This window comes from Neovison vison, chromosome 7, assembly GCF_020171115.1.
Source record: "Neovison vison isolate M4711 chromosome 7, ASM_NN_V1, whole genome shotgun sequence".
NCBI classification, from domain to species: domain Eukaryota; kingdom Metazoa; phylum Chordata; class Mammalia; order Carnivora; family Mustelidae; genus Neogale; species Neogale vison.
In genome coordinates this window covers 154,936,373-155,078,906 of record NC_058097.1, presented here as the reverse complement: position 1 = coordinate 155,078,906, position 142,534 = coordinate 154,936,373, and the positions used below count along the sequence as shown (strand labels likewise).

At 45.2% G+C, this 142,534-nt stretch overlaps 6 protein-coding genes across 7 annotated transcripts; 5 read left to right on the top strand and 1 right to left on the bottom strand.

The window, feature by feature from the left end:
• The first annotated feature begins 40,007 nt into the window (after positions 1–40,007).
• Positions 40,008–41,438, top strand: MRPL17 (mitochondrial ribosomal protein L17). The gene is made up of 3 exons (XM_044258738.1): positions 40,008–40,245; positions 40,566–40,634; positions 40,980–41,438. The coding sequence occupies exons 1-3, from the start codon at positions 40,072–40,074 to the stop codon at positions 41,253–41,255; spliced, it is 519 nt and encodes a 172-aa protein (XP_044114673.1). The 5' UTR covers positions 40,008–40,071; the 3' UTR covers positions 41,256–41,438.
• A 16,827-nt stretch (positions 41,439–58,265) lies between these two features.
• DCHS1 (dachsous cadherin-related 1) lies at positions 58,266–103,334 on the top strand. Its single transcript, XM_044258736.1, has 21 exons — positions 58,266–58,503; positions 82,494–84,404; positions 89,856–90,044; positions 90,142–90,373; positions 90,512–90,748; positions 91,091–92,116; positions 92,336–92,529; positions 92,749–92,845; positions 92,947–93,104; positions 93,303–94,167; positions 94,262–94,501; positions 94,591–94,716; positions 95,363–95,572; positions 96,987–97,865; positions 97,986–98,099; positions 98,270–98,481; positions 98,570–98,724; positions 98,917–99,047; positions 99,154–99,437; positions 99,793–99,931; positions 100,268–103,334. The coding sequence occupies exons 1-21, from the start codon at positions 58,399–58,401 to the stop codon at positions 102,877–102,879; spliced, it is 10,116 nt and encodes a 3,371-aa protein (XP_044114671.1). The 5' UTR covers positions 58,266–58,398; the 3' UTR covers positions 102,880–103,334.
• A 1,047-nt stretch (positions 103,335–104,381) lies between these two features.
• TPP1 (tripeptidyl peptidase 1) lies at positions 104,382–111,208 on the top strand. The gene is made up of 13 exons (XM_044258732.1): positions 104,382–104,492; positions 104,592–104,663; positions 104,941–105,080; positions 106,247–106,397; positions 106,600–106,727; positions 106,877–107,055; positions 107,233–107,431; positions 107,579–107,767; positions 107,997–108,066; positions 108,536–108,656; positions 108,739–108,897; positions 109,071–109,196; positions 109,365–111,208. The coding sequence occupies exons 1-13, from the start codon at positions 104,449–104,451 to the stop codon at positions 109,503–109,505; spliced, it is 1,719 nt and encodes a 572-aa protein (XP_044114667.1). The 5' UTR covers positions 104,382–104,448; the 3' UTR covers positions 109,506–111,208.
• Positions 111,209–111,702: 494 nt separating this feature from the next.
• TAF10 (TATA-box binding protein associated factor 10) lies at positions 111,703–113,060 on the top strand. Its single transcript, XM_044258735.1, has 5 exons — positions 111,703–111,934; positions 112,066–112,220; positions 112,438–112,502; positions 112,594–112,708; positions 112,890–113,060. Exons 1-5 carry the CDS (start codon positions 111,703–111,705, stop codon positions 112,977–112,979), a joined length of 657 nt encoding a protein of 218 aa, XP_044114670.1. The 3' UTR covers positions 112,980–113,060.
• On the bottom strand, positions 113,028–119,587 carry ILK (integrin linked kinase). Of its 2 annotated transcripts, none has more exons than XM_044258733.1 (13): positions 119,501–119,587; positions 118,960–119,093; positions 115,656–115,821; positions 115,417–115,512; positions 115,119–115,215; positions 114,941–115,024; positions 114,755–114,840; positions 114,504–114,613; positions 114,268–114,395; positions 114,064–114,185; positions 113,865–113,964; positions 113,627–113,757; positions 113,028–113,440 (listed from the first exon to the last, which is right to left on the bottom strand). In XM_044258733.1, the coding sequence occupies exons 2-13, from the start codon at positions 119,046–119,048 to the stop codon at positions 113,291–113,293; spliced, it is 1,359 nt and encodes a 452-aa protein (XP_044114668.1). In that variant the 5' UTR covers positions 119,049–119,093; positions 119,501–119,587; the 3' UTR covers positions 113,028–113,290. The 2 variants fall into 2 exon arrangements, with proteins under 2 accessions (XP_044114668.1, XP_044114669.1); XM_044258734.1 differs by lacking the exon at positions 119,501–119,587 and adding an exon at positions 119,371–119,492.
• Positions 119,588–119,703: 116 nt separating this feature from the next.
• Positions 119,704–123,812, top strand: RRP8 (ribosomal RNA processing 8). Its single transcript, XM_044258731.1, has 7 exons — positions 119,704–119,909; positions 121,080–121,446; positions 121,682–122,126; positions 122,216–122,345; positions 122,735–122,841; positions 122,924–123,020; positions 123,245–123,812. Exons 1-7 carry the CDS (start codon positions 119,727–119,729, stop codon positions 123,362–123,364), a joined length of 1,449 nt encoding a protein of 482 aa, XP_044114666.1. The 5' UTR covers positions 119,704–119,726; the 3' UTR covers positions 123,365–123,812.
• Positions 123,813–142,534: the final 18,722 nt, after the last annotated feature.

Genomic DNA, 142,534 nt, shown 5'->3' with positions numbered 1-142,534 from the left:
TGATTAGAGGGTTGGAACTTTCAGGCCCACTGGCCCCTCCCTACCTCCAGGAAGATTAGAAGGGCTGGACATAGTGTTAATTACCAATGGCCAATGATTTAGCCAATCATGCCTATGTCACAGAACCTCCATAAAAAACTCTAAATGATGGGGTTCGGAGAGCCTCTGGCTTGGTGAACATAGTCACAGGCTAGGAGGGTAGTACATCCTGAAGTCCAGAAAGACAGAAGGTCCTATATTTGGATTCTTCCAAACCTTGCCCTATATGCCTCTTCATCTGGTTAATTTGTATCCTTTCTAATATCCTTTATAATAAACTGGTAAGTAAGTAAGTAAAATCCTGTGAGGAGTAAGTAAAGGAAGTAAGTAAAATCCTGAATTCTGTGAGACACTATAGCAAATTATCAAACCTGAGGATGGGATCATGGGAATACCCAATTTAAAGCCAAGTTGGACAGATATGTGGGTAATCAGGGACCTACCACTTGTGACTGGCATCTGAAATGGGAGGCATTTCAGATCCAGACTGAGCTCTTAAACTGCAAGGTCTGCAGTAACTCAAGTACTTAGTGTTAGAATAAAATTAAATTAAAGAACACCTAGTTGGTTTCTGCAAAGAATTAGAGAATTGCTTTGTATGGGAAAATCCACACATTTGGGATCAGAAGTGTTTTGTGGGTAGAAGCAGATCTTAATAATAATGATGATCATTAGGGTGCCTGGGTGACTCAGTTGGTTAAGTGACTGCCTTCAGCTCAGGTCATGATCCTGGAGTCCCAGGACCCAGTCCCACATCAGGCTCCCTGGTTGGCAGGAACTCTGCTTCTCCCTCTCACCCTCCCTCTTCTCATGCTCGCTTGCTCTTGCTCTCTCTCTCTCTCTCTCTCATTCTCTTTGTCAAATAAATAAATAAAATCTTTTAAAAAAGAGTTTAAAAATGATCATTATTGGTCCCTTCTAATTGAAATTAAATTATGGGTAATTGTTCTCATGATGTTAATACTCATTGATTGTATGATATAGGTAATGTGAATTAAAAGGGATTTCAAGAAAATGAAATAAAGGTGAAACACATATTTTAGTGCCTGGCATTTATTCAGTCAACATTTATTAACAAGAAGAAGTGGCATGGTAGTAGTTAAAAGCAGAAAATCTGGTGTCAGACTGTCTGGGATTGAATTCTGTATCTTCTGCTTACCAGTCTTGTGATATGGGCAAAGTTGTATCTTTAGCTCTCTTATTTCTTCAACTATCAATTGAGAATTATAGTAGCAAGCTGTTAGGAAAATTAAATTAGATAAAACCTGTAAAATTAAGTAGAATAGTTCCTGGCTCTGAAGTAGAGGTCAAAATTAGATAATTTGGAAGGAGGAAGACGAATAGAAGAAGCAGCAGCTGCTGCCATCACATTTAAGGGTTTTATACCCATACATAAGTTTGATGTAGTATTAACAAGTGTTGTGACTGAAGAATGAGAACGGGCATTGGGGGCCCAAGGGAGAAGTGACCAATAGGACCTGAAAGACAAAGAAGTTTAGAAAGATAACAGGTGTGAAATGATTTCCAGGCTAAGAGGGGCAGTTAAGGAAGGTCATGAAGCAGCCAGATAGTTACAGGCCAGGAATGACAGAATTCATTCACAGGAATTCAGTGTCACAGGAACATGGACAGTGAGGAAAAATGGGAAAAGAAATAAGGTTGCAGATACGGGCAAAGAAACTGGAAGAAAAGGTTGAGGTGCCAAGATTCAGGCTTCTGAGTGGGAGCAGATGCAGGTGCCTGAAGGTTACACAGTTGGGAAGGCTCTCCTCAAGAAAGAGGAGACATGGGCGCCTGGGTGGCTCAGTCAGGTAAGTATCTGCCTTCAGCTCAGCTCTTGGTCCCAGGATCCTGAATAGGGATGGAGTCCCACATCAGGCTCCCTGCTCAGCAGGCAGTCTTCCTCTCCCTCTGCCCCTCCCCACACTCATGCTCTGCCTTTCTTTCTCTCAAATAAATAAATAAAATTTAAAAATTTTTAAATATGTAGAAGAATGAAACTCGACCATTCTCTTATACCGTACACAAAGATAAACTCAAAATGGATAAAAGACCTCAACATGAGACAGGAATCCATCAGAATCCTAGAGGAGAACATAGGCAGTAATCTCTTCGATATCAGCCACAGAAACTTCTTTCAAGATATGTCTCCAAAGGCAAAGGAAACAAAAGTGAAAATAAACTTTGGGGACTTCATCAAGATCAAAAGCTTCTCCACAGCAAAGGAAACAGTCAACAAAACAAAGAGGCAACCCACGGAATGGGAGAAGATGTTTGCAAATGACAGTACAGACAAAAGGTTGATATCCAGGATCTATAAAGAACTCCTCAAACTCAACACACACAAAACAGACAATCATATCAAAAAATAGGCAGAAGATATGAACAGGCACTTCTCCCATGAAGACATACAAATGGCTATCAGACACATGAAAAAATGTTCATCATCACTAGCCCTCAGGGAGATTCAAATTAAAACCACATTGAGATATCACCTTACACCAGTTAGAATGGCCAAAATTAACAAAACAGGAAACAACATATGTTGGAGGGGATGTGGAGAAAGGAGAACCCTCATTCCACTATTGGTGGGAATGCAAGTTGGTGCAGCCTCTTTGGAGAACAGTGTGGAGATTCCTCAAGAAATTAAAAATAGAACTTCCCTATGACCCTGCCATTGCACTACAGATGTCATGAAAAGAAGGGCCATCTGTACCCCAATGTTTATAGCAGCAATGGCCACGGTCACCAAACTATGGAAAGAACCAAGATGCCCTTCAATGGACGAATGGAGAAGGAAGATGTGGTCCATATACACTATGGAGCATTTTGCCTCCATCAAAAAGGATGAATACCCAACTTTTGTAGCAACATGGAGGGGACTGGAAGAGATTATGCTGAGTGAAATAAGTCAAGCAGAGAGAGTCAATTATCATATGGTTTCACTTATTTGTGGAGCACAACAAATAGCATGGAGGACATGGGGAGTTAGAAAGGAGAAGGGAGTTGGGGGAAATTGGAAGGGGAGGTGAACCATGAGAGACTACAGACTCTGAAAAACAATCTGAGGGTTTTGAAGGGGCAGGGGGGTGGGAGGTTGGGGTACCAGGTGGTGGGTATTATAGAGGGCACGGATTGCATGGAGCACTGGGTGTGGTGCAAAAATAATGAATAGTTATGCTGAAAATAAATAAAAAATAAATTTTAAAAATTAGAGAGAAGACAAGATGTTGGGGAAGTAGGAGGAGGCGCCGTTTCAACCTGTACCCTAAAGTGAGCCAATTACCTACCAAAGAACTCCAATCACCCATGAAATCAGCCTGAGATCAGAATTATACACGTCTGGATCTCTACACGGGCAGATGACGCCAGTGGGCAGGTAAAGTGGAGTGGAAACGTCGGACTGGTATCAGAAGATAAACAAAAGGGGGAGGGAGCCACCAGAGGCGACTGGTTGGAAAGTAATACCCCCAATACAAGCGAGAGTGCCCTGCATCTGGGGACCAGCATTAACTTGGAGACTGGTTGAAAGCACTCAAAAAGAGCAAAGGATCATGGGGGGAAATTGTGGGAATTGGGGCAGCTAAGGACAGGGGCTTAAGTCCCCGGACCCAGGACAGCCTCCCCTGGTGCTGAGCCAGAGAGTGCAGCAGAGAAACCAGGTCTTGGTCCCTGAGCCGCCAGCGCACCCGAGAACAGGAGAACACGTAGGGTCCGGCTCTTGTGAGGGGCTAGGAGCCTCGCCAGAGGGCAGAACACCGTGCCCTGCTAACAGAGCCTGAGATGCATGCGCCCCTCATCCTCCCCTGAGAGAGGTGCCGGAAGACCCAGCCCAGCACTCTTAGACCCACACCATACTATCAGAGCCTGAGACGCGCACGCGCCACACACACACTCCCCTGAGAGAGGTGCTCTCGGACCCCCGCCCTGCTATCAGAGCCTGAGATGCACACATGACCCACACCCTCCCCTGAGAGAGGTGCGCAAAAACCCGGTGCTCTTAGACCCAGAAAGACCAGGCACTCCCAACCCGGGCCAGCGGGAAAATCTCAGTGTGAGATTGCTGCTTGGAACCTCTCTGGCAATCTGGAGCTGCCCAGACAGCTGCCGCTGCAGTGGTTTTGGGTACAAGCAGAAGATCCTGCATCCCCCAGGACCACGACTCAGAACCTGCTCTGCCAGAGGCCAAGGGGGAATTTATATGGGCTCTGTAGCAAACACAGGGGAGCAGACTGAGGCTTCTCTCTGAGAGGGAGGTTGGGGTGCAGTTTGCTTTCCTTTAAACCTACAAAAACCATCAAAAGCGGTCAAGGCAAGAGAAAAAAAAGTGAACAAACATAAAAGTCTGGCCAGAGAACAAAAGCCTGAAAAAACCGGTCTCCTTAGAGCCCACCCCCTTGAGGGGGGCAGGAGGACTTAACTCAGGGAACATCATTGACTGAAAACCCACGTGGCAGGCCCCTCCCCCAGAAAACCAACAAGGAAAGAAAAAAAAAAAAAAAGACTACAAGAGAACAACCACCACTACTTCATAGATATAACTTTTTTTTTTTTAACTCGTTCCCACTATTCTGGTTCTTTTTTTTTTTAATATAGATAATTTTTAACCTATTTACCATCACAGTGAGATGTCCAGTACATCAAATTCCACAATAACCTTCTAACCTGAACTTTTTGATACATATACCTGTGTTTTTCTTTTGCATTTCTATTTTTTTAATTTTCTTTTAAATTTTAGTTTAGTCTAGTTTATTCCTTTTTTATTTTTATTTTCTAATATTCATATAGAGTTAAACTTCAAGGTAATCCCCTTTCCCCAATCAATGCTACCGCTATAGGTAAACCAATTTTTAATCCCCCTTTATCTTAGGAAAGTTGAGTCCTTTAACAAAGATATCAAGATACATTATAGAGGGCACGAATTGCTGGGAGCACTGGGTGTGGTGCAAAAATAAAGAAATAGCCCTAGGGCTGAAACCTGCAGCAGAGAGGGTGTAGTTAAGAAAGAGACTTAATTTTCTCACCATAAAGAATGTTAAGTACTAAAATGCGAATTTTTGTAATTATGGGATTTTCCTGGAGGTCTGAATAAAAATATGTTACTGTTAAAAAAAATAATGAATACTGTTATGCTGAAAATAAATAAAAAATAAATTTTAAAAAAAGATACATCCAGGAAGAATCAAAATAACCTTCCTCGCCCACACTGAGAATTTATAACCACTCTCCCACCCATCTTTTTCTTCTGCCAATGTTTCTGTGTTTTTGTGTTTGTCCTGATAGTATATAAATCTTATACTTGGGGTTCTCTTTGATGAGATTCTTCCTTTATTTGCTTATATATATATTTTTTTCTCTTGTCATATACTTTTATCAGTCTTTTTGTTTGTCTGTTTTTGTTTGTATACTTCATAAATCTTTCCTTGGAGCCCATTTGGGCTGAAACTTCTCTTTTATCCTCCCTTTTTTTTTCCTGTCTCTCTCTCTCTCTCTCTCTCTATCTATCTATCTCTATCTCTTCTTTCTTTTTCTTCTCTTTTTTCTCTCATTTGGGTGGGAAATCCTGATTGCTCAGAAGCATTCCAGGGTGCACCTTGACTGCACCATGGTCGATACATCCAGCTACATCCATTCAGTCATCTCTCACCAAAATGACTAGGAGGAGGAATGCCCAAAGAAGAAAAATACAGAGGATGGGACTTCTGCAACAGAGCTAATGGCTATCAACATAGACAATACGTCGGAAAGAGAATTCAGGCAAACAATTATCCAGGCAATAGCTAGGTTGAAGAAAGCCATGGATGACCAAATGGAATTGATTAGGGCTGAACTGAAAGCCACCAGAGATGATATTCACAATGTTAGGGCAGAACTGAAAGCCACCAGGGATGAGCTTCACAATGTTCTCAATGAGTTCCAATCTAATCTAACTTCTCTCAAAGCTAGGGTAACTGAGACAGAATATAGAATTAGTGATCTGGAGGACAAACAGATAGAGAGAAAGGATGAGGAGGAAGCCTGGAACAAACAGCTTAGAAGCCACAAAAACAGATCAGGGAAATAAATGATGCCATGAAACGTTCCAACGTCAGAATTATTGGAATCCCTGAAAGGGAGGAGAAAGAATGAGGTCTAGAAGATATAGTGGAACAAGTTCTTCAGGAAAATTTTCCCAATCTCGCAAATGGAACCACCGTTCATGTACTAGAGACAGAACAGTATCCCCCAAGATTATAGATTCCAAAAAAAATCAAGGCACCTGATAGTCAAATTAAGGAATCATAATTGTAGATACAATCTCTTGAAAGCCGCTAGGACAAAGAAGCTCCTTACTTACAGAGGAAAGCCCATCAGAATAACGTCAGACCTGTCCACAGAGACCTGGCAAGCCAGAAAGGGCTGGCAAGATATATTCAGGGCACTGAATGAGAAGAACATGCAGCCAAGAATACTTTATCCAGCAAGACTGACATTCAAAATGGATGGAGAGATAAAGAGTTTCCAAGACCGGCAAGGCTTAAAAGACTATGCAACCACCAAGCCGACACTGCAGGAAATATTAAGGGGGTTCTATAAAAGAGGAAAAATCCTAAGAATAGCATTGAACACAAATATAGAGACAATCTACAAAAAGAAACACTTCGAAGGTAACACGATGTCAATAAAAACGTATCTATCAATAATCACTCTCAAAGTGAATGGCCTAAATGTGCCCATAAAATGACACAGGGTTGCAGACTGGATAAAACAACAGGATCCATCCATATGTTGTCTACAAGAGACCCATTTTGAACCTAAAGATACACCCAGATGGAAAGTGAAGGGATGGAGAAGCCTCTTTCATGCCAATGGGCCTCAAAAGAAGGCCAGGCTAGCAAATCTCATATCAGATAAATTAGATTTTAAACCAAAGACTGTAGTCAGAGACCCAGAAGGACACTACATAATTCTTAAAGGGATATCCATCAAGATGCTCTAACAATTGTAAATATCTATGCCCCCAATATGGGAGCAGCCAATTACATAAGAAAACTGTTAATCAAGATAAAGAGTCATATTGATATGAATACATTAATAGTAGGAGATCTTAACATGCCTCTCTCAGAAATAGACAGATCATCGAAGCAGAAAATCAATAAAGAAACAAGAGCATTGAATGACACATTGGACCAGATGGACCTCATAGATATATACAGAACATTCAACCCTAAAACAACAGAATACTCATTCTTCTTAAGTGCACAGGGAACCTTCTCCAGAATAGACCACATACTGGGTCGCAAATCAGGACTCAACTGATACCAAAAGACTGAGTATAATTCCCTGCATATTCTCAGATCACAATGCTTTGAAACTGGAGTTCAATCACAAGGAAAAGTTCCGAAGGAACTCAAACACCGGGAAGCTAACGGTCACCTTGCTTAAGAATGCTTGGATCATGAGAGACTATGGACTCTGAAAAACAATCTGAGGGGTTTGAAGTGGCGGGGGGGTGGGAGGTTGGGGTACCAGGTGGTGGGTATTATAGAGGGCACAGCTTGCATGGAGCACTGGGTGTGGTGAAAAAATAATGAATAATGTTTTTCTGAAAATAAATAAATTGGAAAAAAAAAAAAAGAATGCTTGGATCAACCAGGAGATCAAAGGAGAACTGAAACAATTCATGGAAACCAATCAGAATGAAGACACTTCGGTCCAAAACCTATGGGATACAGCAAAGGCGGTCCTAAGGGAGAAATACTTAGCCATCCAAGTCTCCCTCAAAAAAAATGGAAATATCCAGAGCACAGCAGCTGTCTCTACACCTTAAAGAACTGGAGAATCAACAACAGATCAAACCAACTCCACACATAGAAGGGAAATAATCAAGATTAGAGCTGAGATCGATGAGGTAGAACCAGAGATAAAGTAGAACGTACCAATGAAACTAGAAGCTGGTTTTTTGAAAGAATCAATAAGATCGATAAACCACTGGCCACACTAATCCAAAAGAAAAGAGAAAAAGCCCAAATTCATAAAATTATGAATGAAAAGGAAGAGATCACAACTAACACCAAGGAAGTAGAAACAATCATCAGAAGTTATTATCAACAGTTATATGCCAATAAGCTAAGCAACCTAGATTAAATGGATGCATTCCTGGAAAACTATAAACTCCCAAAATTGAACCAGGAAGAAATTGACAACCTGAAGAGACCAATATCTAGTAACGAGATTGAAGCAGTGATCAAAAACCTCCCAAAAAGCAAGAGCCCAGGACCTGACGGATTCCCTGGGGAATTCTACTTTCTAAGAAGAAATAACACCTATTCTCCTGAAGCTTTTTCAAAAAATTGAAGCAGAAGGAAAACTTCCAGACTCTTTCTTTGAAGCCAGCATTACCCTGATCCCCAAACCAGGCACAGACCCTACCAAAAAGGAGAATTTCAGACCGTTATCACTGATGAATATGGATGCTAAGATTCTCAGCAAGATCCTAGCAAACAGGATCCAACAGCACATTAAAAAGATTATCGACCAGCTTGCATTCCCACCAACAGTGTAAGAGGGTTCCCCTTTCTCCACATCCTCTCCAACACATGTTGTTTCCTGTTTTGTTAATTTTGGCCATTCTAACTGGTGTAAGGTGATATCTCAATGTGGTTTTAATTTGAATCTCCCTGAGGGCTAATGATGATGAGCATTTTTTTCATGTGTCTGATAGCCATTTGTATGTCTTGATTGGAGAAGTGTCTGTTCATATCTTATGCCCATTTTTTGATGTGTTTGTCTGTTTCGTGTGGGTTGAATTTGAGGAGTTCATTATAGATCCTGGATATCAACCTTTTGTCTGTACTGTCATTTGCAAATATCTTCTCCCATTCCGTGGGTTGCCTCTTTGTTTTGTTGACTGTTTCCTTTGCTGTGCAGAAGCTTTTGATCTTGATGAAGTCCCAGAAGTTTATTTTCACTTTTGTTTCCTTTGCCTTTGGGGATGTATCTTGAAAGAAGTTGCTGTGGCTGATATCAAAGAGATTACTGCCTATGTTCTCCTCTAAGATTCTGATGGATTCCTGTCTCACGTTGAGGTCTTTTATCCATTTTGAGTTGATCTTTGTGTACGATGTAAGAGAATGGTCGAGTTTCATTCTTCTACATATAGCTGTCCAGTTTTCCCAGCACCATTTATTGAAGAGACTGTCTTTTTTCCACTGTATATTTTTTCCTGTTTTGTCGAAGATTAATTGACCATAGAGTGGAGGGTCCATATCAGGGCTCTCTACTCTGTTCCACTGGTGTATGTGTCTGTTTTTATGCCAGTACCATGCTGTCTTGGTGATCACAGTTTTGTAATAAAGCTTGAAATCAGGTAAGGTGATGCCGCCAGCTTTATTTTTGTTTTTCAACATTTCCTTAGCGAATCGGGGTCTCTTCTGATTCCATACAAATTTTAGGATTATTTTCTCCAGCTCTTTGAAGAATGCCGGTGGAATTTTGATCGGAATGGCATTAAAAGTATAGATTGCTCTAGGCAGTAGAGACATTTTAACAATGTTTATTCTTCCGATCCAAGAGCATGGAATGGTCTTCCATCTTTTTGTGTCTTCTTCAATTTCTTTCATGAGTGTTCTATAGTTCCTCAAGTACAGATCCTTTACCTCTTTAGTTAGGTTTATTCCCAGGTATCTTATGGTTCTTGGTGCTATAGTAAATGGAATCGATTCTCTAATTTCCCTTTCTGTATTTTCATTGTTAGTGTATAAGAAAGCCACTGATTTCTGCACATTGACTTTGTATCCTGCCACATTACTGAATTGCTGTATGAGTTCTAGTAGTTAGGGGGTGGAGTCTTTTGGGGTTTTCCATATAAAGAATCATGTCATCTCTTTGGAGAACAGTGTGGAGATTCCTCAAGAAATTAAAAATAGAGCTTCCCTACGACCCTGCAATTGCACTCCTGGGTATTTACCCCAAAGATACAGATGTCGTGAAAAGAAGGGCCATCTGTACCCCAATGTTTATAGCAGCAATGGCCACAGTCGCCAAACTATGGAAAGAACCAAGATGCCCTTCAACGGATGAATGGATAAGGAAGATGTGGTCCATATACACTATGGAGTATTATGCCTCCATCAGAAAGGATGAATACCCAACTTTTGTAGCAACATGGACGGGACTGGAAGAGATTATGCTGAGTGAAATCAGTCAAGCAGAGAGAGTCAATTATCATATGGTTTCACTTATTTGTGGAGCATAACCAATAGCATGGAGGACAAGGGGCGTTAGAGAGGAGTAGGGAATTTGGGTAAATTGGAAGGGGAGGTGAACCATGAGAGACTATGGACTCTGAAAAACAGTCTGAAGGGTTTGAAGTGGCGGGGGGGTGGGAGGTTGGGGTACCAGGTGGTGGGTATTATAGAGGGCATGGCTTGCATGGAGCACTGGGTGTGGTGAAAAAATAATGAATACTGTTTTTCTGAAAATAAATAAATTGGAAAAAAAAAAAAAAGATTATCGACCATGACCTGGTGGGATTCATCCCTGGGCTACAAGGATGGTTCAACATTCACAAATCAATCAATGTAATAGAACAAATTAATAAGAGAAGAGAGAAGAACCACATGGTCCTCTCAATCGATGCAGAAAAAACATTTGACAAAATCCAGCATCCGTTCCTGATTAAAACGCTTCAATGTATAGCAATAGAGGGAACATTCCTGACTTCATCAACTCTATCTCTGAAAGACCCACAGCAAATATCCTCAATGGGAAAAAGCTGGCAGCCTTCCCATTGAGATCAAGAACACGACAAGGATGCCTACTCTCAACACTCTTGTTCAACATAGTATTAGAAGTCCTAGCAACAGCAGTCAGACAACAAAGAGAAATAAAAGGTATCCAAATTGGCATTGAAGAACTCAAACTCTCTCTCTTCGCAGATGACATGATTCTTTATATGGAAAACCCAAAAGACTCCACCCCCATAACGACTAGAACTCATACAGCAATTCAGCAATGCGGCAGGATATAAAGTCAATGTACAGAAATCAGTGGCTTTCTTATACACTAGCAATGAAAATACAGAAAAGGAAATTAGAGATCGACTCCATTTACTATAGCACCAAGAACCATAAGATACCTGGGAATAAACCTAACCAAAGAAGTAAAGGATCTGTACTCGAGGAACTACAGAACACTCATGAAAGAAATTGAAGAAGACTCAAAAAGATGGAAGACCATTCCATGCTCTTTGATCAGAAGAATAAATATCGTTAAAATGTCTTTCCTACCTAGAGCAATCTATACTTTTAAAATCATTCTGATCAAAATTCCGCCGGTATTTTTCAAGGAGCTGGAGCAAATAATCCATAAATTTGTATGGAATCAGAAGAGACCCCGAATCGCTAAGGAAATGTTGAAAAACAAAAATAAAACTGGGGGCCTCACGTTACCTGATTTCAAGCTTTACTACAAAGCTGTGATCACCAAGACAGCATGGTATTGGTATAGAAACAGACACATAGACCAGTGGAACAGAGTAGAGAGCCCAGATATGGACCCTCAACTCTATGGGCAAATCATGTTCGACAAAACAGGAAAAAATACACAGTGGAAAAAAGACAGTCTCTTCAATAAATGGTGCTGGGAAAACTGGACAGCTATATGTAGAAGAATGAAACTCGACCATTCTCTTACACCGTACACAAAGATCAACTCAAAATGGATAAAAGACCTCAACGTGAGACAGGAATCTATCAGAATCTTAGAGGAGAACATAGGCAGTAATCTCTTCGATATCAGCCACAGAAACTTCTTTCAAGATATGTCTCCAAAGGCAAAGGAAACAAAAGTGAAAATAAACTTCAGGGACTTCATCAAGATCAAAAGCTTCTGCACAGCCAAGGAAACAGTCAACAAAACAAAGAGGCAACCCACAGAATGGGAGAAGATATTTGCAAATGACAGTACAGACAAAAGGTTGATATCCAGGATCTATAAAGAACTCCTCAAACTCAACACACACAAAACAGACAATCATATCAAAAAATGAGCAGAAGATATGAACAGACACTTCTCCAAAGAAAACATACAAATGGCTATCAGACACATTAAAAAATGTTCATCATCGCTAGCCCTCAGGGAGATTCAGATTAAAACCACGTTGAGATACCACCTTACACCAGTTAGAATGGCCAAAATTAACAAGACAGAAAACAACATGTGTTGGAGAAGATGTGGAGAAAGGGGAACCCTCTTACACTGTTGGTGGGAATGCAAGTTGGTGCAACCACTTTGGAGAACACAGTGGAGATTCCTCAAGAAATTAAAAAGAGAGCTTCCCTATGACCCTGCATAAAAAGAAAGCTTCTCTATGACCCTGCAATTACACTACTGGGTATTTACCCCAAAGATACAGATGTCGTGAAAAGAAGGGCCATCTGTACCCCAATGTTTATAGCAGCAATGGCCACAGTCGCCAAACTGTGGAAAGAACCAAGATGCCCTTCAGTGGACGAATGGAGAAGGAAGATGTGGTCCATATACACTATGGAGTATTATGCCTCCATCAGAAAGGATGAATACCCAACTTTTGTAGCAACATGGACAGGACTGGAAGAGATTATGCTGAGTGAAATAAGTCAAGCAGAGAGAGTCAATTATCATATGGTTTCACTTATTTGTGGAGCATAACAAATAGCATGGAGGAGAAGAGGAGATGGAGTGGAGAAGGGAGTTGGGGGAAATTGGATGGGGAGGTGAACCATGAGAGACTATGGACTCTGAAAAACAATCTGAGGGTTTTGAAGGGGCAGGGTGTGGGAGGTTTGGGGAACCAGGTGGCGGGTATTAGAGAGGGCATGGATTCCATGGAGCACTGGGTATGGTGCAAAAACAATGAATACTGTTACACTGAAAAAAAATTTAAAAAAAAAAGAATCAAACCAAAAAAAATGTTTTTAATTAAAAGAAAACACTATTATAAATCCAAAAGTAGATGCAAAAGGAATTTTAAAAAACTGAAAACTTTTAAAAGAAATGTTACAATTTACAAATGTTAAAACTTGACAACTATAAACTCAAAATCCAAAAAACATCATATGTGTATTAATTAGGTAATTGATATGCCTCTAAAACTTTTTTCCTTTGTTTTTGGTAGTATACTTTTCATATGTCAATGACTTTGTACTGTTTTCTATAGTAAGGATACTATTGGTAGTGCTTACATGTGTGTGCCCTATAAACACAAAAATTCTAAAGAATTTTCCTCCACATGATTCCTACCAAAAAAGGGAGGGGAAATGTTTGACATATTTAAAATGGTATATGCTATGTAATCAAGTATATTTGTGACAGTAGAGAACTTCCATTTTGACTTGAGTATCATGAGTATCAATAAAAACCAAATCATTTGCTTACAAATCTTATACACTGGAAGAATTCTCCAGAGATCATCTTCTGGCTCCATATATTTCAAATCTAGTTTCTCTTTCACTAATGCAATATTCTAGTGGCAGCACCATAGGACAGCTTCATATTGCCTAATACTTGGATTGTGATCTTATAATACAAACTTTTAAAAGATACTAGGGCTTTTTCATTTGCAATGACATGGATGGAACTAAACAGTATTACATGGGTGGAACTAAAGAGTATTATGCTAAGTGAAATAAGTTAATCACAGAAAGACAATTATCATATGATCTCACTGATATGTGAAATTTAAGAAACAAGGTAGAAGACCATAGGGGAAGAGAAGAAAAATGAAACAAGACAAAACCAGAGAGGGAGACAAACCATAAGAGACTCTTAATCTCAGGAAACAAACTGAGGGTTGCTGGAGTGGAGGGGGGTGGGAGGGTGGGGTGGCTCGGTGATGGACATTGCGGAGGGTATGTGCTATGATGAGCACTGTGAACTGTGTAAGACTGATGAACCTGCACCCCTGAAACAAATAATACATTATATGTTAATAATAATAATAAAAATACCAGAGCTTTTTCAAGAAAGAACTGATTCCAAGAAAATATGCAAAAGGGCCTAGAAATTATTTCCACACCAGAGAGCAAAGAAGCTATCCAAGATGACTAGGGTCATTTCAAAAGGACTCAGGAGCCAACTAGAAAGGGCTCTCACTAATGAAAGATTGGACAATCTGAACTTTATTGAAATCCACTAAATATGTTAAAAATTGATCACTTTCAGAAAATATCAGGGAACCAATTCACTGTCTTGAAAACATCACAATAAACTATTTGATAATTTATTATTATCAATTAATTAGGTAAATGAAGAAAAAGAATCAACCATTTATCTTTCCTTTCCTATTTGATCTCTACCACTGGGCTACAAAGTAGTAGATGAGGGAAAGCATTTCTATGAAAGGATTCTCACTCATAAATAAATGAAAATTAGAATTTTCCCATTTTGCATCCTCCACTTAATTACTGTATCCAAGCTTTGAGTGTCAACAGTCATTATCACAAAAAGAGAGATGGGTCACGTGGGTGGCTCAGGCAGCTGAGCATCTGCCTTAGGCTCGGATCATGATCCCAGTGTCCTATGATCTAGTCCCACATCGGGTTCCTTGCTCAGAGGTAGCAGCCTGCTTTTCTCTCTCGCTCTCTCTCGCGCGCTCTCTCTCTCCCTCTGACAAATAAATAAGTAAAATCTTTAAAACAAAACAAAACAAAAAGAGAGACAATTGGACTATGTGCCTTCTAACTGAAAGAACATAAAACACCAAAAGGAGCATACGTAAATCTAATCCAGTCCCTTAATCAAGCTGCCAATTTATAGAAAATACAGAAGATAGGAACATGTTGAACTGCACCAACAGTATGCACCCAGCAAAATGCAGGTTGTAGGAATAGGTCAAGTATTCATAAGGAAGTTCATAAGAAAAACTGTAAAGAAAAGAAAGGAAAAGGGGGAAATCTTATAGAGTAATAAAAAAATTAGAAGACATATCACATTGGGTTTTTTGGGGTTTCTTTTTAAGATTTTATTTATTTGAAAGACAGAGATCACAAGTAGGCAGAGAGGCAGGCAGACAGAGTAAGGAGAAAGCAGGCTCCCTGCTGAGCAGAGAGCCCAATGCGGGGGATCATGACCTGAGCTGAAAGCAGAGGCTTTAACCCACTCAGCCACCCAGGTGCCCCTCACATTGTTTTTTAATAAGCAGGATTAAACCACAGGGACTAAAGACAAACACTTGGGAGATAAAACAATAAAGAAAAACAAGCAAGCAATTAATATAGAATTAATTAAAGCAATTAATAGAAAAGTCAAGAGAGCAATTACGATTGAGGGAAGGAAGATTAAGGATTAAAATTGGGACGGGGCACTTAAGAGAAGCACTGAGAACTAGCTAGTTAGTTTTACAGTTTGACCTAGTAGCGGTCACAAATGTGTTTGCCTTATTGGCTCCTGTGTTTTGTATTTTAGTTCCTCTAAATAAGATTTTTAAAATAAAATAGAATTAAAGATATAAACATATAAAGATTAAAGATATAAAAGGGGATGAGTGTTGGAGGTGTGGGGTGAAGGTGGCTAAGCCAGGGCAGAATCCGAACATTGTCAGGTTCCTTGGCAACAGCGCCCAAAGCCATTATTATCTCTAATGCAATCTGAGGGATTTGCATTATTCAAGGTTGGAAAATTCGTGAACCATGGCATGTTCTCCTGGGAATAACCTTCCTAGTAGTTTAACTATCTTTAGTGCTTTTCCTTTGACCCAGGAGAACAATAGTGTTTATCTTGTAGTTTACATTGTAAGTCCCATCAATTCCACTGTGGTAAACAAAGAAATGTGTCCCCCAGATCTTCCTTCAAGGAAACACTTGTAGCTAAGGGGAATGGAGGGGACTAAGCAGCTATTATTCAGCTGCCAGATCCTCCAAATTAGCCTTAGCCACAGAGACCCTTCACGTGAGGTCATAACCTTTCTGGGGTAGCCTACATCCAGTGACTAAGTGAGACAGAATATATAAAAGATCTGGCCAGTGTAGCCTGACAGTAGATGCTCTGATGGGCTACATTAGCTCCAGAGCTCCCCACCTGGCTGATGAAGGTTTGTGGGACTTGCATCACCGTTTAACTTCTTCTTCTGCCCCCTTTCTAGGTGATCATCCCTAATAAACACACTGCTTCAGCATCTATTTCTGGAGAAACCAATCTGTAACATCCTTTTTTTGAGAGAGAGAGTGAGAGAGAGAAAGCGTGCATACTAGCAGAGCGGCTCAATCTTATGACCCTGAGATCATAACCTGAGTCAAAATCAAGAGCCAGAGGCTTAACCAACTGAGCCACACAGGCACCCCCCGCAAATCCTTTAAGGCCATGGTAAAGATTGCTACCTCTAAACAGATCTGAATAATGAGGTTGCAGAAAATAAGCAATAGTGCAGAAAAGAAATAAGGGTTGCATAATATTCCTACACTAGTCAGAAGAGAGCAGTGTCCTTTCAGAGGGTGAGAGAATGCAGGCTTTCCAGGTGTGACCAGCAGGCAGGAAAATAAACAGTGGTCCTCAGCACTGTTAGAAGCAGGCATGAGACAGAGCTAACAGATGAACAGTTCATTAGTAAATGAATTAGAAAACAAAAAACTAGAGGATGGGGAGGGCGTTAAAATTGGTGAGCAGAGCAAGTATAGATATTTTTCCTAGATGGTATCAGAGGTGGGGGTGAGAAGGGTGGGGTCAAATAGGAGGAAGCAGATAGAGGTGACAGCTAAACCGAGGCAAAACAAGGAGCCCTACCTTGGCTTCATGTGCTAGGGTAGGGGATGGGGAATTATTCCTGGAAGAACAGAGTTATCATCCTGTGTACTGGAGAGGCACCTACTGCTCCAACTTCATATTGCCACCATCACCCCAGCTTCCTTCTATCTGCCAAGTTAAATAAATCTATAAACATTACCCAAGGCCTTTCTTGCCTCAGCACCTAATCTGGGATCTCTGGCGGCACAATGAAACTGGGAATCTTGATGTGGGGTTCACAAATACACAATACCCACCTCACAAGCAACTACTGGTCTTAGTAAGAAAATCACAGACACTCTAAACCATGAATTCTCCTTGCTCTTCCCTTGCTTCTCATTCTAACTATAAATATTCTTCTTACAGCGTCCCGGCTTATTTGAGGCCCTAGAGTTCAATCACGTGAATTCCTGCTGAAGCTATATTGCAGTTGTAGGCCCTGCTTACCACCAGATGGTGGTAAAGAGCCTTATCAGGAAAATTCCGATGGATTTCTCAACTTCTACATTGTTGACATTCAGGACCAGTTAATTCTTTGTTGCGGAGTGGGGGGTCTGTCCTATACGTTATAGATGTTTAGCAGCATCGCTGGCCTTTACCCATTAGATGCTAGTAGCACTCCCTGCAATCTCGACAACCAAATATTTGTTCAGCCATTGCCAAATATTCCTGGAATATTTGGATTCTTTGGTTGAGAACCACTATACAATGGGACCCTGAGGGGTTTTGAATAAAAGAATAAAAGAGGGAAAGAGAATCAAATTTTGATGAATTTTTCTGTTATTTTATTATTATTATTATTATTATCAGTTATCTTTGTTGATTTTTATTTATTTATTTATTTTTATTTATTTGACAGAGAGAGAGAAATCACAAGTAGGTAGAGAGGCAGGCAGAGAGAGAGAGGGGGAGGAGGCAGGCTCCCTGCAGAGCAGAGAGTCCGACGCGGGGCCCGATCCCAGGACCCTGGGATCATGACCCAAGCTGAAGGCAGAGGCCTCAGCCCACTGAGCCATCCAGGCGCCTCATCTTTGTTGATTTTTTAATAATAACATTTATTCATTGAAAAGAATTACAAAAATGAGGGGCACCAGGGTGGCTCAGTGGGTTAAGCCTCTGCCTTCTGCTCAGGTCATGATCTCAGGGTCCTGGCATCGAGCCCCACATCGGGCTCTCTGCTCGGTGGGGAGCCTTCTTCCCCCCAACCTCTCTCTGCCTGCCTCTCTGCCTACTTGTGATCTCTGTCAAATAAATAAATAAAATCTTTTTTTAAAAAAAAGAAAAAGAAAAAATTACAAACATGTGGAAAGTATTTAAAAGGGAAATTTAAAACACACAAAATCCCACCACTCAGATTAACTTCTATGAACATTTAAAAGACCATCCTTCAAAGCATATGAACATATATTTAAATACATACAATTTGTCATTCATGATAATGTACAGTACACATACTTCCCTATAATCTCCTTTGCCACTCAAAATCTACAGTGGATACATTTCAAGATCAATAATATGGTGTATTTTAACTCCTGTATAATTAATATCCCTTTGTATGTAATTAACTATGTCTCTACTGGTAGGCAACAATGTTCCTAAATATTCATTATTATAAATACCATTGAAATTAATATACACATCTTTGCACAGCCTGAGATTGACAGTTTTCACACTCAACATTTTTGTGTATCTAGAATTTTGCCAGGACCCAGAGCTTTACAAAGTGAATTACACATAGATCTTATTCCAAGGATGTACACAGACTGGTTGGGAAAAATGAACACAAGACAAGATAAAATGTGGTAAATGGGATGGAAATGCAAGGTGGAAATGTTGACAACAATGAAGATACTATAACTAATCGTACATCTAGTATGGTTTCACAGATAGGAGCCTAGAAAGTCAGTATAAAAGTTAGTGTCTCAATACTATATTCAGAAAACCCTAAATACTCCACCAAAAATTTTTGGTAAAAAATGAATTCAACTAATAAATGAATTCAGTAAAGTCACGGGATACAAAATCAATGTACAGAAATCTGTTGCATTCCTATTCATGAATAATGAAGCAACAGAAAGTGAAATTGAGAGAGCAATCCCATTTATAATTGTACCAAAAACAGTAAAATATTTAGGAATAAACTGAGCCAACGAGATGAAAGACCTAAACTCTGAAAACTATAAAACGCTGATGAAAGAAATTCAAGATGACACAAAGAAATGGAAAGACATTCCATGCTCATAGTCTGGAAAAAACAGTTATTGTTAAAATGTCTACACTACCCAAAATAATGTACATATTTAATGCAATCCCTATCAAAATACCAATGGCATTTTTCACGGATCTAAAACAAACAATCCTAAAATTTGTATGGAACCACAAAAGACTCTAAATAGCCAAAACAACCTTGAAAAATAAAGCCAGAGCCATCATAATTCTGAACTTTAAGCTATATTACAAATCTGTAGTCATCAAGACAGCATGGTGCTGGCACAGAAACAGACACATAGATCAATGGGACAGAATAGAAAACCCAGAAATAAACACACAAGTATATGGTCAATTAATTTTCAACAAAAGTAGAATGAACATACAATGGGAAAAAGACAGACACACACAAGAGTCACACATGATGTTGGGGAAAATTGGACAGCAACATGCAAAAGAATGAAACTTGACCACTTTCTTTCACAATACACAGAAATAAACTACATCAAAATAAATAGCTTCTGCACAGCAAAGGAAATAATGAAAAAAATATTATTTAAAAAGCCTACACATGGGAGAAGATATCTGCAAGTGACCTGTCCAATAAAGGGTTAGTTCCAAATATATAAAGAACTTATTAAACTCAATACCCCCAAAATAAATAATCTAATTAAAAATGGGCAGAAGACATGAATAGACATTTCTCCAAAGAAGATATATGGGTGGCCAACAGACACATGAAAAGATACTCAACATCACTCATCATCAGGGAAATGCAAATCAAAACTACAAGGAGATAGCACCTCACACCTGTGAGAAGGGCTAAAATCAACAACACGAGAAACAAGTATTGGTGAGGATGTGGAGAAAAAGGAAACTTGTGCATTGCTGGTGGGAATGCAAACTGTTGCAGCCACTATGGAAAACAGTATGCAGGTTGCTCAAAAGTTAAAAATAGAACTACCCTATTATTGAGCAACTACCCTATTAAGCATTTACCCCAAAAATACAAAAACACTTTTTAACTTTTTAAACACTAATTTAAAAGGATACAAGCATCCTGATGTTTATAGCAGCTTTATTTACAATAGCTGCATTACAAAAGCAGTCCAACTGTCCATCAGCAGATGAATGGATAAAGATGTGGGGGTTGTGTGTGTACATATGTACACACACACACACACACACACACACTGGAATATTACTCAGCCATAAAGTGAAATCTTGCCGTTCCCAACAACATGGATGGAGCTAGAGAGAATAATGTTAAGAGAAATAAGCCAGTCAAAAAGACAAATACCATATGATTTCACTCATATGTAGCATTAAGAAACAAAACAAATGAGGGGCACCTGGGTGGCTCAGTGGGTTAGGCCTCTGCCTTAGGCTCAGGTCATGATCTTGGGGTCCTGGGATCAAACCCCACATTGGGCTCTCTGCTCAGCAGGGAGCCGCCTTCCCCAGCCCCCCGCCTGCCTCTCTGCCTACTTGTGATCTCTGTCTTCAAATAAATAAATCTTAAAATGAAAAAAGAAACAAAACAAATAAGTGAAGGGGAAAAGAGAGAGAGAAACCAAGAAAGACTCGTAACTATAGAGAACAAATTGATGGTTACCAGAGGGAAGGGGGGTGTTACCGGACTGAAGGTGCTGAGGATGAAAGAATATACTAATCGTGAAAAGTCAAATCACTATGTTGTACACCTGAAACCAATATAACATTGTATGTTAACTGTACTGGAATTAAAATTTAAGAATTAATAAAAAAAAATAGTCTCTGCTTGTTTTTGTACAAGTGCTTATTTAGAACAATTAATTGTTTAAACAATTAATTATTTAGAACAATTAATTGTTTAAATGTCTATTTCCCAGGACACCTGGGAAGCTCAGTCCGTTAAGCATCTGCATTCAGCTCAGGTCATGATCTCAGGGTCTTGGGATTGAGCTCCACACTGGGCTCCCTGCTAAGCTTGTCCCCCTCTGCTGCCCACCATCCCTCCCCATTTGTTTGGTCGCTCACTCTCTTTTTCTCTGTCAAATAAGTAAGATCTTAAAAAAAAAAAAAAAAGTATATAAATATACTCTTTGGAAATATTTTATCTTTATTAGATAAAATAATGCTTGATCACTTAGAGAGCCTCTCCTTTCCCTGCATCTCTCCCCAAAAATTTTGGTGCAAAAAAATGTATGCTTCTATAATCTCCTGGCATTGAGAAGACACTAGCCTCATGCCGGGTTCTCTTGTTGTGGCTGCCACCTGCTGTTATCTGGAGCACTGTCCTTTGTGTACCTAACTGCAGAACATTTTGTAGGATGCTGCTGCTGAATTGGCTAGTTAACACAGAGTCTAGACTTTTGGCAAGGACAAGATTCCTAAGCTACTGATGCTGAACCAAGGATTCTTCTGGCTGCAGAACACGGTTTACTGTCACATCTTCCACCTCAAAAGTTGGCCTATACATAGCTATAAATAGAGATGTTTTTGTCAATTTGAAAATAAATTACCAATTCTTCTTAAAAAAAAAAAAAAAGTTGGCCTAGCAGTCCAGTTCAGAATGGAGTCAATTCACTCTGTTATGGCAAGCATATGACAGTCCACTGGGCTTCAACTAAACATCCACAGCACATTAAAAACTCAGGGCATCTAGGGGCACCTGGGTGGCTCAGTTGCTGGGAATCTACCTTCCACTCGGGTCATGATCCCAGCATCTTGGGTTAGGGTTAGGGTTAGGGTTAGCATGTCTAGCATGTTGGGCTTCCTGCTCAGTGGGAAGCCTGCTTTCCCCTCTCTGCTCCCCCGCCCCACTTGTGTTCCCTCTCTCACTGTCTCTCCCTGTCAAATAAATAAATAATATCTTAAAAAAAAAAAAAACTCAGGGCATCTTTATAAAGTTAAACCCCAGGGCCTCCCTCTATCTGACCATGTGACTGCATACTACATTTCTGTGACTGAGTCCTGAAGTTAATAAATGGCAAAATCCATTTTGGACATCAAAGATTAATATTACTTCAGACTTAGTTCTTTCTGTATTTCTTTTGTAAAAAATTCTAATCTCCATCCTGACAAATGAATGACCCTGATGGACTAAAGAAAAGCCCTAATCACGCCACCTTCATCCACATCCTCATCCCCAATTTTGTTGCGTCTGATAACTACAAAGCCTGTGCTCTTTTAACTTCACCTCCAGACCCTTAGACTCGAAAGTTTAAGGAGGTTTGAAAATTAGGAGGAGACAGACTGGAAGAAAACTGCCTGGTCACATCACATCATCATACTGGTCTTGAATTCTCACAGAAACATTCATATTAATTGTTAAAAATCCCTTATTATAATTAAGAATCAGACATTTTAGAAGCTTGACCATTCATTCAATACACATTCACAGAACACCTACTATGTGCAACATACTCTGACAATGCATAACCTACTGTAACTTTCCTATAGCTGCTGTGACATATTACCACAGACTTGGTGGCATAAAATAACAGATCAATTCTCTTATATTTCTGGAGGTATAAGGTACAAAGAGAGTCTTATAGGGCTAATTTACTGGGGATGAGTTAGTGGCAGGGTCACATTCTTTTGAACATTCCAGGGGGAAGTCCATTTTCTTTCATTGTCCAGCTTCTAGAGGCTGCCCACATTCCTAGGCTTATTACCTACTTCCATCATCAAAGCCAGCAAAGGCCAGGCAAGTTTTTCTCATGGCGCATCACTCTATCTTTGACCCTCCTGCCTCCCACTTGTAAGGACTCTGTGATTACACTGGACCCATCTGGATAATCCAAGCTACTCTCCCACCTCAAAATCTTTAATCATATATATAAAATTCTTTCATATATATAAAATTATATCTATCATATAAGTTAACATGTTTGTAGGTTCTGGGGATTAAGGTATGGAATGTTATGTATTCATCAATACATATCTATCAGGGAGAAATAACTTTAGTGATTCAGAAAGCTATAAAAGAACATAGTTTTTTTGCCGTTTTTTTAAAATCTAAAACATAAGTTATACTAAAAAAAAAAAAAAAAACCCACACAGGTTAAATGTGTACAGCTCAATGAATTATCAAAAACCACTCAGGTAACTGCCATCTAGGTCCACCCAGGTCAAGTTATGTAACATTACCAATATCCCAGAATCCATCCCCACCCACCCAATCACCCTCAATAATGCCATCTTCCAATCACTATACCCTCTCTACTCCAGAGGTTGAACCATAGATTAGTTCTGGTTTTGAACAGGTAATTGGAATGATACATTGTTTATGCTTTGTGCCTAACTTCCTTCATTCAACATTGTGAGATTTAGCTATGTTGCTAAATGGAACTGTAGTTAGTTCGTTTTCATCATTGTATAATATCTCATTACATGACAATAAAGCAATTTACTTATTCATTATACTATTGGTGAACACTTGGGGTTTCCAGCCTGGATATATTTTTCAAAGTACTGCTGTAAGCATTCTTATATACATCTTTTGTTGTCTATCTATACACCTTTACACTAGATATATACTAGGAATAGAATTGCTAGGGTATAGCAGAAATCTACCTATCTATAGCCTATATATAGCTTCAACTTGGTGTAGAGAACACCAACCAATTTTCTAAGTCACTGTGCCAATTTTTATATCCCTACTAGCCATGTATAAGAGTTACAGTTGCTTTTTATATTTACAACACTTACAGGGGAGTGCTCAGGGAAAATGAAATTTTATCAGTCTTTTTAATTTTAGCCATTCTGGGTAAGTAATACCATCTCAATCTAATTTTGATATGCATTTCCCTGATTACTAAGAGGTTGTGCATCTTCTCATACTTCATTAACTATTTGGATATGCACTTTTATAAAGTGCCTGCTCAAGTCTTTTGTCCATTTTTATTTTGTGAGAATTTTATAGGAGTTTTTTTGTTTTGTTTTACATATTCTATACACAAGCCCATTGTCAGTTATATATATATTGCCTACATGGCTTCTATAGGGCCAAGAGAAGGCTGCCCCAAGATGGGCACTTTGGTATATTGACTATTTTAAAAAGTTACTTGAGACCCTGTGCAAGAAAAACACTCAGACTCTCCTCTGTTCTCTTGAAAGCAGAAAATACATCTCCCATATGAAAGCTGCCTCCCTGTACCAGGAGATAAAGAGATACCCTTATCACTAGAGATTTTGGAGCTGAGAAGGCTATATAGACAACCCTCATTACATTTTACAAATTTACTCTCCCAGCCCAAATTATTTAGAATGCTTTTAACTAAAGTTCTTAAAGTTAAGTTTTCCTTACCCTGTCAATTCTCAAAGATTTATTGTCTCATTGGGTTTTTTTTGGGGGGGGAGGTTGTCGTTTTTTTTTAACTTGGTCAGCATTATATATTGATGCCGAGCACAGCTCTTGGCAAATAATAAAAGCTTACATATATACATATATTTTAATCAATGGGTATCACAGATTATTGTCTCCTTTTCTTAAAAATTATACAAACTGCCTGCCTTGGTCAATTTCTTTAGGTATCAACTGCATTATTGGGCCTCTATGCACATGTAACAAAATTATGGATTTTTTTGTCATGTTGATCTATTGCATGTCAATTTTTTTAAAAAGACTTTATTTATTTGAGACAGAGAGAGAAGGAGCAGGGAGGGGGCAGAGGGAGAGGGAGAAGCTGACTTCCCATTAAGCAGACAGCCAGACGTGGGACTCAATCCCAGGACTCTATGATCATGACCTGAGGCAAAGACAGACACTTAACTGACTGAGCCACCCAGGCACCCCTATTGCATGTAAATTTAATTCTTAGGTAACCTGGAAGGCTTTGAAAGGATAGAGAATAATTGTTCTTTCCCTTCACTTCTCTGCCACAAGTATATGTATATAAAATTGAAATTTAAATATTAATTGATTTCTTATGGATTGAGTATCATTTCCTTATTTCTTAGTGCACAACAAAATATTTCACAAATCTGTGATAAGTAAGTCCTAAACATAAAGAGTAAATTGTTACTGAAATTACATCACCCAAAGAAATGACTGGGCAGGGTTTTTTAAATTAGTTCATGTATCCTTAGACAAATAATACCCAGTACTAAAGTGAGATTGGGTTCGGTGGAGATTAATGGAGAAAAAAAAGAAGAAGAAGAAGAAGAAAGAAAGAAAGAAAGAAAGAAAGATGATGAAGACAAAGAAGTTATTAGGTATGGGCCCCTCGGAAGTGCAGGGTGTAAGAAGGTATGATCAGGGAATTAGTTGAAAAATGACAGCAATTAGATGTTAGAACAGGGCAGAGTAGAAGGCTGAAATATCATCAGGTACCAGTTCAGCTAAAGGCAGGATGTGCAGAGAAGTGAATCTGAAGCAACCTGCAGACAAACCACGAGGGTTGAGGGGGGGTGGGTTGGGGCTCCCAGCAAGTGATAGAGCAGTGGAGCGCAAATAGGAACTTTTAGAAGTCTGCTCCACTGAGAGACATCACTCTAGTGCCTAAGTGGGGGAGCAGCCCTCCTGGGGACAGTGTGGTCTCACGACCTGCAGGGACACAAAAGCACCAGGGGTGTCTGAGTGTGACAGAGCTTCCAGGTATCGGAATGGGGAAGCCAGCTACAGAGACAGAGCCGAGGTCGGGACACTCAGCTCAGGTTTACCTTAAACAGTGATCTGAGGCACAGTCAGGCCACTGTTCTTCGAGCAAAAGTGGCAGATCCTGAGAGACGCCCTCCTTCCTTTGGAAGGAGTGGCACAGGAGCAAGCTGCAGGAATCTTCTGGGTTTGGCGACTCCAAACAGGGCTGTGTGCCAGAGATAGAAACAAACCCTCGGTCACAGGCCGGGTGAGCATGGCATGCAGCCGGAGACCAGGGAGATGAGAAGGATTGACGGCTTTTCTCTGACAGCACACTGAGGAGTGGGGCCCCAAGCTCTCTGCTCCTAGGGGCTGGAGATTTGGAGGCCACCATCTTCATTCTCCTCCTCCAAAGCCCTAAGCAAAGTGTTCAGGGACCAAAGGCTCTGAGAGCAAACCAAGCAGAGTACTTAGCCAGGTGCCTGGCAAGGGCTGCGATTTCCACCCCAGACAAAGACATTTGAGAATCACTGCAAAGGCCCCTCCCCCAGAAGATCACCAAGAACATCCAACCAAGACCATGTTCACTGATCAATGAGAACTGCAGAACTCTAGAGCCAGGGGGAAGCAATGCATAAAATTCATGGCTTTTTTCCCCATGATGCTTTAGTCTTTCAAAGTTAAAATTTTTTAGGGGCGCCTGGGTGGCTCAGTGGGTTAATGCCTCTGCCTTCGGCTTGGGTCATGATCCCAGGGTTCTGGGATCGAGCCCCGCATCGGGCTTTCTGCTCAGTGGGGAGCCTGCTTCCTCCTCTCTCTCTGCCTGCCTCTCTGCCTACTTGTGATCTCTGTCTGTCAAATAAATAAATAAAATCTTTTAAAAAAAAAAGTTAATTTTTTTACATTTTTTTCTTATTCTATGTTTTTAATTTTTCCTCTTTCCAGTTTTAACTTTTTTAACTATTTTATTGTATCAATATCTGAGATTATGCTGAGTGAAATAAGTCAAGCAGAGAGAGTCAATTATCATATGGTTTCACTTATTTGTGGAGCATAACAAATAGCATGGAGGACAAGGGGAGTTAGAGAGGAGAAGGGAGTTGGGGGAAATTGGAAGAGGGGGTGAACCATGAGAGACTATGCACTCTGAAAAACAATCTGAGGGGTTTGAAGCGGCGGGGGGTGGGAAGTTGGGGGTAGCAGGTCGTGGGTATTAGAGAGGGCACGGATTGCATGGAGCACTGGGTGTGGTGAAAAACAAGGAATACTGTTATGTTGAAAATAAAAATTAAAAAATAAAATAAAATTTTAAAATTCTTTAAAATTTTTCATTGTTATAGGCATATTTTATCCTGTCATTGTATTTAACCTTATTTTTTGTACACATAATAGTTTTTTTTTTCTTTAAAATTCTGGGATACAATTTCTTCTAATAGATTAAATATACCCTAAATCTAGCACATGGCTTTGTTCTAGTCTCCAGCCTGATCACATTCTTTCCTGTTTTTTTTTCTTTTTCAACCAACTTTTTAGTTTATCAATTCCTTTTTTAGAATCTTTTTAAATTTTCATCTTTACAGTCATATTCCATCCCTTAATCATGTTTACCTTTATTTTTGTATATATATAAGTTTTCCTTTCTTTAAAATTTTGGTAGATAGTTTCTTCTAACAGACCAAAATACATCCGAAATCAAGTGGGTGGCTCTGTTCTATTCACTAGTCTAATATATACATATATTCCCCCCCCCCTTTCTTCTCCTCCCAATTTCAGGTCTCTTCTGATTTGGTGTATATTTTTCTGGGGTCCTTGCTACCCTTTTAGTATTTTGTTCTCTCATTCATCCATCCATCTTCTTGTCATAAAATGACAAGGTGGAAAAACCACAGAAAGAAGAACAAGGGGCAGTACCAATGGCCAGGGACCTAATTAATATGGACATCAGTAATATGTCAGAACTAGAGTTCAGAATGGCAATTACCAAGGTGCTAGCTGGCTTGAAAAAAGCATGTAAGATATTAGAGAATCCCTTTCCGGAAAAATAAAATCCCCTTCTGGAGAAATAAAAGAACTCAAATCTAATGAAGTTGAAATAAAAAAAGCTATTAATAAGGTGCAATCCAAAATGGAGGCTCTTACTGCTAGGATAAATGAGGCAGAAGAAAGAATTAGTGATAGAAAAGACCAAATGATGGAGAATAAAGAAGCTGAGCAAAAGAGAGACAAACAACTACAGGACCACAAGGGGAGAATTTGAGAGATAAGTGATACCCTAAGATACCATAAGATATTAGAATAATTGGGATCCCAGAAGAAGAAGAAAGAAAGAGAGGAGAAGAAGGTATATTGAAGCAAAGTATAGTAGAGAATTTCCCTAATATGGCAAGGGGAACAAGCATCAAAATCCAGGAGGCAGAGAATCCCCCTCAAAATCAATAAAAATAGGTCCACATCCCATCATCTAATAGTAAAACTTACAAGTCTTAGTGACAAAGAGAAATTCCTGAAAGCAGGTCAGGACAAGAGGTCTGTAACATACAATGGTAGAAATATTAGCTTTGCAGAATACCTATCCACAGAGACCTGGCATAAGGAATAACATTGGGAGTTGAGGAGGAGTAGTGAGTTAGGGGAAATCGGAGCAGGAGATGAACCATGAGACACTGTGGACTCTGAGAAACAAACAGGGTTTTGGAGGGGAGAAGGGTGGTGGGTTGGGTGAGCCTGGTGGTGGGTATTAAGGAGGGCCCATATTACATGGAGACTGGGAGTGGTGCATAAAAAATGAATCTTGGAACACTGTAAAAAATAAATAAATAAAAGGATTATTCACCACAACAAAGTGAGATTTTTTCCAGGGCTGCAAGGTTGCTTCAACATGCACAAATCAATCAGTGTGATACAATACATTAATAAAAGAAAGAACAAGAACCATATGATACTCTCAATAGATGCTGAAAACGCATTTTACAAAGTACAGCATCCTTTCTTGATCAAAACTCTTCAAAGTGTAGGGATAGAGGGTACATACCTCAATATCATCAAAGTCATCTATGAAAAACCCACAGTGAATATCATTCTCAATGGGAAAAAGCTGAGAGCTTTTCCCCCAAGGTCAGGAACACAGCAGTGATGTCCACTATCACCACTGCTATTCAACATAGTACTAGAAGTCCTAGCCTCAGCAATCAGAAAACAAAAAGATATAAAAGGCATGTGAGCCGGCAAAGTCAAGCTCTCACTCTTTGCAGAAGATATGATACTTTATGTGGAAAACTCAAATGACCCCACTCCAAAATTAATAGAACTCATACAGGAATTCATTAAAGTGTTAGGATATAAAATCAATGCACAGAAATCAGTTGCACTTCTATACACCAACAACAAGACAGAAGAAAGAGAAATTAAGAAGTCAATCACATTTACAATCGCACCCAAAACAATAAGATACCTAGGAAGAAACCTAAGCAAAGAGGCAAAGAATCTGTACTCAGAAAACTATAAAGTACCCATGAAAGAAATTGAGGAAGACACAAAGAAATGGAAAAATGTTCCATGCTCATGGATCAGAAGAACAAATATTGTGAAAACGTCTATGTTACCTAGAGAAATCTACACATTTAATGCAATCCCTATCAAAATACCATCACCTTTTTTAGTGAAATGGAACAAATAATCCTAAAACTTATATGGAACCAGAAAAGACCCCGAATAGCCAGAGGAATGTTGATAAAGAAAGCCAAAGTTGGTGGCATCACAATTCCAGACTTCAAGCTCTGTTACAAAGCTGTCATCAACAAGATAGTATGGTACTGGCAAAGAAACAGACATATAGATCAATGGAACAGAATAGAGAACCCAGAAATGGACCCTTAACTCTACAGTCAACTAACGTTCGACAAAGCTGGAAAGATTGTCCGGTGGAAAAAACACAGTCTCTTCAACAGATGGTGTTGGGAAAATTGAACAACCACATGCAGAAGAATCAAACTGGACCATTTCCTTATACCACACTCAAAAATAGACTCAAAACAGACGAAATACCTCATCCCCAGGGTGATAAGAAGAGCAGATGGGCAGTTGGGATGATGTCAGCAGAGTAGGAAGAACTTAGATTCTGTCAAACCATCCTAAATGCCCCAGAAATCGACTTGATGACTGGCAGAACAAACTCCACAACCAAAGGTAAGATAAGAGAAATCACTGAAGAAGGTAAGACATGTAGAGACATGGTTTGTGAGAAAAACAGATAGTGTTTGCTGCAGTGGGGAGAGAGCCAGGGCCACAGAGATAAGCAAGATACAGACTAACCTATGGGAATGCACTTGGAAAATGAATTCCCATAGCAACTGGCTAGGAAAGTAAGAGGGGCTGAATTTTGTGACTTCCAGCAACCAGTGGGTCTTAAAGTCTGAAGTTGTTTGTGTATTTATTTTTTTTTAATTTTATTCATTTGTCAGGGAGAGAGCCACACGCATGAACACACACAAACAGGTGAAGTGGTGGGCAGAGGGAGAAGCAAGTTCTCCACCGAGCAAGGAGCCTAATGTGGGGGACTGCTCCCAGGACCCCAGGATCATGACCTGAGCTGAAAGTAGAAGTCCAGCCAACTGAGTCACCCAGGTGTCCCTAAAGCCTAAAGTTGTAAAGGTCACCATGCTTGGCTTGGGAACCCAAAGGCACTGGGACTGCTCTTAGAGAGAACACAGGCAAACAGCCCACAGACTTTCAGCCTGGAAACAGCAATCTAAAGAAAGCCTGGGGCACACAGTGGGGTGATTATTTGCTTATCTCCAAACCCTTCCCAGAGAGGCAGTGTTAACAGAGAGGCCCCTCCAGGAACAAAGGAACTGGCAGCTTCCCTTTCCCCTTCCCCAGCCTTCAGCATAAGCACAGGGTCACCAGCAGAAACCAGCAAAGCAAACTTGCTTACATCAGGCCCTGACCCCTTGCATTCTAGTGGAACTGTCCCTTCCAAGATGCTTGCCTCTGTACCAGTGGGAGGGAGGGGACTCCCCCATAGGATGGGTCCAACCCCTGCCAACACCTATTTTCCCAACATGGGAGTTTTATGAGGCCTTGATTCCTGTGGCAGCATGAGTGATAGCTCTCATTTCACAAGCAGACGAGGGCACACCTAGTTAAAACTCATCATATTCAGGCCAGGGACCAAACACTGCCCCAGAAGGGAAGGAGAACCTCTGCAGATGACTGGCCTGCAGGATAGAGCATCCAGAACACAACAGCAGAGCACACACATGGCACACACTTGGGAACACTCCTGGAAGCACCAGGCCTTATGGAACAGGAGACACTATACTGCAGGGTACTACAGGACTTCTTCAAAAAGCCATTACCCTCAAGAACAGGAGATGTAGCTGACTTTTATAATACACATAAATAGGCACAGAGACTTAGACAAAATGAGAAGACAAAGGAATTTGTCCCAAATGAAAGAAAAGGATAAGGCCACAGCCAGAGATCTAAGTAAAAAAGATAAGTAACATGCCTAAAGGAGAATTTAAAGCAAAGATCATAAGGATACTTACTGGATTTGAGGCAAGTGTGGAGGACATCAGTGAGACCATCAACACAGAGATACAGGATAATACAGCAGAGATAAAAGGCTCAATAAATGAAATGAGAAACATGCTTGATGGAATGAACAGTAGGCCAGAAGAAGCAGAGGAACAAATTAAGGACCTAGAAGACAGAGTAATGGATGGTAATCAAGCTGAACAAAAGAGAGAAAAAAGAATTATACAAAATGAGAATAGAGGGGCGCCTGGGTGGCTCAGTGGGTTAAGCCTCTGCCTTCGGCTCGGGTCATGATCTCAGGGTCCTGGGATCAAGCCCCACATCGGGCTCTCTGCTCAGCAGGGAGCCTGCTTCCCTCCCTCTCTCTGCCTGCCTCTCTGCCTACTTGTGATCTGTCTGTCAAATAAATAAGTAAAATCTTTAAAAAAACACACACACAAAATGAGAATAGACTTAGGGAACTCAGTGATTCCATCAAATAAATAACATTCCTATTATAGGAGTCCCAGGAGAAGACAGAGGAAGGGGGGGGGCAGAAAATTTATTTGAAGAGATAATAGCTGAAAACTTTCCTAATGTGAGAAAGGAAACATATCCAGATCCAGGAGGCACAGAAAACCTCCAACAAAATCAACAAAAGCAGATCCACACCAAGACATGTTGTAATTAAAATGACAAAATGTAGTGAAAAAGAAAAAATTTTAAAAGCAGAAAGACAAAAGATAGTTACCTATAAGGAAAACCCCATTAGGCTATCAGCAGATTTTTCAGCAGATGGAATCACTGAATCACTATATTGCATATCTGAACCCAATATAACACTGTATGTTAACTATACTGGAATTAAAATAAAATAAAAAGGACAGATGTTTGGTAATGAGATTTTTGTCTTACCATACAGATAGGTAACTCAGATAAAATGTATCTCTGCTAAAAAAAAATAAATAAAAGTTTTTAAAAAATTTTTAGAAAATGTATCTCTGTTAATAATTCTTATTCTGGGAAAGACCCCCAATTTAGATTTTTCTGCATGACTAAGGGAGGGACAAAACTTTCTCTTGAGCCCACAGAGTCTCAAGTGTCCAGCTGAAAATAACCCACATGCCAAAGTGGGACATGGGGGAGGAGGGTGACTGTCCTGAACACCTTCATGACTGAGACATGAGTGAATAAAGATACTCACTACGTTTTTTTTTTCATTACTGAAATTAATGAAAACACAACACATTTTGTAGAAGGTTATTTCCCAGCATGATTGTGTGTGTGTGTGTGAGAGAGAGAGAGAGAGAGAGAGTATGTGTGTTGAGTGCAGGCATACATGCACAAACAGGGGGAGGGGCAGATGGAGAGGACAGGAGAGAATCAAGAAGGCTCCACACTCAGTACAGAGCACAGAGCCCAATGCGGGGCTTCGTCTTAGGGCCCTAAGATCATGACCTGAGGGGAGCCTGGGTGGCTCAGTGGGTTAAGCCGCTGCCTTCAGCTCAGGTCATGATCTCAGGGTCCTGGGATCGAGTCCCGCATCAGGCTCTCTGCTCACCAGGGAGCCTGCTTCCCTCTCTCTCTATGCCTGCCACTCTGTCTACTTGTGATCTCTCTCTGTCAAGTAAATAAATAAAATCTTTAAAAAAAAAAAAAAAAAGATCATGACCTGAGCTGAAATCAAGAGTCCAACGTTTAAATGACTGAGCCACCGAGACACCACCCCCAGTATGCTTTTTAAAAATCTTGAATATTTTGGGCGCCTGGGTGGCGCAGTTGGTTGGACGACTGCCTTCGGCTCAGGTCATGATCCTGGAGTCCTGGGATCGAGTCCCACATCAGGCTCCCAGCTCCATGGGAAGTCAGCTTCTCCCTCTGACCTTCTCCTCGCTCATGTTCTCTCTCACTTCTCTCTCTTAAATAAATAAATAAAATCTTTTAAAAAAAAATCTTGAATATTTTAATTCTAAGACAGATTAGATAGATGGACTTTTAACTCAGGGAACAGTGTATCATAATAAGATTCAAGAAGGGCAAAAAGAATGACTTTATTTTTTTAAAATGAGAAATGAGTTGATATGAAAAATGAGGTGGGAAAAAAGAACCAAAATGCTATTTCTACTAGAGACATATTCCTAGGCAAATCAATTTTAGAAGAGACATACGGAGGTTTAAGACCTGGTAAAAATTACCTTAAAATTATCCATGCCAGGGGGCACCTGGGTGGCTGAGTTGGTTAGGTTAAACATCTACCTTCAGCTCAGGTCATGAGCTCAGGATCCTGGGCTCAAGCCCCATGTTGGACTCCCTTCCTGGTGGGGAGCCTGCTTCTCCCTCTCCTGCCACTCTCCCCTACTCGTTCTCTCCCTCTCAAACAAATAAATAAAATATTTTAAGAAAATTATCCATACATGTGTATCTCCTGCAGAGTCAATTTGTACCCCCAAGGGTATATATAACTCCTTTTAAAAATAGCTTTCCTAGAATATAAATACTATGAATGCAGGAACTGGGTGTGATTTTTTTTTCACTGCTTTTGTTGGATATTTTCTGTTTGCCTCCCTAGATATACTTTCCATCCTTCTCTGTCCCAGTCTGTATATCCTGACACTGAGCTTCTTGCCTGAAATAATCCATTTTTTTAACTTGTCTCACCCTTTTTCTGCCTATAAAAACCTTCCATTTTATACAACTCCTCAGAGCTCCTTTCTTTTTGCTAGATGGGATCCTGCTATATTCATGAATTATTGAATAAATCCAATTGGATCTTAGACAAAATTTACTCAATTTTTACTCAAATTTTACTTAAGTTTACTCAACTGAATTTTGCTTTTTAACACAAGCAATGTACCTAGCCACATAGTAAATCCTCAATAAGTACCTATCAAGTGAAAGACAAAGGAAGGGATAAATAATTGTTCCAAGTAAAGGTAAAATCATCCAGGAATACAGACAAAAAATACCAAAATCAAATTCTCTTTTTTAAACTTGTATTAAAAAGACTTTAAAAAAAAAAAAAAAAGCACAGCACTAGGCTAGAAGTAGAGGAGTAGGAGTGGGAGAGGAGATGCCTGAGTCAGAATCCTTCCCTGGCCTTGAAGAACCTTATAATCCCAGCAGCAGGCAGTTCATCTCACTAATAATACAAGGAAATGAAGCTGGGAGGGGAAAGAACACCACATGAAGAGAGTAAGCCAAGTGGAAAGAGCTAGTCATCATTTCCAAAGGGAAACATCACCACAGATGGTTATGCTGATTTCTGTCCAAACTCCATGTCTCTCTACAGCCCTAGACCACCTCAATTTTAGATGCTTATACATCAGTAACTTATTATCCTAAATTCAACTGCTTACAAGGTGTCTTGTTTCCATTTGGGATGTGTTTGACTTATAGTTATCCTCAATATCCCAATGATTCTAACAGTGGGAAATTCATTTTAACTTATTCTAATATGATCACAATCCTATCTGACACCAGACATGGGCTCTATCTTTGTCTAATGCTTCCCAAAACATTGAATCCAAAGAGGTTTTAAGACTCCAAACTGAAAGCAAAACACTTATCAAGAACCCAGACGTATGATACTTCTAGACATTCAGGATTCTAGGGACAGAACCACAAGCTGGCTTAGGGTCTAACTGACAATGGTTTCCACCATCATTACAACATCCCTTCCTGAACTCCCTGGACATTGTTTCCCGGAAGCTTCAACAGAATAGGATGCAGTCATTCAGAGTATAGAAAAGAGATTATTTCTCTACTTAAATAATCTACTTATTTCTCTACTTTGGTTCTTTCTTCCCACCCCATCTAGTCATTCAGAGTATAGAAAAGAGATTATTTCTCTACTTCTGACACCAAATATGTAGGTTTCCCACAATAGGCAACTCTCTAATTCTTTAAAGACACCAACTGGGGGTCCTACAAGCCAATTCTGATACTAACTACCTGGAGTTAGCACAGACCCCACAGGTTAAGGGCTCAGTCTCCCACTTCAAGTTACAATTGCAAGTCCCAGGTTGTCACCCACAAAATGGAGGTTCCCATGATGACCTCCTCAAATTTAATAATTTGCTAGAATGGCAGGAAAGCACTTTCACTTACTATCACTGGTTTATAAAAAGGTACAACTCAGGAACAGCCAAATGGAAGAGATGCATAGAGCAAGTATATGGGAGGGGAGAGGGCAGAGCTCCCATGCCCTCTTTGGGCATGCTAAGCCTCCAGACACGTCAGTGTGCTCACCAACCCAGAAGCTGCCCAAACCCTATTGTTTAGGGATCTTACGCAGGCACAATTGACTAAATCACTGGACACTGGTGATTAGGTCAATCTCCAACCTCCCCAGAGGAAGGGAAGGCACCAACTCTCTAATCACTCCAATCACATTGTTAGTTCCTCCGCTAACCAGCACCCCCTCCTCCAAGAGTCACCTCATTAGCTAACTCAGGTACGGTTGAAAGGGGCTTTTATGATAACAAAAGACACTCTCATTCCTATCACTCAGGGAATGTTCCCTCTGTGACAGGAACCTAGACAAAGATTGCACACACACACACATACACACACACATTATATCACAACATCACACTGGGGTTCTCTGCAGTAGTGCAGGCCAAGTCCAACCCCCTCCTTCCAGCAGAAGCTATGAAATTTCATGTATAACAGTTTTCTGTGCACTGGGGTCTTTCTTTTTTTGTTGTTTTTTATTGTTTATATTTTTATTGTTTATTCATTTTTTTTTTAATTTGACAGACAGAGATCACAGGCAGGCAGTGGGATGGGGGGAAGCAGGTTCCCTGCTGAGCAGAGAGCTCAATGCGGGGCTCTATCCCAAGACCCCAAGATAATGACCGGAGCTGAAGGCAGAGGCTCAACCCACTGAGTCACCCAGGCGCCCACTGGGGTCTTTCTTCTTCAGCTGCTGCAGAACACTGCTTGGGACCACTTCCCTCACCTCTGCCAGTCTAGCTATAGTCACTACCACCACCACCTCAGGGGCTCAACAGGGACTCTCAACAGTTACTCCAACTCCTGGCTCACCCAGAATACTCAGATTCATCTGAGTACTTTCCTTGGAGACCCAGCTGGACACTCAGAGCCATTTGGTATCTGGTGAGAAGGAAGGAGCAATGTGCCCTTCTGCAAGCATAAGGAGGTGAACTATCTGTAAAGGATTTTAAAATAGTAATAAAACTAGGGGCACCCAGATGGTTCAGCTGGTTAAGTGTCTGCCTTCGGCTCAGATCTTGACCCCAAGACCCCAGGGATCCAGCCCCAGGTCTATCTTCCTGCTCATCAGAGACTTTGCTTCTCCTCTTCTCCCTCTGCCCCTCCCCCCACATACACACTCTTTCTCAAATAAATAAAATCTTTTTTCAAAAAAGTAATAAAACTAAAAGTCAACCTAATTTTTTTACAGTACATTTTTTTAAATTTATTTTTTATTTATTTTCAGCATAACAGTATTCATTATTTTTGCACCACACCCAGTGCTCCATGCAATCCGTGCCCTCTATAATACCCACCACCTGGTACCCCAACCTACCACCCCCCTCCCGCCACTTCAATCCCCTCAGATTGTTTTTCAGAGTCCATAGTCTCTCATGGTTCACCTCCCCTTCCAATTTCCCCCAACTCCCTTCTCCACTCTAACTCCCCATGTACTCCATGCTATTTGTTATGCTCCACAAATAAGTGGAACCATATGATAATTGACTCTCTGTGCTTGACTTATTTCACTCAGCATAATCTCTTCCAGTCCCGTCCATGTTGCTACAAAAGTTGGGTATTCATCCTTTCTGATGGAGGCATAATACTCCATAGTGTATATGGACCACATCTTCCTTATCCATTCATCCGTTGAAGGGCATCTTGGTTCTTTCCATAGTTTGGCGACTGTGGCCATTGCTGCTATAAACATTGGGGTACAGATGGCCCTTCTTTTCACGACATCTGTGTCTTTGCGGTAAATACCCAGGAGTTCAATTGCAGGGTCATAGGGAAGCTCTATTTTTAATTTCTTGAGGAATCTCCACACTGTTCTCCAAAGAGACTGTACCAACTTGCATTCCCACCAACAGTGTAAGAGGGTTCCCCTTTCTCCACACTCCCTCCAATATATGTTGTTTCCTGTCTTGTTAATTTTGGCCATTCTAACTGGTGTAAGGTGATATCTCAATGTGGTTTTAATTTGAATCTCCCTGAGGGCTAATGATGATGAACATTTTTTCATGTGTCTGATAGCCATTTGTATGTCTTGATTGGAGAAGTGTCTGTTCATATCTTCTGCCCATTTTTTGATATGATTGTCTGTTTTGTGTGTGTTGAGTTTGAGGAGTTCATTATTTAATTTCTTTTCACTGTAACAGAATTGTTTATGCACCATACCCAGTGCTCCATGCAATACGTGCCCTCCATAATAGCCACCACCAGGCTCCCCCAACCTCCCACCCACCCCCCCGCCCCTTCAAAACCCTCAGATTGTTTTTTATCACTTTACACAACAATGCTAAATAGTGTTAGTGATACAATAACCCTCACATAAAAATATTTTTGGGGTATAAATTCTAGTTATTTTTCTGTCTCCTGAGTTATAATAATATCCATGTAAGCTTCAAATTATCACTTTTTAAACTAATTCACTAACAAATATTTTATTCTATGTGAAAAGTTAATTTGAGGAACTATCAGTGACACAGTCAAATTTGGTCACATATGTTACTTTTCACAGTAAATTCATAAGAATTTATGATCTTCCAAATTCACTTCTGGTGCATTTTAGACTCTAACCCTTCTAGCAGAACATAGCCCTACTTTTAAAACAGTAAATTTAAAATAAACAATTTTAGTTGCACAAGATTTTTCTTTTCCAAATATTTTTAAATTAAGGTAATGTATCAGATGAGGCCAACCACTAGAATAAGTCTTGAACAACACATAGTAAAACACCAATGTTTAAAATTGTTCCATGAATAGCTCACAGAAATTGGAGAAAGCTATTAACTATGCAACAACAAAATGTAAGGAAATTGACAGAAAGAAAGAATCAAATTTAAAGACTGCCAGAAGAGACAAGGTATGATGGCTTTCATGGGCAAAAATATAAAGGACAACGTTTGGTGCCGTACGTTTTCACAAAGTGGACATTTCTTCTAAAGCAATGCATCAAATGATGTCAGTGTCAGTTCATCTTCTCTTGACTTATGCAGAAGAAAATCTTCATAAGATTTTACCACTAAGGATTTATGATGAATTTTCAATTGCAGAAATCCTGAAAGCTGTAAGAATTGATCCCAAAGAAATAAGTCACAGACAATATTGCAATTTCTGGAATTTATTGTGAAACAAGATTTGTATAAATCTATGCTAATGTAAACATATGTTTAAGACTTTTCCTAACTACTTCAGACAAAAGAAACTTCTCAAAATTAAAATTAACAAGAAGTGTTCTCTGGTCACCTATGAGCAAGGATAGTTTCACAAATCTAAGTGTGCTATCTACTAAACATGAATGTGTTGTTAGTCTCCAAAAGCCCTAGGAGACTAATACCTTGATCTACAATTTATTGTCTCATAGTCCTGAAGGATGAAAGTCCAAAATAAATATGACAGCTGGGCCATGAATTCTTTCAAGGATCTAGGGTAAATTTTGTTCCATGTCTTTCCCTTAGTTTCAGGTGTTTTCCAGAAATCCTTGGTGATCCTAGGCTCCCAACTGCCTAACTAGGATCTCTGACTTCCCGGTCACAGGGCATTCTCCCTGTATGTCTCTGGTCCTCACATGGTTGTCTTCACTGTGTGTGTCTGTCTCTGCACTTGTGGTTTTTTGTTTTTTGGTTTTTTTGAGGACACCAGTCATTTGGATTAGATGCCCACTTTACTCCAGTATGACCTCATCTTAATAATTAATTGCAACTGCAATAGCTCTACCAAATAAGGTCATATTCTGAGGGGAATGCTGTGGAGGTTGGGAGGGGTTTGGGCTTAACATATCTTTGGGTTGGATCAGGCGAAGACACAATTCAATCCACAACAAGGAATAATTTTGACAAAGTGCAGATTTGCAGACATTAAGACTCAAAAACAGAAACTAGAACGCTACTGAACATTAACACAAATGCATAGGTATGTTTCTCACCTTTTCAAAAAGTACACGGACATAATTAAAAAGTTTTATTAAGCCAGGGCACCTGGGTGGCTCAGTGGGTTAAAGCCTCTGCCTTCGGCTCAGGTCATGATCCCAGAAACCTGGGATCGAGCCCCACCCACTTTGGGCTCTCTGCTCCGAGGGGAGCATGCTTCCTCCTCTCTGCCTACTTGTGATTTCTCTCTCTCTGTCAAATAAATAAAATCTTTTTTAAAAAAAAATTTTTTTAAGCTTTATTAAGCCCTTACTTTTCCTTTGACTTCAGCACTTTCTAACTGGAATGGATACTCCATGTACTTTAACAAAAGAAAATGTTCAGTTAACTGCGCTTCTTTTCCGAGCATCACTGTTATTCATTTCCCCATTATTACGGAAAATAATTTTGTGACAAAAAGACACGCTCAGGGTGTCAAACACGCGGACTCGCCACCGCGAGGACCCGGTAGGGCCAAAGGCTACAGCGACCTCACCCCTCCAGGAGGTCCTTCGCCTCAGAGACTCACTCTCCCAGAAGGCTCCACGGCAGAGCTTCCCGTCGCCCTGGAGGCCACAAGAAGACTGACGCAGCCCAAAAGACACTCGACGGCTGCTTCATCCCGCACTAGGGGGCGCCTGGTTCCCCGGTCAGACAAGGAGTGCCTGAGGACCGCCCCGCTCGCCTCTCCAGAAAGAAGCCAGCACTTCTCCGCCTTCCCCCAGGTTGCCAGCGAGGCAGGCTCTGATACTCATGCGCAAACACGTCCACCACGCACCTAAGTACGGCGCATGCGTCCTCCCTAAGCCGTCTTCTCTGCTACTCCCTTCGCGTTTCCAGTTCCGGCCTCGCAGGGGCGGAGAGAAGCTAGAAAGTATGCGGCTGTCAGTTGCAGCCGCCATCTCCCATGGCCGCGTATTTCGCCGTCTGGGCCTTGGTCCGGAGTCCCGCATCCACCTGTTGAGGAACTTGCTTACAGGCTTGGTGCGACATGAACGCATCGAGGCGTCATGGGCGCGCGTGGACGAAATGAGGGGCTACGCCGAGAAGGTGAGGGGCGGGGCCACGCAAGGCGAGTGAGTTGGGGGCAGGACCTTTCTGTCCTACGCGAGGCTTCTGGCCTGAGAGGCGGCTGGGCTTGGCGGATAAGTGGGATAGCCCTGGCAGTCTGAATCCCCTAACACCCTGAGTTGACCCCTCTCCTCCGGCCTCTCAAATGGACGACATGTTAGAGCTGCGGAGTTAGGACTCGCTTGAATTAGAGGGATGGTTTGCTAGTGGAATGAATGGGTTGCGGTCCCGCGTTAGAGAAGCAAGATTGGCGCCTCCTTTCTTGCTCGGGTTGGATCAGTGATGTTATGTCCCCTCAGCTCATCGACTATGGGAAGCTGGGAGACACTAACGAACAAGCCATGCGCATGGCAGACTTCTGGCTTACGGTGAGTGCATCCTATCTCCCTCCCAAATCTGATCCTTTGCTCCCTTTTGGGGAGGGGGTTGTTAAAGGAAGGGGAACCTGGATAGAATTAAGCTAAGACACTAACTTGTGGACAGATATCGTGAACTAAATTAGAAACGTGTATCTAAAGTTAGTTGAATGTTACGTGAATCAGCCTACACAAATGCCTGTAACCCCTCAGTGTAACTTTGACTCTACCGCGTTAGGGGGTGGGAGAGTTTTGTGTGAATGTGTTTGGATCCTATTTTTGGAAGTGCTGAAAGTTAAATGTGTCTCCGCAGTGTTGCCTGACTCTGCTCTTTCCCGGATAACTCTCCCCCTCTAGGAGAAAGACTTGATCCCAAAGCTGTTTCAAGTACTGGCCCCTCGTTACCAAGGTCAAAATGGGGGCTACACGAGAATGCTGCAGATCCCAAATAGCAGTGAGCAGGATCGGGCCAAGATGGCAGTGATCGAGTATAAGGGGAACTGCCTCCCACCCCTACCCCTGCCTCGCAGAGACAGCAACCTTACACTTCTAAACCAGCTGCTTCAAGGGTTGCAGCAAGACCAGAAAGCAAGCATCCACGGCTCCCACACAGCTCAAACTCCAGGGATTTAACTGGGACCAGAGGTTGTGTGCACACTCATCAATGCCCATGATCACAGGCCTTTGGAGCCCTTTTAATCTCTAAGAAGAACTGGAGCTAGAGTTGTTAATGGACGGTCTTAATGGAGACAAGAAGCTTCTGAGGAGCCAGATACTCATCTCTTTGCAGTAGATAAAATTCCTTATATGAATATATGAATGTATTTGGGTTTTTATTTTTTCCTGCCCTTGGGATTTCTGGAGAATGAGAACTATCCAAATGCTCAGTCTCTGTGAGTTAGTAAATTCACTGCTAATGTTTCTGGCTCTTATTCTGAGTTTGTTAGGTTAGCAGTTTGGTGTTTTGTTTTGTTTTGCTTTAAGATTTTATTTATTTATTTGACAGATCACAAGTAGGCAGAGAGGCAGGTGGGGGCGGGCAGGGGGTGGGGGTGGGGTTGAGGCTCCCCACTGAGCAGAGAGCCCGATGTTGGGCTCCATCCCAGGACCCTGGGATCATGATCTGAGTCAGAGGCAGAGGCTTAACCCACTGAGCCACCCCAGATCAGTGGCCTTTTGTGGCCTCTAGGACCAGTGGCCTCTTGTGGCCTCTAGGGTAACGGGAAGCTCCACCGCAGAGCCTGCTGGGAGAGTGAGTATCTGCCACCCAGGAGCACCAGCAGTTTTGTTTTTCTTAATGCCAGTTTTTATGGGGCTTATATCCTATAATTCCAAACTGGCCTCCAAAGGTGATTGAGTTTTGACATCTAGCATAGAGACTGAGCCCCTTGGATCTCTTGGAGAAAGATTAATTCCTGACAGGCTAGGAGAGTGAACATCTAGAACTGAATCTTCCATAATAATCTGGTACCTTAGGAAACTCCAAGGAACACTACAGCTATTCCTCTTTTTCTAGACAGGATCACATATTACCCTCATGTGCTACCCTCAGCCCCAGATAGGCCTCAGAGGAGAGGATCTGAGGACTCAGATGTACCACCTTTCTGGCCAAAGGGGTAGAAGCATTCAGGGATAAGCTCCTTCCTTTTGGAGTGGGAGTCGGGGGTTGGGGAATAAAGAGAGGGTTGAGGTAGGGGGAGGGTTAGGAACTTAAATGTGCTGGGAATTTCCTGGAAGTTTTTATTGTTGTCAAACTGGCCTTCTCTGGGAACTCAGAAAAGGGAAATCCGGCTTCAGAATGGCCAGAGCAAATGAGAAGTAGGAAGCTCCTTGATATCCACTAATTATTGTGAAGCCAGACTTAGCTCAGCCAGGCTTCCTATTCCTCAGGCTCAGAGGTTTGACTAGAGTAGTAGCCATGGAAAACTTGGAACTATCATCCCTGCCTGAACACTTGACAGAAAGGCTTGACGGTTCCCATATCTCCAGTACAGTGGAGAGCGATTTTTTTTTTTTTAAGATTTTATTTATTTGACAGAGAGAGATCACAAGTAGGCAGAGGCAGGCAGAGAGAGAGGAAGAGAAGCAGGCTCCCTGCCAAGCAGAGAGCCCGATGCGGGGGCTTGATCCCAGAACCCTGGGATCATGACCTGAGCTGAAAGCAGAGGCTTTAACCCACTGAGCCACTCAGGCGCCCCAAAGAGTGATTTTTTGTTTTAAGATTTTATTTATTTATTTGACAGAGAGAGATCACAAGTAGGCAGAGAGGCAGGCAGAGAGAGAGAGAGAGAGAGAGAGAGGAGGAAGCAGGCTCGCTGCTGAGCAGAGAGCCCTATGCGGGACTCAATCCCAGGACTCTGAGATCGTGACCCGAGCCGAAGGCCGCGGCTTAACCCACTGAGCTACCCAGGTGCCCCCCAAAGAGCGATTTTTATCTTAGGCTGGAACTTCAGAGTATATTTAGCCTGCTAAACCCAACCATTGTCAGAAGGTAAGGGTGAAGGTGGAGGGGTCACTGGTGTAACAGGTAGATACTAGTTTCAGGGACAGAGCTATTGTGTTCTATTTCTCTGCAGCTGCTCAAGTCTTAAGATTCATCTGCTCCCAATTCAGTTCTGTCCTTAGAAGTCACTTTTTTGAGGCTACCTTGAAACTTCCCATCTCTTCCCTCAAATTTGTCCTTCATGCTACTGCCAGAAAGCTCTTTCTGACATATTTTGAGTGACATATAGTAGACACTCAAAGCATTTATTCAGTAAACCTACAATTCTGAATGCTTCCCTAAGATTCACCTCCTTCCTGTGGTCTTGGCATGAACATTCACTTCAGCTAGATATCTTGGGAGTCATTCCTGACTCCTAGAGAAAGTACTTTCTTTAAAATTAAAACTACGTCTGTTAAGTATTACATAGGTGGGTTATGGCTTGACTCTCAGCTTTTCCTTTTAGTCCCCAGAAACAGACCTCCTTTGGGGCTTTCAGCAGTTCCTTAAATGTTTAACAAGCACCTGCTAGTATCTAGCATCATTTTAGTCACTAGGGATACGATCTTTATCAAGTGTTTGGCATTATGTCAGGCCCTAGGCTAGACACTAAGGATCTAGAGATGAGAAGAAACAACCTTTGCCATCAAGGAGCTCACAATCTAAAGCAACACTTCTGCTGCCACAGTGGCCTCATGAGACACTGCATCTTTAATATTTGGGCCCATAAAAGAGTACATAAGTCCTAGAATGTTTATTAGAGGCTCAGGGATAGCACAAGGGATCTAAATAACCATGTATCCATTTGCTAATCTGGCCTATAAATGGTTACTTTTCACCTTAGTGCACTATACCCTCAAACCCATCTAAGTACCTCTTTAAATTGTTAACCCCCGCAAGAGGGGCTCAGATACAATGGAGTTCCCGCTCTATTTTCAAAGGTTCTCTGTCTCAGGCTCTGGTTCTTTACAGCAAGATTGATGGCTATGTCCATTTCCTTAAAAAAAAAAAAAAAAAAAAATTCACTCCAGCCTCAGCAAGTGACACAACATAAGCCCAATATCCAAAGGAGACACAGCTGCAAAAGCCCAGTGCTGATTGCTTACACTCACTCCACAGTCAAATGAGCAAGTCTTGTTGGGTTTCTTTCCATAATGTTTCTCAAATCTGCAATCACCTCTCCCTATCCTGAAATCCAAGACATCTCTATCCTGGATTACTGCAAAAGCCTCCTAACATGCCTCCCTCCACACTGCAGATGAAGAAATAGAAATCTGATGTCTTAATTCTCTACTTGATGATCTCCAGTGCATCCTCCATCCCCATGGGGAAAGAGTCCTGGTTCCTTACCATGATCCCCTTGGTGACTCCGAATCTGCTCCCTACTCCATTTACTTCGCTTGCCTCTAATTCTATGCTTAGGAAGCACGGAAGACCTTATTTTGACTTTATCCTATGCACAGCTCCCTTTACACCTTTTGTTCACAGTCTCGACCATCCAAAGGACTCTCCCCATTTCACTACCTAACTTATACACAGATTTCTGGCATCTGGGTGGCTCCTCTGACCATCCCCATATCTAAATTCATTACTTTATAAACCCAGGTGCTGCTACAGTATTTCCATAATGCACTGAATTTGCCACATTGCATCATAGTTCCCTACAGCTACAGCAACTGTTCCCAAACATTCATTAGTCTAAGGGAGTCCTAGTATTTCATCCCCTTGCTCTTAATGGATTGAGGGATGGACAGGCCTAAACTAATTTGAAGCAATGAAATCTCGTCCCAGCTGGATAAGGTAAGACAGTGTGTTGTTCTAAGAGCCATGGGGAACTGGATTTAGGCTGAAGATCACAGAAAAATCAGATCAGAACAACTAGAGGAAACGCTATAGTAATAATCTTTAGTGATTATTCTTACTTGCACTGGGTTTCCTGTTAATTGCTATCAAAAGTAATCTGAGGTATTAACTTGTACCACTGAACCTTTAGACTAATGTTTCAATGTTTTACCCACAGATCAAAAAATACTTTACATCAGAACACTATTCACATATATGTAATTGAAACAAAAGAATCACTAAACATTATTTACCTTAACAAATATGATGTACACTAATACTGCCAACTCTTTTCTAGGTACTTTTTTAAAATGCTAATCCCAATTCACTAATTTTACAACTAATGGATTACAGTCCAATCTTTGGAAAACACTGATCTGAGCCATTATTACAGTGACTCACTGTTGACTTTGCTGGATAAAATCCAGACTTTTCTTATGACACAAAGGCATTCTGTGGCCTGGCCCAGCCACCTCTCAGCCTCTTCTAGCATTATTTGCTGTCACCCTTCATAGGAAACTATTTGTTCCCTAAATACATCATACCTTTGTACATGAGGTTGCCTCTAGTAGCTTGCTCCCTATGTCACATTACCTTTTATCATTCAATTCTCTCCTTAGAAGTCACTTTTTTGAGGCTACCTTGAAACTTCACATAACCCTCCAGACAGGGCCAGGTACCCTCCTGTGTGCAGTTATAGTCCTCCAGGCATATGCCTATCAGAACATTCATCACACTGTCCTGCAAGTGCCTGTCTGCTTTACTGACTTGATTCAGCTGAGCTCCCAAAGCCAGGCAATAGGACTCAATCTTCTGGATAACTCATTTTTACCATAGGACCTAGTACATAATAGCTGCTCAATATATGTTTATTAAGTGAGAAGGAGTAAGCCACATGTTGTCCTTGACATACTCATCTCTCCAGCTGAGTTTTACAAAATCAATAAACATGGTACTATGCAGTGACAGTGCTAAGTTACACTGCTGAGTATACCAAGACTACAGAAATGGTCTCCATCTTCTCCAGGGATTTACATGCTCATAATGACTATCAAGAATATGTGTGTCTAAGGGGCACCTGGGTGGCTCAGTCATTTAGCATCTGCCTTCAGCTCAGGTCATGATCCCAGGGTCCCGGGATCAAGGTCTGCATCGGGCTCCCTGCTCGGCCAGAAGCCCTTTTCTCCCTCTCCCAATTGCGCTGCTTGTGTTCCCTCTCTTGCTGTCTCTCTGTCAAATAAATAATAATCTTTGGGGGGAAAAAAGAGAATATGTGTGTCTAAGATGTTGGCAAGGTTGTGGAGAAAGGGGAACCCTCCTACACTGTTGCTGGAAATGCAAGCTTGTGCAGCCAGTCTGGAAAACAATATGGAGATTCATCAAAAAGTTGAAAATAGAGCTACCCTACAACCCAGCAGCAATTGCACTACTGGGTATTTAATCCAAAGATACAACTATAGTGATCCAAAGGGGTATGTGCACCCAAATGTTTATAGCAGCAATGTCCACAATAGCCAAACTATGGAAAGAGTCTAGATGTCCATCAACAGAAGAATGGATAAAGAAGATGTGGGGTGTATATATATATACAATGGAATATTATGCAGCCATCAAAAAATGAAATCCTGCCATTTGCAACAACGTGAATGGAACTAGAGTGTATTATGCTAAGCAAAATAAATCAATCAGAGAAAGACAAATATATGATGTCATTGATATGAGGAATTTGAGAAACAAGACAGGATCATAGAAGGGAGGGAAAAATGAAACAAGATGAAATCAGAGAGGGAGAGAAAACGAGAGTGTTATCTCAGGAAACAAACTGAGTTGCTGGAGGGGAGTTTGGGTGGGACAAATGGGGTCGCTGGGTGATGGACATTGGGGAGGATGTGTGCTATGGTGAGTGCTGTGAATGTGTAAGACTGAGGAATCACAGACCTGTACCCCTGAAACAATACATTTTATGTTAATTTTAAAAATAGGTATGTTTAATTCATTTCCCACACACTTCATATTCCAACTTCCTAAAATATTCTAACCAACCTACAGGCAGAAGACACCTATACACTTTCCAAGTTCTAGCCAAAAGCTGAAATTATGCCTCTTTTGTGAAGTATTCTCTGAATGCCCCCAAGCGAAGCTCAGCATGTTTCCAATAGTCCAGTTTCATGCTGTACATCCTTCATTGTAGCAATGGCACAATTACATTGTTCAGCACCCAGTTCTAGATAGTGAACTCCCTGGGGGTGAGGGGACATACCTAATTTACTCTGGTGCCACACAATAGAGAACATGGGACAAAACAAGCATCTATAAATGTCTGCTGAGTGAACCAGTGTTGTAGTAAGTTTGTACAGCTCTGCATTTTGGTTGGGCTCAATAATTCCTCCCTGCCCTGGTTTCCTCCCACTTCATCTGAAAAAGAATTTCCTGGAAAGCTGATTGTCCATTGTTCACTGCCGGGTAAGGTCTGTACCCTTAGAGGTTTTTCCTCTATGCCCTTAAATGTGTGGGCATATTATAGCTCTCCTCTGACCCTGGGACATGAATTTGGTAGTTAAATTTGAGCTGCCTTAATAGAAATAGTCTGTGTGCTTATATTTTGAGGAAAAAAGTTTAAACTTTCCTGACATTTTTACACTCTGTTCCATAATATATGTTTAATGTAAAAAAAATGGTTTTCATTCTTATAAATATTGTACATTACACACATACAAGCTTTCTGTCAAAATCAGTGCTGTAAGAAGCTGAGCTTGTTTATACTGTGACTTCACATATACCTTGACACACTACTGTGTAGCACAGCATTGAAGTTTTACTGCTCTTCACTTCAAGGAGAAATACAAAATACAAAAGCTATACCTAGAAATAGTACTGGAAAACTTTCTGCCATTATTCTGACTTAATTTCTATTTGTTTTTCCTTAATACAAGCTCAGAATTTTTCTTACAGTCATCTTTTTCTTTTGTCCCAGAAGGAGACATAATAGTTTCATTTTTGTCTGTGCTGAGTTTGAGATGCCTGAGAGCATCTGGAGCTTGGGCAAGAGTTCTTCACTGGGAGAACAGATTTTTGTGAGTTGGCAATTAAAGCTAAGGAAATGGATGGGGTGACTCAGAGTGTATACGTAGAAGGAAAGGAGGCTGAGATCAGACACTATGGGACAGACAGGATACAGAAGCTATGAAGAAGACCGAGAAATTGCCTTTAAGAGAGGAAGGAAAACTTGCAAAATTCAACACAGTACCTAGTACAGTGTTTTCTTTGTGCATAGGAATCACTCAAAAATTAATTATCAAATCCATTTAACAAGCATAATCTTTCTCCTTTCAAAGCACAATGGAAATACAGAAAATAAGGGACCCAACAGGCCAATTGGAGGGACAAGATCATAAACAAGTATAACATAATCAAGACAGGTATTGTGAAAACGATGCTCACAGGCATACCAAGTACCAAGAAAGAAGTGAGTGTGGAACTTTTCGGAGGAAATGATGCAAGGGCTAAATTTTAAAGAATGACTAGGTATTCATTAAGCACGGGGGAGAGAAGTCAGCTGGGAGGATATTACAGGCAGCAAGATCTTCAGGTATAAGTGCACTGAATTATGAAACAACATGGAGTGGTTGAGAAATTCCAACTAAGTAATTTGGTACAGCTGGGATTTAGTATTTGAGGAAGAAGTGGAGGAAATGAAGCAGGAAAGCCAAACAAGATCAGGTTACAAAGGGCCCTGTAAGACATGATAAAGTGCTTAGTTTTTATACTGAAGACCAGGAAAAGTCACTAAAGGATTTTCAAGTGGGGAGAAAAGGGATCAGATTTGCATTTCAGAAAGATCATTCGTGCAACAGAGTGGGAGATGGGTTAGAGGGGCAAGACTAGAAGCAAGGAAACTAAATAGGAGCTAGTTAAGGAATCCAGAGGGAGTTGATGAAAGACTAGATGAGGCCAGAGGCAGGGGAGATGGAGAGAAGCTGACAGACCAGACAGCTTTAGAGGAGACAACATACTAGACATTGTGTGTGATTACATGAGATAAAGAGGGTAAGAGTCCAGGATGACACCAGGTTTCTACCTGGGCAATTGGGTGGAGTAATTATATTCACAGAAAACAAGGATAGCAGAGGAAAAGTAGATTTGAGATCACCGTGCCTTACTTTGTTGTAGACATATTGTGTTAAGGAGCTGTCTTGTGAGGAGTTATTCTGGAGATCAGAGGATATGTGTAAGATAACAATATGCATGTGAGAGTCACCCACATACATGGGAGTTGAAGCAGTATTACCAGATGAGATTTCCCAGTCAAGAAATACACAGTAATAGAAAAAGAAGGCCTACAAGAGGGGCACCTGGGTGGCTCAGTCAGTTAAGCTTCTGACTCTTGGTTTCAGCTCAGGTCATGATCTCAGGGTCATGAGATTGAGCCTCACATCAGCCTGATGTGGAGCCCCACACTGAGCCCCTTATCAGCCTCCACATTTAGCAGGCAGTCTACTGGAGATGCTCTCCCTCTACCCCTCTCCCTGCTTTCTCTCTCCCTCTCTCTCAAATACATAAATAAATGTTTAAGAAAAATAAAGTAAGAAAGAAAGAAGACCCAAGAGAGATCTGACTTTCAAAGGCCGGACAGAGAGAGAAAGGAGGGTAATAAGGACCACAACTAGAACTTTGGTGTGTCAAAATCCAGGGAAAGAGGGTGTCAAAAATATCCATTTGTGTCTATCTCCCTCAGTAGATTGAGTTCTTGGGGGCAGACATGAAATAATTTTTGTATTCTCAGAACCTAATGTTGGCTGGGCTCCAGAGTAATGGACTAAATGTGTATCTTTGGCCATTGAACTAGAAAATTAGTGTGTTCACTGTTGACCTCTGATAGAGCAGTCTCTTGAGAGAGGCAAAAGCAAAATCCCTAAAGACAACATGAGAATTGTGACAATGAAAAGGGAAAACAGGGCAGAGATATACCAGCAACTTGAGAAGAAATAAGATTTAAAAAGTAAAATTTCAAGGTTAATGCATTCATTTCTTGCTGTGGTCTAAATGTGCCCCCAAAATTTGTGTGTTGAAATCCTAATGCCCGGTATGGTAGTATTAGGAGCTGGAGCCTTTAAGAGGGGCTTATATTATGGTGAAGCACTTATGAATGAGATTATTGTTCTTATAAAGAAGACCCCACAGAGTTCCCTTGCTCCTTCTACCACGTGAGAACAGACTGAGAAGGCACCAGCTATGAACCAGGAAGAGGGTCCTCACCAGAACTTAACTGTGGTAGCACCCTGATCTTGACCAACTGAGCCACACAAGCTCCCAACACCTTGATCTTGGACTTCGAAGCCTCCAGAACTGTGAGAAATAAATTTCTGTTGTTTAAAAACTACCCAGTCTGTGGTAGTTTATTATAGGAGCCTGAAAACACTAAGACCATTTTATAAGTACTTTTGCCAAGTCTTAGGTATGCTGACACATATATAAATTGATAGAAGAGTAAAAAATCTTGGGTTGAGGGCAAAGGGGGAAGGAGAGAGCTTTCTCCTTTTCCATTGTGGCTTCCTTGGCTCCTCTACCTTTATTTAAAGCTCTTTCTCTTTTGGGACTCAAAGCATTGGTTGTACCTCCTTCTTCTGATGGTCTTCTGATGGTCTTGGCCTAAGCTACTAAGGCATGCCTTACATACCTTACAAGCTACTAAGGCATGACCCAACAACCTACAGGAAGTCAGTTGGCAAGCTTGCAGTTTGACCATGTCTGCCTTTGAGGAGAAAATATGCTAGTACAAATGAATTATTAAATTCAGTCAGTCAGAGACCTAACATGATAGGCTAGGGCAGACAGACAGAATATCATGAATTCAAAAAAAAAAAAAAAAGAATATCATGAATTCAAACATGACTCAGGAGTCAACATGGAACCAGAAGAGATAGAAGCAAACACAGGAATTCTGACCAAAAGCATCTCTGGAGGAGTTCTGCAAACACTGAGAACTAGCTCCCCACCACACACCCTTTTTCATAACAGGCTGGGTCATTCATGCTGTGCTAACTGGGGGTACAGAGTAGAGAAGACAGCTCTGATTACTCACACATTCAGTGAAGTCTTAAGTCCAGAGTCTTGCTCACCATCCCAAGACCTACTACCATTCTCCCCATTTGGATGCCCCATCTAAGACTTTGACCCCATAGTTCTTCATTGTTCTCTCCTAAAACTCATCCTTCCAGCCAACTCTCTTTACCAGGCCTTTGACCCTTTCATGACCAGATTTACTTTATTCCTGATATTTTACTCTTTAGAAGCTCTCTCTCTAAATCTAGCTTCTTGCCTCTGCCTCTCTCATACCCTTGCACACATATCAACCTTTCAACTTCTTGTAATTCTAGTCCTTTGAGTTCTCTCTCCCTCTGTGTGACAGGACTTTCTTTTCAACCCAGCCTGGATGTCATGATCCAATACTTCATCTGATCTCATGGCAATTTCTATACAATCCCATGTCTCTCCCACCTACCGACCTACTAATCCCAGATTTCTCTTCTATGTGTCCTCATCACTGAGAGCTATTGGAAAAAAATACCATACAACTGTTGGAACCGGAGCCAACAGAGCTGGACCCCGAACACAACTCAACAAACCTGGATTACTCAATCCTGTCATCTCTTCAACTCCTGCAAACGTTCTCTGCTTTTCTAAAACTCTTTATATAATCTTCATCTCTTACTAGCAGCACTTAACTTCACCTCACAGTTATCAAAAAAAAAAAAAAAATGGAGGCTGCAGACATGGTCTTTTCAATTTCCTACCCTCCTGACCCTTATCTGCATCTAGGCACTAGGCAATTAGTTGAAAATTTATTTACTGAAAACAATTCATCCAACGACCAAGCTACCCAAAAGTCAATTCATAAAATTTTTCAAATTTATCAAACTCGTAGTTTGACATCAAAATCCAATTTGATAAAATTATCAATTCACCAAAAATGTTTTTTTCTCAATAATTTATAAAATTTCTAGAAATTGTGTTACGTAGAAAGTTTGAATAGCTTTGTGAGTTCTCCTTTTTTAAAGTTTCAGTTCATTTCAGTTTGACTTAGTTTACTTTTAGGTTTTTTTTTAATTTATTTATTTTCAGAAAAACATTATTCATTATTTTTTCACCACACCCAGTGCTCCATGCAAGCCGTGCCCTCTATAATACCCACCACCTGGTACCCCAACCTCCCACCCCCCCGCCACTTCAAACCCCTCAGATTGTTTTTCAGAGTCCATAGTCTCTCATGGTTCACCTCCCCTTCCAATTTACCCAAATTCCCTACTCCTCTCTAACGCCCCTTGTCCTCCATGCTATTTGTTATGCTCCACAAATAAGTGAAACCATATGATAATTGACTCTCTCTACTTTTAGTTTTAACCAAAGTCTTTTTATTAGATCTGTACCAGATTTCAATCAAACTATGCTGAATGTCACTTTCGTGTGGTACTCATTTCAGACACTTAGGATCCACATACCTAAAACAAGTACGTAATACTCACTTGATCAAGCTGATAAACCAATCTATGAATTAAGACAGTCAAAAACAGCACTTTATAAATCAGTATTATCTAGGCCAGTATTATCCCTGACACTAAAACCAGAGAAAGACCTCACCAAAACAAAACAAAACAAAAACAAAACACATGCGTGTGCGGACACACACACACACACACATACATCAATATCCCTTAAGAATTTAGATGCAAGCAAGATTCCTCAACAAAATACTAGCAAACTGTATCCAGCAACATAGAAAAAGAACCTTACGCTATTACCAAGTGGTGTTTTTCCCAGAATATAAGGTTAGTTTGCCATTCTAAAGGTGAGTAATGTAATACAACATAACATATCAATAGAATAAAAAAACAAAACCACATGGTTATCTTCGTAGACACACAAAAAGCATTAGACAAAATCTGACATATTTTCATTATAAAAATATTCAATAAACTAGGAATAAAGGGAATTTTCTCAACATAAGAAAGAACATGTATGAAAAACTCACAGCTTACATCATACTTAATATTAGAAGACTGGATACGGGGCACCTGGGTGGCACCGTGGGTTGGGCTCTGACTCTTGGTTTCAGCTTGGGTCATGATCTTGGGTTCAAGGGGTCAAGCCCTGTGTTGGGCTCCATGCTCAGTGTGCTTGGATTTCTCTCTTCCTCTCCCTCTGCCCCTCCCATTCATTCTCTCTTCCTCTCTCTCTCTTTCTCAAATAAATAAATCTTTAAAAAATTAAAGGAGAAGACTGGATGTTTGTCTCTAAAAACAAGAACAGGACAAGAATGTCTATTCTTACTCTATTCAATATTGCTTTGGAGGGGCCACCAGAGTTATTAGATAAGAAAAAGAAATAGAAGACATCTGTATTGGAAAGGAAGAAGTAAAACTACTTCTATTTGCAGTAATATGAGCTTATATATAGAAATTACCAAAGAATCCACTAAAAAAATTAAAACTAATAAATGAGTAGAGCAAGTTCACAAAATGCAAGATTGGTATACAAAAATTAATTGCACACAAAAATCATTTATATTTCTAGGCACTATCAAGGAACAATCTAAATAAGAAATTAGGAAAACAATTCTGAGGGCTCCTGGGTGGCTCAGTGGGTTAAGCCTCTACCTTTGGCTCAGGTCATGATCTCAGGGTCCTGGGATCGAGCCCCGCATCAGGCTCTCTGTTCAGTGGGGAGCTTGCTTCCCCCTCACTGTCCGCCTGCCTCTCTGCCTACTTGTGATCTGTCAAATAAATAAATAAAATCTTTAAAAAAAACAATTCTGTTTACAACAGCATTGAAAAGAAAAAATGCTTAGACTTAACAAAAGAAGTATAAGACTTATATACTGAAAACTACAAAACATTGAGAGAAATCTAAAAATGTCTAAATAAATTTTAAAAATTTTTAAAAATTCCTAAATAAATGTAAAGATATCACCTATTCATGAATTTGAAGACTTAACATTGCTAAGATGCAAATACTCCTCAAACTGATTTAAGGAACTCAGAATAGCCAAAATCATCTTGAAAAAGAAAAAGAAAGCTGGAGGACTTTACCTCCTGATTTTAAAAATTCTACAATGTAATCAAGTATATGTGGTACCAGCATAAGAATATAGTTTAACGGCACAGAACTGAGGCCAGAAGTAAGCCTACATTTAGGATCAATTAATTTTTTGACAAGGATGGAAAGAAAATTAAATGAGGAAAGATAAGCCTTTTCCACAAATGATGCTAGGACTATTTATATATAAAAGAATAAAGTTGGACCCCTACATCACACCACATATGAAAACTAACTCAAATGGATTGTAGAGCTAAATATAAGAGCTTAAACTATAAAACTGTTAGAAGAAAATAGAAGTAAATTTGTCCTTGGATTAGACAATGATTTCTTAAATAGATGCCAAAAGCATACACATCAAAAGGAAAATTAGACTTCACCAACATGTAAAATTGTCATGATCCAAAGCACACCATTAAGAAAATTGAAAAGACAGGGATGCCTGGGCGGTTCAGTCGGTTAAGCCACTGCCTTCAGCTCAGGTCATGATCCCAGAGTCCTGGGATTCAGTCCTGCATTGGGATCCTTGCTCAGTGGGGAGCCTGCTTCTCTCTCTCTGCCTCTGCCTGCCACTTTGCCTGCTTGTGCTTGCACTCTGTCTCTCTCTGACTAAATAAATAAATAAAATATTTTTTAAAATTCTCTAAAAAAAAAAGAAAAGAAGATTGAAAAGACAATTCACAGAACGGGAGAATATCTGATAAGGATCTTGTACTCAGAATATATCAAGAATTCTCACCAACCCAAAAATAAAAAGACAACACAACTTTAAAATGGAGAAGATGTTTGAGCAGATAATTCTCCAAAGAATGCATATATACACTTTCTTATTTGACAAGAATTAGGAGCCCTACCAGGTTCTCATTGTGGAGATCAGAGAAAATTTTCTCATGCTTCCAGCAGGAGGACACAAAACATAACCAGTTTGAATGATGCACAGAGCTCTCTCTCCATTCTCCTTAGCAAGTCTTGCCCTCCAGGGAAACTATTTTCTTAGAGCCTAACCAACTTGGGTTTACCAAAGTCTTACTGACATAGAGGAAGGGAAATATCCAACTTCAGCTATGCCCTGCCTTCCTGCCCTAAGGCTAAGGTGGGAAGTGGGGAAGAAAAGCTCAGAGGCACTTGTGAAAGTCACAGACACAAGCTCATTAAAAGGACTATAAAATAGTTCTTCTTCCCCCACACCTTATCATCACATCAATAGAGCTCCTCTATAATAATAGGAATCAGAGCTAAAAGAACTGCAAACCTCAGGCCCTATTTAAGAAGGAGTCTCTAAGGAAACCCAAGGACAACAGGAAGGACAAAAACAAGAGAACTAGAGGAAATTTTAGCCTTCAATACCATAGCTACAGTACACAGTAAACACTGTCTAACTCATAGGCAAATAAACATAAAATCTCACACAAAAGACCTATTTACCTCAGTTCCTTCTACATCATATCCAGTTTCAACAAAAAATTACAAGGCATCATAAAAGGCAACAAAGTTTGAAAAGACAAAGCAAGCATCAATATGGCACAGATTTTGGAATTATGGAACTGGAAATTTTCAATAACTATGGTTATGTCTAAGGAAGCTAATGGAAAAAGAAGGCACCGTGAAAGAAGAAATGAATGATGTAAGCAAAGAGAAGGAAACTCTTGAGAGAGAATTGAAAGAAAATGCTAGAAATTTAAAACATCATAATGTAAATGAAATATGCCTTTGATGGGCTTAGTAGTAGACTGGACACAGCCAAGGGAAGAATCAATGAGCTTGAATATATGTTCAATACAAACTTCCCAAACTGAAAATTAAAGAGAAAAAAGAGTGGGGGTAAAAAGAACAGAATATTCAAGAACCATGGGACAATAACAAAAATAACAAGAACTGGAACAATAAGGAAGTACGTATAATGGGAATTCCTGAGAACAAGAAAGAGAAAAAGGAACAGAGGAAATATTTGAAGGAATACTGGCTGAGAACTTTCCGAAATTAAGGGCAGACGCCAAAGCACAGATCCAGAAAACTCAGAGAACGCCAAGCAGAATAAATACTGAAAAAAAGGGGCACCTGGATGGCTCAGTGCGTTAAGCCACTGCCTTCGGCTCAGGTCATGGTCTCATGATCATGAGATCGAGCCCCACATTGGGCTCTCTGCTCAGCAGGGAGCCTGCTTCCTCCTCTCTCTCTGCCTGCCTCTCTGCCTGCCTGTGATCTCTGTCTGTCAAATAAATAAATAAAATCTTAAAAAAAAATACTGAAAAAAATGCTGTAAAAAAATTAGTTGTAAAAAACTACAGAATATTCAAACTACAGGAAAATAAACCACAGAAAATCAAAGACAGAGGAAAATCTGAAAGAATCCACAGAAGATATACAAATAGCCAATGAGCATACAGAAAGATGCTGAAAATCATTTGTCATTAGAGAAATGCAAATCAAAACCACAACAAAATACCACTTCACACCCACTAGGATGATTATAATTAAAAAGATGAACATTAATAAGTGTTAGAGAGGATGTAGAGAAATTAGAACCCTCACACACTCTTAGTGGAAATGTAAAGTGGTACTGCTGCTACAGAAAAGTTTGACAATATTTCCTCAAGTACTTCCTCAAAACATTAACCATTTAGTTTACAATATGTGCCATTCACTCCTAGATATATAACCAAGGGAACTGAAAAGCTTTGTACACACTAAACTTGTATATAAAAATTATCATACCATTATTCTTAATAGCCAAAAAGTGGAAAAAATCCAAATGTTTATCAAGTGATGAGTGAATAAATATGATATACCCATTCAATGGAATATTATTCAGTCATAAAAAGGAATGAAGTACTGATACATGCTAAAACAAAGATGAACCTTGAAAACATGCTAAGTGAAAGAAGCCACACACAAAAGACTACATATTGTATAGTTCCATTTATACGAAATATCCAGAATAGGCAAATCCACAAATATAGAAAATAAATTATTGTTTGCTTGGGGTTGAGGGGAGGAAAGAATGGGGAGTAACTCCTAGTGGGTATGAGGTTTCATTTGGGGCAATGAAAATACTCTGGAATATATTAGAATATACTCAGTGAATTACTAAATTCACTGTGAATAAACTAAACAACTCTGTGAATATACTAAAAACTAGTGCGGATTATATACTTTAAAAAGATGAGCTTTATGGCATATAAATCATACTGCAATAAAACTACGGAATGTAAAGATAAAATCAGAGTAAAAATTATTTAGAGGTAAAACAACTATATACTCAAGGATGAGGATAAGCAGAGATTCTTCTAAAGTATAGTCTTCCTATTGTGATATGAATGGAACTGGCAGAAATCCTACAAATGTTTCTAGATGTCACTATTGCATGATGCCAATTTATCAATGGTCATCATGATATCTTAGAATAATTATCTTGAACTAATGAGATTATAATATAATTTACATAATTAATTTTTATCACTTATTAAAGTAACTAATATCATCTACCAACCCATATGAAAATACTGTATAGTCATATTTCAGCCCATATCTATATATTAATAAAATTACAATGAACAAAAAACGTTTTTAAAAAGGCAAATTATTGAACATATTTTAGAAGATAAAACCCCTCCACCATGATTGTTTATAAATTTTTTTACATTTGAGTCATTGCCTAACACTTTCACAGCAAAATACACAAGAAGTTCTGATTCCCCAAAGTCACAGATTCGAAGTAAGGAAAAACTTAGAATACACTGAACTTTGGCCAGCCACGCCAAAATGACTTCAGTGAAATAGCTGCAAATAAATTAAAACTAACTAAAATTAAAACTAAGACTAAGCTAAACTGAACTTCAAATGAGTCAACTGACATTGTAGAAATCTTCAGAAGTAGTAAAATCTGCCGAACCATGCAAGTTGTTGTAAACTATACAAATAACTTTAAAAGAAACAGAATTTTGTTTAATTGACAACAGTGGCAAATTTCAGCAAATTGAGCACTGCGCATTGAGATTCAGAGAACTGGATTTCTTTACTTTCCATTCCAGAGGACTTCCTCCTCCCTACGTGGAATCCTCCACCTGTGTTGTAGATACCATTCCCTTCTGCTTCCTCTGGCTCTTGCTCTGTGGAGGCAATCAGGAGTTTCCTTTTTTTCTTTCCTAGAGTCTCTATGGGGAACTGAAATCCTTCCGAGCCTGGAAAATATACTTGGTCTTGGAAGATCCCAACTCAGACCATCCTGGACTCTGGCCAGTCTTTAATAATCCTGCTCAGTTTCTCCAGGGCTGGGCTGTACTGAAGAGCTCTGATGATTGCAGCTTCAGAGCATTTGAACAGGGGGCTAAGGTTTGGAGCAGTCTGAAACCAACACTGATGCCACCCACTGCCTCTACTGGCACGGAGAAGAAACAAATGAATAACCAAGCCAGCAAGAATTGTCAGCCTCCCATTCTGTCATTCAGAATCATCATTCACAAGGTAAGCCTCCTGGGTCATCTTCCCTTTCTCATTTGGCCATCCCCACACTGATCTGTCCTGTCTTTACTCTTGTTAGGTTTTCCTTCCACTGCTTCCCTGCCATTTAACCTTTCTCATGGTGGACCTACCTCCCAAGTTTTCAGTTCTGAAATCGTTTCATGATGACAACCACCTAAATTCTCAGCCCCTTTATATATCTCTGAGCCTCCACTTCCTGTGCAAGAGGCTGGCTTTACTTCAGTACTTCTTCACTTCTGCAAATCCTTCCACATGTCTGGGGAGAAGGGGGAAGGAGTCTCCAGTCTTGGGCCAAAGGTCCAAATGCAGACAGCCACTTCTCCATACACACACCAACATTTGAGAATCATACCATCTTGTCATACAAGACTCTACCTTCCTCAGTGTTGTCACAAAATTACCTCCCCTCTTTTTCAGCCAGAACTTCAGTGTGGCTGTGCCAGTATCCTCTGCCCTCTCACCAGCATTCTCAACTCCTTCGTCCTTTAGGCCTGTAAGTCCCCTTAACAGTGCCTCCACTCCTTTAATACTCTTCTGAAGATCTCTAACATCTTGCCTCTCTCATGCCCCAACTGCCCTCCAGAGAGAATGAGATCATCTGATGGCCTCAAATTCCCACCCTGTCCACCCTCCTCCCCACTGCCATCATTCCTTCACACACATGCACATTCTGCATCCTCCCCCATCTTCCCTTCCTGTTGTTTCCATTAAAGGTCAACTGCTGCTTATATTTGTGGTTATTTCTCCAGTCCCTCCTCTCTCCTCTGGGACCTGCTACACCAGCCATTGCCTCTCCATTAGCTCCTCACCTACAGTGTCAAAGATGGTCCATGGTTTCTTTCCAAGCAACTGTCCCTTAGTCCTTCCCTTCCCCACTCTTACTCCCAGCCTCCTACTACCTGCCTCTCTCTCCTTACTGCACTCACTGAGTAGTTGTCCCTGATTCTGCTACATCTGTAATATCCTTTCTTAACTGTGGACTAGCAGCACCCTTCATGTCAGGCATACACTTAACAAACACATATTGAACATCACCTGTGTGCAGGTATGGCGTGTATGTGCTACAATGGTGAACACACCAGACTGACTGTTTAGGGGAGTCTTTACCCATTTAATCAAGTATTCACACGCCAGAAACTTGCAACTATGATAACCACCACCGAGAAGGAGTACTAGTCACCATGGGAATCCATCATATGGACTGACCTAGTCAGAGAAGTCAGGAAAGAGGTCTGTGCCTAAGTGATGCTTCAGCTAAAATCTGAAGGCTAAATGAGAGGTCACTCAACCAGGGGAAGAACCAAAGCATGCCCTGGGCAAATGAACAAGTTTATGCCAAAAGCATTTTTAACAATCATCCTAAATAGGAGCTGCAATCCTCTTATGTGTTCTTGCCTCTGCTCCCAAGATTGATCTAGATGGGCATGTGAGTCACTCCAGGCCATCTGGAGTCTTCAGGATTTCTGAATTTTTTAGTGTTTAATAAGGCCTACCTATTTTTTGGACTAATCATATATATGATTTTAATTTTAATTTTAAAATTAGTTAAAAGCATCAGAAAGGAGAAGAAATGAATCTTCCAAACAGAATAATTCCAAATAATATACTATATATTACAATATGTATCATAAGTCCCCCCCCTCCAGGGGGGAGCTTAATTCCCCCCCTCAGACTATGGGACTTAGAAACTCACTTTCAGGGATACCTGAGTGGCACAGTGGGATTAAGCGTCCAATTCTCGGTTTCAGCTGAAACCATGATATCAGAGGGCTGGGACTGAGCCCCATGTCCAGCCCCCACATTGAGCCCCTTTGCTTAAGATTCTCCCTCCCTACACCTCCCCCCTTGCACTCGCTCTCTCCCTAAAATAAATAAATAAATCTTAAAAAAAAGAAAAAGAAACTCACTTTCAAAGAACAGAATATGGAAAGAAGGGGGGGAAAAGAAGCTTTAACAGTAGAAAGACTTGGCAGACACAACCTTAGCCAAGTGATCAAAGTTAATATCACCTGTGATAATTCATATTGCTATCATGTATCCTCTGATATAATGGAATGAGCCTGTCACTTCACTTCCACGGTACTCCTTCCCAGTTTAATCATAAGGAAAGCATCAGAGAAACCCAAACTGAGGGATGTTCTTCAAAATGCCTGGCCAGTACTCTTCAAAACCGTCAAAGTCATGAAAAAAAACAAAACAAAAACAACAAACCAAAAAAGCAAAACAAAACAAAGCAAAATAAAGAGAGAAACTGTCACAGACCAAAGGAGACTAACTAAACATGAAGATTAAATGTAATGTGGTATCCTGAATTGATTCTTGGGATAGAAAAACAACATTAGTGAAAAAAACTGGTGAAATCAGAATAAAGTCTGGAGTTCAGTGAATAGTGATGTACCAATGTTATTTAACCTCTTATTTTTGACAAATGTATCACACTTATATAGGATGTTATCATTAGAGGAATGAAGGTTATCATCATTAAAGGATGAAAGATATATGGGTATTCTCAAAACTATATTTGTAACTTTTCTATAAAACTAAAATTACTCCAAAATAAAAAAAAACACCCATAGGCAAAAATAAGGCAAAATAAAGTAAAATGAAAAACAGAAACTAGAGACACAGTCTTGATGGTATTTGTGTTCCCATTCCACTTGCCAGTCATCTCCCAGGTTTTGTACCATGGGCCAAAAACTCTGCCCTTCTTTCCTCAGTGAATTCAACTGGTTTTCTTTCACATGCTATCTATTTTCACTACAGTTTACCTCCACTCCCTCCTCCTTTCTCTGTGGCCTGGTTTCTTTCCCCTCTTCTTTCTTTCTTTTTTTTTTTTTAAGATATTTGTTTGTTTGTTTGTGACAGAGTATGAGTAGGAGGGACGAGGCAGATGGAGAAGCAGACTCCTTGCTGAATTGACCCTACTGTGGGTCTCCATCCCAGCGTCCTGGGGTCATGACCTGAGCAGAAGACAGCTACTTAACCGACTGAGCCACCCAGCCCTGTCTTTCTTTCTCTTAACAGATTTCATTTATACAATACAGTATTATCAACTATAGTCACCATGTTGAACATTAGATCCTCAGAACTTCTTTGTCTCCTAACTGAAAGCCTGCGTCTTTTACCAATCTCTCCCCATCTCTCCTATCCCTCACCTCCTGGTAATCATCATCCTACAAGTTTCTATGAGCTCTTTTTTTTTTTTAAAGATTCCACATGTAAGCTATACAGTGCAGTGTGTATCTTTCTCTATATGGGTTATTTCACTTAGAACTATGCTCTCCATTTTCATCTATGTGGCCATGAGCAGCAGGATTCCCTTCATTTTTAAAGCTAAATAATAGTGTTCCATTATCTATCTATCTATACGACATTTTCTTTATCTGCTTATCTGATGATGGACACTTTGATTGTCTCCATGTTTTTGCTTTTGTCAATATTGCTGCAATGAACATGGGGTGCAGTTATTTCCTTAAAATAATGATTTCCTTTCCTTCAGATATATACCCGGAAGTGGAATGCTGGATAATGTGGCAGTTCTATTTCTGATTTCTTGAGGAACCCCCAATGTTTTCCATAGCGGCCATACCAGTTTATACTCCCATCAACAGTGCACAAGGGTTCATTTTTTCTCCACACCTCACCAGCATTTGCTGTCCCTTGTTTGTTTTTGGTTTGTTTTTTTTTAAGATTTTATTTATTTCTTTGACAGACAGAGATCACAAGTAGGCAGAGAGGCAGGCAGAGAGAGAGAGGGAGAAGCAGGCTCCCTGCTGAGCAGAGAGCCCGATTCGGAGCTCCATCCCAGGACCCTAAGATCATGACCTGAGCCGAAGGCAGAGGCTTTAACCCACTGAGCCACCCAGGCACCCTTCCTTTTGGTTTTTGATAAAGGACATCCTAACAGGTGTGAGGTGATATTTCATTGTGATTTTGATTTGCATTTCTCTGATGATTAATGATGTTGAGCATCTTTTCCCATACCTGGAGATCATTTGTATGTCTTTTTTGGAAAAGTATCTATTAAGGTCCTTTGCCCATTTTTAAATGATGTTATGGGTTTTTTGCTTTTAAAGTGTGTGAGTTTCTTGTATGTTTTGTATATTAACTCCTTAACAGATATGTGGTTTGCAAATTTTTTTTCCCATTCCATAGGCTGCCTTTTTATTTTGTTGATGATTCCTTTCGCTGTTTGTTTTTGCTTTTGTTGCCTTTGCTTTTGACACCAAATCCAGAAGATCACTGCCAAGACCAATGTCAAGGAGCTTACTCTCTGTGTTGAAGTTCTTCTAGGAGTTTATGGTTTCAGGTCTTACACTCAAGAATTTAGTCCATTTTGAGTTGATTTTTGTGTATGGTATAAGCTAGTGAGTGTCCCATTTTCACTCTCTTGCATATGGATATCCAGTTTCCCCAAATATCCTTTCCTCATTGTATATTCTTTGTTGAAAATTAATTGACAACATACATATGGATTTATTTCTGGCCTCCTTTTTCTGTCCATTGATCTATATGTCTGTTTTCATGTCAGTACCTTACTGTTTTGATTACTAAGCTTTGTAGTACAGTTTGAATTGAAGAAAAGTCGTGCCTCCAGGTTTGTTCTTCACCTCTTCTCTTTTGATCACTGAGGTCATCAGCTATACCCTAGTTCCAAAATCTAATGGAAAACTGTCATACCTCATCTTATTGTATTTTTGTATTGTATTGTATTGTATTTTTACCCTGTTGATAATTCTTCTTTTTTAAAAAAATATTTTATTTATTTATTTTTGAGAGACAGAGCACACATGAGCTAGGGGCAGGGACAGAGGGAGAAGCAGACTCCCCGCTAAGCAGGGAGCCCAATGTGGGACTCTATCCTGGGCTCATAACCTGAGCCAGAGGCTGACACTTAACTAACTGAGCAACCCAGGCACCCAACAATTCTCACTCTTACAGCTGCTTCTATCCTTGACTTGTATGATAATATATTGGACACTGTCCTCTTGTTTAATTCTTACCTTGTAAGTTGCTTCTTCACAATCTTTCCTGTGAAATCTTCTTCTGTAACGCACACCTTAACAGACCCTCTTTGAACTACATATTCTCCATAGGTGACCATATCCATTCTCATGGTTTCATGTAACCACCTTTAGACTGGTGGCTCTGGAATATTTATCCTCAACTCAACAGTCTCTTCTGAGTTCCAAATTTTATATTCAACCACATGCTAGACCTCTTCATTTGGTCATTTCACATATATCTTAAACTCATCATTTCCAAAACCAAATTCATTATCATCTTATTTCTCTCCTCACAAACTTGCCCTTCCTATGTTCTCCCAACTTTATGAAGAACATCACTACTATATGACCCAAGAACATGGAAAACATCTTAGAATCCTCCTATGTCACTACTCCTAGTCAGTCAATCTGTAATTTCTCTCATGTCTTACTCCTCTTTCCTAATCCTATTATCACTTAGTTAGACTCTCATAAAACATAAGCTGAGCAACTGAAACTAGCTCCTATTTGGTCTCCTTTGATCCTCAGTATTACAGCCCTAATGATGTTGATGTCACAAAACTTAATCATTTCATTTCCTGTATTAAAGAAACTTTCCATGGCTCCTCAGAGCCTGGACACTTGGTATGACATATAACAACCTCCATGATTTGGCCCCATTTACTTTTCCTGGTTTCTCCTTTCACACCAGCCCATATACCCTACATTCCAGGTAACTCAGTCTAGTCAGGACCACCACCGCTACCACCTGTACACCAACCTCCATGACCAGAAACTACTTTCTTGCATGCTGTTGTGATTTTTTTACATGGTCATGCTGTTTGTTCTGCCCTCAAGTCTTTTCTCTGACCTCTCCATTTGCTATGCTTCTACTCATCCTACAAGATCCAGTTCCAGTATCATCTTTGTGACACCATTGGCTGACATCCCAACCCTGGGCTGGATGAGAAATCCCCTCTCTGTCCATAATCCCATACTTTCCTCTGTCATTATGCTCCCCAGTGCCAATTTGCAGATCTGTCTTCACAGCTTACTCTTTAGTCATATCTTAGCTATGTATCTGAAGTATAAAGCTGGCATATAGTGGATATTTGCATGTGTCTTCAGTTGATAAAGGAAGCAAGGAATACATCTAAGTTCTCCCGTTTAAAAAATTCTGACGTCCTAAAATACCTGTCTACCCTCCCCCTACTATAGGTCTCTCTCCTTGCCTGCAGTCAAGCCTCTTTAAAGAGCAGGCTGTATTCCAAGTCTTCAGTCCCTCACTCCTCACTCATTCTTTAACTCAGTGCCAACTAGTTTCCACACCTACCACTCCACCTATCCCATTGTCCCCAAGATCACTTCCTCCCTTTCTTCCTTCTCCCTCTCTGGCCACTCCTCACTTTTCTTTGAAAGCTGTTGCTCCTCTTTTCAACATTTAAGTGTTGGAGCTCCTCAGGATCTGTCTTAAGCACTCTTCTCTTCCCAATGTACATGCTGCCCCTGAGCAATCATATTCACTCCCTTAACTTCTCTTACCATTTGTCACATTTACCATATAAGGTAACCCAAACCTTGGTTGGGTTGGCACCTTAGGTGCCAAATGACACCTCTCTTTCCCAATGAGAAAATCCAAAAACGTTTTTGACCAACCTTATATCTTTAGAAATAAGTATGAAACAGTCAAAAAGTCTATTTCTAGTTGTTAATTTACTAAACATATATTTAAATTCAAATATAAAATACTGATTTATAAATTTTCTTTTTAAAAATTTGCTTACTTATTTATTTGAGGGAGAAACAGAGAGAGAACACTAACAGGGGAAGGGGAGGGGCAGAGGCAGAGGGAGAAGCAGGTTCCCCCATGGAGCAAGGATCCTGATGGGCTCAATCTCAGGACCCTGGGGATCACGACCTGAGCCAAAGGCAAAAAACTAACTGAGCCACCGAGGTGCCCAAATTTGCTTTTTTCCATTCTCATAACTCAGTAGACCATTTTATGCATACTCAAAACATGCATCCCCAAAGCAGTGTCTTTTTTTTTAGTAGGGTCACTTTTAGCCATCTTACCCATTTTCTCAAAATTGATGACCTTCTTTTTCTCCAGTCCAAGTGAAGAGTTTGGAATAGGACACAGCACAATTTGAATCCACATATGATTCAGCCACTGGAAACTTTATCCCAAGTCACAAGGGCCATTTGCATCACACTAAGGCAGTTGGGTTTTGGCCTGCATCCTGCAAGAGTATGTTAATGACCTCTAAAAGTCACTTACTGTATTATTGTCTTTTTAAAATAATTTTAATTATTATTGTTTTAATTGAAGTATAACATCCATACAGAAAAGGACGTAAGTGTTCAGCTCAAGAAACTGTCATAAAGTGAAACACCCATATAACATCACTTAGGTCAAGAAATAGAACGCTTCCAGTACCCCAGAAGCCCCTCCCAAGGACTACTGTATTACTTTTTAAAGCAATCTTAGAAAGCATATTTAGAGACATCCAACACATGCAGTTGTGAGGTCATACTACCAAGAATAGTTACCAATTTCTTTAACAAAGAAATTGTTAAATTTCTTTGACAATAGATGCCATGGCAAGTGACCTACGCAAGCATCCAAGATAGCATTGCTGAGGACATTTCAGGTTAATCTATCTTGCCCAAACAGTAAAAATAGCACTTATTGAGCAACTACTATGCGCCAGGCACATGGCACTTTACATATATTAAATAATTTAATCATTTAGCCCCACTTTATAGATGAGAAAACTGAGGCAGAGAAAAGTTGCGTAATTTTTCAAAAGCCACAAAGCTTGTAAATGGCAGAGTCTGGACCCCAAGCCAGGCAGTCTGGCTCCAGAGTCCACAAGCTTAGTCACCATACCATACGGTCCTATCCAGTGGTTTGTTGTTCAAAATAAATGAGAGCAAACCCTGTAATATGAGAGACTTTGGAAGGACTCAAATATAAGGTTACTTCTTCTTTCCTGAGGGAAGATTTTGGAAAAACAAAAAAGCAAAGCCTCACCCTATATTCAAGCTTATACGGTATTTGCAGATGACTCCCAAATATTTATGCCCATCCCAGACCACTCTTCTAAGCTACAATCCTACCTACCCAACAAGCATTTTAAAGTCAGCTGCCCAAAGCAAAAGTCATCGTCTTTCTGTATAAATCCCCTGCAAGCTACTCCTGCTCCTTTTGTCTATAGCACAGCAAAAGTCACTACCATCCACCCAGCTGCCCAAACCAGAAACCTGGATGTTTTCAAGGACTCCAGCTTCTCCTTCACTCCTCCCTTTCAAAATCACACCCCTTCTGCTTTAGGTGAAACTTTGTTTTCTTTTCTCAGAAGTTCTGGATTTCTTTGTACCATTTGCACACCTCTCAAATCCAGAATACCTTTGGACTCACAACCTACTCAGGGTCATAAGGAAGGACAGAGGGGAAAGGCCAAACTCTTCCATTTCTTTGATACTCGCCAGCTCTGTCTGATTTCACATCTTCCCATTTTCTCTCCCAAGTTAACCTTCAGGCCCCTTCCCCACTCCCTGCCCAGCTTCCATCTCATTTTCCTTTTCTGGGGACTATACCCTTTTAGACCAGCAGCTGCAAATCTCTTCCTTCCAATACCTCCTTCCAATCTGGAGCCTCAAATTTGGGATGAGATGAGGGGAGGCAAAGAGGGCTAAGCAACAAAAAAGGGAAAAGGAATAGAGCATGAGATAAACAGAAGTGACTTGGAGGGTACGGAAAGATTAAGGTGGAAGAAGAGGATGGGGGAAAGAGGGGGATAGAGAAAAGACGGAAGACAGAAGGGAATGGGGAGAAAAGGGGAGGAAAGGGGGATGAGGAGGAGACGGGGAGAAAAGGGAAGAGAAGGGAAGGACAGAAGGGGATGGGGAGATGCGGAGAAAGCCGAGTATAAGAGAAGGGTTGAGAAAGGAGATGAGAATTTGACATACAAGACGCTGGGGGAGAGGACTGAGGACAGGGGATGGGAAGAAGGGGGTGGCGAGAAATGGGTGAGGAGAAGGGGTGAAAAGAAGGGGATGGGGAGAAAGGGAGAGGAGGCAGAGAGAAAAGGGTGGGAGCGAGAAGGGCTGGGCAAGAGGGAGAACGGGACGATGAGGGAGAAGAGGGGACGACGGGGGAATAGGGGCTGGGAAAGATGGAAGAAGGGGACAAGGGAGAGGATGTCGAGATTGGGATGGGAGGAGAGGACCGGGGGAATTGACCGAGAGCGGGGACGTGAGGACCGCGCGGTGCTGGGGCCAGATCCGGCGCCGGGGACTGGGGCCGGGAAGTCGAGGGGCGGAGGGAGGACGGGCGGGCGGTGGGGGGGCCTCGGCACGGAGCGCGGGTGGGGGCGGGGGCGGGGGCTCCGCGGGCGGAGGGGCGGGGGCTCGGGTTACCGCGCGGAGGGCGGGGGAGGGGAGGGGAGGGGGCGCGGGGCCGCGGCGGCGAATCTCGCATCCTCCGCGGGGCGGCTGTGGAGGAGGCGGCGCCCCCGCGGCGGCGGCGGCGGGGGAAAGACAGACCGACGGCCAGGGGCGCACGGACCGACGGCCGGCTGCCCAGAGCTGATCGCGGGCCCGGAGACAGCGGCGGCGGACGATGCGCGGCCCCAGGCCCCGCGCGGGCGGGCGCTGCCCGGGGGGCTGACCGCGGCCGGACGGCGCCCCAGGACCGGGCGAGGGAGCCCGCGCCGCGCGGAGGTCAGTGCCCGCGCCCGCCCGGCCCGTCCGGCCGCGCCCGCCCGGCCCGGTGGCCTCTCCCGGGCGGCGGCGGCGGCGGTGGAGCCGGGGGCTTTGTTCTGAGTCGGAGACAATGGGGGAGGGGGGGCCTGGGCCTGCGGGACGAGGGCGAACGTGAACGTGAGCGTGGGGGCAGGGCCTGGGGGTCTTTGTGTTGCGTGTGTCATCGAGTGGAGTCGGGTGTGCTGCGGCGTGAAAGTGTGAGGGGGGTATGGGTGCGGGGAGCGGGCAGGGTGTGTGTGTGCTACTCCGAGTGTGAGTGCACGGGCAGGGTGTGAGTCAGTGCGTGTCACTGGAGGTTGTGTGTCCGTGTGTATCTGCCTGGTTGTGTGTGTAAGTGCGTGTCACTGGGAGGGTGTGGGGGTCAGAATGAGTGTGTGTCATGGTGAGCAAGTCCCAGGGAGGGTGTGTGTGCGTGCGTGTGTGTGTGTGTGTGTGTGTGTGTTGTCTGCGTCTGTGGGAGCCATGTGTCAGAATGTGGAGGATGGGTGTGTGACAGAGACGAAGTGAGACAGAGACAAAGAAACTAAGGGAGAGAAGTAAAGAGAAAAAGAGGAGATACAGGCAAAGCCTGAAGTGGAGGTGAGTCACCCAGACTGGTGCTCTGAGTTTGTGTCCAGGACACCTAGATCAGAATCTTGTTCAGGGGACAGAGGGAGGTCACCGCAGGCCTGGACCCACATGGGGGGGGCGGGGGAGATGGAGGTCTAAAGGCACAATGAACTCAGTGTGGCGTGGGTTGGGCCCGCAGCCATGGGGCCATAGGTCAGAAAAATATTGTTACTTATGTCAACTCCTCAAATACTCACAGGGGACACATTCATAGCCATACTCAACCCACAAGGGACACAGTCCTAGGAAATACATATCCACAAGAAATGACTTCACAGCCATCACACATCCCCAGAAAGCAGTGTCAGATCTAACAACACACACCTACAGATGATGCTCTCAGAACAACAAACACCCACTGCAGAATTGGTGCAGCCAACACCTTCCCCCAGGTTCATTGTCAAGGCCAACACATACCACCGGAGACACTATGGCTGCCAGCACCTCCCTGGAGACACTGACATAGCAATGCACATCCACTGGAAACAGTCACAGCCAGACCATCATCTGGGCTATACTTCTCAGAGCTGTTTATACATAGCAGGTGCCCCAGAGACCTGACACTAACAGAAGGCTGTGTTGCAATCACCCTGACCACACACTCACTTGTACAACCCACAGGAGACACACTTTCCCATAATATGTATACACCAGGAGTGAGGTGTCGCAATTGCTAAACAAGTTCCCATTAACTTATGATGTTCACACCATTACTCCTTCTCATCCATAGACCTCCCAGGCTTAACCTCTTATTCCCTGAAAACTGGAGACCTGAATTAGTCTTTCCCTCACCCTTTATCCTGCCATGATGCTAAGTGTTCTTCTAATATCCCTGCCTCACAGTTTTCTGAGCTCCTTAGCTCCAGTTAACATCGTCTTCCCTCCCAGGACCACTTTGTAGAACTGGTCAATCTCTAAAGCTGTAAACTCCTTCATTCCACTCTCTGCTGGTAGCTTCCTATGTCCTTCCAGCTCTCAAATGCCCTCACTCCCATTATACTTACTCTTCAACCTCATAATGGCCTCTTGCCCTTGACATCTTTGCTTTCTCCCGATCTGCCCCTTTCTGACTTTGTACTTTCCTTCCAGTTTACACACCCAAGACTATCCCTTCGGACACTCCTTGGCCATTCTTTGTCTTATTGTCCTTGAGCGCACCCATCCCACAAAGCTTCAGCCCAAATTCCCAACTACACCAGGTGATGGATTCTTCTATAAATTCTACCCTCAACTGGCCCTCCGTAAATAAATAGATGAAAAATTTTCTATTTTCTTCGTACCCCTTAACCTCACATGCCTCACATCTCTCACCCTAGCAGATTAAATACTCAATCCACTGGTTCATTCATTCAGCAAACCTATATTAAGTACCTCCCCTGTGCCAGGCAGTGTGGTGGGTGCTGGCATTACAAGGGTGAATGCAATGGACATGGTCCTTGCTCTTGGGGGGGCACTCAGAAGAAGCTTTCTGGAGGAAATGATGTTTAAGCTTAAGCTTGATGGGTGATAAGTAGGGACTCAGCAGAGGAGAGGTGGAGATGAGGTGGACTGGGTGGGGAATATTCCAAGCCATGGAAGCAAGCATGGAAAAGCCCACTTACAAAATATATTATATGTCTGAGAGATAAAGCAACCCAGTGAGCCTGGCACTAATAGCATGATGTGAGGAGAGGTGAGAAAGTCTGGGTGAGGTGGACAGACAGTTAGTTAGATCATGCAGTTCTTATAGGTCATAGGAAAAAGATTATCTAACCCCAAAATGATGGAGAGACACCTGATAATTTGAAGCTATAGTGTGATATGATCAGATCTGGTGTAGACCTACCAGTCTGACAGTGTGGAGATTGGCTCTGAAAAGGAAGATGGTTGGTTGTTGCAGAAAGCCAGGAGGAGAGAGAGCTGGCCTGAACTGGAGTGGTGACAGCAGAGGGGAAAGTAGATGGTTTCAAGAGTTGTGTAGGCAGTGGGGTCAGCAGGGCTCAGTGGAAGAATGGATGTGGAGGCAGTAAGAGTAGATAACCTGTTCTCACTCACTGAGAAAAGTGTGAGGCCATCCAGTTTGAATTCCCTTAGCTTCTTGCCTACTTCCTCAAATTTATCTGCATTCTCCTCAGTCTTTTCGCCTTTCCTAAAATTATGAAGAGGTATCTCTTCTATTTAAGATTACTTTACCCATCCCCTCCCACCTCCATGGGGCCTCACTTAACTAGTTATGCTGTGTCTTATCCATGTCTCCAGTTTCTCCCTTTATACCCCATCCTCCTGTGAGCACACACAGAGCCTCCAGTCTCTCCTGCCTCCCTAAACTCGGTAATCCCCAGTGAGCTAAGCCAATGAGTTGGTGTGGTCGAGAATTTGGGTTGAGACTTTGTGGGTTGAGATTTTGAGAACAGTGGGACAAAGAGTGGCCAAGGAGTGTCTGAAAAGTGATCTTTCACATTGCTTCACTGTGAAAGTGTCTTCTGCATGGAGCTGTTCCCGTTTCCCCTTTCCTGCCCTTCTAGTTAGTATAATGGCTCTCCTAAGAGAAAGTGACTTCTCACCAGCCAAAACTAGAGTTCTTTTCAAAAGTCATCAATTGCTTGACCCCTTGGCATGGTCCGACATTGTTGATCATTCTTTTCTCTTTGAGCCACTCTTGTCTTTTGGCTTCTGAGACACCATTTTATTCTGTCCACATTTAGTGAGCTCTCAAGGGCCAACCACACTGCTAGATGAGGGGAATACTATGAGAGAAGACACTATTCCTACCCTCAGGAAGTTTAAACCTCAGTGGAAGAGACAGGCAGATAAACAGATGATTACAATAAGGTTAGGGTCCGTGCATGTCTCACCCAGAGTTCCTCCTTACTATTCCTTTTCACTCTGCTTTGAGGGCTCCTTTGGGGAGCCCCTAAACCTTACTGTTCCTTAGGGCTCTGACTTGGATCTCCTCATTTTCTCACTGTAGACACTGCTCTAGATGATCCATCACATTTATTTCCAGAGCTTTATCACGCGTATAGTCTGATGACTCCCAAATATCTACCTCTTCCAGACCTCTCTTCTGACCTCCAGACCTCCATATCTGCTTCCTACATGATCTTTGCTATATAGCTCACAAGCCCCTAAATGTCCAAACCTGAACTCATTCCTTCCTCCCCCAAACCACTGTCTCTACTCAGTTATTAGAATACACATTCATAAATTAACTGCACCCAAATCCTGCATCACATTTCTTTTTCCAACCCAAAAAGTCACCGGAACCTGCTGGTCCTACCTCCTTTTCAGCTCTCTCTGGCATCCCATCCCCTTTGCTCCATGGCCCCAGCTACTCACTCACCTCACCATTCTTCCACATAAATTACTGCAAGAGTCTCCTAACTTTTCTCCCTAGACTTCTGCTCTTCCCCCTTCCAGTCCGTTTTTTTTTTTTTTCATTGCAGCAAGAGGGATCTCTCTAAAGTGCAAGTCCAGCCATGCATTCCCTGCACAGTATTCTGCAGTATCTTTCCATTGTCTTGGGTGAACTCTCTACTTTATTGAGGCTTATGAGATCCCTCAGGATCTGACTCTGCCCAGCTTCCCCAGCCTCATCATCTGTCTCATTTCCCTACCTTCCTCACATTGCAAGTTCTAGCCATACCAAATTCCTTGTAGTTCCTCAGAGACACTATATTCTTCCATGCTTCTGGCCTTTAGCTCACACTGCTCTCTGCCCCAAAAAGCCCTTTACTCCCCTCTTCTTCTGGCTAGCCCCTTCCCATCCTCAGATCTAGTCCTAAACCCTACCTCTCCTGACTCACCAAGTAGGCTAGGGATCCTCCTGTCTCACTCTTGTCATTGCCTCTTCCCTGTTCTGTGTCTTTGACTGGGCTGGGGCCTCTTGATGGCAGAGTTGCATGTTATATTTGTTATGTCCCCAGGGGCCCTCCACATTCCCATTCATGGCAATGAACAAGTGAATGAGTAAATGAGGCCCCTCACTGCATATACCTCACCCTCATTCACTCTTCAAAAGACTGACATGTGGTCTCAGCAGCCTATACAATCGAGACATTTCCATACATACCCATGTATCCCACTGAGGCATTTCCACTCCCTTCCCCCACCAACTATATCCTTCCTCACCCTATGCCCTCCTCTCTACCTTTCACTTGAGCTTCTTCTTTCCTGGATCTTCTTCCTTTCCTTTTCTGTACTTTATTTCTCTTTCATTTGGTTTGGCAAATAATTTAAGGAGCACCAGAAATTTGCAGATCCAAATATATTGCGCCAGGTGCCTATTGGGGTTCCTGGAGGGAGAGGAAAATGAGGAAACTGTGTCCTACCACAAGGCACTACAGTGCCCACCGTCTGCTCCGCTCCAGCAAGCCCCCTTCCTGGGAGGTGCCGTAGTCTGCTCCTCCCTCCAACACCCCTCACGCTCACCCACTCTGGGCCCTCCCAAGTCCTGGCACCCTTTGTCTTGCCTCTCCCTGTGTCAGGTTCCCAGACACTTGTTCCCTCTTCAGCCTTCCAGTAGTAACAAGACTGGATCCTGATGCCCTGGGACCTGCAAGCTAAAGCCCCTCCCAGGGGTTCATGCTGTTGGATCCTATCTTCTTCCTGGCCTCCTGCTGCCTGCCCTGTCCTCCTGCTCCAGGGTCTGTGTTTCATGGGTAACCCCCTGACACAAAGATTTTCAACTACTGACACTTGAGAGGGGCTACTCCTCAGTTCCTGTGTCCCCCGGTGAGAGAGCACCGCCTCCCATCAGTCAGCCCGGAACCCCCAAGCGTGAGTCAGGATGCCCCTCTGTGTCCCCTTGGCACACTAGAACGTCCTTGTTTATGTTTCTCTCTCTAAGCTGCTCATAGAAGGAGCTGTTATCTCTCAGAGCCTAGAGAGGCACCACCCTTTTGGCTGATGAGGAAGGAGAAGGGGAAGGAGGAAAGAGAGGAAAGGAGATGGGTGGAGGCTACCCCTCTGACCTTCCAGCTACGTCGTTTGCCACCTGACAGACCTTAGCTTCTCTGAGCTCCCCTTTCCTTGGGTGAAAATGTAGGTGACATTAAGAGAGTTGTTTGAGAATTTAGAAAGAAAACAACTGTTAAGTATTCAACTGTTAACTTAGTTTCACTTCCAACATCTCAGTCCCCCTAATGTGTCCTGCCCCTCCACCTCTCACATCCCTACACTTGCTCTTCCCTCTTGATATCTCTGGGTGGCTGCTCTATTCTCACTTCCTTTGCTTGCTCCAGTCTCACTGGCCTCCCCTGCAACCCAGACTCTGATTGTCAGGGTCAGACATTAGGAAGAGGCCCTTGCTGCCCATCACCACCAGCCCTTGCTCCCTCACCCTGCCCTGCCTACTTGTGAACACCACAAAGGCAATGACTTCCCATCTGTCCGAGTCACTGCTTTATCTCTACTGCTTAGTATGATGATTGGCCCATCTTCAATAGATGTTTGTTGAATCAATTAATTAATGAATCCTTTCACATGCATTCCCTGAGCTTGCCTCTCCTCATTTTCTCTATGTGTCCTAGAAACCTCCAAGCATCCTCTGGTCCTTTCTCCTGTCTCACCACCTGGCTCCATGCCCACCTGACCCTCTGCCTGGCCTGGCAGTTTCCTCAACATTCATCTCCTTTAACCTACCTTGTGCATGCTGCCAAGGTTATTCTCCTATAACAGAACTTTGCTTGTTCTCCTTCCCTGTTGTGCTGTCTGGCCCTTCAAGTGACATGACCCTTCATCGGGGCATTCCGAGCCTTCCAGCAGAGAAGCAATATACGGTAACAATGCCCTAGCTTTGGAGTCCATCAGAGCTGTGTCCCCCATCTCTCTGCTACCCACTGAGCCTCAGTTTCCTCATCTGTGAGATAACACTTATCTGAGGGTTATTCTTTGTGTCTGGCACACAACAACAGCAGCTGATATTTATTAACCCCTCACTGTGTGCCAGGACATGTGCTAAGTTTTTGGCAACATTCTTTCATTTAACTCCCCTGCCAACCATTTAAAGAGGGCACTTTAATCCCCACATTACAGAGGAGGAAACTGAGAAAGGCTGAACAACTCACCCAAGGGCTTCACTGTAAGTGGCAGAGTCAGAATTTGCACTGAAGTCTGCCTCACAGCAGAGCCCATCTTCTAATTACACTGTGCACTTTCAAAACAAGAACTATCTGCCAGACACCATTCTAACCACAGACACAGCACATACTAAGCGATATTATTGTCCCTATTTTGTAAAGGAAGAACTAGAAGCACTGAGAAACTGAGTGGCTTGCCAGAAGCTACACAGCTAGAAAGTGTGAAGCTGGGCAGAACCCATTTGGTTTGGCCCCCGAGTCCACGTCTGCACCCCTGTCCTGTCCTACCCTACTGTGATATATTGCCTCCCTATTATAGAAGTGCAGTGTGTATTGATGAATTGCTCTATGCTGACATCTGGTCTGGGGGGGGGGGTTGTTTAGTTGATTTATTCGCTATCATTCCCTACTGCAGGAGGCTTGCACCCTTTGGACTCTCCTGAAACTATTCTCCCCAGATCTCCAGTGAACACCTTACTGCTAAAATCAATGGCCACTCCTCAGCCCACATCCTATCTGAAGTCTCAGCAGCCCTAGACACTATCGATCTCTCCCTTCTTGTTGAAATATTTACTCCCTTAACTTCTGTGATACTGCCTCCTCTTTTTTTATTTTTTCTTCTCCAAGAAGAATAAAGGTCTCTTCAGTCTACCCCTTAAATGTGACTCCTCTACAGGGTACTATCTTAGACTCTTCTCCCTATCTCCAACCCAGACCTCTCTCCCAGGCTCTACAAAGCCAACTGTGCCTGGGACATCACCACATGGCAATCCCAGTGGGCACCTGAGAAATGGCTTCTCTCCTCTGTGGTGTCCTAACGGCACCACTTTAGTAACCAGGCCAAAACCCTGGAAGTCATCTGGACCCTTCCATTCCACAACCCTTCTCAAAGGGTTAGTGGCCAAGTCTTGTCAACCTCACCTCTTTTATCTGTGTCTTCTTGATCCCACTGCTACTGACCTGGGATGTCACAGACCCCTCACACCTGGTCTCCCTCCTCCCATGGGTTCTCTTCTTCAGGCCTCCATTGTCTTGCTGAGATTCCATCCCTTCAGCTCCCCTGTGATTTCTCCCTTTCTCCATCTCTCCCTTCTCCCTGCATCACAGGCAGCATGGAGTGCATAGTCTTGGGATCAAATTGGGGCTGTGTTAACTCGGGAAATTTTTTTCATGCTAAGCCTGTTTCCTCAGTGGAAGACAGGACATCTTCCTCATAGGGTTCTTGTGATTACATGAGATACTGTCTGTGAACTGCCTGGCATAGAGCCCAGCACATTGTAAAAGTTCAGAAAAGAGACTTTTCCCTCACTCATATCTGTCCCCAGCCTCTCCCTGAAGTGGCTCCTGGGCACCAGTTCTCAGGAGGGACGCAGTAGCCTTCCCATGGGCTGTCTCGGGGATACCCTGGGAAGCCAGTTTATCTGCCTTCTCCTCCCTCCACGTCCTTCCCTTCTTCACTCTCCCCTCTGTACCCCAGCACAGCTCTGCCTCACACCTCTATTTACCTCCCCACACCTCTCCAAGCTAGCTGTAGCTGGCTCTGACTTCGCTCCCCTCTCTGAATGTAGCACCCCACTCTCCTTTGCCCTTTGCCACACTTGCTCTCCCCTTTGTCACACTAGCTCACTCTCCTGCAGTCTTACTTCCAAGCACCCCACCAGCATTCTCAGTCTCTTCTTCTCCCCATTATGGCTGGCCCTCCCTTTGCTTACCAAGGCCACCCTCTTCTGCCACTTTTGCATCAATCTGCTTTTCTAGTAGTCGTTGTCCTCCCCCCCAACCCCTGCCACCGCCACCACCCCCCATCACCACGCCTTGGCTTTCTGGTCCCTGCCCCTCCCTGGCCCTAGGACAGGAAGTTGAGGGAGGAGGCCTAGGCGGTGCCAGCTCCCCCAGCCTGCTTCCCTTCTGTACCTCCGCCACTCCTCTACTTCCTTCTGTAGCACCCCCTTCCCTTATGCTCCCCCTGCTTCTCCCCCCCAACCCACCTCTCTTTCCTCTCCCATGTTCCCCCTGCTCCCAGGTCCTGTAGACACACAGGCTGTGGTGGGGGGAGGATTGACATCACATTGCAGGCCCCAATGAACAGCCTCGCCCCTCCCCCTCCTAATGAGAACCAGCTGTGGTTCCAGAGGCCCAGATGTGGGGCTAGAGGGGGAGAGCAGGATGAAGCCAGAGGACAGAGCAACAGGACCCGGGCAGTGAGGGCATGCAGTAAGGCACAACTGGGTGGGAGAGAAGTGACTGATCTGGGGTAAGAAAGAGGACAGGTCTGGGCAGGAGACAGGTGTCAGGTGAGGCCAGATCTGGGGGAAGGGACAGGACAGACCTGGAGAGGGAAAGAGACAGGAACAGGGAGGAGGAGCAAGTGCTAGGGAAGAGGCAGTGAGAAGCACTGGACAGATGGGGAGATGGTGCTGAGAGGAGAGCTGGAGAGAGGATGAGACGGTCTCTGGAGAGAGTCTGGAGTGCGAGTTTGGAACTGGAAGCCCTGGAGCAGGAAGTGATGAGGCACAGTCCAGACAGAGGCCCCAGGGACCGAAAGGTCACAGCTGCAGCCACAGAGCTGACCACGAGTGCCCCGGCAGCATGTGTGAGAGCATGCCTGTGTGTGGGTGGGTCTTCAAGTGTGTGTGCGCGTGCCTGCCGCTGTGTCTGTGCACACGTGGACGTGCATCTGTCTGCATACGTGGGAGGGAGGGTGTATGTGAGTATGCCTGTGTGTATGTGTGCGGGAGGGTATCACGGGAATGTGCCTGTCCATGTGAGGCCTGTAAGAAAGTTGTCTTTCTGTGTGCACAAAAGCATGCCTGTGGGTCCCTCTATATGCCTGCATGTGTGTTGGTGGGGCGGGCGGGGGAGGGCAGTCAGAGAGACAAGATCCATGGGAATGTCTATCCCATTTGTGTGTGTGAAAATACACTTCTCTGTAAGGAGGGGTATCTGCATATGTGCATATCTGCGTATATGTTAAAGTGGCCCCTGTCCGTATATGTATATGTGTTGACTGTGCCAGTCTATATCTGAATCTGTACATCTGTGTATCTGGCTGTGTGTGGGTCCATGACTTCGTGAATAGGCACTGTTGTGTGTCCACAGTGAGACTGTACTAGGGGAGTTTGCACTGGACAAGAACCCAGGTTGGGTGATGAAGAGGGCAGGCTCTGCACATGTTGGAGAAGGGGCATCTGTCTGGGCCTGATTCCCTCCTCTTCAAGGCTGATCAGTCTCCTGAGCTTTTATCTCATACCATTCATACATCGTTTTGTTCAGAAAACATATTGGTCACCTACCATACTCTGTGCTACACGCAGAGGCAGATGGGATATCATCCTGGCCTTCACAAAGCTGACATTCTGTCTCTGGATGGGGAGTCAGAGAACTATAATATAGTAATAAAAACACTGACCTCACTGTCCATTATCTTCTCTCCCCACCAATCATAACTGCTTGCTCTCCACTGATAGATTAAATGAATAGGACCAATTCTAATACCTTGACCCCTAACCCAGTCTCTAGACCTACATCACTGACCTGGGCCCCTGGGCCGTCCCTGTATACTCAGCCTCTCCCTCCACTGAGTCAAACCTATGCTCACTCAGACCTCCTTGTTCTGAATTCCTCTGACCTGTTATCCCATGTGACAGTTCCATGAGCTCCTCAGACATGAGTCCCCAAGGACAGGGGTCTTAGTGCAGACAGAGAACCCCAGAATGCTGAAGCCCAGGATGAAGGGATCCATCTACCAGGAGGATGGTACCCGCTCAGCTCTAGGCTCTTTGCTTCCATTGCCTCTAATTCTCACAGAATCATCTAGATTAGGAAAATAACTCGAACTCTAGAATCCCTACTCTTTTTATTGCCTCAAACAGGTGGGAGAGATGGGGTTGGAAGTGTAAGCAAGAGGTCAGAAACTCCCTTGGGAGGACAGGCAGTCCTAAAGCAGAGCTAATACATTAAACCTGAGGACACACTTCTGTAGCCACAGGATGGACCATGTTGCCTCAGGCACACAGGCTCTCATTGTGTTTGTCATCTGAGTTGGCATGTCCACAGATGTTTCTGTCTGTGTCAACATGTGAGTGTGGTTGCGTAGAATTAAAAGGCTCTGACCATGCATTCAACACTGATTGACTGCTCACACTGTGCTGGACAGAGACAACCAAGACCATGAACTTGCTGCCCTCAAAGGGCCTGCAATTCAGGGCTGCTGTGCAGTTTGTTGTCAGCGTGACCAACAGCAGTGGGAGTCCAATAGAGGGTAGGAGGGGCTCCTGCAGATGTGGGGAGAGAGATGTCATGGAAAATTTCACAGAAGACAGGGCATTTGAACCAGATCTTGAAGTCTGAGTAGGAGATGGCCACTTGGAAAGGATATTTAAAGGGTATCTCAGGACATGAGAGTAGTACATACAGGGCAAGGAGTGGGAAGGAACTTGGGGATGGCTTTAGTGTTGGGATGCAAGGTGTGGCGGAGGACAGTAAAAGCAGGGGTACTCTGGAGAGGCAGCAGGGCTCAGTTCAGGAAGATAGATTAAGGAAATTGTACTTTATCCTTTGGGCTAGAAGTTTTACACCTAGTGTCCATGAACCCTCTGAAACTGCAGACACGGTTTGTGTGTATGTGTATCTGCATTTTTTTTTTTCTAGAGAGGGGCAGCAGTTTTCTGTTGTCAGTAATGGGGGACCCTTGGAAGCCTCTCTTCAGGAGTGATTTGGTGAAAGCTATGTGGATAACTCTGGTCAGGTGGAGATTGGTCAGACAGTCCAAATCAGGAGGCAGGGGGAGCAGTTAGGGGCTATTGTAGGAATCAAAAGGAGATATGCTCACACTGCTCAGACTGGGACAGTGGTAGTGCAAAGAAAGAGGAGAGGGCGGACTTGAGACGTGTCTCGTTGAGATGGTCTGGCTTCAATAACTAACTGGAAATCAGACTGAAGAGAAGCAAGGAAGCAAGGAAGCAAGGAGTTTCTGACTGGTGGTGCTGCTCATAGTATAGGAAATGGAGGAAGAAAGTCAGCTTGAGGAGAGGGTTATCGATATGTTGTGAAGTAAGTCCAGTATATAGCTGGCTATGTGTCTCCAGAGCTGGAAGTGGAAGGAAACTGGAAAGGCGTCAGCAAATAGTGCATAGAAAATAAATAATACAGGGATACCTCAGTTGGTTAAGCTGGCTGCCTTTGGCTGGGGTCATGATCCCAGAGTCTCAGCATTGAGTCCCACATGAAGCTCCTTGCTCAGTGGGGAGCTTGCTTCTCCTTCTGCCTCTGCCTGCCACTCTGTCTGCTTGTGCTCTCTCTCTGACAAATAAATAAAATCTTTTAAAAAAGAAATAACTGATGCAATTGAATCAGGAATAGATAAGATCACCCAGGAAGAATAGGGAAGAGAGTTGAAAAAGGTGTGGCCCAGAATTGAGGCCTGAACAGCACCAATTTTTTTAAGATTTTATTTATTTATTTGACAGAGAGAGATCACAACTGGGCAGAGAGGCAGGCAGAGAGAGAGGGGGAAGCAGGCTCCCCACTGAGCAGAGAGCCTGCCATGGGACTCAATCCCAGGACCCTGAGATCATGACCTGAGCCTAAGGCAGGGGCTTAACCCACTGAGCCACCCATGGACAGCACCAATTTTTGAGGGATGGGCAGAGGAAGAAGAACTTGTGTAGGAAATTGAGGGGTGGACAGAGAAGTACAATGGAAGCAAAAGGTGGGGTGTTGCCATGTGAAGCCAGGAGGAGTAGGCTCCAAGAAGCTAATGATCAGTGATCCAGTGTTCCAGAATGATCCAGTAACAGGGAGATTTAAAAAAAAAAAAAAAAAAGAAAGTGTTCATTGGATGTAGAGCATGGAGATGATTGCAAGCCTAGTGAGAGCCTTGTCACAGGATAGGAAGCCTCATGGCATGGAGGGAGGAGGATGTGAGAAGTGAGAAACAAGGAAATGAACCAACCCTGCAGAGAGGGCAACCTCTCCACTGATGGCTCCTCTCCCTCCGTCACTAAGACCTTCATTATGGGGCTTGAGGTCTCTTCCCTCTTGAACTTATGCAATATTTGAAACCCTGGCTGCCCTTAGACTCAGAGGCACTGGCCTTCTCTGGGTTTCTTTTTGTCTCCCTCTCTGGCCAATTAAGAATACCTTTTTCCAATTGATGATTAAGGCCAGAAATTTGCCTATCATCCTTGACTTCTCATAATCCCTCATCTCTTGCCTTTAAGCAGTCATCAAATCTGCCTGTTCTACCTCTTAAGCTTCCTGCAGACCTATCCACTTCTCACCATTTTCATTGCTAACACTCATCCAAGTCACCATCAAAACACTGCCATCACCTACACTCCCACAAGTGTGTTATAGGGGCTGCCCTGAGATAGTTGTCCCATGTGCACAGGTTTCGTTTTCCAAAGGGCACCTATCTATAGAGATAGTCACAAAACGTATTCATATCACAACACTTCTTCTTCAAATGCTTTTGTGGCTTCCATTTGCCCCTAGAAATAAATCCAAATCATCCATATGACTTCTGAGTCCCTGCCCCATTTCATACTCCCTCCCCAGCACTCTACCCCTCTACACCTCACACACATTGTCCCTTTCACCCCCAAACACTCTCAGCCCTTTCTTCACTATAGACCCCAGGCCTTCCCACTGTCTGTCTGTTTCCTCTTCTGAATACTCTCACCTTTCTGTAACCCCCTTTTGCTGCCCACCACTGCCTAGCCAACACCTACTCTTTAGGTAGATCCTGACTTGGAGGTCACGTACTCAGAGAAGTTGTTCCTGACTCCCTGACTATGGAAAGTTCCTCTTCTATATATGCCTTCAGAGCTACCTGTATTTCTTACAGCCCTTATCACAAGTAATTACTTGTCCAGTCCCTGGACTGTGACATCCCTGAAATCAGGGACTGTTTCCTTCAGTCACTCATGTGTGCCCAATCCCTTGTTGAATGGAGAGGGAAGTGAGGCTGAGGGAATATATACCTATTCCTCTATACTGGAATTCCTATATACTTCTATTATATATATGTAAAACATATATATGTATTTTATATATAAAACACACATGTAATATATAAGACATTTTTATATTACATGTTTTATATATATGCATTATATGTTTTACAAGAATATAATGGTTGAAGGTGAAGTTTGATGATTCAGGTAAGGTTACCAAAAGCACATAGCTATTGAGATATTAGTCCTGAATAAGAAGAAAAATGAGAAAGGATTGGCCATATTTTTAAGTCCAGACATGAAAGGAAGGGAATCCAAGGGCGTTGAGACCTGAACAATAAGAACAAAAGAACCTGCGAGGGATAGGGGAAGGTTAGGATGGGATGGGGACCTGCCAGGGTAAGACTGGAATAGGTGCTGAGGAGTTCTGAAGCAGGAGCTTCTTGGGTCTGAGATGGATGTGCAGCAGCACAGATGCTCCACGGAGGGGCTGAACATGCCATAGTCTCGCTGTGGTGTAGATCCCCAGTCTCCCTGGATTGATTCCACACACCCCCCATCCAACCATGACCTTTTTCCTTCTGCTTTTCTCCCAGGTCAGGGAGCCTGAGCTGGAGCCAGGGCCCAAGCTGGACCTGATTCAAAGCCTGAGATCAAGCCAGGCCTGGCGCCTGGTCTGGAGCTGGAGCACAAGTCATAACTGGACTGCCCCTGTCATGCAGAAGGAGGCGGGCATTGCACCTTCCTGCACTGGCATGCAGAGCTCCAGGCCCCCCCTGGTACCACTGCTGCTGCTGCTGCTGCTACTGGGGGCCAGGGTGTCAGGTGCCTGGGGTCAGGCCGGGAGCTTGGACCTACAGATTGATGAGGAGCAGCCGGCAGGCACACTGATTGGGGACATCAGTGCAGGGCTTCCACCAGGCATAGCAGCACCTCCCATGTACTTCATCTCCGCCCAAGAGGGCAGTGGGGTGGGCACAGACCTGGCCATTGATGAACACAGCGGAGTGGTCCGTACAGCCCGCGTCTTGGACCGTGAGCAGCGAGATCGTTACCGATTCACTGCAGTCACTCCTGACGGTGCCACCGTAGAAGTGACTGTGCGAGTGGCTGACATCAATGACCATGCTCCAGCCTTCCCACAGGCTCGGGCTGCCCTGCAGATACCTGAGCATACAGCCCTTGGCACACGATACCCGCTGGAGCCTGCGCGTGATGCAGATGCTGGCCGCCTAGGAACCCAAGGTTATGCACTGTCTGGTGATGGAGCTGGAGAGACCTTCCAGCTGGAGACACGTCCTGGTCCAGATGGGGCCCCCGTGCCAGAACTGGTAGTTACCGGGGAGCTGGACCGAGAGAACCGCTCACACTACATGCTGCAACTGGAGGCCTATGACGGTGGTTCACCCCCCCGGAGGGCCCAGGCCCTGCTGGATGTGACACTGCTGGACATCAATGACCATGCCCCAGCTTTCAATCAGAGCCGCTATCACGCTGTGGTGTCTGAGAGCCTGGCCCCTGGCAGTCCTGTCTTGCAGGTGTATGCATCTGATGCCGATTCTGGTGCCAATGGGGCTGTGACTTATGAGATCAACCGGAGGCAGAGTGAGGGTGATGGGCCCTTCTCCATTGACGCACACACAGGACTGCTGCGGCTGGAGCGGCCACTGGACTTTGAGCAACGGCGGGTCCATGAACTGGTGGTGCAGGCACGGGATGGTGGGGCGCACCCTGAGCTGGGCTCGGCCTTTGTGACTGTGAACGTGCGAGATGCCAACGACAATCAGCCCTCCATGACTGTCATCTTCCTGAGTGCTGATGGCTCCCCACGGGTGTCCGAGGCTGCCCCACCTGGCCAGCTTGTTGCTCGCATCTCTGTGTCAGACCCAGATGATGGCGACTTTGCTCATGTCAACGTTTCCCTGGAGGGTGGAGAGGGCCATTTTGCCCTCAGCACTCAGGACAGTGTCATCTACCTGGTGTGCGTGGCTCGGCAGCTGGATCGGGAGGAGAGGGATGCCTATAACTTGCGGGTTACCGCCACAGACTCAGGCTCACCCCCACTGCGGGCTGAGGCTACCTTTGTGCTGCATGTCACCGATGTTAATGACAATGCGCCTACCTTTGACCGTCAGCTCTACCGACCTGAGCCCCTTCCTGAAGTTGCACTGCCTGGCAGCTTCGTGGTGCGAGTGATGGCCCGGGATCCTGACCAGGGCAATAATGGTCAGGTCACCTACAGCCTGGCCCCTGGTGCCAACACCCGCTGGTTTTCCATCGACCCCACTTCAGGCATCATTACCACGGCTGCCTCGCTGGACTATGAATTGGAACCTCAGCCACAGTTGATTGTGGTGGCCACGGATGGGGGCTTACCTCCCCTTGCCTCATCTGCCACAGTCAGTGTGGCCCTGCAAGATGTGAATGATAATGAGCCCCAGTTCCAGAGGACTTTCTACAATGCCTCTCTGCCTGAGGGCACCCAGCCTGGAACCTGCTTCCTGCAGGTGGGTAAGTCCTGCACACAGTGGGATGCTGCTGTGGGCAGGAGTGAATTAAAGGGTCACAGAGGACCTCAGAACAGAAACCAAGCTTTACAGGTGTATCTGTTTATGGTAAGTCAGGTCAGAGGGTTTGATCCTCTGACAGATCCACAATCTGTGCAGAAGGTGAAGACGCATGACAAAAGGAGAAAACAGAGTGCAAGAGCTGGGCCAGGTAAGGCAGCTGAGGGAGTTAAGATCGGATCTAGAGGAAGAAGTGTCCTGTGGTGTCAGGAAGTGAGAGAGAATCTATAAAATCTCAAAGTTGTTCTGAAAGGCAGAGATGGTGATTCTGTGCACCCATGTGACTCCTGCTCCCCAAGAGAGCTGCCAGCATTTATGGAGCCCTCATCTAGTGCTGGGCTCTGCTGGTAGAAACCCCCATCCCTCTCCATGGAGCTGAGCCTTGAGGAGACGTTTGTGCTCAGGCACAAGTATGAGAGCTAATAACTATTTGTGAGATCCCAGATCAGGAAGACCTCTCTGAGGAGGAGATGGGACAGGAAGACCTCTCTGAGGAGGAGATGGAAGCCCTGGACAGACTCTGAGAGCCACAGAGTGCCTGCAGGTCAGGCCTAGATGAGACGGAGGGGGCATGAAACTGAAATGGCAGGCTAAGACCAGATTACAGAAGTCCTTGGACTCCAAGCTTTAAGGAGGTTAGGACTTTACTTCAAAGGCAAAGGAGGTCACTAAACTTCTTTGAGTCAGAAAAGGGCATGATTAAATTTTGTTTTTGTTTTTCTTAAACACTATGTGTTTGGAACAGTTTTAGATTCACAACAAAATTGAGTTGAGGACAAAGATTTCCCGTATACCCCCATCCCTATTCATGTAACATCCCCTGCCCCCCCTTATCTCCATCCCCACCAGAGTGGTTCATTTGTTCCAACTGATGAACCTACATTGACACATAATCACCCCAAATCCCAAAAAAATAGTTTACCGTAGGGTTCACTCTTGATGTACATTGTATAGGTTTGGACAAAATATATAACATATATGTATAATGGATGTACATGACATGCATTATAGTATTCTACAGAGTAGTTTCACTATCCTAAAAATCCTCTGTGCCCTACCTATTCATCCCTCCCTCCTTCCTACAGATTGTTTTTTTAGGAGGCTAACTTGCTTTAAGGATGGGTTAGATCAGTGGGTACGTGATATATTCAAGAATTAACTTACCCACTATAAGCTTGGTGCTGTGCTGGTCCCAGGGAACAAAGAAAGGACACAGTCTTGTTCCCAGGCAGGTCCCAGCTAGACAGGGAGACACACCAGTAACTAGTGCTGCATCACATGGCATATGAGGTGCTGTGAAAGTGCAGAGGAGGGGACCTTTGAAGAATCAATGAGACCTTGACAAATAGATTATATAGAGTATAGGGATGGGGATTCCAGGCCTACAGACAGAGCTGCAGAACCCCAGGATGTGCTCAGGAGACTGCATTGTTCAGGTTGGCCTCAGCTGTTCCGTTAAGAACTGCAGAGAGCTGAGACAAAATAGTAGACAGGGACCAGATTACAAGCAGGTCCAGATATTGCCTAATGTCCCCTCCAGGGGGCAAAAATCATTCCAAGTTGTGAACTGCTTTATCTTAAAAATCACAGGGGGCTGGGGCGCTTGGGTGGCTCAGTCAGTGAAGCATCTACCTTCCACTCAGCTCGTCATCCAGGGTCCTGGTATCAAGCCCCACACTGGGCTCCCTGCTCAGCAGGGAGCCTGCTTCTCCCTCTCCCACTCCCCTGCTTGTTCTCGCCCTCTATCTCTTCTCTGTCAAATAAATCTTTTTTTTTTTTTTTTTAAAGAGATCATTTAAAAACCCACAGGGGGCCAATGAGGGGTTCTAGTCAAATCTGATATGTCTTTTGGGAGGACTGCTTTGGCTGCATCATGGAGTATGGACGCAGGACAGAAAACAGGATGTAAGAAAGCCTCTTAGGAGACTAGTGCTTGAAGTCTTTACATCTCAGAAGTCCACCATATCCCTGAGCATCTTCTCAGGGGCTGCCTATTGGCCTAGACTTCAGGCAGTGCCTGGACCCAGCTGATGCCTTGCCCTCTGACTAGACTCTGGGTATTTGCCTGCCTGGTGCTATCCAGCTCCCATCCACTTTCCCATGTGTTTTCTCTCCCTCTTGGCGCAGGACCAATAGGTGACAGCTTCTAAATTTCTTATTCACTAGTGCTTGAAGTAAGAGAGCAACTCTCCAGAGGGTTTCCTGGAGTTTTCACTCTCAGTAACTATAGGCAATGAGAGTAAAAATGACTACAGTGTTTGTATCTGTTAGAAGAAGTCTTAATATTGGATGCATTAAGTATACATTTATCAAGTATCTACCATGTGCTAGTCATTGTCTTAGGGACAAAGAATACAATAATGAATGAGTCATTACCCCCTACTTCATGGTGTTTATAGTCTAGAGGGGAGATCATTGTGCAAAGAAATAGTTGCACTGAAATAAAAGAAAAAAAAACACCTTCCATAACGGGGACTTATGTGAGGTACAGATAGGCAATTTGAATGCATCACCAAAGAGGTGACACTTAAGCTGAGACTCACAGGCTGAGCAGGAGTTTGTGAGGGGGCTGAATGGTGGGGAGAAGGGGTCCAGGCACAGGTGACATGCCCAGAGCGGAGAGAGAGCCTGACTTGTTCAGAAGCTACAAGTAGCTCAGTGTCTCTGGAGTTCAAGGTGTGCAGTGGGTGAGTGGGAAGTGGGAGTGCAGGTAGGCCACCCAGTGAGGACCCAAGCCAAGGGTTTGAGGACTTTTCTTTAGAGAACATTGAAGATTTTCGAGTAGAAGTTTAATATGACCATATTTGCTTTCTCCAAAGATGCTTTTGGTAGTTAGTATAAAGTAGTGATTCATGACTGGGAGTGATTTTTCCCTCTGGAGGGGACATTAGACAATGTCCGGAGACTTCTGATTGTCACAACTGGTGGGATGCTACTGACACCTAGCACATAGGGGCCAGGGAGCTGTCAGATATCTTATAGTGCATATGACAGCACCACAACAAAGAATTACCTGGTCCAAACTGTCAGACATGCTAAGGACCAGAAATCCTGGGGTAAAGGACAGATTAGAGGGCCAGAAACCTTTGAGAAGGGAATCACAATAGTCCAGGGCATAGATGACTCAGGCCTAAATCAGGACAGTGATAATGGTGATGGAGAGGAATAGACAAATAGGAGAGATAATGAGGATTTACTTAGTCCCTAGTTGATTGATATACCAGGAGAGGAAAAGGGAAGAACAGATTTCTGGCTTGAGCAGCTACGTGGATGGAAGAGTCATTAGAGGGGGTTGGAATGATCATGAATTTAGCTTTGGACAGGCTGGATTTAAGGTGCCTGTGGGACATCCAAGTGGAGATGTTGAGCAGGCATCTGGATGTACAGGTCTGGAGCTCAGAGGACTGGTCTAGGTCAAAGTGCAGACAATGGTCAAAGCCACGGAAGTGGAAGAGAAGGTCCTGAGGGAGCATGCAGAGTGAGAAGAGGCCAAGGAGAGATTCCAGGGAGCAACAGTGTGTGAGAACAGGCAGTGGAAAGGGAGGCAGAGGAATGTGGAGGGGACGGTAGTGGGAGGAGAAGCAGGCGACACCTGGAAAGGAGGTCAGGATGGGGTAGATGCTGTAAGTTTGTGGTCTGGAAGGAACTTTAGAAAATTCACAGATAAGGGTCTCTATTTCCTCCCTGAAATACTGCATTCGATGAGGGCTAGGGAGTGGGTGGGGACAAAAGGAGAGAGATGGCAAGAGAAGGAGCTGACCAAGGCTGGACTGGGAGCAGGGCTGAGAGCCTGCTGGGAAGGGAGACAGTGCATTTGCAGTGGAGCTGCACAGGGCGGGAAGTTCACTTCTGCCTTGGTCATTTCCAGTCAGTGGCCCCTACGCCTTTTGGGGTCACTTCCTGACAACTTCCCCTGACCACTATTTATTGCTTTCTTCCTGCAGCGAGTCAGAGGGCAAAGGTCTTTAACAGCTTCTGGAGATGGTGCCACAGCTGGGCTGCAGCCTGCCTGGATTGATGCGGGGGGATGTTTGTCTCCTGGGATATCTGGGCCCACAGCCATAGTAAAGAGTTGGAGCAGGAGCTGTTTCCAGGGTCAGCCATGGCAGGGCTTTAGAGTCTCTCTGGAGGGTAAACAGTGCCACAAATCACTTCCATCAAGGGCCTGGGCAACAATCAGAAGTCCTTGGCTAGCCTTCTCTCTGAGGAACATTTTCTGGCTAAGAAGAGGGAACTCTCCAGCCTCCTCTTACAGCATGACATGACCCTAGGACCCCTGTATCCACAGAGAGTACTTTGTCACAGTCTACAGCAGTCAGCACCAGCTAACACACTGTCAGAGGTCTAATGTGCACCCAACGTATAAAACTTAGTTTGAAGGAAGGTTTTGTTGTCAGGGTAATCAGAATGTCCATCTACTCATTCAACAAATATATGCAGAGAACTCCAGTGTGCCTGGCCCTGTCCTGGGCTCAGAAGCTTTCAGAATGGTGTCTCCTGTCGCCCTGGCTCTGAAATGTTTAGAGGCTTCTGACATTAATGTCTAATAGTTCAACTTTTCCTGAGCCTGTCTGGGGGATACCCAAGAATTAAGCAGGAGAGCCTTCCCCTACTTCTTAGTTTTGAGGAGCCCCCTGGACTTAAGACCTTGACTTCCCATAGACCAGCCATTCTCCCTCTCTCACTTCCAGGGAGGTCCTCATCATGGGCAGATTCTGTATTTCTAAATTTGTGAACTCTCTAAAATTTTATTGTAACCCCCAAGTCGATACTCATGGAGCTTTTGCAGTCATTCCCCGACATGTGCAGAACGATGAAGAATTCAAGTGGACTGGTGGGCACATTCCAGGCAACGCTCTGCCTTCATGTTTCAGCTCATACTGTAAACAACGGTCCCTCCTGCGGTCTATTTAGTGCCACATTTTTCACATTTTTGTCCCTTTTGTTTGGTGATTTGCTCTTTAAAATGATCCCCAAGTGTAGTGCTAAAGTGCTGCTTCGTGTTCCTAAACCTTATGAAGATAATACATGTGTTAGATAAGTTTCATTCAGATGTGACTTACAGTGCCATGGGCTGTGGATTCAAGTTAATGAATCAACAATATATATTACATTAGGCGTCTTCAAACAGAAACATACTTAAAACAAAGTTATATATTGACCAGCTGACAAAAATGTTGTAACTAGAAGCTCACAGGAACCTCAACCAGGTGGTGAGGTCTGAGGCGGTGAGGTTGGGTTTTGGCCCACGTCCTACTTGTCCCCTCTCTGTATCCTCTCTCCAGAGACCCTGGCACCCAGCTGGCCCAGGGATGCTCCTTCTAATTGCCACTTAGCTCTGCATCTTCTGGTCAAAAAGAAGGGGCATCACTCACCCCAGCCTCTCCCTAGGTGACAGCCACAGATGCAGACAGTGGTCCATTTGGCCTCCTCTCCTATTCCTTGGGTGCCGGTCTTGGTGCCTCAGGGTCTCCCCCGTTCCGCATCGATGCCCACAGTGGTGATGTGTGCACAACCCGGATCCTGGACCGAGATCAGGGGCCCTCAAGCTTCGACTTCACAGTGACGGCTGTGGACGGGGTGAGTGGGCAGACTGTGGACAGGTTGGGATGTTGGGATAAGGCATTTACCAGAGCCAGACAGGGCCCATCTGACTTACTGCTGCCTGTCTCCCTAGGGAGGCCTCAAGTCCATGGTATACGTAAAAGTGTTTGTGTCAGACGAGAATGACAACCCCCCGCAGTTTTATCCACGGGAGTATGCTGCCAGTCTGAGTGCGCAGAGTACACCAGGCACAGCTGTACTGAGGGTGCGTGCCCATGACCCTGATCAGGGGCCCCACGGGCGACTCTCCTACCACATCCTGGCTGGCAATAACCCCCCACTCTTTGCCTTGGATGAGCACTCAGGTGAGGAGCCTCCCATTCCCCGGGCTTGTCCCTGGACCCTTCTTCCCACCTACTTAAATGAAGTACTGCCCCCCTTCCCATAACCTTTCTACCTCTATGCTGTTTCCTTACGTACTCTGCTTCTGTCCCTTCTCCCAGGGCTGTTGACAGTAGCCTGGCCCTTGGCCAGACGGGCCAACTCTGTGGTGCAGCTGGAGATTGGGGCTCAGGATGGAGGTGGCCTGCAGGCAGAGCCCAGTGCCCGTGTCAACGTCAGCATTGTGCCTGGAACCCCTGTGCCACCAGTATTTGAGCAACTACAGTATGTCTTTTCTGTACCAGAGGATGTGGCACCAGGCACCACTGTGGGCATAGTCCAGGCACACAATCCACCAGGTATCAGTTATCATTATACCCTTCTGGTGCTCTACCCAGCCACCCCAACATAACCCATCTCAAAGTACCCTAGAGTATCACACCATAGATAGCTGCAGTATAAAACATGTAGGTTCAAATCCCCAGCACATCCCTGGGCACAGTGCAGGCACTCGCCTTCATCCGCAGGCACATGAAGTATCACCTTAGTGCCACCCAGCATCTCTGCCACCACCTGCCCCTCCCCCTAATAGTTTGAAAGACACAGTATGGATAGTCCTTAGCCTTCCTTGAAATTGGAGTCTAGGCCCCAATTCAGTAGGTGTTTCCATCACTTTCTTGACTCCTCTCTCCTTCCTCTAGGTCGCTTGGGGTCTGTGACTCTTGCCCTATCAGGCGGGGATCCCCGAGGACTCTTCTCCTTAGATGGGGCCTCAGGGCTATTACAAACACTTCGCCCTCTGGACCGGGAGCTGCTGGGACCAGTGCTGGAGCTGGAGGTGCGGGCAGGCAGTGGAGTGCCCCCAGCTTTTGCTGTAGCTCGGGTGCGTGTGCTGCTGGATGATGTGAATGACAACTCCCCTGCCTTCCCTGCACCTGAAGACACAGTGTTGCTGCCACCAAACACTGCCCCAGGGACTCCCATTTATACACTTCGGGCCCTGGACCCTGATGCAGGCATTAACAGTCGAGTCACCTTTACCCTGCTTGCTGGGGGCGGTGGGGCCTTCACTGTGGACCCCACTACAGGCCATGTACGGCTTATGGGACCTCTGGGGCCCCCAGGGGGGCCAGCCCATGAGCTGGAGCTGGAGGCCCGGGATGGAGGCTCCCCACCCCGCACCAGCCACTTTCGACTACGGGTGGTGGTACAGGACCTGGGGACCCGTGGGCTGGCTCCTCATTTTGACAGCCCTACCTACCGTGTGGACCTGCCCTCAGGCACCACCCCTGGAACTCAGGTCTTGCAAGTGCAAGCTCAAGCACCAGATGGGGGCCCCATTACCTACCATCTTGCAGCAGATGGGCCAAGTAGCCCCTTTGGCCTGGAACCACAGAGCGGTTGGCTATGGGTGCGAGCAGCACTGGACCGTGAGGCCCAGGAGTTGTACACACTGAAGGTAATGGCAGTGTCTGGGTCCAAAGCTGAGTTGGGGCAGCAGACAGGCACAACCACCGTGAGGGTCAGCATCCTCAACCAGAATGACCACAGTCCCCGCTTGTCTGAGGAGCCCACCTTCCTGGCTGTGGCTGAGAACCAGCCCCCAGGGACCAGCGTGGGCCGGGTCTTTGCCACTGACCGAGACTCGGGACCCAATGGACGTCTGACCTACAGCCTGCGACCGCTGTCAGAAGACAGCAAGGCCTTCCGCATCCATCCCCAGACTGGTGAGCACTGGGCCCCAAATTCTGAGACCTCATAGCCTCATCCTCAGCCTGGTGAATACCCAGACAGAATCCCCAGACCCCTGCCATTAGGACCAGGACTGAGCCTGGACTTTCACCCTGGCATTCCCTCCCACTCCCTAAACCCCAGCTTCTCAGCTGCAGGCCTCAGGCTGTACATCCCTAGCTACCCCATACATGATCCCTATCCTGCACTCCCAGGAGAAATGACCACACTCCAAACCCTGGATCGAGAGCGGCAGAGCAGCTACCAGCTCCTGGTGCAGGTGCAGGATGGGGGAAGCCCACCCCGTAGTACCACAGGCACCGTGCACATTGCAGTACTCGACCTCAACGACAACAGCCCCAGCTTCCTGCAAGCTTCTGGGGCAGCTGGCGGGGGCCTCCCTATACAGGTATGTGAAGTGGCAGAACCTTGCCCGGAAAAAATGTGAGAGGTCATGGGGGGTCTCCCCACAGAGCTGTAGGAGTAGGTAAGAGAGACTGGCTCTTGAAACAGGTGTGAGAGCAAGAAAGGGGCTCTGCCTGCATTCAAGTGAGGGGAACTTGATTAACCCTGAGATATCTCAAAAACAGGAAGGACACAGCTATTCGTGAGTTGTGTGTCCCCACAGGTACCAGATCGAGTGCCTCCAGGAACACTGGTGACAACTCTGCAGGCCAGGGATCCAGATGAGGGGGAGAATGGCACCATCTTGTACACACTAACTGGTATGGGGAGTGGTGTGGAGAGAAGGAAGTTGGTGGGGATGACATGACCTGCCCAGCTCTGGGAAACAGGCCTTCACTCTTCTTCCTCTGCCTGTTCCCAGGTCCTGGCTCAGAGCTCTTCTCTCTTCACCCTCATTCGGGGGAGCTGCTCACGGCAGCACCCCTGATCCGAGCAGAGCGGCCACACTACGTACTGACGTTGAGTGCTCACGACCAAGGAAGCCCCCCTCGGAGCTCCAGCCTCCAGCTGCTGGTGCAGGTACAGCTGACCTTCCTTAAATCTGTCCACTTCTTGTCAGCCACAGCTATGGGCTCCTCCAAGAAATATGGCTTTGCAGAATCCTTACGCCCTCTAGTCAGGCTACTCTGACTACCCTTCCAGCTACCCAGCCGGCCAGCCCAGACCCCTTTTACACGGATCCCCCTGATTCTGTCCTTCCTCCTCGGTCCACAACAGGTGCTTCCCTCAGTTCGCTCCGCTGAGCCCCCACCGGATCCCTCAGAGCCAGATCCAGCGGCTCCAGTGCCCATCGTGTTGACGGTGACAGCGACGGAAGGGCTGCAGCCAGGCTCCCTGTTGGGCTCTGTGGCGTCGCCGGAGCCGGCAGGGGTGGGCGCACTTACCTACACGTTGGTGGGCGGTGCCGACCCGGAGGGTACCTTCGCGCTGGACGCGGCCTCGGGGCGCTTGTACCTGGCGCGTCCCCTGGACTTCGAGGCAGGCCCGACGTGGCGTGCTCTCACTGTGCGCGCTGAGGGGCCGGGAGGCGCGGGTGCGCGGCTGGTGCGCGTGCAGGTGCGCGTGCAGGACGAGAACGAGCACGCGCCCGTCTTCGCGCGCGATCCACTGGCGTTGGCGCTGCCGGAGAACCCGGACCCTGGCGCCGCGCTGTACACCTTCCGCGCGTCGGACGCCGACGGCCCCGGTCCCAACAGCGACGTCCGCTACCGCCTGCTGCGCCAGGAGCCTCCAGTGCCTGCGCTGCGCCTGGACGCGCGCACTGGCGCCCTCAGCGCGCCCCGAGGCCTGGACCGGGAGACCACACCCGCCCTGCTGCTGCTCGTGGAAGCCACCGACCGGCCCGCCAACGCCAGTCGCCGCCGTGCAGCGCGAGTCTCCGCGCGGGTCTTTGTCACAGATGAGAATGACAATGCGCCCGTCTTCGCCTCACCCTCACGTGTGCGCATCCCTGAGGATCAGCCTCCCGGGCCGGTGGCGCTGCACGTGGTAGCGCGAGACCCAGACTTGGGTGAAGCCGCACGCGTGTCCTATCGCCTGGCAGCTGGCGGGGACGGCTACTTCCGGCTACACTCCAGCACAGGTGAGCTGGGCAGGTAGGAGGTTGGGGCGAGGGAGGGTGCTGATGGGAAGTGAGTGTTGAGGTTTCTTTCCAACCTGCCCTACTGCTCACCTAGGAGCGCTGTCGGTGGTGCGGTCCCTGGACCGGGAACAGCGAGCTGAGCACGTACTGACCGTGGTGGCCTCCGACCACGGCTCCCCGCCACGCTCAGCCACGCAGCTCCTGACGGTCAGTGTTGCTGACGTCAACGACGAGGCACCCGCTTTCCAGCAGCAGGAGTACAGTGTCCTCCTGCGTGAGAACAGCCCGCCTGGTACTTCTCTACTCACTCTGCGGGCAACCGACCCAGACCTAGGTAAAACCTGAGCGGATGAGTGAAGAGGGTAACTGGGCAAGAAAGGTTATATTTACCCTCTGATCTCCCTCCATGTTGCCCCTTCTCAGGGGCCAACGGGCAGGTGACATATGGAGGCATCTCTGGCGAAAGCTTCTCCCTGGATCCAGACACTGGAGTCCTCACGACTCTTCGGGCCCTGGACCGGGAGGAGCAGGAGGAAATCAACCTGACAGGTACACATTGACTGGATCTGAAAAGCCTGGGGTGTTATAAGCACCAGTGTTACTTGGGCAGAACCCCCAAACTACCTTCTAGTAGCTTCCACCTATTATAGCATAGCGTGTTATTTTTCCTATCCCTTTGGGGAGGGAAGTGTTGGTCAGATGGCAAGGTGACCTGACTTCTAGGCAGTTGCCATTGTGATCACACAAACTCTCAAATACATAATGCCACAGCTCTGTCCTTTAGGATTCCCTCAGATTATACTGTGGTCATCTAACAGAAAAGCATATTGGTAGTGAGTACCATAGAGGTTAAGTGACTTGTGCAAGCTAACACACAGCTTGGAAGTGGTAGAGCTGGAACCTGAACCCACATCTTTTGATACCTTGTTGAGTGCCTTTTCTGTCACACTACCACTAATCCAAGATCCATCTTGCATGCAGTAAGGTATGAGAAGTGGGAAGAAAAAAAGGTCTTCTGACATGTATATTTATGTGTGCATGTACACATGTAGGCACCCATGTACTTGCAGAGTGTGGAGAGACGGACATTTTCTGGTTCATATGTGCACCTGGTGAACATGTGCGAATGCTGTGTTGTGTGGGTTTCTCCATGGATGGGAGCAGGCTACATCTTACTGATTTTGCTTCCCCACAGTGTATGCCCGGGACAGGGGCTCACCCCCACTGCTGACCCATGTCACAGTGCGAGTGACTGTAGAGGATGAAAATGACCATGCCCCAACCTTTGGGAGTGCCCACCTCTCCCTGGAGGTGCCTGAGGGCCAGGACCCCCAGACCCTTACGGTGCTGCGGGCCTCTGACCCAGACGTGGGAGCCAATGGGCAGCTGCGCTACCGCATCCTGGGTGAGAACTGTCCCATACCTGCTAACCTAGCACCCACTCTTTGTGTGCTTATGTCAGCCTCAATGTGTCTAGGTTTCCTTTCTCTTTTCTTGGTCTTCTACCTTTTCAATCATGCATATATGTGTTTGAGTATCTCTTTCTATGCCTTTTCAGCTCTTTATGTCTCTCTGTGTCTCTATTTCTATTTTTCTGTTTCTTTCCTTTTTCTTTCTTGTTTCTCCCTGTGGAGCACTTATTCTCAAACTTTTTGAGAGTCTGAGTAACCCTTGATATTTTTAATTTTTTTTAAAGATTTTATTTATTTATTTGACAGACAGAGATCACAAGTAGGCAGAGAGGCAGGCAGAGAGAGAGGGAGGAAACAGGCTCCCCACTGAGCAGAGAGCCTGGTGCTCTCTGGGCAAGAGAGCGGGGCTTTATCCCAAGACCCTGAGATCATGACCTGAGCTGAAGGCAGAGGATTTAACCCACTGAGCCACCCAGGTGCCCCGATATTTTTAATTTTTGAGAACCTTGAAGAGTTTTGTACATGATATCAATATTTGTTGATGTAATAATATAACAAACATATAATATAAATACGTGTGTATTTATGTATGTAATAACACATGACATCAGTATTTGCTATATTAGATATTAAAGCTGAGAAAATCTTAAAATGCCATTGTAAAAAGCCAGTGAATATCCTGCTTACTGTATTTCTTTATAGGCACAAGGAAATATTAGAAGTTCAAATAATTTGTTGGACAGCAAAGATTATAGCAGGCGTAACTAAAAGCAAGTAAAAACCGAATGAGTCAGGTGCCTGGGTGGCTAAGTCGGTTAAGCATCTGCCTTCAGCTCAGGTCATAATCCCGGGGTTCTGGGATCGAGCCCCATGTTGGGCTCAGCAGGGAACCGCTTCTCCCTCTACCTGCTGCTCCTGTGCTTGTGCACACTCGTGCACTCTCTCTCTCTCTCTTTCTCTGTCAAATAAAATCTTTAAAACAACAGCAACAACAAAAAACTGAATGAATCTCTGAAAATACGTTTATGCTCTAAACTTTCTATATTCTAGAAGACATAAGAAACTGTAAGCACACGTTGCATTACTACCCAAGTGATGTCATCGTTTGTCATGCAGCATTCAGACTCTACTGTACATTTGTGAGATACTAAGAATTAACAAAGACATATAGTGTTTTAATATTTCTAGAAACTAGTTTTGATTATATACTCCCTGAAAGGAGTCCCCAGACCACACTCTGAGAACAGCTGCTTTATAGTATTCTCCTTTACCGTCTGTGGTTCTCTTTTCTGCCTTTCTCCCAGTTTCTCTCCTCTCTACCCCTTCCCATTTACTGTTGCCTATAAATCACCCTTGCTCCCATAGACTGACACATCTTTGTCTATGTGCACATGTACTTCTCTGCAGATGGGGACCCATCAGGAGCCTTTGTCCTAGACCTAGCTTCTGGGGAGTTTGGCACCATGAGGCCACTAGACCGAGAGGTGGAGCCAGCATTCCAGCTGCGAATAGAGGCCCGGGATGGAGGCCAGCCAGCTCTCAGTGCCACTCTGCTTGTGACAGTAACAGTGCTGGATGCCAATGACCATGCCCCAGCCTTCCCTGTGCCTGCCTACTCTGTGGAGGTGCCTGAAGATGCACCTGCAGGGTCCTTGTTGCTGCAGCTACAGGCTCATGACCCTGACGCTGGGGCCAATGGCCGTGTGACCTACTACCTGGGTACAGGTGCAGCAGGAGCGTTTCTGCTAGAGCCCAACTCTGGGGAATTACGCACAGCCACAGCCCTAGACAGAGAGCAGTGTCCCAGCTATGCCTTTTCTGTGAGTGCAGTGGATGGTGCAGCTGCTGGGCCCCTGAGCACCACGGTACCTGTCACCATCACTGTGCGTGATGTCAATGACCATGCACCCATCTTCCCCACCAGTCCCCTGAGGCTGCGCCTGCCCCGCCCAGGTCCCAGCCTTAGCACCCCGACCCTGGCTCTGGCCACTCTGCGAGCTGAAGACCGTGATGCTGGTGCTAATGCCTCCATCCTATACCGGCTGGCAGGCACACCACCTCCTGGCACCACTGTGGACTCCTACACTGGTGAAATACGTGTGGCCCGCTCACCTGTAGCCCTGGGCCCCCGAGATCGTGTCCTCTTCGTCGTGGCCACTGACCTTGGCCGTCCAGCTCGCTCTGCCACTGGTGTGGTCATTGTTGGGTTGCAGGGGGAGTCTGAGCGTGGACCTCGCTTTCCTCGGGCTAGTAGTGAAGCCATGCTCCGTGAGAATGCTCCCCCAGGTGGGTCCTCAACCATGTCTCCCAGCTTTGTATCTCTGGATAGGCTGGGGTTACTCACTAAAAATGTCTTGTAAACTCTTTCAGTGCTCAACATTTCAACCAATGTCATCCTCTCTGCAGGGACTCCCATTGTCTCCCCTAAGGCTATCCATGCGGGGGGCTCAAGTGGACCAATCACTTACAGCATTCTCAGTGGGAATGAGAAAGGGACATTTTCCATCCAGCCGAGTACAGGTAAAGGGCAGGAGCAGGGGCTCTGTGAGACGACAGGCTCCTGGGGGAGATCCTCTTTGGGCCTGAAAAGGCCCTAGATGGGGGGGGGGTCTGCCCTTGAGGAAGGGGCAACAGAAAGGGAGGCTCCAGGGCAAGCAAGGGCTATCTGTGATGCTTTCTGCCTCCCTCAGGAGCCATCACTGTTCGATCAGCAGAGGGCCTGGACTTTGAAGCCAACCCACGACTGCGACTGGTGCTGCAAGCAGAGAGCGGGGGAGCCTTTGCTTTCTCCGTGCTGACCCTAACCCTGCAAGATGCCAATGACAATGCTCCCCGCTTCCTGCGTCCCCACTACGTGGCCTTCCTGCCTGAGTCCAGGCCCTTAGAGGGACCCCTGCTGCAGGTGTGGGATATGATGAGGAGATGGGGGACAGGGCTGGCCAGACTTGTCTGTGGCCAGCCCAGTGCCAGCAGCCTCCTCCTCCCACCAGGTGGAGGCAGATGACCTAGACCAAGGCCCCAGCGGACAGATCTCCTACAGCCTGGCCGCATCCCAGCCAGCACGGGGATTGTTCCACGTAGACCCAGCCACAGGCACTATTACTACTACAGCCATCCTGGACCGTGAGATCTGGGCTGAAACACAGTAAGGCCTGGCCCTTTAGATTCCAAGACACCATCCTGGCTCCATCCAGTTTCAAGCCCTGTCCTGAATCCCTCTCAGTCTCTAGGCCACATCCTGGTCCCCCAGATTCCCAGACTCTCAGGAGTTCTCCTAGCCCTGCCCAGGGTTCTCCCTCATCCCCAGGCCCCATCCCTGATTGTGCTCTGTGTCCAGGCTGGTACTGATGGCCACAGACAGAGGAAGCCCAGCCCTAGTGGGCTCAGCTACCCTGACGGTGATGGTCATCGACACCAATGATAATCGCCCCACCATCCCCCAGCCCTGGGAGCTCCAAGTGTCAGAAGGTGAGGCCTCAGTAAAGTGAGAGGTGGTAAGGCAGCACTTTACCCCACCCTTGGGCTCCAGGGGTGTCTTGGACCATGCCAAACACACTTGTCCCATGTATTGCAGATGCACTGTTGGGCTCGGAGATTGCACAGGTAACAGGGAATGATGTGGACTCAGGACCAGTGCTGTGGTATGTGCTGAGCCCATCCGGACCCCAGGATCCCTTCAGCATAGGTCGCTATGGAGGCCGCCTCTCCCTCACGGGCCCCCTGGACTTTGAGCAATGTGACCGCTACCACTTGCAGCTGCTGGCACATGATGGGCCTCATGAGGGCCGTGCTAACCTCACAGTGTTTGTGGAGGATGTCAATGACAATGCACCTGCCTTCTCACAGAGCCTCTACCAGGTACTGATGCCCCGAGCTGACCCCACACCTGGCCCAGGGTTGTTCACATTGGAAGTGGCGAGTCTAGAAGTGTCTGAGTGGGCTGGATGTTGGAACTGACCTGAGGATGGAGCCCTGAGGATGGGAGGGTCCCATGTCAAACTAGCCTTCCAAGTCCTAGAACTATGTCCAGGTTCTTCATCTTGTGCTCAGAAGTGGAGGAAGGTGGGCAGTTTGGACATTGAGCATGGGCTTCAAGATGGCATGGATGATGGATGCCAAGCAGGCTTCATGGGACCAAGCTCCAGAATATAGGCTGAGAGGACAATAGGGCAGCTGGGAAACTTGGCCATAAACACTTTTCCTCACTCCCCAGGTGACACTGCTTGAAAACACACCTCCAGGCAGTGCCATTCTCTCCGTCTCTGCCACTGACCAGGATTCAGGAGCCAATGGTCACATTTCCTACCACCTGGCTTCCCCTGCTGAGGGCTTCAGTGTTGACCCCAACAATGGTACGTCCTTCCCAGGATTTGACCCCCTTATCTTTGACCATCACTGGCCATATTTTTACTCCATTCCTAGAATTTGCCTGAATTCTTAACTCCTGGATCTCTGACCCAGTGAAAAGATTCCCCCGCCCCCACCTCCCTGTCTCTAATTTAAGCTCTGTTCTGACTGCATGTCAAAAGCCATTTCATAAATCCTGGAGATCATTCCATAAACTCCCAGCACACAGGCCATTCCATGGAGTCTGACTTCCAAAGCCATTTCCTAGGCCCCCAAAGGATCACCCTCTGCTCACAGTCTGTGCTGAATGCATATTTCTCTTCACTCCCTTCTCATCTTAGGGACCTTGTTCACAACAGTGGGAACAGTGGCTTTGGGCCAGGAGGGGCCAGGAGTGGTGGACGTGGTGCTGGAAGCACGAGATCATGGGTTGCCAGGCCGGGCAGCACGAGCCACAGTGCATGTGCAGCTGCAGGACCAGAATGACCACACCCCTAGCTTCACATTGCCACACTACCGTGTGGCTGTGAATGAGGATCTTCCCCCTGGTTCCACCCTGCTCACCCTGGAGGCCACAGACGCTGATGGAAGCCGCACCCATGCCACCATGGACTATAGCATCGTCAGTGGCAACCGGGGCCGAGTCTTCCAGCTAGAACCCCGGCTGGCTGAGAGTGAGGAAGGTAGTGGACTAGGCCCCCGGGCACTGGGCTGCCTGGTGTTGCTTGAGCCTCTAGACTTTGAAAGTTTAACCCAGTACAACTTAACTGTGGCTGCAGCTGACCGGGGGCAGCCCCCTCGGAGTTCAGCTGTGCCTGTCACTGTCACTGTGCTGGATGTCAATGACAACCCCCCTGTCTTCACTCATGCATCATACCGCATGGCAGTTCCCGAGGACACACCCGTTGGCGCTGAGCTGCTGCATGTGGAGGCCTCTGACGCTGACCCAGGTCCTCATGGCCTTGTGCGTTTCACCGTTAGCTCAGGCGACCCTTCTGGCCTTTTCGAACTGGATGAGAGCTCAGGTGTCTTGCGACTCGCCCGCCCCTTGGACTGTGAGACCCAGGTTCGACATCAACTTGTAGTGCAGGCTGCCGACCCTGCTGGGGTACACTTTGCTCTGGCACCAGTGACCATCGAGGTCCAGGATGTGAATGACCATGGCCCCATCTTCCCACTGAGCTTGCTCAGCACCAGCCTGGCAGAGAATCAGCCTCCAGGAACTCTTGTGACCACTCTGCATGCGATTGATGGGGATGCTGGGGCTTTCGGGAGGCTCCACTACAGCCTGCTGGAGGCCGGGCCAGGACCTGAGGGCCGCGAGGCATTTGCACTGAATAGCTCAACAGGGGAGTTGCGGGCACGAGTGGCCTTTGACTATGAGCACACCGGAAGCTTCCAGCTGCTGGTGGGTGCTGCCGATGCTGGGAATCTCTCAGCCTCTGTCACTGTGTCAGTGCTAGTGACAGGGGAGGATGAGTATGACCCAGTATTCCTGGCTCCAGCTTTCCACTTCCAAGTGCCAGAAGGTGCCCGGCGTGGCTATAGCCTGGGTCATGTGCAGGCCACAGATGAGGATGGAGGTGCTGATGGCCTGGTGCTCTACTCCCTTGCCACCTCTTCCCCCTATTTTGGTATCAACCAGACTACAGGCGCCCTGTACCTTCGAGTGGACAGCCGGGCACCAGGCAGTGGAACAGGCACTTCTGGGAATGGAGGCCGGACACGGCGTGAGGCACCACGGGAGCTGAGGCTGGAGGTGGTGGCACGGGGGCCTCTACCTGGTTCCCGGAGTGCCACAGTGCCCGTGACTGTGGATATCACCCACACTGCACTAGGTCTGGCACCCGACCTCAACCTACTGTTGGTGGGGGCTGTGGCGGCCTCCCTAGGAGTTGTGGTGGTGCTTGCGCTTGCAGCCTTGGTCCTGGGGCTGGTGCGGGCCCGTAGCCGCAAGGCTGAGGCAGCACCTGGTCCAATGTCACAGGCAGCACCCCTGGCCAGTGGCTCTCTGCAGAAGCTAGGCCGAGAGCCACCCAGCCCACCGCCCTCAGAGCACCTCTATCACCAGACACTCCCCAGCTATGGTGGGCCAGGAGCTGGAGGACCCTACCCCCGAGGTGGCTCCTTAGACCCTTCACACTCCAGTGGCCGAGGCTCAGCAGAGGCTGCAGAGGATGACGAGATCCGCATGATCAATGAATTCCCACGTGTGGCCAGTGTGGCTTCTTCCTTGGCTGCCCGTGGCCCAGACTCTGGCATCCAGCAAGATGCAGATGGACTGAGCGATACATCCTGTGAGCCACCTGCCCCTGACACCTGGTATAAGGGCCGCAAGGCAGGGCTGCTGCTGCCAGGTACAGGAGCCACTCTGTACCGAGAAGAGGGCCCACCAGCCACTGCCACAGCCTTCCTCGGGGGCTGTGGCCTGAGCCCTGCACCCACCGGGGACTATGGCTTCCCAGCAGATGGCAAGCCATGTGTGGCAGGTGCACTGACAGCCATTGTGGCTGGTGAGGAGGAGCTCCGTGGCAGCTATAACTGGGACTACCTGCTGAGCTGGTGCCCTCAGTTCCAGCCACTGGCCAGTGTCTTCACAGAGATTGCCCGGCTCAAGGATGAAGCTCGGCCGTGTCCCCCGGCTCCCCGTATTGACCCGCCGCCCCTCATCACTGCTGTGGCCCACCCAGGAGCCAAGTCTGTGCCCCCGAAACCAGCCAGCACGGCAGCAACCCGGGCCATCTTCCCACCAGCCTCTCACCGCTCCCCTATCAGCCATGAAGGCTCCCTATCCTCAGCTGCCATGTCTCCCAGCTTCTCACCTTCACTCTCTCCTCTGGCTGCTCGGTCACCCGTTGTCTCACCATTTGGGGTAGCCCAGGGTCCCTCAGCCTCAGCTCTCAGTGCAGAGTCTGGCCTGGAGCCACCTGATGACACAGAGCTGCACATCTAGCTGTGGCCCAGGCTGGGCCCCGACCTGGGATGCGCACAGTGTCCCCAATGCAGGCCCCATCTGAGCCTGCCCTTGGCAGCCTCGGACCATGACTGACCACGGGGGAGGCCAGCTTCCCATCCTGAACCCCTCCAGTGGGGGCAGGTCCCACGTCTCACCCAGCTCTGTCAGAGCATAGTGCCACAGAGGCTCTGTGGGGGCACTGACCTGGGGACAGGTCCAATGTGGGGAGAAATAAGGAGGCAGCAGCCCTGGGTTCTCCTCAGTGAGGGCTTCCTGCCCTGCACCAGCACCCTGAGGTGGAGCTGAGACTTTATTTATTGGGGGGTAGGGGAATGGGGGAGGTCCCTCCAACTTGTTTGGGCCCAGCTCTCTTGGGTTCTATTGACACCCCTGCCCCTGCACAGAACCAAGTGCCAATTCTCACTCTGGAGCCTTAATAAACTGCAGTTTGTATCCAGTGTCCGGCTGTATTCTGTGGGGGCCATGGGGATGGAGGATGATTGCAAGACAACTGATACACTGTGGACACCTCAGGGGGCACGGAGGGGTGGTGGACACAGAGGCATCTAGGGTGGGGACAGCACTGGGAGCCCAAGCCTGAGGCTGATGGTCACATCTCTGCAGTTGGCCTTTCCCATTCACAAGGGTTGAAAGCCAGACAGAAGGCAGACAGCAAGGGCTTCCTTGAGGCAGTGACCTAGAGAGGAATTGGCTGGGTAAGGAAAGATCTTGGGGATAACCAGCTAGGCCTGAGAATCCACATGTAAGAAAAGCCCACATCTTTTAAGCCTTTGCCACACCAGGCTCTCTGCTGAGCAGTGTGCCTGTTTTTTTCTCTGTAAATGTTCACTGCAATCCCACGAGGCAGAGCACTTTAGATCTAACCACTTCCATATTCTAAATGAAACCTAGGCTTTCTTGATACCGTACAACCAAGGAGGAACCCCGGTCTGTAGGTCTGTGTGCCCCAGATCACCTTTCTTTTCTTTTCTTTTTTTTTTTTTAAGATTTTATGTATTTATTTGACAGAGATCTCAAGTAGGTAGAGAGGTAGACAGAGAGAGGGGGGAAGCAGGCTCCCTGCTTAACCCACTGAGCCACCCAGGTGCCCCACCAGAGCCCCTTTCTTTTTTTTTTTTTTTTTAAGATTTTATTTATTTATTTGACAGAGAGAAATCACAAGTAGATGGAGAGGCAGGCAGAGAGAGAGAGGGAAACAGGCTCCCTGCTGAGCAGAGAGCCCGATGCGGGACTCGATCCCAGGACCCTGAGATCATGACCTGAGCCGAAGGCAGCGGCTTAACCCACTGAGCCACCTAGGCGCCCCCAGAGCCCCTTTCTTAAGTGCTCCCCTATACCCCTTGGTGAGTGCCAGCTGGCCTCTAGCAGCTAGGGGGAGCCCTGTATGAACCCAGTGTTCTGGGAGCCACAGAAGAACGATCCAGTCGCAGCCCCACCCATTTGGAGGAGGAGCCAGCAGGGCACCAGTTTCTAGGCAGCCACGTGGTGGTGGTGGTGGTGGTGGTGGTGGTGGTGGTGGAATATAAGGCTCATGTGATCTGTCACATGACAGCGGATCTCCAGAAAGGCAACATGAGACTAGGAACCTGGTGAGAAATTAGAGGACCCCGGGAGGAGGGGATTATGTTGGAGGGTGGGAATACGGTGGCAGTCCGGCTCCCGCTGAAACCCGCCTGCCGCCTCTGCAGCTTCCTAGGGCTCCTTGCCCTCTTCGTCACCGGCAAATGCAGTTACAGCCCGGAGCCGGACCAGCAGCGGACGTGAGTTGACTTAGCACACACTGCCCCCTTCCCTAGGCCCTGTCCTGTGCGCAGTGTCTTGGCCCAGACTCCCTCACCCCTTACCAGCTCCTGGTACCCACTCCATAGTTTTATCCCCAGGTTCCCAGGCTCAGTCCCCAATCATTCACCTCCTGTGAGCCATATCTGCCTCTGGGATCCTACCCCAGGTCTCAGCCCCTAATCCTGAACCTTCCATGACTAATATTTCCCATGCCCACACTAACAAAGCCCATGTTCCTGACCTCTGACTCTGCAGGTTGCCTCCAGGCTGGGTGTCCCTGGGCCGTGTAGACTCCGAGGAAGACCTGAGTCTCACTTTTGCCCTGAGACAGCAGAACGTGAAAAGATTGTCTGAGCTGGTGCAGGCTGTGTCGGATCCTGGCTCTCCTCATTATGGTGCCTATGGGAATAGGGATTGGGACTGGGAAGTGGGATGTTGTGAAAGGACCCCGGGCTGGGCTGACTGTGGGATGGCACACATAATGTCAAGGTCATGCTCTTGGTGCTGAGGAAGGTGGTGATACAGGGCAGTTGAATGGCTGTGACTCTCAAGCAGTTTCTGAATTTAATAAAAGGGATCTGGAAGTAAACTGTCCAAAACTCACTCAAATTCTTCCCCCCAAAACTTTTGACCTATGTTTATCAGGCTTGAAACCTGAAAGTTAAGAGCACAGGCTGTGGAAACAAATCTGGATTCAGATGCTGACTCTACTACTTGCAGACACATGGGAAGTAGTACCCAGTACAGATAGGTGCTCATTCCCCACCCTCAAAACCACACTTGTTTCCTCCTCCAGTCAGGCTCCAGAACTCTCATTTCCAGTTCTGGCTCTCAAAGAGCCTTTGGAGTCATCTGCTTTTTACCATTGCTTGTAACCGCCCACTCATTTGTTTATTCTTGCACCCAGACTGCTGCCCAGTCCCCAGTGGTCCACCCCACTCCCCACTCTGCTCCCTACTCTGCTCTAAAACAGTGTTCTGTTCCAGTGGTCATGCTGGATGGTGTCCCTCCCTTGCAAGAAGCCCTTCATGGTTGGGGAGGGGCACTGGTATGTGTGTGAGAGGGCAGTCTCAGATTCACCCTGGAGCTGTGTACATAGCACTGTGCAGGAAAATAGTGACTCACCATCATGTTAAGCTTAAAATCAATAAGTATGAAGACTGAAATTGAATTAGATGTTACCTTATAATTGGTTCTAAAAGTTTGGAAAACTTTTACTCAGAAATAAACTTAATATGGAAAATTTTAATTTTTAACCTCATTTATTGTTTATAATTATGGCAATACATGCTCTGATGCAGCATTTGCAACCTTCTGGCCTTTAGGGAAAATCCATATTTCTGGCCATGGCATTCCAAGTCTCCCCAGCCTTTTCTTCCCCTGGCCCCCAAATATAGCATTCACCTGCACAGCCTGCCTTTGTGCTAGAAAGTTTCCACCTATCCCTGATGACCCTGTTCCAGGGTCCCTGGGAAATCCCAATGTCTCCTGGTTGAGGTCCAAAATGAGCAACTTGGAAAAGCAATGAATGAAGGCAAGATCCTCTACTGAATTCCTGCAGGAAAATACCTGTCCCTAGAGGATGTGGCTGAACTGGTCCGGCCATCACCACTGACCCTCCGCACAGTCCAAAAATGGCTCTTGGCAGCTGGAGCCCGGAACTGCCAATCAGTGACCACACAGGACTTTCTGACCTGCTGGCTGAGTGTCCGGTGAGACGGAAGGATTTCCCCATGGAGGGTACCAGTCATGCCATCAGGGAAACGAGTCACCTCAATGGGAGAGAGCTGAGAGCTGGTGGGAGCTTGTGGGTGAGAGCTAACAGGGAGATAAGGATGAGCAGTGATGCTCAGGTAGCTTCCTCTGCTCTGGTCTGTGGTTTCTGATCTCTGTTCTCTGATCTCTGACCTCCAGACAGGCAGAACTGCTGCTCTCTGGGGCTGAGTTTCATCGCTATGTGGGGGGACCAGCAGAGATCCATGTTATAAGATCCCCACGTCCATACAAGCTCCCGAAGGCCTTGGCCCCTCATGTGGACTTTGGTAACACCCAGTGGGGTTGGTGGGTTTGAAGCAGGCAGAACCAGGGGCTGGAAAATTTTAGGTGCCATGGGGGCTTGGGGTGGGGTCAGTGGTAAAGTCGGGGTTGGAGTCTAAAAGATCTCCTCCTTAAGCCTAACCCCTCCTCACAGTGGGCGGGCTGCACCGCTTTCCCCCCACATCATCCCTGAGGCAACGCCCTGAGCCACAGGTATCAGGGACAGTTGGCCTGCACCTGGGGGTGACCCCATCCGTGATCCGTCAGCGATACAACTTGACAGCACAAGACGTGGGCTCTGGCACAACCAACAACAGCCAAGCCTGTGCCCAGGTGAGCTGGGCAGACACCTCCAGGGTCCTGACACCCTATCCAAGTTGCCTCTCCAGGCCGGCCTTGTTCTCTGACTCCTCTCCTGGGTCCTCACGTCCTATCTGGAATAGTGTCCCCTGCCCTGACCTTGCAGCTGCATCCTCTGACCCGTGATACCTGCTCTGATTCCTTCTGTAGTTCCTGGAGCAGTATTTCCATGAGTCGGACCTGGCCGAGTTCATGCGCCTCTTTGGTGGGAAGTTCGCGCACCAGGCATCAGTAGCCCGTGTGGTCGGACAACAGGGACGGGGCCGGGCCGGGATTGAGGCCAGTTTAGATGTGGAGTACCTGATGAGTGCCGGTGCCAACATCTCCACCTGGGTCTACAGTAGCCCAGGTACTGCCAAGGGAATTGGTGGATGGGGAGACAGGTGGTGGTGAGTGGTGATCACTGCTCCCTCAAGGGAATCCCATAAGCTAGAGGGAGACCCTGGCAACCTTCCAAAGGACCGCCCTTGTGCTCCTCCCCTCACCCCAAATCCAGGCCGGCATGAGTCACAGGAGCCCTTCCTGCAATGGCTCCTGCTGCTCAGTAATGAGTCAGCCCTGCCACATGTACACACCGTGAGCTATGGAGATGATGAGGACTCCCTCAGCAGCGTCTACATCCATCGGGTCAACACGGAGCTCATGAAGGCAGCCGCTCGGGGTCTTACCCTGCTCTTTGCCTCAGGTGACCTTCTACGCTAAACTTAGACCTTAACTCACCAGGAGTTTTGACCCAACAGGGAGCCCTGTGATCTCCGACTTACAATCTGAACCCAATAGGGACCACTCATCTGACCTCTAAACTCTAATCTCTTGCAGTAATGACTAACTCTTGACTTCCATCTTTGACATCTGAACCCATATATCAAGCTTTGACCAATTAATCTGAGTGCTAAACTTGGTCTTTCTCCCAGGTGACAGTGGAGCTGGGTGTTGGTCTGTCTCTGGGCGACACCAGTTCCGTCCCAGCTTCCCTGCATCCAGGTAAGCACCCCCGCCTACCACTTAAGCTTCCCTGCATCCAGGTAAGCACCCCAGCCCACCACTTACCTGTGACCACCAGTCTTCGTCTACAGGTTCATGATCTGGAACTTTTGCCTTGGTGCCACCAGGTGCTTCTGTAGCTAAGACCTGTTTAACAGCTCTGATTGCTGCATTCCCTTCTTCCTATAGGTCTAGGCCTCATGGCTTCTGAGTGGAATGCATTTCCCAGTATTCCTCTTCTCAGTTCCCAGGCATTTTAGGAGAAAATTTGGTGAATGTTCTGTAGACAAAAGTATACACTGTTACCTCAGGCCATGCCTTGAGGGCTCAGAATCTTAGTCTTCCCCATGTACCTGCTTCCCCACAGAGTCTAGCCCCTCTATCAAGAGCTAGCTCATACTTAACCATCTCCATACATTTTGGAGGCCCCCTTGGGACCCATACAATCTGTGCTGTTTTCTGCTCTCAGCCCCTATGTCACCACGGTGGGAGGCACATCCTTCCAGAATCCATTCCGAGTCACAAGTGAGATCGTTGACTATATCAGTGGTGGTGGCTTCAGCAATGTGTTCCCACAGCCTTCATACCAGGTATGTGTATGTGTTTGTGTGGATGGATGGGTGGGAGGGATCCTCGGTCAGCAGACAATACTCACTCAACAACATCTTTCAGGAGGAAGCTGTAGCCCAGTTCCTCAGCTCCAGTCCCCACTTACCACCATCCAGTTATTTCAATGCCAGTGGCCGTGCCTATCCAGATGTGGCTGCACTCTCTGATGGCTACTGGGTGGTCAGCAACAGCGTGCCCATTCCATGGGTATCTGGCACTTCGGTAAGAAATCAGCCTGGGTCCAAACCCCCTACTCAGAAACTATCCTCACCCTCTATAAGACCTGGTAACCAGAACCCCTGACTCCTCAGAGACCTCTGATCCTTTCAAACATCCCTCCCTCAAATCCAATCACTATGAGCCCCTAACCTCCATTTATTCCTTCATTCTTGCAGGCCTCTACTCCAGTATTTGGTGGGGTCCTATCCCTGATAAATGAACATAGAATCCTCAACGGCCATCCCCCTCTTGGCTTTCTCAACCCAAGGCTCTACCAGCAGCGTGGAGCAGGACTCTTCGACGTGAGTATGGAAGGGAAGGGTGTGCACATTTTTATGAATATGGGGAGTTCAAAGATGAACTTGAGGGCAGTTCTGATGGGGTACTAAAATGTAAATACAAGGTAAGGGGGCTTAGTCCGTTAGTGCTGGTACGGACAGGCCCAGGTCTGATGCCTGCCTTTTCCCTAGGTAACCCATGGCTGCCATGAGTCCTGTCTGAATGAAGAGGTGCAGGGACAGGGTTTCTGCTCTGGCCCTGGCTGGGATCCTGTGACAGGCTGGGGAACACCTAACTTCCCAGCTCTGTTGAAGACATTAATCAATCCTTGACCCTTTCCTGCTGGGAGAGTGAACCTGTCCCCTGCCCCACAGCTGGTGGCTTGGTCCCTTATTCTGCACTGTTGGAAGCCGTGCTGAACCTTCAACCATAGACTGCTACAGACAGCTTATCCCCCTAACCCTAAAATGCTGTGAGCTTGACTTGACTCTCAACTCTACCATGCTCCATCATGCTCAGGTCTCCCTACTCCTGCTTCATGTTTCTCTAATGATGCTGTAACTAATATTGTTTGGGAGCCTCCCCACTCCCAACACCCTCCCCCAACCTTTTCTTCTTTCTCTTTTCAGCCAGGCTTTTTCTAAGAGTTGTCTATGCTGTTTCTCTTCATGTTGTCTCCTCAGTTTATTGCACCTTCTTCAGCTTTCAGGGCTTAACTTCTTTTCTGACCATTCCCACTTCCTCCTTCATTCCCTCTTCCTTTTTCTCTTTCTCTTCTTTCTCACTGAATGTTGGTATACTTCACTGCTTTATCTTTACCCTTCTGCTCTTTTCAATCTACCCAAAATTTCCTGGAACAAATCAGTCACCTGTATCCACAGCTATCAACGTCTCACTGAATCAGACTATTGGACAATGATTCCTCAAATACAAGGTGTATGATATTCAATACTTCATCTTCCTCCTTCCCAATTCCAACCATTCTCTGGTGTTCCTTCTTGGCAAATGAGACTATGCTGCTTCCAATCAAGCCAGAAGCCCAAGTGTTATCCTAGACTCCCTATTCCTTCACTTTCCCCTTCCCACTACCACTGTCAATAAGTCCTACTGATTTCACCTCTTAAATATATCTTTATCAATCCACAAGTCCTGCCAATTACATTTCCTAAGTATATCTAGAACTCATTTACTTTTCTCCACCTCTACTGCTACTAAATTAGCTTAGAACCATTATTTTCTCCTCTCTGAATTGTAGGAGGCCCTTGAAAAGATGTCCTTACTTCCTGCATGCTCACAGAACCATTTTTCCAGAGTAAAATGCAAATCCCATCAGGTCATTTACTTAAAACCCTTCAAAGCTTACTGATAAAGTTCGGGTTTTTGCTATGGCTCACAAACTTGATCCTTTCATTGCTGTTTGTTCCTGAGTAACAAATTGCTTATTCTCCCTTGTTCTCCCTCACCCTTCCTCCACTTCCCCACTTTCACTTTTGCTTAAGATATTCTGTGCCCTTAACATGACCCCTGACTCCCTTTGCCTGTTTGGTTTCCAGGATTCTTTGAACACCCCACTTAGGCTCTCTGCAGCTAGCTGATTTTTGTATAGCAGAAAAATCCCAGATTTTTTCAAACCAAGCCTGTTTGATTCTTGGTTCTGATGTAGACTAGGAAAGAAAGTTGAAGAAGCCCATCTCCCTGAGTCTTTTACCTCCTCTGTTAAGTGGGAATATCAATACCTGCCTCTAACAATAATTAATAATAATTAAATGGAATGAAGTTGATAGAGTGCCTGACACAAAGAAGTAGGCAGCAGATGTTAGGTCCCTTCCTCCTTTGCACTGCGTACTGTGTCTACCTCTAGTATTGTAACTCCAATCTAGTACTGAAAATGCCAGTTTACCTCTTTGCCTCCCTTTTCAAGACTGTTGGTGCCTAGAGGACTAGAATCTTGTCCTACTTAACTTTGTACTCCCAGGCCCTAGCTCAGGATTGGCAAATAGGAATTAAATAAATGTTTGTTGCGCTGAAAACCCCACCCTCCCTGGTGATTTTGCATATGTTGTTTACTCAAGCTGAAATACTTCCCTTCCTGTCTACAGCAGCACTGTTCGCTTCCCTGCTGTCACTTCTCCCGGCAGCTGGAGGGGAGTGGGGCTTTCGAACCCTTAAAAGGCTGAATAAGGGAACTAGAAAGGATGCAGACTGGCAGGCAACCTGTAGTTAAGGGGTGTCCCAAAAACAAAGTCTTTAAGCGCCAAGTTGGAAGACGAGTCCCAGACCTGCGGAAAAGGGTCTTAGACCTTGACGGTTCCCACCCTGGCGAAAAGGCTTAGCAGTATGGCCGCGTGGGAGACCGCCTTCGGAGACACCTCACAGGCTGGTAAACAACCAGGAGACAGGAGACGGTAGAGAAACAGCACACTCGGCGAGGGAGGGGCGAAGCGTGGAGCGTGTGACGTCACCCGTGGTGTGTGCGTAACGTGAGCGGAAGCGGAAGCGGCTCTGTTCGCCGCCTCTTCCACCGGCCCGATGAGCTGCAGCGGCTCCGGCGCGGACCCCGAGGCGGCGCCGGGCTCCGCTGCCTCGGCCACGGGCCCGGCGCCCGCGGTCTCGGCCCCCGCAGCATTGCCCGCCGGCACCGCTGCGGAGAATAAGGCCAGCCCCGCGGGGACTGCAGGGGGACCTGGGGCTGGAGCTGCGGCAGGGGGCACGGGACCCGTGGCGGCGCGGGCCGGGGAGCCGGCCGAGCGGCGCGGGGCGGGTGAGGGCCGGGACGGGTGAGGGTGAGGGCAGCGCTAGGGCTGGGTCCAGTAGTGGGTGAGGGCAGAGGATTAGACCTAGCCGGGGCCCCGCATCTCCCACCTCCATGTCTGTCTGCTGGTTTTCCTCCAGCTCCGGTGTCGGCTGGCGGCGCGGCGCCCCCGGAGGGGGCCATGTCTAACGGGGTTTATGTACTGCCGAGCGCGGCCAACGGAGACGTGAAGCCGGTGGTGTCCAGCACGCCTCTGGTGGATTTCCTGATGCAGCTGGAGGATTATACGCCTACGGTGGGCTTCCTGCCTGAACAAGGCTATTGGCGCGCTGTCAGGCCAACTTTTCTGCTACACTGCTTGGATTTCCAGTCTCCTTTTGCACTTGCTCCCCTACTAGTTCTGCCCACCCAAACTGAGCTTCCTGAAAGCCAAGCCTTCCTCCATTTCCCTCCCCCTCTCAGCCCCTCAGTGCCTAGAGCAAATACTGACAGTCGTCTCATTGATCTCTCAGATCCCAGACGCAGTGACTGGTTACTACCTGAACCGTGCTGGCTTTGAGGCTTCGGACCCACGCATGTGAGTACAGTCTGGGTGGGTAGGTTAGAACCTTGAGTGCTAATGTGGTTTATTGTTCCATCTCCTTCTCACACTAGTTTTTTCTCTCTAGAATTCGGCTCATCTCCCTAGCTGCCCAGAAATTCATCTCAGATATTGCCAACGATGCCCTACAGCACTGCAAAATGAAGGGCACAGCTTCTGGCAGCTCCCGAAGCAAGAGCAAGGTGTGAGGGGAGGCTCATTGAATCAGTAATTACCTCCCACAATGTCGGAGGTTTAATTGTCCTGAAATCTCTTTGGGGAAACTAAGTCCTAGGGGAGGTGAAAGACCTACTCAGGGTCACCCATCTGGGATTGAAATCTGAGATTCCTGAGCTCAGCTGGTGCTCTTCCCTCTTCCCTCAGGACCGCAAGTACACTCTAACCATGGAGGACTTGACCCCTGCCCTCAGCGAGTATGGCATCAATGTGAAGAAGCCGCACTACTTCACCTGAGCCACCCAACCTAAATGTACTTGTCTGTCCCCTTGTCCCCACACCAGCCTGTTTTCATAATAAACTTTATTGTGACAGGCAGGGCTGGTCCCTCCCATGCTGGGAGATACCGTGTGGCAAGTGACAAAGCTCTGAGCCTAGCCCCTTTGGGGGCTGCAGTGGTAGGGATGGGGGCAGGGGATGGGCCCCATGGCTGGGGTAGTACCATGACTGGAGGCAGGGGAGGCAACCAGAAGCCTGCTGCTTTGGGGAGACCTACTCCCCTAACCGTGTCCTGACATCTCTGGAGTTTAGGCAAGGGCTTTCCAGCTCTACTTGTCCTGCATCTTCTCCAGGATAGGCACAATCATGTCAAATTTAGGCCGCTTAGCAGGGTCTTCATTCATGCAGATCTTCATGAGCTTACACACATGGGGGGAAATGCCTGGTGGGATAGTAGGCCGAAGGCCTTCCAGTGCCACCTGCAAGTACAGGAAAAAACAAAATGGGTTTCAGAACTTGAATATCCTGTGGGGAGAGGCCTCTCTAGTCCTCAGGACAGGATTACTGCATATTTGAACAAATATGGGAAGAGCCCAGCCCTGCTATAGTTACTGTCGTCACCACCACCATTCCCCCAACACAAGTACATAGAGTTGTGCTCTCACCTTCATTCCAATCTCCATGTTGGAGAGGTCAGCAAAGGGTACCTCCCGTGTCACCAGTTCCCACAGAAGCACTGCAAAACTCCACATGTCTGCTGAGCGTCTGTTTGTATCTTCAGGCTTCTTCTGCAGTGCTGGAGGAACAGGACTTAACTGTTCCAGCTGCCTGTCCTGTCTCTGCCCCCTTCCATTACTACTGAGCTGGCCCTTCTCCACCTCCCAACATGATGCCCTCACTCACCTTCAGGGGCCACCCAGGCAGGTGCATACATGCGCCCAGGGCACTGGAAGGAGAACTTGACGTCGGCCATGCTGATTCGGGCAGTCATGTCCTCATCAATCTGAGGAAGAGAAGATAGATAATGTGGAAGGAGGTAAGTCCTATTCTAGACAGGAAAAGGGGGCTGGGGGCCTGGGCCAGGAAGGAAGTGTGACCTCACCATTACACTACGGCTATTGAGTGCATGTCGTGGGATGAGGGGCTCTAATGTGTGTAGGAAGGCCATGCCCCGTGCCATGTCCAACGCAAACTTCACAGCCTGGCTCTGGTCCACAACAAAATCTAAAGAGGCAAGAGTCAAAAGAGTTTGGGGAGGCTCACACACCCTGCGCCCATCCCATGAGATTTGGTATCCCCTACTCACTGGTGCCTTCATGTAATACATTGTACAGGGATCCATATGGCATCCAGTGTGTGATGAGGGTGGGGTGAGGAGCAGGTGGAGACTGACAGGCACCTAGCACTGGGAGCACATTTGGATGCGAGAAAATCCTGGAAGAGGGAGAGTATCCCTAGCTGAGATCAGCATAAAAGATCTCCTTTTGGGTGCTAGTCAGGGTTCCTTGGAACCAGCAGCTTCCCGTTTAGGCCTTGCCCCACCTGAGACGGGGACACTCCTCGTTGAAGTCCCTGCTCTTCCTTGTACTCCAGTCTCGAACCTTTAGCACCTTCACGACGATGTCATTGCCCTGCCAACGGCCCTTCCATAGCTGAGAGACAGGTAAGGGTTAGGAAGCTTTAACTAAGGCCCCTGCTTTCTTGTCCGCTAACTGGAAGAAAAACTTAAAAAAGGTGCAGGGCAGGTAATTTGTAGGGGATTGGGGAGGGAGGGCCAAGAAAGGCAGGGTCACCTCTCCAGAGTGATTCTCGTTGAGCTTTGCCAAAAAGTTGAGCTGTTTGTAGTCAATGCCAGAGTGTTTGTTCAGAGTCCCATTTCCTGAGAATGTGCACAGGTCAGGTACCCAAGCTTCACCTAACCCAGCTCCAACAGCCCAGGGTTATTCCTTTGACCATCCCTCCCCTTACAACTGACTCACGGGGCCGAGTGCGGGTGGTTCCCTTCCAGAAAGTGTCCTTGTATGGAATACGGTTAAGGTTCTGGCCCATCTTCTCTGCCCGCTCTGGGGAAGAAAAACAGCTTTGGCCCCAGCTGTAGTACGGAGCGAGGAGATAGGCAGGGACAAGAGAGGATACGAACTGGAGTTGGGGACAGACCTCGGAGGAGCTCTCTCAGGGGTGCCTTGGCTTTGTCCACAGGCATCTCTCCATACTTGTTACAAATGCTGACAAGAGCCCCATTAGCCACCAGGTCCTGGAACGAAAAGGTGGTTGTGATGATGGGCTCTGCTACCTCCCTGGCAATCACAATCAACCATCAATACAGATATAGTACCAGATCTGAGTGTCAAATATTCAGCAATACTTACAGAATGGATTGAAGGTTCTAGAATCTCCCATTCAGGCTCAGACGTTGCTACCCACCCATCCCAGGTCTCAGGGCTTTGGTACTCACCTCTGCAACCTGATCTTGGCCCCAAAAACAGGCATAGTGCAGGGGCACGTTTCCATGCTCATTCACTGCATTGATGTCAGCTTTATACTGCAAGAGCTGGTCCCCATGGCCAAGTAGAAGAGGCAGAAGACAGAGGAGATGGGAGTTGAGGCATGTAAGGAGGGAGAAGAGTACACATAATGCTTGTGACTGACTTCCAGACATGTATGTAATGTATGTGAAAGAACATTCATGCATACCTTCTGCACAATATCACGGTGTCCATGACTGGCTGCCAGGTGCAGGGGAGTGTCATCCCCACGGTTCATCACATTGATTCGTGCCCCCCGCATGATCAGCATCTCAACCACAGCTGAACGGCCCTCTCGGCAGGCCCAGTGCAAGGGGGAGAAGCCATGATCATCCCTTTGAGGAAGAGACAATGGTCATTGATCTGGAGGTGGGGCAAAGGCTTTGATATGGAAAAAACTGATAGTCATTCTGAAAAATCTCCCTAGAAACCTTGCCTGTCCAGGATTCTGATTCTCATTCATGCCAGCAACTCCCAAAGCCATCCGATTAAGACCTTCAAAGGTCTTCAGACCCCTGAGCTTCAAACCTAACCAACTACCACCTGAAATCTCAACAAATACATATGATTCACTGCCTTCATCAACATCTCCCACTAGCCTTTTTTCCTTGGCATGCCCTATCTCATTAAATGGTAGCATTTTATCTGGTTTCCTCTGCATTCCTTTTGCAACATCTGTTGGTCCTTTTTGTTTCCAATGCATTTCATATGCCCCTAATACACTACTTGTGGCGCTGGACTGTAAACATCTTAATGAGCTGTCTTGTCTGCTAGACTGAATTTTTGAGAGAATGGATTAACAGAAGTTGTTTAGTGCATGTTAATACAAGGGAGGGGTGTTTGGAGAAGGAAAGCCACAACTCATGGGAGAAGAAGCAAGCTTACTGATTGGCTCTGTACTGAAACCTAAAATCTAAAAATGGACTGGCATTAAAATAATGTTTTGGAAGGGTTTATAAGGAAAAAGGAATACTTTTGATAAGTCATTACCAATGAGGCAGATATCAAATGAGGATTTGATTTGGTAAAACAGGATTCCTCCACTCAAACAGTCTTGAGTCCCAGAAAACAGGAATAGAAGAGTGACTTCTTTAGAAAGAAAACTGACTTTTCCCCTGCCAAGGACACACATTTTCTAAAGTAAAAGAGCTGTACAAAGAAAAAAGAAGAAGAAAACACTTGGTGGGAGTTGGGCCTGCCGGACAGCCTGGGGCCATAAAAGGAAATTCCCTCCAGTCTGGTGTGTGTGAGGATCCAAGGGGCGGGACAGGGGGGCGGTCTGTGGTCTGAGACCGCAGCCTCCGGATGCCTTAGTGTTGCGGTCACTTCCCTTGTGGGGGCTCTAGTTATGGCCTGAAACGGATCAGGGGTCTGACTGCTGCAGGCCATCCAGATGTCCTCCTCCCCCAGGAGATGGGGGTGTGTGTGTGACCTTTAATGACTTCCCTCCGCAGCTGCCCTCATCTGCTCACTTAGAGATAGCTGAAAGCTTTCCTGGAAGGTTAGCCCCACCTCCCCCTCTCTGAAGCAACCATCCCCTATTTATCAGTGAGTTTTGCCTCTCAGATCTTTAATTTGTGCCCTCGTTTATCAGTTTCCTGCAGTCTGTGGCATAAGCAGGCTAGTGCCTGAGGGCAAAAATAAGAGCACAGGGTTCCACTCACTGTCAGACTGCCTGTCACCTCAGGGCCACAGACTATATTCCCAAAGAGTCCTGGAGGGAATTTAACCCACCTCATATCCAGCATATACCTGCTTGGGCCCCCAAAGCCTTTCCCCTCAAACCAGCCCCAAAGACTTCCAGTTTAATGCCACCTCTTCACCTTTTGGCACTAAAGAGTTTTATAAAATGCAAGTTCCCCTGGACAACTTCACCTAAGCCTTTATAACCCTACCAACAAAGCAAGAGTGCTATCTTTATCTGAGCACCCTTTGAAGAATTATGAAAGAATTACAGAAATTATAAATATATGAAAAACGGAAAAAAGTTACCAGGAATTACAGAGGAATAGCATAAAGGCTAATGAGAACCTGTAGAAGTCTAGATGAAGATGACAGGTGATCCTTACCCCCTCAAACCTAAAAACTGAAGAAATAAAATTAAAAACCACCATCCTGAATCATCAGCATCACTACTGCTTTTCTTGCCTGTCTCAGCTGACCTTAAAGAACTTGCCTACATTCACTATTTCCGCATCTCCCATTCAACCCACCACCACGCTGTTGCCTTGATGCCTGGCATGGGCCTCTAGCATAGGAGGTGTCCACAATACTTTAAATGAAGGAACCAGTGTAGTCTGTTTTCTTCAACCGTTTTCCTCTACAGCAGGCTTCACAAAGATCATCAAATACATTATTAATTATAAATTCAGACGTTACTTTAAAGTGCTAAAGTTCTTTAACTCATCAACAGCCTATCCTACTGTTGACCACTCCCCCTTCGTTGAAACATTCACTTCTCTGAGCTTTACTAACATCTTTTCCTGTTTCTTCTGCAACCCCCAGTTGCACCTTTTCAATCTTGCAGGCTTCTCATCCCCTCTCTGTCACACCCATGTCTTCAGGTATCATCTATATGCTAAAATCTCCCAAATCTGGGTCTCCAAGTCAGATCTCTCTCCTGAAATCCGAATCTGCATAATCAACAACCTACTCAATGTTTCCACTCAACTGTACAGTCACTTTAACATGTCACAGCAGCAGTCATCATCCTTCAGCCATGTCCAACTCAGTAAAAGCAACCACTATCTACCTAAGAGTCTGAGCCAGAACCCCGGTCATCATCTTTGCTTCCACACTTCCCACACCAAGTCTCATCAATTCTTTATTCTGAAGATTTCAGGAATCCAATCACTTTCTTCTTTTTATATCGGCCCCCATTCTAGTCTAAGGCATCACCACCTCTGGCACAGACCAAGTAACTGCTTCTCCAAATGGCCGCCTGCTCTTGAGAAGGTATCCAAGATGACACTTAAATGGACAATCTCATCATATCATAGCAGGGCTTTAAACTCTTGTTCTTAGAATAATAACCTTATTATAGTATAAATATCCTTGCATGATCTGGTGGGCTCTTGCAGCAGACCTCTCCAGTCTTATCTTCCGTGGTTTACCACTAGTACCCAATGCTTCAGCCCACAGAAGCCCATAGAAGTCATCTATCCTCCAGCCATATGGACCTGTAGACAATTCCCAAACACTCCATTCTCTGTCTTGTCTCCTAGCTTTCGCCCATGCAGTTCACTGAGGCTGGAAAGCTCTCTGCAGCCAGTGCCTGTGAAACTCTTATTGAGCAGTCAAGATTCATCAGGAACACAGCTTCCTCTGTGGAGACCCTCTGCCCCCCCCCACAGGCTGTGCTTTGCACTCGTAGTCCTGGGTAGTAAAGTCAGCCGCCCCAGCCAACGTGAACACCCCACATCGCGGAGAGGAGCAGTATTTGCCCTTCTCACCCACCAGCCACTTCAGCTCACCCCTGGTTGAGGTCGTTCTCCGTGTTGTCCAGCCACAGGCGAACGGCCACCGCGTTGCCCTCCCGGCACTGAGTGAAAATGTCGTCCATAGCAGCGTCCCGGCGCTAGTCCCCTAGATTGGGGAAGCCTGCGGACTGTGGGAAGGGGTGGGGGTGAAACCCGAAAGCTTTGTCCCTTACCGGAGATAAGGGGGTGGGGGTCTCCCGCTGCCTCCCCGGCTAGTGGAGGTCTGGGAAGGAGTTCGGCTAGGCGGGATGATCCCTGTGTCCCCTGGGCGCGAGGGTACGGCGGGTCCGCGCGAGGTAGAAGGTGATTAGGAAGGAGAGTCCCCTGAAGGGGTGTCGGCGAACAAGCTCGGGGACCCTACCCGAGAACAGACCGGGGGGGAGGGGGAGTTCAGGCGCTCTATACCCTGAGAAAGGCGATCGGGGGTCCTTCCCGGGGATGGCCCTCGTTCCCTACTCGGTATTCGGGCCGAGTGAAGGCTGACGGTTGGCAGGGATCGAGCCTTAGGGAAGGGCACGGGTGCTCCCGCACTCACCGGGACTCGGGCTGGAGGAGCCTTCTTCGGGGAACTCCCGTCCGGCCGCGCCCGCCGCCCGGCCCCGCCCCTGGCCCTCTCTGGCCAGCGCGGGTCCCCATTGCTCCCTCCCTCTCGCCTTCCTTGCCCTTCTAGCCGGCAGTACCTAAACTCGATGATTTCCGGCGCCGCGCCGGCCACTCTAGCCACACAGAGCTTCACTCTTTGGTTTCCGGCTCAGTTCCGGATGCTCTGCGCGCCAGGTTTAGTAAAGACACGCTGTGCGCGTGGAAAGGCGTGTGGACGCGGGGATTTCGCCCACCGCACCAGCATGTTTGAGGAGCCCGAGTGGACCGAGGAGGCCCCAGTAGCCACGGACCTCCGGCCTGTAGCCTCACGGCCTCTGCCCGCCTCAGCCTCGCAAATCAAGGTGACCGGCCCTGCCCGGAGCTCTTCCAACCGAGCTTACCCTGGTGGATCCGGGCACCGGGGCTCGCTCTGTGTGTGTGTGTGTGCCCGCGCGCGCGTTGGAGCGGGGGGCGCCTGCGGCCAACAGAAGACCCGACTAAGTGAAAGCTGTTGAGTAGAAGTCAGTGAAGTGAGGATGAATTATTGGAGGCGAAAAGCACGTGCAGAGGCCCTGGGGGGAAGAAAGCATGTCCTGTTGTTAGGGTCACCCACACAATTATGCGTGTGGTTGGAGCACAGAGGGTATGCCATTGAATTTGGGGAGGTTGAAGTTTTGCATATTTTAACAGTAGAAGCCAATAAAATGGTTTTAGCAGGGGAATGATTTCTTAAGATTTGCATTTTGGAAAAGTCCTTGGTTTCAGTGTGGAGATTGGATTGGAGAGATTAAGAGTGAATGACAGTGAAGGATTTTATCAGCACTACTGTTCTAAAGCAGTAGTGCAGAGTGGGTACTGAGAAGTCCAGGTTAAGTGCCTGGCCTGGTACCTCCCAACAGGACTTCAATCCAGAAGGCCTTCCATACAAGAAACCTTCTCCTTTAAGCCTTTGCAGATGTGAAGGCTGCTGTACTCTCAGGCTCTTCCACCTTTCAGTCAGCATCCAACAAGGAATCCGCCTGCTTTTTCCCGTCCTCTTCATCGCGTCAACCCACTGCTATAATCTGTGCCACTGGCCTTTCTATCTGCCGGTTGTCCCTTTCCACGTATTCTCTATACCACAGCTAGACTCATCTTAAGTGCACACCTGTGATCCTGTCACTCTTGTTTTCAGAAACGTCTGTAGCTTTTATAGAAAGATACAGAAAGTTGCAGGCAAAAGCCTGAGATGAGTGTTGGAACTCCTGCTGCCTTGTGGCCTTACCACATTCCCTTGGGAAACTCCGCTTTCTCATCTGCAAATTGAAGAAGTGAGGTGGGTGGTTTCTCTGCTCTCCAGCCTCCCAGAGGTTGAGATGGTGACTTAAAAGTTGTTCAGGGTCTGGCAGGCTTCATGACAAGCTAGAGAAGTTAACTAAGAATAATCTGGATGCTTCTGCCAGCATCTGAATCAGGTCTCCATCTCTGCCTTCTTATTCTTTAGGCCCCATCTATTTACCTCACCCCTTCTCTCTTCCCCTGTTTTCTCTCAGGGCTCTAAGCACCGTCAGCTCTTGGCTACTTTACGGGCCCTGGAGGCAGCATCTCTTCCCCAGCAATCCCCCAGCCTGCCTGACAGTGACTCTGAGGAGGATGTGGTGGAAAGGAAGAAAAAATGCCTGAAAAAGGCCTCATCTGCTAGTGCTTCTGTTGACGTAGAAAAGAAGAGGAAGAAGAAATGTCAAAAACAGGGTCCACCTGGCAGTGACTATGAAGAAAAGGAAGTAAAAGGGAAGAAAAAGTGCCTCAGAGGGATTCTGAATGCCAGTGACCCTGCTGAAGAACAGAAGAGAAAGAGGAAGTGCCAGAAACAGCCCCCCTCAAACCCCGCCCAGCATCTAGACAAGGATAACAAAACAGGTACTAGTGGATTTGTATATGTGTGTGAGATGGGCGGGGCGGGGGAGGCAATCAACTGATCTGATACATGGCACAGGTTACCTGCTACCATTAGGTTTGGGGTTAGTCAGTAAGAAATGTTTTCATCCAGGCCATAGTCTCTTTCTCAAGGACAGGGATTGGTCAGGATGATTGCCAAACCTCAGAATGCAGGGGCTGTTGCCCCGAATATGCTCTCTCATCTCCCTCTGTTCAGGTTCCAAAGCTTGGAAGAGTACTGCTACAAATAATCAATCCAAGCCGAGTCTTGGCTCCACTTCTGCCAACCCCCCCCAGACCTTGAGTCGCAAGCAGTGGCGGAACCGGCAGAAGAACAAACGTAGACATAAGAACAAGTTTCGGCCACCTGACCAGGCTCCAGCCACAGTACTCACAGAGGAGACAGAGATGCCTCCTGCCCCTAGCCCAGATAATCATGAGGATCGGGCAGGGGCGCTGCGAGCCCGCATGGCACAGCGGCTGGATGGTGCCCGATTTCGCTACCTCAATGAACAGCTATACTCAGGGCCTAGCAGTGCTGCACAGCGTCTCTTCCAGGAAGACCCTGAGGCCTTTCTCCTCTATCACCGTGGCTTCCAGAGCCAAGTCAAGAAGTGGCCACTGCAGCCAGTGGACCGCATCGCCAAGGATCTTCGCCAGCGGTGAATGGGGGTTGGGCACTCTGAGAAGCAATGTGGGTCAGTCATAGCTCAGGCTAGACCAGTGAGTGATCCCTCCCCTCCACTCCCAGGCCCGCGTCCCTGGTGGTAGCTGACTTTGGCTGCGGGGACTGCCGCCTGGCCTCAAGTATCCGGAACCCTGTGCACTGCTTTGACTTGGCCTCTCTGGACCCCAGGGTCACTGTGTGTGACATGGCCCAGGTAAACCCTTCTATCTCTCTATCTCTGTATCTGGTCTATGCTCTAGACCCAACCTCTATGTGCTAATCTCTAATGCTCCCTCCCTTTACGCACCCCCATTCTAGTGTCTGGTGCTAGCAATCAGTGCGGAATTAATTAATAATTTCTAAAAAATATTTGTGGTTTTTTGGGTTTTTTTTTAAGATTTTATTTATTTGAAAGAGAGCACAAGCAGATGGAGAGAACCAGACCTCCCCTTGAGAAGGGAGCCCAATGTGGGGCTTAGTCCCTGGGATCATGACCCAAGCCAAAGGCAGACACTTAACCGACTGAGCCACCCAGGCATCCCTCAGTGCTGGATTTCTCCTACGCATGTTGTACGCTTTGTACAGTTTTCCCACTCTTTCCAGGTGCCTCTGGAGGATGAATCTGTGGATGTGGCTGTGTTCTGCCTTTCACTGATGGGAACCAACATCAGGGACTTCCTAGAGGAGGCAAATCGGGTGCTGAAACAAGGGTAGGTGCTCCCAGCACACAGATGTGTGTATATGTGTACAGGTATATGTCTGCATTTACATAGAACTTCTCACTCTTCTCAGGGGTCTCTTGAAAGTGGCTGAAGTCAGTAGCCGGTTTGAAGATGTTCGGACCTTCCTGGGGGCTGTAACCAAACTGGGCTTCAAGGTCATCTCCAAGGTGAGGGCCCCATGAAGTCTTCCTATTTTTGTCTCGTTTGGTCTTTTTTAGGGTAATGATGTTAAGGAAAGAGGCCATACACACAGACACAGATGTTTGCTCTTTGAAGGCATGACACATGGGAGAGTCCTGGGAACCTTTCTGAGCAAGGGCGGGGCATCTACAGAGGTGTTTTGAGAGCTGGGGTAAAGATTTGGAGCTCACTAGGTCTTTTCTACCCCTAGGATCTTACCAACAGCCACTTCTTCTTGTTTGACTTTGAAAAGACTGGGCCTCCTCGGGTAGGGCCCAAGGCTCAGCTCACAGGCCTGAAGCTTCAGCCATGTCTCTATAAGCGCAGGTGACCTCTGGGCCCGCCTTGAAAGAAGAGGCAAGTCTTGAACTCCAGGCTCAGAACTCTGAAGACTGTATCCAGCAAGTCACTGACCCAGGGACTGGTATATCCCTTTTGCCGTCCCAAGACTAATGTGTGATTAAATCCCCTGGTTCAGCCCCGCTCTATTGAAGGCTTCTTGGTTGTGAGAAGCATAAAATCACTTGGGCTAGCTAAAGAGTAAGGAGTTCACTGTGAAAATACAAGGGTATCTGGGAATTAGGGTTCCTCCAAATGGGGGAACTAGCTGGTTTGAAATTCAGGGCATCTCTGGGTTTGCTCCTCTTCCCATCTCTCAGGAGCCACCACGTGAACTTTCTGCCCTGGCATCTCTCTTCTCATCTCCCATCTGCTGAGAAAATCTATAGCCAGGGCTGGGTGTGTAAGAGGTGCTCAATAAACCATAGCTATGGCTGTGATGTGTTGTAAGCCTTACTATTTTCTTAAGTCCTTCCCTAGGTAAGGTTGGAGGTCAAAGACTGAAGAATGGATTTCTTGACTGAGGAATACTCTGGGAGAGCTCAAGATGGACCTTTCAACAGCCTTCATTTCACAGGGTATTTAGAGAATATTGATAAGACTTTGAGTTGTTCTAGAGGGTGGTGGTAAGAGAGCTGGGTCTCTTCATAAATAACAATTGGTTGATATCATGGTAGGCTGGGGGATTGGGCTGTCCATTAGTAAGCACGAGGGTCTGTTTGTTGTGTCCAGTTTGTAGTGGGCCCAGATCACCATGTCCTGGGAAAGCTATGGGCAAGGAATGCTGGTGTTAGGAAAATGCACTGGGATGATAGACCCTTGGCCTCTCCTGGAAAGTATCTGCCATGTCCCAGTATAAAGATGTAGCATCTTACCTATTTGGAAGAGCAAAAACAGAGTGCTCACTGAGACAGAGCTTCCAGGGCTCTGAGCCAGTCAGATGCCTCTGGTGAGGGGATCCAGCTTCGAGGTAGGCTGTGGACTGGAGGGCATGTTTGGAGGCTAGGCAGTGTGCCACAGTGTCTTCGCATGTGCTCTTCTGTCTGCTGAATACTCACCTGATTAAGTCTTACTCATCCTAGCTTAGTTTTTCCTACTCTACCGCTCCTAAAGCAAAATTAATTTCTTTATCTACATTCTTCGAATTGCATTGTGATTGCTTTGCACATTAGGCAGCGGTCTGTCAAGTGATATTTATCTTTGTATTCCCAGAGCTTGTTGGTGATGTGGTAGAGTAACAGGGTTTAGCTGAGTGGGACTGACGAGAACAGGGTATTGCAGGAACGCAGGCTCAGCGTACAAGATGTGGGCACTGAGGACTAGGGATGATGGAAGAAGTAAGCAGATGGGAGAACTTGAGCACACAGAACAGGTGGGATAATGAGGGCTGGTGAGAGAGAGGAATTTGCAGTGAGTCTGGTTTCTCGCTTGAGCAACAGGTAGGGCTGGTGCTGCTGTTCAGAATGTTGGGTTGTAGGTACCTGTTCGATATTCACTTGGAAAAGGGATGTAATCGTGCCAGGAGAGACCTGTCCTAGGATTTGGGAATCAGCAGTCTAAAGGTGGTCATTGAAGTCATGGGAATAGATAAAATATCCAGAATAAGGTAGTGAGAAGAGAAAATGGCTCCAAATAAAACTCTGAGGAGCATCTGTTGGATGGGCAAAGGCAAGTAGACTAGTCAAGGTGACAGGATGAGAAGGTCGGGCCAATAAAACTGGGACAGTAGATGTTTTCAATATGGAGGGAAGGGATGGAGAGGTTGTCAGATGTCAGACGCTCTTGTGGGGTCTGTTAAAATTTACAGTGAAGTCAGACTGTAGTGAGTGAAGATGCTGAATACTGTTGAGGCCCTGCTTAAATTTATAGTGGTATTCATGAATTTTTAGTTACACCAGCCAGCCCAGTAGTATGGTTATCTCTGCTTTCTCAGGAATCTAGGTGTAGCTGTGGGGAAATTGAGTACTAAGGGATCATCCAGAGTTGGAATCTCACTGTGCAATGGAAATGAAAGCAAGCAAAGGCATTTCACACCATTCAGAAGTAACTGATCTCTCTCTGGATTGTGTGCTATTATAGAAGGGGTAGGAGAGTGAAAACAGAGGAATGGGTTGTTGCTCTGGGAATCATTAGACAAGTGACCTGGGCAGGTGAGAGGTGGTGGTCAGGAAGGAGTGCTTGAATTATTAGTGTTGGAAGCACAGCAGCTCCCAGTAATGGCCATGTCTAGAGTGAAGCCACAGGCGTCAGTGCCTCAGAGGCAAGTGAGAGAGGTTACCTTAACTGTATGTTGGGTAATGGACTGAGGGCTCGGGTATTATGGGGAGATCTTGTCTGAATGGACTTTGAGGTTCTCCAGGGTGGTGGTAGAAGTTAGCATGGAAGAGAGGCCAGCCTCTCGGGGAGGGGGCACATCCAGGAGGTCTGTAGACAAAATGATGGGGAAGCTAGATGACTGAATTTCAGAAGTGCAGGGGGTTTGGACTGCCTACTAGAGAGACTTCCATTGTGGGAGTGATGTGAGGCTGGTGAGTGGAGCTGGCTGCCAGGCAGCTGAGATAACTGCCTCTCGGCAGTCCTTTCCAGCATGTCCGGAATTACTGGGTATTACTAGGGAGATTTTTATTATGGCAGCTGCATGGGACAGGAGCCTCCGGGAGAAGGGGAGGCAGGCCACAAAGTCCAAGAAAAGTGTTAGATTAGCTGTGGGACACACATTACCTTTGACAATCCCCTGTCTGTGTTCTTTTGCAAATGTTTATATTCCTAGGTCTTGGTTAATTTTCCCTGGTTTGTTTGTTTGTTTGTTTGTTTGTTTGTTTTTATTCTCAGCAGAACAGCTGGGGTCTGCTTTTTTTCTTTTCTTGTTCTCCTTACTTAAAATGTAGATTCTTCCTTTGCCTATTCTGGCTCTATCCACCCAAGTAAGTATCTCTGGGTTTGACTCAGGCCTTGGATTCCCTGTAACTCAGTCCAGCCCCAGTAATGTCTCCATCAGTTGCTCTGATTCTGAAATCAGGACTCCCCTGATCTTGATCTGGGGCCTCTTGGCTCCATCTTCAGCTTCAGGACAAACTCTTAGGCAAGCCCAAGTCCCTGGACATCAGTGTTTAAGGCTGAGAGCCGAGGCTGGAGAGGGAACCGTATTTCCTTAAGAAATAACAGCATGGCAGCTGTTCAAAGAACCAACAATTTAAAGAACAGTTTGAGAAGAGATTGAAGGAAGGGCAAGAGTAGTAAGAGGTAAGTAGAAGGGGGTCTCTGTACTGTGTAAGGCAGTGCATGATAATCACCTAGTGGTTACCAAGCCCTCCCCCAGTTTCTGATTGAGGAGATCAGGATAGGGTTGAGAAGTTCTGTTCTGGTTGCTTTGGTTTTTCACAGTGAAGCAGGAAGCAGGGTTGAGAGAGTAGCAGGGAAGGGGTTGGAGTTTTGAGGCAAGGAGAGCATAATGAACAAATGAAGGGATGGATTGCTGGTGGTATTAATAACGTGCTTGAGGTTGAAGGTCAGAAAGAGGATGCATGGGAAGAGATCATGTAGGATCTCTGTAGAGAGCTTGCTGTTTTGAGACAGCACAGCTGGACTGTGAGGGCCCACCCCCCTGACCTCAACTCTTAACTGCGGACTCCACTGGGACCATTCAGGAAGCTTGAGGTATTTATATTCCTACAGCCGAGGAATGATGAGCCTGGAGTCTGACTCCTGCCCTGGGAATGTAGAGGGCAAGCAGAGCCTCACTAACTGTTTCAGTGGTGGAGCCGGGGGAGTGCCACTGCTTTTGCTTTGGCCTGCGTTCCCCGAATTGGCTGTAGCAAGTGAGGCATGTGTGTATCCTGTCATCTTGCAGGAGAGACGGAAGCATGCGGTGCTCTTGGTTCCTTTCCAGTAGGACCATTTGAGGAAGCAAGGAGACCTCAGCACAAAGCAGCTAGGAGTGTGCCATGTGGACTGAGGAGGGAGTTGCAGGAGACCACCCACTAAAGTTGTATCTGCCAGGGTCAAGGGCACAGTTGGGATGTCCCCTTTAAATATCTGCCAGCCCCATAGGGCACAGAACTGCCCAGTCCAGCAAGAACCTTATTTCCTTTCTTAGCCCCTTTTCTGTGCTGCTGGGCCCAGAGTAGTCAGCATCTGTTAGGTAGATTGGAGGTAAGAAGAGCAGAGAGCATACAGACTATTCTTCCCCTCCCCAGCTGAGGCTCCTTGAGACTAGACGTAAGTGGGCCAGGGCTGGGAGGGGCAAAGTAGTTAGAGCTAATAGAGCTACAGTAGATACAGATTATTTATTGTTACTATGTAGGTTTAGACGTTCTGATTGCTTGACATCATAAGACTGTTAATTAAGAATGATCTGAAAAGTCACAGGTTTGCTGCAGTTTCTCTCCACATCAGGGAACAGTGCCCCCAAATGAAAAAAGTTAGGAAGGGTGTTAAGAGTCAAGAATATGTACAGTTGGGTTTGGATGGCGGCCTGTGCCTTGTGCTTATTCAGCATACTTTGAGAGGTTTCTTGCTGCTGCAGCTTTTGGTGGGCTCCAGCTTTTGTTTCTGTAACACAGTCCTGCAGGAACACAGTTTCAAAGGAAACAGCATGATCTTGGCAGAGACACAGTCCAGCTCTAAACACTCAGCCATTTACATCATTGATTGCACAAAGCCCTTCACAGCTTTTCACAGACACAGACCTGCAATTAGAGCCTTCTATGCACAGGTCGTCCTCTTCCCAGGTGACTTCTCAGATTGGCGACCTGGTTCTAGGACTGTCTTACCGGTAAGACTGTTCTAACACTGTCTTACCGGTCTAATTGCTTCCATTCCTGCCCCCGAAGCCATTCATTCTCTACATAGCCAAGTGATGTTTTTAAAATGTAAATCAGATATGTCATTTCTCTTTTTAAAATCCTTCAATGGGTTCTCAGTGCTCTGAGAACAAAAGACATAAACTCATTCCCAGGCCCTGTGTGATCCTGCCCAGGCCTTGCTCTTCAACTGCATCTTAACCCACTCCTTCTTCCTGAGGCTGCAGCCACACGGGCTTTCTTTTCTTTCTTTAAGCATTCCAAGCTGCTCCTGCTGGCTTTTTATACATACTGCTCTGTCTTTCTTCAATACTTTGCTTAATGAGCTTTGCGTGATCATCTTCCAGATCTTCACACCAGTATCTCCGTTTCTTCTGTAGAAAAAAACTGGCTAGATGCTCACCAAAATGTCCTTTTCATGGACACACAGTTACGCTCCATTTCCTAGCCCCTTGCATTAAGGTGGGGCTCTGTGAATAGTCCTCACTAATGGAAAGTAAGTAGAAGTGATGTTTTGCTACCAGACCAAGGAAACTACAGAGTGGATGAGCGTTCTCCACACTCCCCCGCCCCTCCCGCCTGCTTCAGTAATCTCAAGCACATTGAGATTTTGACTGTTGTGAAGACAGTGGAGTCAGAATGTAGAGTCAGAGTCATTGTTTGGAGTAAAGCTGTTTGACCAAGAGCATCCACACTGGGCTTTTAAACAAAATCTTTATTACTTTAAGTTACTGAGCTTCGGGAAGGTTGTAGAAGTTAGCATTATATACCCTGGATAGTATATCTTTTCCACCTTACTCTAGGTCACAGAAGCCTTTTTGTTTCCTTCAGGGTGTTCAAATATACTATTTTACCAGGTGCCAGTCAACACTCCTACCTGTCCCATAACTTTTATTCTTAAGAGAAAAATTACTCACATGAGCAAGTTGAGATAGTCATTTTATCAGTTGCATTTTGATTGTGACCAGAAGAAAATATCCCACTGGAGAATGTCCTAAATAAATTGTATTTTTATTCTAATATTACTAGAGACCTGAAGGTAGGTGGCTGTTGGCATTGGTTTAGGAACTCAAGGGTGTTAACCGTTAGGTCATGGTTACTCTTGGTCTCTTGGTTCTGATGATCACAAGGTGATACGTTCTTGATTAGGCAAGGACACCTTACTCTTCTTAGAGTCTTGCTGATTGCCACAAGCCCTACCTATTTGACCTGACTTCAAGGGTCTTTCATTATTGTTAATACTGTTGTATAAATATGTTTCATTATTCTGTACAGCATAACTGAGGCCAATCTAAAATATTAGCATTTTAAATGTATTTGTCTCCCTCATTCCTTCCCACACGTCAGTGACCTGTGATCAACTTATACAATTCAAAGTTGTTCTTCCTCCAGTTCAGTGGGGTGGGGAAGCATGGTCTGTTTCTTTCACTCATTCTTTACCTCCTCTGTTACTTGGATTTGGGATGGGGAAGGCACATTGGAGGAGAAAAACCTAAACTATCAGTGTGCTTCTCTAAGGCAAGCATTTAAATGCTGGCTTTCATGTGAGGTATTGGGGTTCTCTCTGGAGGCCCCCTGGGGACTTGTGCCCTGAATGGCTTTGCTTCTTTCCTTACGATAAACAACCTGTGCTCCCCTTCATCTCCTGCCCCTGTCCATGAATCCACAGCTTCCTAATGCTAACATTCCTCCTCCAGGCAGCCCTCTTGGGAGAGGTCCCAACAAATACCTCAAGACTGGTTGGTTCCCTTTTACGAAGCCCACCAGAAACTAATGCATATTTGTCCCACCAGACACTAAAAGTGCACCCCAGCCAGCCCCTGATTCCTGTCCCTCTGCTTGCCCCTGCCAGGCCAACTGACTTCTCCATGTGAGAAATAAGCACCAATCTCTATGTTTGTAGGATTCCATACCCTCGTAAGTGATTCAGGTTCTGCCCAGGCTCCACTTAAGTGGTCATAAGGAGATGGCTCTGTTAAGTTCCTGAGTGTAGACCTCTAGCTAGAGAATGTAATCTGAATGAATATAAAGACTGTTCCATGTGGGAACACAAAGTGACTGTAAATGGTTCTTTTGGAGCTCTTCTTGCTTGATTTAGGATTGAGGGAACAGCGCTGCTCCTTTGCCTTTCAAGGAGGAAAAGTTTTCTATTCCTAAAAGTTCCCATCAATGCATCTTTCATTCTCACTTCTTATACAGTAGAAATTTGGGAGGCTCTGTATCAGCTTTATTTAATCCTAGAGTAAATCCTATGTGGATATATCCAGCACCTTCATTTAGATGTGTCAGTACATGTTACCAATTGTATTCAGTTTGGGTGCATTATCTAAAGATCTTAGACAACTGAAAAACTCATTTAACATCCTCTTAGGTACATATTCCTAGAAAGCGTGAACTGTTTGGGTTTGTAAGCTCTATTTATAGAGTAACACAGTGTATTCTCACTTTCCCTCCCCCTCCTTTACTCAGCTGTGTTTTAATATCCACTTAAGCTATCACTCAGGGCCCTGTCAGGAAAATGCAAGCCACACTAAGTATTTCAAGTAATGGCATTTAATATAGAGAACTGATTGTGAGTGTTGGAAGGCTGAAGGAGTAGGAAGAAGCTGCTGATGTAATTCAGAAATTAGTAACTGGAGATATCAGAGAACATCCCAGGTGCTGGAAAAACAGGAAGAAATGGCATAATCACCGGAAACTAGGAGCTCAGAGAGGGGGCCCTTTTGATGAGACTCGGAACTTTGTGGGAGAAGCTCCTGCATACCTACTCTTGGACCTTGGAGGAAGGGCACGACTGCCGTCTGTTGCTAAAATCTCTAACAAGTGTGGCAGAGCTGCTGCTAAATGCAGAAGGGCTAGTAGCTGGAGACAGCTGCCTTCAGCTGAAGCAGGGTGACAGCAGCTGGAAAACAGGGATGAACAGCCTTCCTGTGTCTTTCACTTCCAGTTTCCCTTTGGGATGTCCCACTGACAGGACCTCATGGAACCAGCTGGCAGTAGATTCTGGGAAATAAGAGTTTGCCAAATCTCAGCTGCTGCAGCACAACCAGAGTATGTGTAAGGGGGTGGTGGTAGGGGTGGAGTGAGGAGTTGTCTTGTGGAGAGAGATAATGTGGTGGCTGAGAGCCCCAGGTAGGTAAGTAAAATATGTAGGTAAGGGATGTAATCCATGTAGTTTCTTGTAATTTTATTGCTTCTGTCAGCTGCAGTGTTCCAGGGTATGCATCCACCATAGTAAATGTATCCATTAACCTGGTTGCTTCAAATTCTTTGCCACCTGGAGAAATTATAATCCTTGGAGCTAGGTTCTTAACAAAAATTATGTTCTAGAGACGCCTGGGTGACTCAGTTGGTTAAGCCGCTGCCATTAGCTCAGGTCATGATCCCAGGGTCCTGGGATCAAGCCCCGAATTGGGCTCCTTGCTCAGCAGGGAGCCTGCCTCTCTCTCTGCCTCTGCCTGCTGCTCTGCCTGCTTGTGTGTGTGTGCGCTCGCTCGCTCTCTCTCTCTGTGACAAATAAAGTCTTTTTTTAAAAATTATGTTATATCGATTAGATGCACTCACAAGATTTGGGAGGCAAGGGTCATCTTCCTGCTGCTCGGTTGTTGGTGCTGGAAAGCAGGTTTATCTAGATGGGTGGCTCTTTGCAGCCACATTCCCACTGACACCAAGGATGAAGTAGGGATGCTTACTTTACTGCTGAACTTCCATGTGGGACAGAGGTTCAGCAGGTGAAATCCCATCTACTCTGTGACACTTCAAGTTTGGCAATAACAAAGTATGGTTAAGAAGAGGAAGTACTGGGAGGATATCAATAAGTAATTCACAGAACTCATGAGAAGTCCAAGGAGTGAGGCTCAGAAAACAGACCTGGACCAGGAGGGGATGGACAACTTTAACACGTAAGGTCACACTTCAGAGTCAGTCCAGTTAGGATGGCACTGCTGGCACCGTGGCTCCTGGACTTGTCTCTTTAATTGCTACACAGACTGATGCTAAGAATTTTGAGTTAAGCCTCCGAAATTTATGGGCCTATTGTAGGATTGGCCCATGAAAGCCCCCTCTCCGGTTGTTTCCTTTATTCTTGCTCTTCTCTTCCTCACCCCCACAATGTGTTTGTTGTATGTCTCTAGATACATATGTATCTTTGTCCGAATATGGTTTTGGGGTGTGTGTGTGTGTGTGTGTGTGTATATGATGTGGTAGAGACTTGCCAGCTGTCCCCCACACCCATTTTCTTCTTCCTGGGAAATCAGCTGGACCCTGGTTCCCAGCTTCTCTTATACTTAAGTGTGGCCACGGGATTGAGTCTAGCCAATTGGATGGTAATGGAACTAGTGTGTGCTACTTGCAGATTTGGGTCCTTAAATTTTCCTATGCATAGTCCCCTGTTACCCACTGTGGCCAGTTTCATGCATTTGCACATGTGACCTTTTAAGTTACCTGTTGAAGATGATGGAACCAAAAGATGGAGGGAGCCTAGATTCCTGAAACATCACTTAGAGAAGAGCCACCCACCAACTAGTGATGTAGGAAATGGTTGGGGTTCAGAGCTGACAGCCAATAAAGAATTCTTGTCTTTGGTGCAAAAAGATGGTTTTCTTAATGCACAGGGACAGGACCTGTGGACAGAAAGAGCTGCACTCCTCTGGGATCCTGAGGAGTGGCCAGATTATATACTTTCCAGTTTGGAGGGGGTTAGGAATAGCATGGGCTTTGAGGTATTTTGGAAACAATGTTTCTAGGGCCTTGAGGAGGCTACCTATTGTTAGGAAAAGGTCATTTATTACTGTTTAGTAAAAACTCAAGTCATGAGACCCTTCAGGTGTATATCAGTGGGCCATGTGCTTGGAGGATGATTGCTAACATACAGCTTGGGGGAGTTTAGAGATAAAGGAAGTTTCCAAAGTAGTTTTTAAATGTTAAAGTTGACTTACAGGATCCTAAGGGTCAGGCTAAGATTGACTTTTGCCCTTAGCAAACAATTAACATCAAGGCAGCTGAGGACATTCCTAGAGGAATGTCACTCTGCCTATTTCCAGAGTTTGTCAATGGACTGTTAGGTAGTAAGGTAATTTAATTTTTCTTTTGCCTTTTTTCTCGCATCATTAGGAACAGTTGTTTTGGACTTCACATTAGTGAGAAACCATTTTCTTTATGGTTGAACCATTACACACTTCAAGATTTATTGTTACAGCAACTATTGTTGCTGATTTTTTCAAATCCCTTTTAGTTGAACACATCAGAAAAGTAAATAAAACACACATCCATATAGAAAAGTAAATGCAGGGGCACCTGGGTGGCTCAGTGGGTTAAAACCTCTGCCTTCAGCTCGGGTCATGATCCCAGGGTCCTGGGATAGATCGCCGGGCTCTCTGCTCAGCAGAGAGTCTGATTCCTCCTCTCTGCCTGCCTCTGCCTGCTTGTGATCTCTGTCAAATAAATAAATAATCTTTAAAAATAAAAAAAAAAAAAGTAAATGCAACAAAAATGTTTGGCCAGCACCCATTGTAACTACCATCCAAATTGAGAAAGCCTCAGCACCCAAAAGCCTTTTTATGCTTTTATGCTATGAGAGTCAGTATGGTGGTTAACTTTATATGGTTGAGAGAAGAAAGTGGTTGATGTTTGGGAGCTTTCTTCTCTCAACCATATAAAGTTAACCACCGTACTGACTCTCATGGCATTAATTTTCCTGCTTTTCTTTATAGTCTTACTAGTTAAAACATTGTGATACTGTGATTTGTAATTTAAAAACGTATTTGGTCTTCATCCCATTTCTAACACAGCTTCTAAAATCATTGGAATTCCCTAACTGACTTCTGTTATGTTAATGAGATGACTTCTGTAATGCCCCATGTCACCTAGGATGGAGAGCTTGCCTTCCCACATTCTTTGTCTTCAGCATCTTTTCCACCTGGTTATTCAGCTGCATTCTTTATTGTATTCTTTTATAATAAACCGGTAAATGTAAGTAAACTTCTGAGTTCTGAGAGCCATTCTAAGAAATTAATTGAACCCCAGGAGTGGGGTGGTCATTAGGACATTCGGTATGTAACCAGTCAGTTAGGAGCACCAGTTGGCAACCTGGATTTGCAACTAGCATCTGAAGTGAGGGAGCAGGGCATTCTTGTAGGACTGAGCCCTTAATCTGGAATCTGATGCTGTCTTTAGGCAGATAGTGTCAGAAGTAAGGTGAGTTGTAGGACACTCTGCTGGTATCTCAGAATTACTTAGTGGTATGGGGACACCTCCCCCCAGCATAGTGAAACTGGGTGCTCAGACCTCCTTTTTAAGTATCTGCATCTAAGTAGTATATATTTCCATGTGTCTGGCTTCTTTTACTCAACATTAAGTTTATGGGATTCATCCATTGTGTTGAGTACAAATGAATTTCTTTCGCTGTTACTACTGTAGAAGTATCCTGGGTTCTTTTTGTAGTTTTTTTTTTAAGATCTTATTTATTTGGCAGAGAGGGGAAAGCAGGCTCCCTGCTGAGCAGAGAGCATGATGTAGGGTGCTCCCAGGACCCTGAGATCATGACCTGAGCCAAAGGCAGAGTCTTAACCCACTAAGCCACCCAAGTGCCCCAGAAGATAATTTCTTACTATTGCTAGAGGTAGGGACTACTCATCTGCACTCTAGCTAATACAGTACATACTTTCTTAGCTAATGCAGTACGTGCTTCCAAAAGGAAGGAAAAGGGAACAGGGTAGATCATTCCCTAGAACCAAAAGTTTCAGCCCAAAAGTAACACGACTTTTTTGTCCCTATGTAATTAATCAGAACAAGTCTCCTTGCCATGTATAACTTCATAGTTGGTAAGAAAGTACACTCCCACCCTGTACCCATGGTAGGAAGAAAAGACAGACAAGGGTTGTGACCCACCTAATAACCAGTTCCTGAGTCCTACAAATAATGCTATGAAGAATCTTGCAAATGCCTCTTATGCTTGTGGGCAGATTTAGGTTGGAAACGTAAGTAGAACTGTTTGGTTGTAAAGTATGTATATCCATAACCTTTAGCAGATAATACCAGACTGCTTCCAAATTTTTCAGTTCATACTCCCTTCACCAAGAATATCAATTTACTTAATCCATGTGAGAATTCACTTTATTTCATCTCTCTGCTGTCTTGTGGCATTTCCCCCCAACTGTGTGTGTAACGTTAAGTCATTGGTTTTACTTTGCATTTCCCTAATCACTAAATCACTAATGGGACTGACCTTTTCATGATTCTACTGGCTATTTGAAAATAAAAAGTGCCTATTCAAATCTCCTGCCCATTTTTACTATTGGATTATCTTTTTCTTACTGATTTTGGAGTTCTTTGGATAGATACTGATATAACCCTTTTTAAGTAATATGTGTTACTACAGTTATCCTGTCCCATTCTGCAGTTTGCCTTATCACTCTTCATGGGTGTTTATTGATGAATAGAAGTCTTAATTTTAATATAGTGTAGTTCATCATTCCCTTATGATTAATTCTGTGCGTACGTATTTAAGGAGTCATTCCTACCCCCCTAATGATGAAGATACTCTACTAAATTATCTTTTGGAAGTATTTGTATTTTGCCTACAACCCATGTCCAACTGATTTTTATGTGTGGTTAGAAGAGGAACCTGAGTTTAATTTTATTTCCATCTAGATACCTAATCCAAAACTTCACTGAAAAAACTTTTCCTCATTTCTATACATTGCCTCCTTTCCATATTTTTCTCTATATATGTGAGCCTATTTCTGGTCCTAATCCATTCCTAGGTCTTTATGTCTATCTTGGCACCAGTACCTCACTGTTTTCATTGTAGTGGCTTTCTAATAAGTTTTCATATGTGGTAAGCATATCCCACACAATGTTTCTTTTCCAAAAGGACTGCTATTAGCCCTCTGTATTTTCATGATTGTTGAGCTCCCCAAACACCCTGGAATTTTCTTATGCTGGATCATTTTGGGGGAAATTATAATGGTGAGTCTTCCAGTTCTGTGGCCTACATGCTCCATTTCTTTAATTGCTGTCAATATTTTATAGATTTATGTACAGAGTTCTGCACATCTTTTGTTAGATTTATTCCTTGGCATTTACTGTTTTTTTTTTTTTTTAATGACTTACAAATGGGATCTTTTTAAAATTTCATTTTCTACTTGCTTGTACATAGAAATAAAATCGGTTTTTGTGTGTTGACCATGGAGCAGAACCTTTGCTAAATAACCTTATTTACTAATTCAAATTATATAACTGTTATTTTTTAGTTTCTATATAGATACTCCTGTTCTTTCTGAAGACATCTATTTTATTTCATTCTTTCCAACTTTGTACCTTTTATTTCTTTTTCTTGCTTTACTCCACTGGCCAGGAGATCTTTTACTGTGTTCAAGAAAAGTAATGTTGGTGGAAGTCTTTGTCTCATTCTCAAACTTGAAAGAAAAGCTTTCAGTATTTCATCATGGGTATGATATTTGCAGTGAAGTTCTGATTAATGGTTGTCACATTAATGATGTGCCTTTCTGTTTGCTATTAATTTTATCATGAATTGGATTTCAAATTTTGTCAAAAACGCTTCTGAATTGAGAGACCATATATATTTTTAAAAGTTCTGTCAGTGTAGGGGCATCTGGGTGGCTCAGTCAGTTGAACATCCAGCTCTTGGTTTCAGCTCAGATCATGATCTCAGGGTCGTGAGATCAAGCCCTGCATCTTGAAACTCCGCCCCCTGCCCCCCAGTCACACTCATGTTCTCACCCCCAAAAAAATAAATCTTAAAAAAAAATAAAGTTATGTCAGTGTGGCAAGTAATAGATTCATTTCCATATGTGAAATCAACCTTGAATTTTTAGAATATAATCGACTTAGTTGATTATTATCCTTTTTAACATATTGCTGAAATCACTTTGGTAATATTTTGCATAGGACTTTTACAGCTATGTTCATGGGTGAAATACATGAGCACAAATATTTTCCTAAAACTCTTATTTCTCAGCACAGTGCTTTTAATTAAGTGCTATACATGTTGCTGTATGTACCTTTAACTCATTTTTCAGGTACTCTGGTGGCTTCCGTTCTCACTCATAACATAGTCCAGAGTTTTTACTAGGGCCTAAAAGGCCCTGTATTTTCTGAATTCCAGCTCTCTAATATTCACTCCCTTTATTCGTGTCTTTTCAGCCACAGTCACCATATTGAAAATGCGAGGCATGCCCCTGCCACAGGGTCATTGTACTTAATATTCCATCTATGTGTATTGTTACTTCCTTATCTGCGTGGCTCACTAGGCACTTTATTCAGATCTCTGTTCAAATGGCAGTTTTTTTATAGTCCCCATCTCTGCTGCCACACTGTGCTTAGTTTTTCTTCAAGGATCTTATCATCACCTTTTAAATTGTACATTTATTTGTTTATATGATTATTGTGTATTTCTCCACACTAGAATCTGACACTTGATCTGTTTTATTCACTATTGTACTCCCTAGGATCTAGGACTTACTTGCCTCCAATGTCTGTATAGTGTCCTATACAGGAATAGGAAATTCTAGAACTGAACGGTATAAATAACTAAAAGGGGGGAAGAAAAGAACAATATAAATCATTCAATTTAAGTAACAGAAAACAGACTGAAGAAATGGACAGGGCCTCAGGAACCTGTGAGATCATAACAAAAGATCTAACATTGTTATCAAAATCCCAGAAGGATCTGAGAAAGCACTTGATGAAAAGTAGCTGAAAATTCCCCAAATTTTGGCAAGAGACAAGCAGAGTGAACCCCAAACAGGATAAACATGAAAAAAAAAGTCAATGTCATACATAGAATTAAACCACTGAAAACTAAATAAAAAAAGAAGTTACTTGAGCACAGAAATGCTGAAAGGAGAAACCTGAGAATATCCAGAAAGATGAAAGAACATGGTAAATAAAAATAGTGCCAACTGAACTAGTTTTCCTGCTCTTTGATATTTGCAAATTCTCTAAATTCTCAGTTCTCTAAATTGTGTTTAGTGGTTGAAGCAAGAATTATGCTATCTGGTGTTCTAAGCATATGTGGGAGAAATATTTAAGGTAATTATAAATAAGGAAGGATAAAGGAAGGTGAGGTTTCTATACTTCACTAGAACTGGTAAAATCACACCAGTGGACCATGTTAAGTTTGCATTTATAATGCAGTACATACAGCAACAACTGAGAAGCAATACAAAAATTTAAACTCAAAATCACTATAGATAACTCAAAATGGAATTCTAAAAAGTACCCAGTTAACCCTAAAAGGGATAAAAAAGAAAAAGGCAAAAATCAGGGAGAGCAATCAGAAAAGAAAAAATGGCAACTTGACTACCCGTCATCAACAATTACATTATATGTTAATGAACTGAATACACCAGTTAAACGAGATGGGCAGAGTGGTACAAAACATGACTTAGCTATACTTTGTCTACTAGAAACTCACTTTAAATGTAACAGTATAGGCAAATTGAAAGTAAAAGGGTGAAAACGATTTATCATGCAAAAATTAATTAAAGCAGGAGTGGCTATATTAATACCAGGTAAAGGAGAGAAGGAGAATTTGACAAAGACAGGGAGAGACATTATATAATGATGTACGTATTAGTGCATCAAGACTACAATAATCGTAAATGTGTATATACCAAACAATATTGTGCAAAATATGTGAAGTAAAACTGATAGAAATAAAACCAGACCACAGTTGCAGCTGGTAATTATAAATAATTATAAAGGTAAAGCTGGGGACTTCAACACCCCTCTCAAAAATTGGTAAAACAGGGGCGCCTGGGTGGCTCAGTGGGTTAAAGTCTCTGCCTTTGGTTCAGGTCATCGTCCCAGGGTCCTGGAATCAAGCCCTACATCAGGCTTTCTGCTCAGCGGGGAGCCTGCTTCCCTTCCTCTCTCTCTGCGTGCCTCTCTGCCTACTTGTGGATCTCCGTCAAAAAAATAAATAAGTAATCTTTAAAAAAAAAAAAATTGGTAAAACCGGGGCACCTGGGTGGCTCAGTGGGTTAAAGCCTCTCCCTTCAGCTCAGATCATGATCTCAGGGTCCTGGGATTGAGCCCCAAGTTGGGCTCTCTGCTCAGTGGGCAGCCTGCTTCCCTTCCTCTCTCTCTGCAGCTCTGCCTACTTGTGATCTCTGTCTGTCAAATAAATAAATAAAATATTTTTTTAAAAAAATTGGTAAAACAACTAAGACAGAAAATCAACGCCCATCACCTATTTAACCCATCCTCCCAGCCACCTCCCCTCTGGTAACCATCAGTTTGTTCTCTGTAGTTAAGAGTCTGTTTTTTGGTTTGTCTTTCTCTTATTTCTTCCTCCTTTGCTTGTTTGTTTCTTAAATTTCACATATGACTGAAATGATATGGTATTTGTCTTTCTCTGACTTGTTTTGCTTAGCATTATACCCTCTAGCTCCATCCTTGTTGTTGCAGATGGCAAGAGTTCATTCTTTTTATGGCTGAATAATATTCCACTGCAGATATATATATCCATCCAATCTTTTCTTTATCCATTCAAGAATTGATGGACACATCAATTGGGCTGCTTCCATAATTTGGCTTTTGTAGATAATGCTTTTATAAACATCAGGATGCTTGTATCCCATTGAATTAGTGTTTTTGTATTCTTTAGTGAATACCTCATAATGCAATTGCTGGGTCATAGGGTAGTTCTTACTTTTAACTTTTTGAAGAACCTCCATGCTATTTTCCACAGTGGCTGCATCAGTTTGCATTCTCACCAACAGTGCAGGAGGGTTCCTTTTTCTCCACATCCTTGCCAAGTCTTGTTACCTGTGTTGTTGATTTTAGCCATTCTGACAGATATGGGGTGATACCTCATTGTAGTTTTGATTTTCATTTCCCTGATGATAAGTGTTGATGAGCATCTTTTCATATATCTGTTGGCCATCTGGATATCTTCTTTGGAGAAATGTTTGTGCATGTCTTTTGCCCATTTTGAAATGGATTATTTTGAAGGGTGTTGAGTCTTACAAATTTTTTTTAAGTTTTTTTTTTTTTTTTAAGATTTTATTTATTTGACAGAGAGAGAGAGATCACAAGTAGGCAGAGAGGCAGGCAGAGAGAGAGAGGGAAGCAGGCTCCCCATTGAGCAGAGAACCTGACGTGGGGCTCGATCCCAGGACACTGAACCATGACCTGAGCCAAAGGCAGAGGTCCAGCACACTGAGCCACCCAGGCACGCCGAGTCTTATAAATTCTTTATATATTTTGGATACTAACCCTTTATCAGGTATGTCATTTGCATTTATCTTCTCCCATTCTATAGGGAGAAGTTAGTTTTGTTGATTATTTCCCTGACTGTACAGATTTTTATTTTGATTTAGTCCTAATAGTTTATTTTTTGCTTTTGTTTCCCATAGAACATAGTATATTTAATTAATTTCACCAAGTGCTACCAGATTGCTCTCCAGAGTAACTACACCATGATAACCACCTACCAACAGTGCATGGGAATGCTTGTTTTCCACTATATCCTCAACATTTGGTATGGAAGAGGCAATAGAAAGCCAAACAGAATGGATCCTGGGGGCACCTGGGTGGCTCAGTGGGTTACGCCTCTGCTTTTGGCTCAGGTCATGATCCCAGGGTCCTGGGATCACCCCGCATCAGGCTCTCTACTCAGCAGGGGGCCTGCTTCCCCTCTCTCCCCTCTCTGTCTGCTTCTCTGCCTACTTGTGATCTCTCTGTCAAATAAATAAAGTTAAAATCTTTTAAAAAAAAGAATGGATTCTGGGGACAAATGTCTGGATTCAAAAACTGGCTATACCATTTCCTAACTTTGTGACCTTGGATAATTTATTGAGTCTGTAAAATGGAATATTAACAGGACCTATCTTTTAGATATTGGAGCTTCTTAGACATTAGTGAGTGAAACTGGCACTTTTCTTTTTCTATTTCAGATATTTCCCCTGTTTACTCTATTTCTGAATGAAGAATTCAAATTAGACTGAAAAGCTACAAAAGTAAATGAGTTTTAGGTGAGTTTCAGAGCAGACGTCAATAAGATTTTTGGTCTTTGGATTGTTAGTGCATGCAGCGTATAGGGCAGGATCACAAATTTTCCTTACGAATTTGGATATGCAAATACAACTCCGCTCCTTTCTCAATATCTGCTCTGATTTTCCTCACAAGTTTTACTCCATTCTCCACTCCACTGGATAGTAGCAGAGTCTAGAAGTGACTCTTCAGGTTTCATGTATTCTTTTTAAAATAAATGCTCAGAAAATTCTGAGCATTCTATCTTTGCTTCTCTGCAAAGTGGCTTCTGGGTGTGGACAGGAGGACTTACGTGGCATTTTGATATCAGAAGGAAGGGGTTTCCTGGCTTAATACTGGTCCTTGTGTGTGCACAAGCTGGAATCTTCTGGACATCGCTGACCAGAGGAATGGTGGGCCTTCTGCCAACATTTGCTTCTAAAACTGATGTATTGGTGGTCCTGTCTCTCTTTGCTATCAGGCCCTCGTCCCCTTCCCTGTCAGTTTGGCCTCCTCAACAACACTGTTTGATGCTGCAGACTTCAGTGATTCTCTGCCTCATACTCCATTGGGCCAAAAGGGTCTCTGCTCAGTATCCATACCATAAAGGGATCAAAGGACACTTCTTCCTGGCATGCGAGTCTGCCCTCTTAATGCTCATGGGGCCACAGTAGGTCCATGCTGCAGAGTAGTTTCCTTTTAAAGTCTTAGTAGGGGAAAGGGCAAAAGCTTCTTTGTCCACAGTACTCAGTGTACTTTGCATGCCAAAGTCCCAGATGAAGTTGAGTTTGTCATACTTGTCCCTGTTGTCTCTACTTCATTTACCCCCATCCATCAGGATAGGAAGGGACCTGTTTTCTCCCTTTGTCATGTGTCTTACTTCTTCCTTCCTTTCATTGTTTGGCACTTTGATTTCCTAATGGGATTTTAATTTGTCTTAGAGACAATAGTGAAATTGTCTGGTCTGGAACATTTTTACATGGGGATCACTGTATTTGAGCTAGGCAGTCAATGGTACTTATTTTAATCTGTATTTGATTAAAAGTTTAATACCCCAATAAAGCTGAAATTATAAAAATTTAAATAAAGAAAATCCTACGTAAAAGAGAAAAGAATGAAATTTGGTCTAGAAAATGGTGTGGATTTGTATTAAATGTTTGTTCTAACCAATTTTAGGTGGTTTTGCAGGTACGGCACAGTTCGCTCCCTGCTCCCACTGGAGGATAAGTAGTAGCTACGGCATTATGTAGATAGAGGATAGGGTTCATTTATCCAAAAGGACTCCAGTACTCTGCTAATCTCCTCTCCTAAAGCAACAGCCATGTCCCTGATTGACCATAGGAAAAAAAACGTTTTCTGAG

Coding starts and splice junctions, on each gene's coding strand:
- MRPL17 (XM_044258738.1), top strand. CDS start 40,072: ATGCGGCTGTCAGTTGCAGCCGCCATCTCCCATGGCCGCGTATTTCGC. Junction 40,246..40,565: donor TGAGGGGCTACGCCGAGAAG/GTGAGGGGCGGG, acceptor ATGTCCCCTCAG/CTCATCGACTATGGGAAGCT. Junction 40,635..40,979: donor TGGCAGACTTCTGGCTTACG/GTGAGTGCATCC, acceptor CTCCCCCTCTAG/GAGAAAGACTTGATCCCAAA.
- DCHS1 (XM_044258736.1), top strand. CDS start 58,399: ATGCCACCCACTGCCTCTACTGGCACGGAGAAGAAACAAATGAATAAC. Junction 84,405..89,855: donor CTGGAACCTGCTTCCTGCAG/GTGGGTAAGTCC, acceptor GCCTCTCCCTAG/GTGACAGCCACAGATGCAGA. Junction 92,846..92,946: donor CATCTTGTACACACTAACTG/GTATGGGGAGTG, acceptor GCCTGTTCCCAG/GTCCTGGCTCAGAGCTCTTC.
- TPP1 (XM_044258732.1), top strand. CDS start 104,449: ATGACAGCGGATCTCCAGAAAGGCAACATGAGACTAGGAACCTG. Junction 106,728..106,876: donor GGCCCCTCATGTGGACTTTG/GTAACACCCAGT, acceptor CCCTCCTCACAG/TGGGCGGGCTGCACCGCTTT. Junction 108,067..108,535: donor CCCAGCTTCCCTGCATCCAG/GTAAGCACCCCC, acceptor TTCTGCTCTCAG/CCCCTATGTCACCACGGTGG.
- TAF10 (XM_044258735.1), top strand. CDS start 111,703: ATGAGCTGCAGCGGCTCCGGCGCGGACCCCGAGGCGGCGCCGGGCTCC. Junction 111,935..112,065: donor GGCCGAGCGGCGCGGGGCGG/GTGAGGGCCGGG, acceptor GTTTTCCTCCAG/CTCCGGTGTCGGCTGGCGGC. Junction 112,221..112,437: donor TGGAGGATTATACGCCTACG/GTGGGCTTCCTG, acceptor TTGATCTCTCAG/ATCCCAGACGCAGTGACTGG.
- ILK (XM_044258733.1), bottom strand. CDS start 119,048: ATGGACGACATTTTCACTCAGTGCCGGGAGGGCAACGCGGTGGCCGTT. Junction 115,822..118,959: donor GAGAACGACCTCAACCAGGG/GTGAGCTGAAGT, acceptor TCTTCCTCAAAG/GGATGATCATGGCTTCTCCC. Junction 113,441..113,626: donor ACATGGAGATTGGAATGAAG/GTGAGAGCACAA, acceptor CTGTACTTGCAG/GTGGCACTGGAAGGCCTTCG.
- RRP8 (XM_044258731.1), top strand. CDS start 119,727: ATGCTCTGCGCGCCAGGTTTAGTAAAGACACGCTGTGCGCGTGGAAAG. Junction 121,447..121,681: donor AGACAAGGATAACAAAACAG/GTACTAGTGGAT, acceptor CCCTCTGTTCAG/GTTCCAAAGCTTGGAAGAGT. Junction 122,346..122,734: donor CTGTGTGTGACATGGCCCAG/GTAAACCCTTCT, acceptor CACTCTTTCCAG/GTGCCTCTGGAGGATGAATC.